This window comes from Dryobates pubescens, chromosome 41, assembly GCF_014839835.1.
Source record: "Dryobates pubescens isolate bDryPub1 chromosome 41, bDryPub1.pri, whole genome shotgun sequence".
NCBI classification, from domain to species: domain Eukaryota; kingdom Metazoa; phylum Chordata; class Aves; order Piciformes; family Picidae; genus Dryobates; species Dryobates pubescens.
In genome coordinates this window covers 567,699-693,810 of record NC_071652.1, presented here as the reverse complement: position 1 = coordinate 693,810, position 126,112 = coordinate 567,699, and the positions used below count along the sequence as shown (strand labels likewise).

General features: G+C 62.8%; 21 protein-coding genes across 25 annotated transcripts in view; 9 read left to right on the top strand and 12 right to left on the bottom strand.

Annotated features, from left to right (window-relative positions):
• CRTC2 (CREB regulated transcription coactivator 2) overlaps positions 1-3,556 on the bottom strand; it is a 12,668-nt gene extending 9,112 nt beyond the window's left edge. Inside the window, exon 1 of the mRNA XM_054177619.1 lies at positions 3,386-3,556. Coding sequence (XP_054033594.1) covers positions 3,386-3,556 — 171 coding nt within the window. The remainder of the gene's footprint in view (positions 1-3,385) is intronic.
• A 1,030-nt stretch (positions 3,557-4,586) lies between these two features.
• Positions 4,587-6,818, bottom strand: SLC39A1 (solute carrier family 39 member 1). Its single transcript, XM_054177566.1, has 3 exons — positions 6,585-6,818; positions 5,887-6,017; positions 4,587-5,324 (listed from the first exon to the last, which is right to left on the bottom strand). Exons 1-3 carry the CDS (start codon positions 6,763-6,765, stop codon positions 4,698-4,700), a joined length of 939 nt encoding a protein of 312 aa, XP_054033541.1. The 5' UTR covers positions 6,766-6,818; the 3' UTR covers positions 4,587-4,697.
• A 643-nt stretch (positions 6,819-7,461) lies between these two features.
• CREB3L4 (cAMP responsive element binding protein 3 like 4) lies at positions 7,462-9,916 on the top strand. Its single transcript, XM_054177546.1, has 10 exons — positions 7,462-7,479; positions 7,543-8,166; positions 8,274-8,567; positions 8,599-8,688; positions 8,790-8,870; positions 8,946-9,052; positions 9,156-9,224; positions 9,313-9,388; positions 9,483-9,579; positions 9,672-9,916. The coding sequence occupies exons 1-10, from the start codon at positions 7,462-7,464 to the stop codon at positions 9,914-9,916; spliced, it is 1,701 nt and encodes a 566-aa protein (XP_054033521.1).
• Positions 9,917-10,213: 297 nt separating this feature from the next.
• Positions 10,214-11,765, bottom strand: JTB (jumping translocation breakpoint). Its single transcript, XM_054177586.1, has 5 exons — positions 11,633-11,765; positions 11,492-11,532; positions 11,290-11,375; positions 11,094-11,173; positions 10,214-10,506 (listed from the first exon to the last, which is right to left on the bottom strand). Exons 1-5 carry the CDS (start codon positions 11,707-11,709, stop codon positions 10,350-10,352), a joined length of 441 nt encoding a protein of 146 aa, XP_054033561.1. The 5' UTR covers positions 11,710-11,765; the 3' UTR covers positions 10,214-10,349.
• Positions 11,303-14,504, bottom strand: RAB13 (RAB13, member RAS oncogene family). 2 transcript variants are annotated; one of them, XM_054177584.1, is made up of 10 exons: positions 14,298-14,504; positions 13,214-13,274; positions 13,062-13,122; positions 12,839-12,916; positions 12,667-12,756; positions 12,504-12,569; positions 12,345-12,395; positions 12,219-12,273; positions 11,492-11,532; positions 11,303-11,375 (listed from the first exon to the last, which is right to left on the bottom strand). In XM_054177584.1, exons 1-9 carry the CDS (start codon positions 14,419-14,421, stop codon positions 11,510-11,512), a joined length of 609 nt encoding a protein of 202 aa, XP_054033559.1. In that variant the 5' UTR covers positions 14,422-14,504; the 3' UTR covers positions 11,303-11,375; positions 11,492-11,509. The 2 variants fall into 2 exon arrangements, with proteins under 2 accessions (XP_054033559.1, XP_054033560.1); XM_054177585.1 differs by lacking the exon at positions 12,219-12,273 and having other exon boundaries at positions 11,308-11,375.
• Positions 14,505-14,667: 163 nt separating this feature from the next.
• RPS27 (ribosomal protein S27) lies at positions 14,668-15,749 on the top strand. The gene is made up of 4 exons (XM_054177571.1): positions 14,668-14,794; positions 15,019-15,127; positions 15,234-15,344; positions 15,642-15,749. The coding sequence occupies exons 1-4, from the start codon at positions 14,789-14,791 to the stop codon at positions 15,668-15,670; spliced, it is 255 nt and encodes an 84-aa protein (XP_054033546.1). The 5' UTR covers positions 14,668-14,788; the 3' UTR covers positions 15,671-15,749.
• A 441-nt stretch (positions 15,750-16,190) lies between these two features.
• Positions 16,191-25,787, bottom strand: LOC128899195 (mothers against decapentaplegic homolog 4-like). The gene is made up of 11 exons (XM_054177545.1): positions 25,692-25,787; positions 23,046-23,294; positions 21,620-21,794; positions 20,663-20,881; positions 20,453-20,569; positions 20,222-20,350; positions 20,069-20,122; positions 19,791-19,974; positions 16,829-16,997; positions 16,521-16,659; positions 16,191-16,399 (listed from the first exon to the last, which is right to left on the bottom strand). The coding sequence occupies exons 2-11, from the start codon at positions 23,280-23,282 to the stop codon at positions 16,191-16,193; spliced, it is 1,632 nt and encodes a 543-aa protein (XP_054033520.1). The 5' UTR covers positions 23,283-23,294; positions 25,692-25,787.
• A 1,345-nt stretch (positions 25,788-27,132) lies between these two features.
• On the bottom strand, positions 27,133-35,192 carry CHTOP (chromatin target of PRMT1). 4 transcript variants are annotated; one of them, XM_054177568.1, is made up of 6 exons: positions 35,027-35,190; positions 33,484-33,565; positions 31,477-31,630; positions 29,004-29,190; positions 28,779-28,916; positions 27,133-27,495 (listed from the first exon to the last, which is right to left on the bottom strand). In XM_054177568.1, exons 2-6 carry the CDS (start codon positions 33,546-33,548, stop codon positions 27,296-27,298), a joined length of 744 nt encoding a protein of 247 aa, XP_054033543.1. In that variant the 5' UTR covers positions 33,549-33,565; positions 35,027-35,190; the 3' UTR covers positions 27,133-27,295. The 4 variants fall into 4 exon arrangements, 3 of the variants coding, with proteins under 3 accessions (XP_054033543.1, XP_054033544.1, XP_054033545.1); XM_054177569.1 differs by having other exon boundaries at positions 29,004-29,187; XM_054177570.1 differs by lacking the exon at positions 35,027-35,190 and having other exon boundaries at positions 31,477-31,726.
• Positions 35,193-36,145: 953 nt separating this feature from the next.
• Positions 36,146-37,082, bottom strand: S100A1 (S100 calcium binding protein A1). The gene is made up of 3 exons (XM_054177573.1): positions 36,978-37,082; positions 36,564-36,712; positions 36,146-36,437 (listed from the first exon to the last, which is right to left on the bottom strand). Exons 2-3 carry the CDS (start codon positions 36,702-36,704, stop codon positions 36,294-36,296), a joined length of 285 nt encoding a protein of 94 aa, XP_054033548.1. The 5' UTR covers positions 36,705-36,712; positions 36,978-37,082; the 3' UTR covers positions 36,146-36,293.
• A 3,884-nt stretch (positions 37,083-40,966) lies between these two features.
• Positions 40,967-42,067, top strand: S100A13 (S100 calcium binding protein A13). The gene is made up of 3 exons (XM_054177598.1): positions 40,967-41,127; positions 41,514-41,670; positions 41,870-42,067. The coding sequence occupies exons 2-3, from the start codon at positions 41,518-41,520 to the stop codon at positions 42,005-42,007; spliced, it is 291 nt and encodes a 96-aa protein (XP_054033573.1). The 5' UTR covers positions 40,967-41,127; positions 41,514-41,517; the 3' UTR covers positions 42,008-42,067.
• Positions 42,068-42,665: 598 nt separating this feature from the next.
• Positions 42,666-45,627, top strand: S100A14 (S100 calcium binding protein A14). The gene is made up of 4 exons (XM_054177579.1): positions 42,666-42,950; positions 43,210-43,315; positions 44,508-44,654; positions 44,764-45,627. The coding sequence occupies exons 2-4, from the start codon at positions 43,283-43,285 to the stop codon at positions 44,881-44,883; spliced, it is 300 nt and encodes a 99-aa protein (XP_054033554.1). The 5' UTR covers positions 42,666-42,950; positions 43,210-43,282; the 3' UTR covers positions 44,884-45,627.
• A 2,672-nt stretch (positions 45,628-48,299) lies between these two features.
• Positions 48,300-51,522, top strand: S100A16 (S100 calcium binding protein A16). Its single transcript, XM_009906700.2, has 3 exons — positions 48,300-48,404; positions 50,526-50,697; positions 50,816-51,522. The coding sequence occupies exons 2-3, from the start codon at positions 50,542-50,544 to the stop codon at positions 50,978-50,980; spliced, it is 321 nt and encodes a 106-aa protein (XP_009905002.1). The 5' UTR covers positions 48,300-48,404; positions 50,526-50,541; the 3' UTR covers positions 50,981-51,522.
• Positions 51,523-53,913: 2,391 nt separating this feature from the next.
• On the top strand, positions 53,914-55,240 carry LOC104305792 (protein S100-A4). Its single transcript, XM_009906698.2, has 2 exons — positions 53,914-54,054; positions 55,059-55,240. The coding sequence occupies exons 1-2, from the start codon at positions 53,914-53,916 to the stop codon at positions 55,221-55,223; spliced, it is 306 nt and encodes a 101-aa protein (XP_009905000.1). The 3' UTR covers positions 55,224-55,240.
• Positions 55,241-57,390: 2,150 nt separating this feature from the next.
• On the top strand, positions 57,391-58,779 carry LOC104305793 (protein S100-A4). Its single transcript, XM_054177562.1, has 3 exons — positions 57,391-57,768; positions 58,260-58,414; positions 58,529-58,779. The coding sequence occupies exons 2-3, from the start codon at positions 58,277-58,279 to the stop codon at positions 58,691-58,693; spliced, it is 303 nt and encodes a 100-aa protein (XP_054033537.1). The 5' UTR covers positions 57,391-57,768; positions 58,260-58,276; the 3' UTR covers positions 58,694-58,779.
• Positions 58,780-62,353: 3,574 nt separating this feature from the next.
• On the top strand, positions 62,354-63,182 carry LOC104305804 (protein S100-A12-like). Its single transcript, XM_009906711.2, has 3 exons — positions 62,354-62,420; positions 62,582-62,738; positions 62,976-63,182. Exons 2-3 carry the CDS (start codon positions 62,586-62,588, stop codon positions 63,180-63,182), a joined length of 360 nt encoding a protein of 119 aa, XP_009905013.2. The 5' UTR covers positions 62,354-62,420; positions 62,582-62,585.
• Positions 63,183-67,568: 4,386 nt separating this feature from the next.
• LOC104305803 (protein S100-A7-like) lies at positions 67,569-68,333 on the top strand. The gene is made up of 2 exons (XM_009906710.2): positions 67,569-67,782; positions 68,169-68,333. The coding sequence occupies exons 1-2, from the start codon at positions 67,582-67,584 to the stop codon at positions 68,331-68,333; spliced, it is 366 nt and encodes a 121-aa protein (XP_009905012.1). The 5' UTR covers positions 67,569-67,581.
• Positions 68,334-75,868: 7,535 nt separating this feature from the next.
• LOC128899169 (keratin-associated protein 5-4-like) lies at positions 75,869-76,213 on the bottom strand. The gene has a single exon (XM_054177508.1). The coding sequence runs from the start codon at positions 76,211-76,213 to the stop codon at positions 75,869-75,871; it is 345 nt and encodes a 114-aa protein (XP_054033483.1).
• A 3,695-nt stretch (positions 76,214-79,908) lies between these two features.
• Positions 79,909-80,253, bottom strand: LOC128899171 (keratin-associated protein 5-4-like). Its single transcript, XM_054177512.1, has one exon. It carries the CDS (start codon positions 80,251-80,253, stop codon positions 79,909-79,911), a length of 345 nt encoding a protein of 114 aa, XP_054033487.1.
• An 8,254-nt stretch (positions 80,254-88,507) lies between these two features.
• On the bottom strand, positions 88,508-89,843 carry LOC128899249 (loricrin-like). The gene is made up of 3 exons (XM_054177629.1): positions 89,181-89,843; positions 88,967-89,060; positions 88,508-88,651 (listed from the first exon to the last, which is right to left on the bottom strand). Exons 1-3 carry the CDS (start codon positions 89,690-89,692, stop codon positions 88,508-88,510), a joined length of 750 nt encoding a protein of 249 aa, XP_054033604.1. The 5' UTR covers positions 89,693-89,843.
• An 18,613-nt stretch (positions 89,844-108,456) lies between these two features.
• Positions 108,457-109,794, bottom strand: LOC104305802 (keratin-associated protein 5-5-like). The gene is made up of 2 exons (XM_054177626.1): positions 108,671-109,794; positions 108,457-108,613 (listed from the first exon to the last, which is right to left on the bottom strand). Exons 1-2 carry the CDS (start codon positions 109,792-109,794, stop codon positions 108,457-108,459), a joined length of 1,281 nt encoding a protein of 426 aa, XP_054033601.1.
• A 5,422-nt stretch (positions 109,795-115,216) lies between these two features.
• LOC128899246 (putative small proline-rich protein 5) lies at positions 115,217-116,526 on the bottom strand. The gene is made up of 2 exons (XM_054177625.1): positions 116,411-116,526; positions 115,217-115,555 (listed from the first exon to the last, which is right to left on the bottom strand). The coding sequence occupies exon 2, from the start codon at positions 115,532-115,534 to the stop codon at positions 115,217-115,219; it is 318 nt and encodes a 105-aa protein (XP_054033600.1). The 5' UTR covers positions 115,535-115,555; positions 116,411-116,526.
• Between the last annotated feature and the right edge of the window lie 9,586 nt (positions 116,527-126,112).

Sequence of the window (126,112 nt, the reverse complement as noted above, 5' to 3'; positions counted from 1 at the left end):
AGGCAGACAGCGGCCGGAGAAACACCCCAGGGGAGGTGAGGAGAGAAAAGGAACACCCCAGGGAAGGAGAAGAGAGAAAAGGAACACCCCAGGGAAGGTGAAGAGAGAAAAGGAACACTCCAGGGAAACGTGAAGAGAGAAAAGGAACACCCCAGGGAAACATGAAGAGAGAAAAGGAACACCCCAGGGAAGGTGAAGAGAGAAAAGGAACACCCCAGGGAACATGAAGAGAGAAAAGGAACACCCCAGGGAAACATGAAGAGAGAAAAGGAACACCCCAGGGAAGGTGAAGAGAGAAAAGGAACACTCCAGGGAACGTGAAGAGAGGAAAGGAACACTCCAGGGAAGACGAAGAGAGAAAAGGAACACCCCAGGGAAGGTGAAGAGAGGAAAGGAACACTCCAGGGAAGGTGAAGAGAGGAAAGGAACACTCCAGGGAAGACGAAGAGAGAAAAGGAACACCCCAGGGAACATGAAGAGAGAAAAGGAACACCCCAGGGAAGGAGAAGAGAGAAAAGGAACACCCCAGGGAACGTGAAGAGAGAAAAGGAACACCCCAGGGAAGGAGAAGAGAGAAAAGGAACACCCCAGGGAAGGAGAAGAGAGAAAAGGAACACCCCAGGGAAGGTGAAGAGAGAAAAGGAACACCCCAGGGAAACATGAAGAGAGAAAAGGAACACCCCAGGGAAGGAGAAGAGAGGAAAGGAACACCCCAGGGAACATGAAGAGAGAAAAGGAACACTCCAGGGAAGACAAAGAGAGAAAAGGAACACCCCAGGGAAGGTGAAGAGAGAAAAGGAACACCCCAGGGAAACGTGAAGAGAGGAAAGGAACACCCCAGGGAAGGAGAAGAGAGAAAAGGAACACCCCAGGGAACGTGAAGAGAGAAAAGGAACACCCCAGGAAGGTGAAGAGAGAAAAGGAACACCCCAGGAAGGTGAAGAGAGAAAAGGAACACCCCAGGAAGGTGAAGAGAGAAAAGGAACACCCCAGGGAAGGAGAAGAGAGGAAAGGAACACCCCAGGGAAGACTAAGTGGAGCTCGAGAGAGGCTGACACAGCCCCGTGGTGGGAGTGAGGGCCCCCAGAGCTGGGCAGCAACCCCCCGGGAGCCACCAAAGGCCAGCACAAGCCGCTGGGGCGACAGCCAGCGCCGGCTCCTTGCCTGTGGACAACGACTGAGGTGACCCACGGGACCGGGACCCACCCCGGGACCAGCTCCCGGGGCTGCCGATGCCGGGCGCAGGGAACAAACTCCCGGAGGAAGCGTCCCGGGGCAGGGAGTAGCGGGGAGGACACCGCCGCTGCCTGCCCTGGCGCTTCGCTGCTCATTAACCAACTGTTTGCTGTGCAAACACCGGCGGCAGGCTCCAGCCCACTCCCCAACTCCCCAAGGATGAGCAGCAGCAGCAGGTCCCTGCCTGCCGTGCCGGGGACGAAGGCTTCGGACAGCCGGCAGCGCTCCGAGCCGCTGCCCAGCCGGCGGGCACCGGGGCCGGCCCCACCTCGCTCCCCGGGGGTCGGCAGGACCTTGTCGCTCCTGTGACAGACCCCTGGGTGTGAGGTCACCCCTGCCTCGCCGGCCCCAGGGTGCCAGCAGGGTTCCTGCGGCCCCTGATGGATCCTGCTGCCCTCCTCTGCACCCCACGGAACGCACAGGGACCCTCCCGGGCAGGGACCCTCCCACCGGACCAGGTTGCTCAAGGGCACATCCGACCTGGCCTTGAACACCTCCACAGCTCCTCTGGACAAGCTCCAGTGCCTCACCCCCCGACTCCAGCCCAGTCTAAAGCCGTGCCCCCTCCTCCTGGCACTCCATGCCTCAGTCCAGAGCCCCTCTCCAAGGGGCTGAGGGTGGCCCAAGAGCCTCTCTGTGCCCTGAGCCCCCTCCCGCCGCTCGTCCCTCCTGCAGCAGGCAGGGTGGGCGCTGGCTGCCGGACCCTGCAGAGCCCCGTTGCCAGGGTTGGCACAACCCACCCTGCCAAGCTGCAATCTGGCCAGGCCCTGGGCTTGGCAGAGCACCGCGGGGGCCCAGACGGAGCCCTGGAGGCCGGCGCCGAGCGGAACACAAACCGCAGCTGAGTGTCCCCTCGGCAGCTTCCTCGGCCCAGGAAACCACACTCGGGGGGCACATGGCAGCACTCCTGACCTCCCTGCCCTGCTGTCGGCCCCCTGGCACCCCTGAGCAGCCCTCCTGCCACCGAGGTCCCTCTGAGAAACCCACAGGAGACAACACCTCCCCTTGCCCAGCAGCTGCCATGCAGGGCAGCTTTGCCCACGCAGGCTCCAGCCAAGCTACGTGTAAGCACCTCCAGGGATGCAGCATCTGCTGATGGGTGAGAAGGTCCAACCCAACCCTCAGCGCTCAGGGACGGACCCTCCAAGCCCCAGGGCTGGTGGGGGATCACCTGGGCAGGGGAGCCACGGGGCTGTGGCACAGCAGGAGCCCATCCCAGAGCTGTGGGCCTGGGGACCTCCTCCTCGCCCCCCACGGGAAGAGGCAGTGAGAGCTCAGAGCAACACTCAGGCAGCTGCTTTTGCCACCTGCTCACCTGGAAGTGGAGGAGGAGAACAGCAGGACCCACGGGCCAGAGTGAGCCATGTGCAAACCCTCACCAAGGAACCCACAGGCAAAATAAAATAAACCCGGAGGAAGGAGAAGTGAGAAGCAGGTGGGCAGCAGGAGGAGCATTTCCCTGGCGGGGGGGAACCTTCTCAGCCCCTCTGCAACTCCAGTAGCCCAAATGCAACCCTTGTGGGGAGGCTCCATCCACATCCATCTCCTCTGCGCCTCCAGAAACCTTCCCAGCCCCTTTGGGTACCTGCCTGAGCCCCCCGACCCCTTGCTGCGCCTGCTGATCCCCCACCCACCCTGCAGCCCACCAGAGCTCCCTCTCCTTCTGCACCCCCTGAATCTTCCCTGAACCCCAAGTCCCTTGCACGCCCCTCGCACCCCTAGAGCCCCTCCCCCCCTTCCACAGAGCCCCCAGACCCCTCGAACTTCCCAGTCCTTAGGTCTCTTCGGCTGCCTCAGCCCACAGCCCTCCCTGGCCGCCCGCGGCCCCCTTGGACTCTCACAGCCCCCGGCCCCCTCTAGATCCTCACGCATCCCCCTGGATCCTCACAGCGCTCAGCCCCTCCAGGACCCCCACGCCCCTCCTGGCCGCTCACAACCTCCCTGCATCCCCACGACCCTCCGGCCCCTCACAGCCCCCGCTCCGCTCCGCAGCCCCAAGCCCCTCACGTAGCCCCCGATCCCCTCACAGCCCCCAGCCCCTCTCACTGCCTTCAAACCCCGCTGAGACGCAGACCCTCCCTCACGTCTCCCGCACCCCCGGGCCCGTGGCGCATCCGGCGGGGGGGGAGGCCGCGGCGTCGCTGCTCACCCGGGTGGAGCAGATCTCCATCATCACCTCCTCGAAGGCCGCCGTCTCCTCCGCCTGCCGCTGCTTCTGCAACGCGATTTTCTCGCTAAACTTCCGCGGGTTGGAAGCCCCGGCCCCGGCCGAAGAACCCGCACCGGGCCCGGGCCCGGCCCCCGCACCCGCCGCCGCCATCTTCCCTGCTCTGGGCCGCTCCGGCCGCCGCCGCTGCCGCCGCCGCGCGGGGCACGCTGGGAAAGGGAGTCCGTAGAGGGAGCACTGCCGCCGGGCACCCAGGGCGAGCAGACCACAGCTCCCAGCATCCTCCGCGCCGCCGCCGCAGGGGCTGTTGGGAAACGGAGTTCTCAGCGCCTCTCTCGACACCACCAGGGGGAGTCCCCCGCCGTGCGCTGGGCGGGACCGACTACAACTCCCCGCATACACCGCGCAGGGCAGTGGCCTGCGGGGGCGGGGCTGTGGGCGGGGCTGTGGGCGGAGCAGCGCTGCCGCCGGGAGGGTGAACAGAACGCAATGGGGCCGGGCGGGAGGAGCACGACGCAACAGGAGGGCCTGGGCACACCCCGCCCAAGACGGCGGACCCCAGGAGGACGACCCGAAATGGAGGAGCCTGCCGGGGAGATACACACCCCTAGAATGAGGGGGCCCGCGGTGGGAGGGCAGCAGGACGGGGCGGGGAGTCAGAGCTCGGTGGTGATAAAGATGGGGGGGGCGTAAAGAAAAGTTACCCCAACCATGGCTGGGAAAAGAGGGAAGCCCCCTAAAATTGTGGGTGTGGAGAGGTGGACACCCCCCCCCCCCCATTCCCCACCAGCTGATACGGGCCTGAGGAGTAGGGGACACTGTGACCCCTCCCCAGGCACTGCCATTCCTCCCCACTATAGTTCCCCCTCCCAGCGCCCAGCACAGGCAGCACCATCAGGTTCAGTCCTTTATTTGCTTCATCCACGACCCCTCTCCACTGGAGGGGGGGGGGTTGTCTGGGGTGGGGGCCAGAGCTGTGCACCCTGGGGCACCCATCTACATATAAAAGCACTTGTGGTTGTGCGGTGGGCGATTGCTCACCCTCCCCACAGATTCTGGGGTCCCATGGTGGGGGACAGCACCATTCCCCTTGTGCAGGTGGGGAAAATGGGGCACGGGGCTGAGCCTCACTGGGGTGGGGGGATCCCAGAGGCAGATTTCCCCCCCCCCCCCAGCCCTGGGGTGCACAGTGTGGGTGGGAACAGCCCCTGGAGCGGCACTTTGGTGACTTTGGCACAGAGATGGGGGGGGTGCAGAGGGAGGATCCCCCACACACACCCTGGGGAGGGGCATCTCAGATCTTGACGAAGAGGATGGCAGTGACGAGGGCGAAGCCAGCAAGGAGCAGGATGACTTTGGGGACGCGGTGCTGGGGGACCCCCAGCTCCTGGGGCAAAATCTCCAAGAAAGTGATGTAGAGGAAGGTCCCAGCTGCCAACCCCTCCAGCACCCCCCGGCACAGCCTCTGCCGCGGCCCCGCGCCCGCGGCCACCACCGTCCCCAGCCCCACGCCCAGGGGGGACATCATGGCGAAGAGCAGCAGGCAGGCGGCCACGGCGGGGGTGCGCAGGCGGCCCCGCAGCAGCTTCAAGGCCAGGCTGAAGGCCACAGCACATTTGTGAAGCAGCAGGGCCAGGCAGACCCTCAGCACAGCTCCATCAGCCTCCTGCAGCCCCAGCGCCAGCCCCTCCAGCACGGAGTGGAGAGCCAAGGCCAGCACCAGCAGCCCGGCCCGGATGGCCCCCCGGGCGCTGCTGACAGCAGGTTGCGCCACGGGGGTCTGGATGGAGCCGGAGGGGAGCAGGGCTCGGGTCTCCTCCGACAGCACTGAGGGCTCTTGCTGCGCCAGCGCCACCTGCTCCAGCACCAGCACCAGGAAGAAGCCCATGGCCAGGATGAACTCTGCCAAGGGGAACTGCAGCTGTGGCGGGGGGAAGAAAAGGGGGAGGGTCAGGGGCTGCCTGCACCCGGGAGGGAAGCTGGACATGGCTGGCAGGCGGCCACAGGCAGAGGGAGGATCTTTCCATGAGTCACGGCAGGACACGAGCAGCCTCCTGGCTGGCCTGGCCCCACGGTCCCCTCCTGCCTGCTCCACCACCACCAGCTCAGCCTTGCCAGTTCCATCCTCTCTGGGCCCATCTTTACTGTCCCATCCCTGCTACCCCATTCCCACTGTCCTCATCCAATCATCCCATCCCCACCATCCCATCCCCACTCTCTCCCTTCACACCATCCCATCCCCTGCCCTCACTGTCCCCTCCCCACACTCCCATTCCCACCATCCCTTCCGTGCTGTCCCCGTCCCTCTCTCCACCACCCAGTCCCTCCCATCCCACCCCCTCTGCCCTGCCATCCCCCAACCCAGGCAGAGCTGCTGCCCCCAGTCCCAGTGGCAGGGACACCCCTGGGGCTGAGCTGGGGTCTCCCTGGGCAGTGTCCCCAGCGGGGGCAGGACCCAGGGCGGGGGGGTCCTGGGTGCTCACCGTGATGCGCAGCTCCTCCAGCGCCGCGCTGATGCTGGCCAGGTAGTCAGGCAGGAGGTCGAGCAGGCAGGTGCCCAGGAACACTCCGCCCGCAAAGCAGCTCACCAGGCTGAGCACCGGCCCACGGGGGTCTGCAGGGCAGGAGGGGGGCGGCTGAGACCCCTGCTGAGATCCCCACCTCAGCCTGGCACCTTGGAGTCAGCCGAGCCCTTGGTGACAGCCTGGTCCCCAGCCTGTCCTCCCCGGATCCCAGAGATCCCCAGACCCCCCCTCTGGACTCCACAGGACAGCCCAGGCAACCCCAGGACACCCCCCCCCATCCCCCCAAGAGGCCCCTGGACCCCCCTCAGACTCTGTGGGACATCCTGGGGCACCCCAGACACTCTCAATCTCCCTGGGACTCAACCTGGATGGCCTAGACCCAGATCCCCCAGGCCCCTCTGAACTCCCTAAACTTCTCAGACACCCAAAACTTCCCAGATCCCCCCCAGAATCCCCAGTATGCCCCCGACACCCTGTGCCTCTCGAGACCCCCAGCCCCCTCCCCCATGCACCCAGATTCTTATTGGATCCCCCCAGGACGAGAGCCCCCCAGACTACCAGGGACAACCCCAGACCCCTGAAACCCACCGAACCCACGGGGTTCTCCCCGGACCCCCCCAGACCTCCTGTTCCCCCAGGTGCCAGCCCGGCCGTACCGGCGGAGCTCGGGGGCTGTCGGAAGCAGCAGAGCGGGGCGAGGCCGCAGGCGAGGGGCAGCAGCAGCAGCAGCACCAGAGAGCCCAATTTGACCTCCAGTCCGGGCGGGGGGCGCGGGGCCATCCCGGGGCTCCAGGCCAGCTCCTCCATCACGGTCCCGGTCCCGGCTGTCGCCACCATCCCGCCCGGATTCTGATGCGGGAGCTTCAACACCGACCACAGGCGAAGCTCCGACTTGTTGGCGCCTCCTCGATCGAGTTTTGCATCCCCGGGACCAGCGGGAGCTGCGGCGGGACGGGGCCGTCAGAGTTGCCGGTGCCGCCTCCCGGCCCCGGTGACTCACGCACGCAACCTCCCCTCAGCCCCGGCACGGATTTCCCCCGGGCCCGGGGACCTCAGTGCCGGCAATACCGCGGCAGGGAGATCCCCGGGGCGGGGGATAACCTGGGGCAGCATTCCGGTAACAGCAGTGGACCGGTTCCAGGACCGGGATCAAGGATCGAGATCAGATATCGTGGGGGCCGGAGGGCCGGGACTGGGGACCAGGATGGAGTCCCTATCCAGGTCCCCGATACCGGCCCCCGATACCGGTTCCCGGTCCCCGTCCCAGTTCCCGGTGCCAGTGCCGGTGTCCCGTCGCCCCTCACTCACCGCTCTCCGCGCCGCGTCCGCGTCCCCGGTGCTCCGGCGGGGGGAGCCCTGACCGCCCGCGGCAGCCAATAGCGACGCAGAACGCTCTGTCCGTCCCGCTGAGTGACGTGACTCGCAGCCAATAGGAAGCGAGGCCCCCGGGCGCGGTGCCGCTGTCCCGTGTCTGGCTCCGCCGGGGCGGGTTGGTTCCCCCTCCACCACCGTCGACGTCATCCCTTCCCTACCATGGGGTCCCGTTGCCGAGTCGGGAGCCCCCGTAGGCTGTAGCGAACCGGTGTCGGTCCCGGGGTCCTGGTTCCCCCGCAGAGCCTCTCGCTGCTGCTCCCCGGTGCCTCCGAGACACGGTACTGGGGCAGCGGCAGCCGCAGCCCCAGCTCGGCTCTCCCCGGTACGCCGGCCGGCCCCGCATGCCCTCCCTTCCAAACACATTTCCGGGTCCCCGGTAGAAGAGGGAAAGCCCCGAGGCACGCCGGGGGCGGGGGAAGCCGGTGCTGCCTGTCGGTGTCAGGCTGCGGGGGTGGGACTTGGCTGGGCTTGCCCAGGATACCGGAGATCCTGGTGCGCGGCCCCGGCAGCGGGCGGCGGCGGCTGCGCAACCCGCAGCAAAGCGGTGGCCGGTACGGCCCGAGGAGTGCCAGGAGCGGGGGGGGTCACATCCCGTCCCCGCTGCACCGGGGCACGGAGCGGGCAGAGCGTCCCGCGGTCCCTTGCCAGGATCTGCCGGGAGCAGCACCGACTGACAACTCCCGGTCCGGAGGGTCCCCGGGCACCCAGCGCGGGGTCCTGCCCCCGCCCAGCTCAGCCCTCGGGCCGGGCGATGGAGCCGGAGGCCCCGGAACTCCCGGAGCCGCAGGAAGAGCCCTTCCCGGGCAGCATCTGCCCCGACTCCCCCTTCGGGGGCTGGCGACTCGCGGAGGATGCCGTGAGTCGGTGACGCGGGGGGAGCAGAGCAGTGGGGACCCCTCTGAGGGACGTTGGGGTCTGGGGGAGGAGGGGGCGACCCCATCCCTCCACCCGGCCCCTCTCTGTGTCCCCAGGACAGCAAAGCCGAGGAGCTGCTGCAGCTGGCGGCGAACCCCGATGAGGTCTGCGGCCTGGGGGGCCGCCACCTGCCCTCCCCGGACCCCCCGCGACCTGAGGACCCGAACCCCACCCCCCTCTTCGAGGTGGTTTGCGACCTCAGCGCTCCCCTGAGCGGCGGCGTCGTCTCCATACAGCTGGGTCAGTGGGGTCGAGACCCAGGGCAAGGCTCAGCCTGCGGCGGGAAGGGCGCAGGGTCGCATCCTGCGGGCGCGGGGCAGGAGCTGAGCGACTGCCCGGGGTCGGGGCGGGCAGGACCGGGCAGAACGAGGCCTCCTTTCCCCCTCCCCAGCAGAGGACTGGCTGTGCCCTGCACTGCTCCCCGGCTCCTGCAGCATCAGCGACCTGCCCCTGCCGGCCCCCAGCCCCGCGGTGAGTCCCTGCTGCCCTTCCCTGTGCCCCCCAGCCCCCCGGGGAGCCCCTTCAGCCTCCTCCAGGCCCCCCAGCCTGTCCCCACACCTGTCCCATCGCAGCAGCTTCGCCTGACAGAGGAGGAGAAGAGGCTGCTGGCACAGGAGGGGGTGATGCTGCCCAGTGCCCTGCCCCTCACCCAGGTGGGTTGGGGGTGGGGGTGGGGCGGTTGGGGGGTGCCATGGGGCAGAGTTCAGCCTCAGACCCTCCCTCCTCAGGCTGAGGAGAGGATCCTGAAGAAGGTGAGGAGGAAGATCCGCAACAAGCAGTCTGCCCAGGACAGCCGGCGCAGGAAGAAGGAGTATCTGGATGGGCTGGAGAGCAGGTGGGTGCTGGTGGCACCACCAGCTGGCACAGCACCACCAGCTGGCACAGCACCCATGCCACCAGCCACAGCCTCTCACTTGTCCCCCTCTCTGCCCGGGCAGGGTGGCTGCGTGCTCAGCCCAGAACCAGGAGCTGCGGAAGAGAGTCCAGGAGCTGGAGAAGCTCAATGGGTGAGGAGGCACAGTGCCAGGATGGGGCACGGTGCCAGGGGGAGGGAGGGGACATTCAGACAAGCAGCTGCCACCCTCTGCCCCACAGGTCCCTGCTGTGGCAGCTGCAGGCACTGATCAAGCAGACGTCCAACAAGGCTGCCCAGACCAGCACCTGTGCCCTGGTAGGGTGGCACATGCATCATGATGTGCCCACCAGTGGCCCCCCCACCCACTGGCAGTACTCAGGGACACTCAACCCCTGTCTCTCCCTGGCAGATCCTGCTCCTGTCCCTGGGACTCATCCTCTTCCCCAGCTGCAGCCCCTTCCGCTGGCGGACAGAGGGCAGCCAGGGTGGGCAGAAGCCCACTGGAGGTGAGAGGGGGGGCTGCAGGGGTCCTGGGGGGGCACTGGCTGGAGCTCCCCCACCCCAGCAGTGCCCAGCTTGGTGTTCCCTGTTCCCACAGTGATTTCCAGGCACATCCTGACCCAGGGGGAGCTGCTGGGACCAGCTGGAGAATCCCAGTCCCCGGTGCCAGGGTGGCTGTTGGCAGAAGCGCCAGGACCAGTGGCTGCCATGGAGGATGGAGCTGAAGGGGGGCACAGGGGTGGGGGGCTCCTCCCTGACAGGGAACTGGGCACCAACTCTTCAGAGCAGGCCACCCCAGGGGATGTGGGGACAGCAAAACAGGGACATGGGGATGAGATGTGAACAGGCAGCAGAGTGCAACCCCCTCCCCCTGGGATGGGGGGGGGGGGGAGCAGCCCAGCTGGGGCAGAGAGTGCCAGGTGTGCCCCTGGTGAATAAACCCAAGCCTGGTCTGCACCCCAGCCATGTGTCAGAGGGTTGGTGCTGCCTGTGGTGGGGTTGTGAGTGACAAGGCTTGAAGGGAGCGCCAGGCTGGTGGCACAGCTGCGTCACTTCCACCTTCCCGGGCACAACCACCAGCACTGCTCCGGTGCCAACGTCCAGGCTTTATTACACCTCACCTTCCCGGGCCCCCCCCCTCAGCAGGGCACCCCTCAGCCAGCCCACAGGACACCCTGGTGGCCTCCAGGGCAGGGCCTGCCTCCAGGCACCCCTCTTGCTGCTGCTGCCTGGCTGGCAGAGGCTTGGGGGTCAGGGCCCTGCGGTCAGGGCCCTGCTAGATGGACTCCAGCTGCTTGCGAACCTTCTCCAGAGCCTTCCTGTCCAGCACCCGCTGGCGGCACACCACCAGCACGGCGAAGAGGGCAGCCACACACATCATGGTGCCCACGAAGCGCCAGAAGATGTGAGCCTCCATCACGGCCGAGCGGCACCTGCGCCCGCGGGAGAGTCAGCGATGCCCCCAGCCCCGCTGACCCAGGGCCTGCCCACACCTCCATAGGGTTGGAAAGGACCTCAAGGCTCAGCCAGCTCCAGCCCCCTTGCCATGGGCTCGCGCCACAGCAGGCTGCTCACAGCCACCTCCAGCCTGGCCTTCAACACCTCTGGGGATGAGGCTTCCACCACCCCGCCCTGGGCAGCCTGTGCCAGGCTCTCGCCACCCTCATGGGGTACAACTTCTTCCTCACATCCAATCTGAATCTGCCCACTTCTAGTTTTGCTCCAATCCCCCCTCCCCCCAGTCCTATCACTCCCTGACAGCCTCAAAAGTCCCTCCCCAGCTTCCTTGTAGCTCCCTACAGATCCTGGAAGGCCACAAGAAGCTCTCCTGGGAGCCTTCTCTTCTCCAGACTGAACAACCCCAACTCCCTCAGTCTGTCCTCATAGCAGAGCAGCTCCAGCCCTCTGCTCCTCCTCGTGGCCCTTCTCTGGACACCTTCCAGCACCTCCAGATCCTTCCTGGAGCAGAGGCTCCAGAACTGGACAGAGAGCTCCAGGTGGGGGCGGGGAGGGGTCTCACCTTTTGAAATCCTCTTTCTTGGAGGTGGCACAGGTGACCTTCTCAACGAACCCCGTGGGCCTGCACTCTGTCATGGCCTTCTGCAACCCAAAAGGAGCTGCTAGAAGGCTATGCGGGGGGCAGGATCTGCTGCCCCGACCCCGCCAGCCGCGGGCTGGGCATGGGGAAGGGGCTGAGCAGCACAGCCCAGCCTCACCGTCTGGAAGCTGGAGCACCGGGAGCACTCCTGCACCACCACGTAGTCCTCCACCTGCCAGCACTGCGTGGCCGTCACCGGGCTCGCTGCGGGAGAACGAACGGCGGCTGAGTGGGGGCCCGGCCGGGAACCCACCGAGGCCGCTCGGGAACTCAGCGGTCCCGGACTGCCCGCGCCCCGCCGAGCCCAGACCTGCACTCACCCGACCGCTTCTCGTCATTCACCGCCATCGCCGCCGCCGGCCTGTGGAGAGAGCAGAATCGCCGTGAGTGCCGCGCTCCGTTACCGGCCGGGCCACGATTCCCCCCTCCGGGCTCGGCTTCGCCCTCGACCGCCCGCTCACCGCAGCCCGCAGAGCAGAGCACCCAGGACAGCGTAGAGGACGCAGAACCGCGGCCCGAGGAGGCCCTGGGGCCCCATGGGCGCAGCGGAACTACCGGGCCGGGTCCTGCGTCTGCGGCGGCGCCGCCATCTTGAGCCGCCGGGAAGCGCCGCGAGGGGCGGAGCTCCGCGCGGAGGGTGGGACCTGGGCGGAGCTTCGGCGCCAGCCCGCGGGAGGGGCGCGGCCTGACGGGGGCGTGGCTTGGCTTTGTCCCGCCCCCGCGCGTTTCCCCGCCCCCGGCCCCGTGTCCCGCGTTCCCCGCTCCCGGTCCCGTCCGTTCTCGTCTCCCCGCCCCTCGCGGCCCCAACACAGACACCGGAGACGGGGCAAGGCACAAGCTGGGCTTTATGGCACAAGGTGTGAAGTGGGAGGGGGAGGTCAGCCCTGGTACCACCCCCCCAGCCAGTCCCGGCACCCCCCGCGATCTGCAGCGTGTCGGTTCCCCGACCCCCAGAGAGGCGCCCGCGCTGCACCGGGGCAGGCAGGGGAAGCGGTGGCGGCGTGGCGGGGGAGGGTGTCCGGTGGCTCTATGCCAGGGAGCATTTACCCCCGGCCTTCCTCGCGGGGCCGGGCTCCAGCAGGGGCCTGCTGCCGCTGGGGGCCTGGAAAAGGGAAGGGAGCGGGTCAGGGGGGGCGGGAGCAGGGGGGTGTCCCCCACCCCGGCCCCACTTACCGCTTTCCGGGAGGATTTCTGCAGGATGTCTCTTGCCAGCATGCTGAAGGCCTGAGGAGCGAGGGGTGACGGTCAGCAGTGACCCTTCCCAGAGATGGGGACCCCCCACCACGGAGAGAGAGAAGTCTCCCTGGCAATGGGGACCCCCCCCCGCCTCACCTCCTCCACGTTCACGCTGGACTTGGCACTGGTCTCGAAGAAGCGGATCCCGTGCTCCTTCGCCAGCTGTGGGGACAAGGGGACCCCCCCCACCTCTGATCTGGGTGCCAAAAGAGGGGGGCAAAGCCCACAGTGCCCCACACCCACCGTGCCCCCCCCCTACCTTCTCCGCCTCCTCGCGCTGCACCTTGCGCTTGCTCTCCATGTCGCACTTGTTGCCGATCAGGAGACGCTCCACCCCGGCTGAGGCGTTCTGCAGGCAGCAGAGGATGGGCAGGACCCCCCCAAGGGCCCCTGTGTGTCCCACCCCCCAGCCCCAGGTCCTGCCTGCTCACCTCCTTGATGCTCTTCATCCAGTTCTGGATGTTTTCAAAGGACTTTGCATCAGTGATGTCGTAGACCAGGATGATGCCCTGCCAGGACAGTGAGGTCAGCAGGGCAGGGACCCTCTGCTCCAGCTTGAGCAGGGTGGGGGGAGGTGTGTTTTGTCCTCAACCCACACCCCCCCCCCGAACTGCCCTAGCCCTTTGGGGTGCTGCTGTCCCCTCCTTGCCATACCACAGCTCCACGGTAATAGGCTGTGGTGATGGTCTTGAAGCGCTCCTGTCCTGCTGTGTCCCTGTAGAGAGGCAGAGCAGGGGGGGATGAGGGTGGCTTGGTATGAAGTGAAAGGGGGTCCCCAATTCCCCCCCCATGTCCCCTCCACTCACCAGACCTGCAGCTTGATTTTCTTCCCATCGATGTCCACTGTCCGGATTTTGAAGTCGATGCCTGGGAAGAAAGGAGAGGGGTGGGGGATGGGGGGGTGGTGATGCTGGGGCTGCACCCTCACTGGGAGGGGGCTGCCATAAACTGCTCCATTCCCAGCCCCAGTCTCCAGCTAACCATCTGGCATCCCGGGAAAGGGGAGGGGGAGCAAAGTCCAGGCCTGGCACTGGCTGTGGTGGGTGGGAGGGGGTCGCTGGGGTCCCTGAGCCTGCTGGAAGTGGCATTCCTGCTGGATGGCATCACCCAGCACGGCTGCTGGGGGCAGAGGAGACGGATGGAGCTGCCAGACGCCCCCTTAATCACACCAAATAGCCCCAAAGGCTGGCAGAGACCCCCCCAAAAAACTTCATCTCTGTCTGCTCGACCCTGTTTCAAGAGGCTGAAGTGGAGGAGGAAGGGCTGGAGGGAGACAGAGGCCCAAACTGGGATGATGGAGGGGAGGGGGAGCAGTCCCCGGGGCTGGAGCCCCAGGACAGGAGGATGATGGTGGGGCTCAGCCTGGACCCCGTCCCGGCGGGCAGCCAGCGTGTCCGTGCTGGAGCTTCTGGCCCGGGCCGTGCTGGGGCGGCTGCGCCGAGCTCAGGAAATGGCTCCAGCAGCGCGGTGGAAACTCAGCAGGAGGAGGAGGAGGGCAGGACGGTGAATGCCGGGGTCCCGGGCGGTGCCGAGCCGTGGCCGGTGGAACCGTGCCACGCCAGCTCCCGTCGTGGTGCAGCCCCTGGAAACGGCTCAGCTCCGCCGGTCACCGGGCGGGACGAGGCACGGAGCTGCCCCGCGATGCAGCCACGTCCCCGGTGTCGCTCCGAGCGTCGTCCCCCTTCCCCAGCCGTCCTGCCGGGGTGGCAGGCAGGGAAGGAGAAGGGTGGCGAGCGACGGGAGCCGTCCCTGCCGCCTTACTTCTGGCCCGGCCACCTCGGTGGGAGCCCGAGGGGAGGAGTGGGGAGGGCAGGCCCCGCTCCCAGGAGTCGGGGCTCCCGGTGGAGGGTCCCGGGAATGGGGGGGTCCCCGGGGGGGCTGCTCACGCACCGATGGTAGAGATGTAGGTGCTGGTGAAGTTGTCCTCGGCGAAGCGGATGATGAGGCAGGTCTTGCCCACGCCGCTGTCCCCGATCAGCAGCAGCTTGAAGAGGTGGTCGTAGGCCTTGGCCATGGCCCCTCCGCCGCCACCGGGACCCGGCCCGGCCCGGCCCCGGTCCCGGCCCCGGACCGCCCCCACTATAGGCGGGGACTCGCCCTGAGCCCGGCCCCTCCGCCGTGGCGTCACCGCTCCGTGACATCACCGCGGGGATCGGTCACGTCACGCCCTCTCTCGCTGCGGGCGCCCAGCCCACGCTGGCGGCGCGACCTTACCAACATGGCCGCCCCCCCGCCCCCCCTTTCCCCCGAGGGCCCTTCCCAAGATGTCGGCGTACGGCGGCAGAGCCTCACTTCCGCCCGTGCGGGAAACCCCGCAGCGGATATAGCAGCTCCTACTTCCGGCGGGGCCCCTTTTCGGTCGCGTCTGCCTCCACGCCAACATGCCTGTGAGTACGGTCCCGGCCCCGGGCCGCGGCCCGGCCCGCCGCTCCCGGAGACAGCGAGGCTCTGCGCCGCGCCGCGGCGGGGAGGAGGGTTGGGAGCGGGGGAGCAGCGGTGGGCGAGCCCGGTTGGCGGCTTGGCGGAGCCGTAATCGCCGCCATCTCCGCGGCGGGGGCCCCCAAGATGGCGGTCGGGGAGCTGAGTGCTCACCAGGCTTTCATCCCCGCAGCTGGCGAAGGATTTGCTGCACCCTTCCCCCGAGGAGGAGAAGAGGAAGCACAAGAAGAAGCGGCTGGTGCAGAGCCCCAACTCTTACTTCATGGACGTCAAATGCCCTGGTAGGGCCCTGGGCCGGTCCCGGGAAGGGGTGTGGGGGGGGGGAGCACAACGCGTCCCGGTGTCCCTCCCGCCCCCTCCTCAGCGCTCTCCTTTTTTCCCCCGCAGGTTGTTACAAGATCACGACGGTGTTCAGCCACGCGCAGACCGTGGTGTTGTGCGTGGGCTGCTCGACCGTGCTGTGCCAGCCCACGGGGGGCAAGGCCAGGCTGACAGAAGGTGGGTGAGGGGGCGCGGGACGGGGAGCTGGGGGGGCGGCGGCTTATGGTCTCCCTTTATTCCTTGGGGAGTCTCCGGGGCTGGTCACGGAACCCGAGGTGGTCCAGACGCGAATTTTGTGGGCTGGAAGGCTGAAAGCCGCTGGGTTGTGGGCGGTCTGAGAACGAGGGGGTGGTTAAGGCAGGGTTCGAGCGGCTGGGTTGGGGCTGGCGAGGCGGAGACGCCGGCGGGGAGGGGGAGCGGGGCGGCCGCCGCCGTTTCTAACCGCCCCGATGCTTTCTCTCTCTCCCTCCCTAGGCTGCTCCTTCAGGCGAAAGCAGCATTAGGGAGTGGGGACGGCTGCGACTGCAGACCCCCAGAGCAGGGGCGGCCCCACGGAGCTGCCCGGCCCGCCCCCGGGGGTGGGGGTGGGGGGCTTGCCGCGGATGTCACTTTGGTGCTGTCCCTGCGGCCTCACCCCCAGCGCTGTCAATAAATTTTGGATAAAATACCTACAGATCAGTGTGGTTTAGTGCTGCAGCTGCTGGCTGGGGGGGGGGGGGGGGGGGAGGGGGCTGATTTTTGTCTTCCCCTGGGTACCTGAGCGATGGAGGTGGGCAGGCATCGACCTCTTGAGAGCTGATCCTTTGAGTCAAGCCAGCAGCAAACCCACCCCAGCCTGTGCTTGGGAGGCTTTCAGGTTCTCCACAGGTAGGGATTTAAATCCCAGCCCTTCCCCCAACCCCCTTCAAGCCCTTCCCCAACCCCCTTCAAGCCCAGCCCCCACTCAGCTTTTTGGTGCTTTTGTCGTCGGTTTTTCTTTCTTTTTGATCCTTTTTTTTTCTCCTTACAAAAACCCATTTTAAGTTAAGGGGGGGTTGGCTCAGCGCTGGGCATGGTGTGCAGGACCTCGTCCAGCAGCTGCAGGGCTCGGTGCAGGTGCACCTCGATCCAGCACGGGGTGTGCTTGATGCTCTGCCGCGGGTAGTCCGGGCCCCAGCCCTTGACGAAGCTGAGCCTCAGGATGCACAACCGCCGCAGGTCGTCCACGCCGATGCCTGCCGCCGCCGACAGCCCTGCGGGGAGGGAGGGAGGGGCTTGAGACGGGGGAGGGGGGCGCTCCCCCGTGGCCACCAGGGCCTTCCCCCTCCTCCCCCAGCCCGCTGCCAGGGTTCCCTCCACCTCCCGCTTACTCACCCACCGCCGGGGCGATGCCTCCCACCGAGCCGGGCCCCGGGATGTTGCCGGCGACGGCGGCGGCTTGAGCGGCGGCGGCGGCCTGGGCCGTGGCCGCCTGCTGCTGCATCTGCCGGTGGCACTGCCGCAGGTCAAACACCTGGGGGGGGGGGGGGAGGGCTCTGAGCAGGGGGTTCCCTCCTCGGGGACCCCAATTCAGCGCCGGTCTGTGCAGTGCCTCCAGCCCCGGAGTCCCTGCGGTGACCTCCTGGCCCCCGGCAGCCCTGCGGCTCCCCCAGCCCCGGCGGCCCCCCCGGGGGCAGCCCCACCTTGATGTAGGCTCCGGGGTAGATCTTGTGGACGGCGTCGCCGGGGGCCCTGCCGGCCTGGCGGTCCAGGTAGAAGCTCTGGACGAAGAGGGCGTGGGCGCTGCGGCAGCGCAGCCAAACGTCGCCCTCGCCCCGGCACTGCAGCTGCACCCCGCGGCCGATGTGCAGCCTGCCAGGGAGGGGGTCAGTGCTGCCCCACGGCCCCCCACAGCCCCCCAGTAACACCCCCCTGCTGACGTGCAGCCTGCCAGGGAGGGGGTCAGTGCTGCCCCATGGCCTCACAGCCCCCCACAGCCCCCCAGTAACACCCCCCAGCTGATGTGCAGCCTGCCAGGGAGGGGGTCAGTGCTGCCCCACGACCCCCCACAGCCCCCCAGTAACACCCCCCTGCTGATGTGCAGCCTGCCAGGGAGGGGGTCAGTGCTGCCCCACGGCCCCCCACAGCCCCCCAGTAACACCCCCCAGCTGACGTGCAGCCTGCCAGGGAGGGGGTCAGTGCTGCCCCACAGCCCCCCAGTAACACCCCCCTGCCCATGTGCAGCCTGCCAGGGAGGGGGTCAGTGCTGCCCCATAGCCCCCCACAGCCCCCCAGTAACACCCCCCAGCCGATGTGCAGCCTGCCAGGGAGGGGGTCAGTGCTGCCCCATGGCCCCCCATAGCCCCCCATAGCTCCTCATAGTCCCCATGGCCCCCCACAGCCCCCCAGTAACACCCCCCTGCCGATGTGCAGCCTGCCAGGGAGGGGGTCAGTACTGCCCCACGGCCCCCCATAGCCCCCCAGTAACACCCCCCAGCTGACGTGCAGCCTGCCAGGGATGGGGTCAGTGCTGCCCCACGGCCCCCCACAGCCCCCCAGTAACACCCCCCTGCTGATGTGCAGCCTGCCAGGGATGGGGTCAGTGCTGCCCCATGCCCCCCACAGCCCCCCAGTAACACCCCCCTGCCGATGTGCAGCCTGCCAGGGAGGGGGTCAGTGCTGCCCCACGGCCCCCCAGTAACACCCCCCTGCCCATGTGCAGCCTGCCAGGGAGGGGGTCAGTGCTGCCCCGTGCCCCCTCACAGCCCCCCATAGCTCCTCATAGTCCCCACAGCTCCCCATGGCCCCCCAGTAATGCCCCCCTGCTGATGTGCAGCCTGCCCGGGAGGGGATCAGTGCTGCCCCATAGCCCCCCAGTAACACCCCCCTGCTGACGTGCAGCCTGCCAGGGAGGGGGTCAGTGCTGCCCCATGGCCCCACAGCCCCCCAGTAACACCCCCCAGCCGATGTGCAGCCTGCCAGGGAGGGGGTCAGTGCTGCCCCACGGCCCCCCACAGCCCCCCAGTAACACCCCCCAGCTGATGTGCAGCCTGCCAGGGAGGGGGTCAGTGCTGCCCCACGGCCCCCCACAGCCCCCCAGTAACACCCCCCTGCTGACGTGCAGCCTGCCAGGGAGGGGGTCAGTGCTGCCCCACGGCCCCCCATAGCCCCCCAGTAACACCCCCCGGCCGATGTGCAGCCTGCCAGGGAGGGGGTCAGTGCTGCCCCACGGCCCCCCAGTAACACCCCCCAGCTGATGTGCAGCCTGCCAGGGAGGGGGTCAGTGCTGCCCCATAGCCCCCCACAGCCCCCCAGTAACGCCCCCCTGCTGATGTGCAGCCTGCCAGGGAGGGGGTCAGTGCTGCCCCACGGCCCCCCACAGCCCCCCAGTAACACCCCCCGGCCGATGTGCAGCCTGCCAGGGAGGGGGTCAGTGCTGCCCCATGGCCCCACAGCCCCCCATAGCCCCCCAGTAACACCCCCCTGCTATTGTGCAGCCTGCCCGGGAGGGGGTCAGTCCTGCCCCACGGCCCCATAGCCCCCCACAGCCCCCCAGTAACACCCCCTGGCTGATGTGCAGCCTGCCCGGGAGGGGGTCAGTGCTGCCCTGTGCCCCCTCACTGCCCCCCATAGCTCCTCATAGTCCCCACAGCTCCCCATGGCCCCCCAGTAACACCCCCCTGCCCATGTGCAGCCTTCCCGGGAGGGGGTCAGTGCTGCCCCGTGCCCCCTCACAGCCCCCCATAGCTCCTCATAGTCCCCACAGCTCCCCATGGCCCCCCAGTAATGCCCCCCTGCTGATGTGCAGCCTGCCAGGAAGGGGGTCAGTGCTGCCCCACGGCCCCCCAGTAACACCCCCCTGCCCATGTGCAGCCTTCCCGGGAGGGGGTCAGTGCTGCCCCGTGCCCCCTCACAGCCCCCCATAGCTCCTCATAGTCCCCACAGCTCCCCATGGCCCCCCAGTAACACCCCCTGCCGATGTGCAGCCTGCCAGGGAGGGGGTCAGTGCTGCCCTGTGCCCCCTCACAGCCCCCCATAGCTCCTCATAGTCCCCACAGCTCCCCATGGCCCCCCAGTAACGCCCCCCTGCTGATGTGCAGCCAGCCCAGGGATGGGGTCAGTGCTGCCCCATGGCACCCCCCCAGCACCCCATCACCCCATCCTGCCCAGGGATGGGGTCAGTACTGCCCCATGCCCCCCACAGCCCCCCAGTAACACCCCCTTGCCGATGTGCAGTCTGCCCACAGCCAGCATCAGTGCTGCCCACCCAGCGCCCCCAAGGTCCCCCCATAGCCCCTCTGCTGCTCCATCCTCCTCCAGGTGCCCCCCACATCACCCCCTTCTGACCTGTACCCCCCCTCATATTCCTCCACCTGCCCCCTCCCCCAGCTGCCCCTGTATCACTCCCTTTGCCCTTTCACCCTGTTTGACCCCTGGGCAGCCCCTTCCCCTCCACCCATCCCCTGTACCCCACCTCTGCCCCCCCCATCCCTCCATCCCCCTCCCCCTGTGCTCTCTCCATTCCCCCCCCCCCATGCCCCTCCTCCCCCCATTTGCCCCTTGCCCCCCATCCCCCCCCCCTCCTGCCTCACACCTCCCCCTGGCCCCTTTTCCCCCCTCCCTTCCCCCCACTTCGCCCCTCCCCCCCCGGGGCCCCTCCCCCACCGGGCCCTCTCGCTGGCGCTGGTTCGGTGCACGTTGGAGAGCTGCCCCAGGCAGAACCTGGCCCCCCCCGAGGGGTCCACGTAGCCATCCACGATGACCACCGGGCAGCTGGAGGGCACCTTGAAGGTCTCCCCCACCTGCACATCCATCTCAAAGTAGGCGATGGAGCACCAGAACTCCGGCCCTGGGGGGGCACAGGGGGAAGGGTTCAGAGCACCCAGGGCTCGAGGAGGAGGTGACAATGGGGGGGAGGGGGCGGGAGGGGGGGGGGCACTCACCGGGGTGGGTGGACACTGGCTGCTGGTAGGGCACAGAGTGACGGGGAGGGGGCCCTGGGAGGGGACAGGAATGAGGTCAGGGCTGTGAAGAGGAAGGAATCCTGCAGGTGACCCCCTCCCAGTGCCCCCCCTCCCCCCCCCCCCCAGACCTACAGTAGCGGTTGGGGTGCTGCAGGGGGGGCTGTGAGTGCCTCTGGCTGCTGGGTGGTGCTGGGGGGCTCGGCTGTGGCCCCCCCAAGCTCGCTGTGTAGACTCCTGCCCTGCTCCAGCTCACCGCAGAACCTGGGGTAGGAGAAAGGGTGGCAGGGGTGGGGGTTCCCCCCCGCCCCCCCCCAAGGGTCCCCCCCTGCGCTACGGGGAGCAATCGGTGTCCCCAGTACTCACTGTGGTAGGGGGGCTTGGGGTAGCCATTCTGCGGGGGGGGCTGCGCCGGGGGGGGGCAGGCGACCTGCAGCAGGCCCTGGGCGTGGGGCAGGGGCAGCAGGGAGCCCCCCGGAGCCGCTGGTGGGGGACACGGGGTGGGAGGGGGCTCAGGGGGGGCACCCCCAGACCCTTCCCCAAGGGAACGGGGGGGGGGGGGACACATGCACTCACCTGGGGGTGCCACGGGCAGCGCGGGGCAGAGGCTGGCAGGGCCCTGGGGGGTCTCGGGGAGCTGCAGGGGGGGCAGCTGCTGCTGGTAGCTCTCGGTGGGGGGCAGGCGAGGAGCCCCTGCGCCCCCCTGCTCCCGGCCGGGGGTCAGCTCCATCTGCACACAGTCATGGACAAACTCCTCCTTCACCGCGGGGGGCACCGGGCGGGGGGGGGCCACGCACACCGGAGACCATGGGGGGCACGGGGACCCGCGGCGGGGGGGGGGCGCTGGCTCTGGGGGTGCTCCCAGCCGGCCCCGGGCCGGGGTCTCACCTGGGCTCGGGATGCTCAAACCTGCCGGGGAGCAGACGGGGAGGGGTTAGGGGTGCTGGGGGTGCCGGGGGGGGCTGTCGGGGGGGCTGTCAGCAGGGGGTGTCTGGGGGGCTGTCAGGGGGGGCTGCACCCACCCCGGGCCGGGGTCTGACCTGGGCTCGGGATGCTCAAACCTGCCGGGGAGCAGACAGGGAGGGGTTAGGGGTGCGGGGGGTGTCAGGCAGGGTGTTGTGGGGGGTTGTCGAGGGGGGGCGTGTCAGCGGGGGGTGTCGGGGAAGGTGTAGTCGGGGGGGGGTGTCAGTGGGGGCATTGGGGGGGGGCTGTCAATGGGGGGCTGCACCCACCCCGGGCCGGGGTCTGACCTGGGCTCGGGATGCTCAAACCTGCCGGGGAGCAGACGGGGAGGGGCTAGGGGTGGTGGGGGTGTCGGGGGGGGCTGTCGGGGGGGGGGTGTGTGTCAGTGGGGGCATTAGGGGGGGGCTGTCAATGGGGGGCTGCACCCACCCCGGGCCGGGGTCTGACCTGTGCTCGGGATGCTCAAACCTGCCGGGGAGCAGACGGGGAGGGGTTAGGGGTGCGGGGGGTGTCGGGGGGGTATCAGCGGGGAGGGTGTCGGGGGGGGGGGGGGTGCCCGGGCCGGGGTCTCACCGGCGGGGGCCAGCACGCGCTCGTAGTGGTAGGGGTTGACGCAGACGCTGTCCTGCTTCAGGTGGAAGGCGAAGCGGCAGAACCCCGCGGGCCGCAGCTCGCTCTTGTGCAGGTCCGGCCAGCGCCACAGCCGCGCGTAGATGACGTGCGGGAAGCCCTTCCTGCCGGCCACCTGGGGGGCACCGTGCCACGGGGTGGGGGGTGGGGGGGGTGGGACGAGAGCTCCCGAGGTCCTGCAGGCCGACCCTAACCCCAGCACTGCGCCGGCACCGCCACCGAGCCCCATGGCCCTCAGCACCGCGGCCGCAGGGCTGGGGGAGCCCTCCAGGGATGGAGACTCCACCACCGCCCTGGGGCAGCCTGGACCCGGCCTGGGCAAGCCTCAAGGGGCAGAAATTTTTCCTCATGGCCAAGCTGAACCTCCCCTGGGGCAACCTGAGGCTATCTCCTCTTTTCCCATCACTTTGCCTCTTGGCAGCAGAGCCCAACCCCACCTGGCTCCAGCCTCCTCTCAGGGAGCTGTAGAGACCCAGAAGGTCTCCCCTCAGCCTCCTCTTCTCCCTCAGCTGCTCCTCCCCAGCCCTCTTCTCCAGACCCTTCCCCAGCTTCGTTGTCCTTCCCTGGCCCTGCTCCAGTCCTCAAAGTCCTTCTGGCAGTGAGGAGCCCAACCCTGCCCCCAGGCTTCCAGCTGTGGCCTCCCCAGTGCCCAGCCCAGGGGCACCATCCCTGCCCTGCTCCTGCTGGCCCCAGGGACAAGCTGGGGGTGCAGGGATGCTTCCCCCCCCCCCCCCCCTCCTCCCAGGCTGACCACATCCAGCTGGGATGCTGAACCCCCCCACCCCCACCGGCGCTGTGGCTGGCAGCAGGCCAGGACCAGCCGTAGCGGAGGGGTCCCCCCTTGCACTTCCCCAGCTCCAGACACAACAACTCACCCCCCCCCCCCGCGCTGTCCCCCCAGCCCCGCTGCAAGCTGCCAGACAGTGACTCATCGGGGAGGGGGAACAGAGCCGCGGGGGATGCCAGGGGCGAGGAGGGGATTGCGGGCAGGGGCAGCGCTGCCTGCAGCTGCTCCTGCCTGAACGCCTCTGCCTGGGCGGGGGGTGCACACCTCTGCTTGTCCCTGTCCCTCTGCCCCTTGCCCTGGGGCAGCCGCGGCTGCGGGGGGGGGTGGGCACAAGCTCAGACACTGAAGTCAGCCTGGCCGCAAGCCCAGAGCCACAGGCTCGCCGGGGAGGGGGTTCCCCTGTGCGCCCCTCCCCGATAGGGTTCTCTCCCCCGGGCCCCTTCGAACAAGGATGTCTGGGTCCTGCCGGCTCGGGGAGGGCCGTGGGGGTCTCGGGGGTCACAGGACACCCCAACACCCAGGCTCCCTCGGCTCGAGGGGGGCCGCGGGGAGCCCCGGGGGCTCGCCGGCGCTGGGTACCTGCAGCCTGCCGTCCAAGGTGCGCTGGATCGTGACGCAGTTGCTGGGGTGAGCTCCGCTGGTGGTGACGGCGGCCAGCAGCGCCTCCAGCTCGTCCCTGCGCTCCTTCAGCTTCTTCACCAGGCTCTCGATGGCTCTCTTGGCGAAGGTTTCGTTCTCCCCGCCCTGCCGGTGGCACATCAGGCTGTGCACGATGTTCAGGCAGGCGTCGGTGCCGGCGGGCGCGCCGAGGGCCATGGCGCCGCTCCCCTGCAAGGCAGGCACGGCACGGCCCTGCCTGTCACCCCCGCCGCAGGGGCCCTGCCGTCGCCCGCACGGCTGCCCTGGCACGGGGGGCACCGAGAGGGGAGCGAAGCACCCTGCAGGGTGGTCGGTGCCGGCGAGAGGGGACGCGGCCCCTGCGTGGCACCGTGGATGTGGCAGCCCCCCGATGGCAGGTGGAGGACGTGGGAACGAAGCCTTTCTGTCACCTCGAAGAGGAGGGCAGGTGAAGAGTCACAGGGACGGCTCCCGGTGCCCGCAGCTCCCCGCGGTCCTTGGCGCCCGGACCGCGGCGTCACGGCCGTGGGGACACCGTCAGTGCCACAGCAGCAGCCTGGCACGGTGCGAGGGGGGCTGCGTGCGTGGGAGCCAGGGCGAGGGACACAGGGACACAGGCACTCGTGCTCCGCGGCGCTGCCTGCCCCAGCATCTCCCACTGCTGGCTCCGGGGCCAGACTAAACACAGCCCCAGCCTGGCGCCGCTCCTTAACCCCTCGCTGGCTGCTGGGCTGCTCCTTTCCTGCCTCCCTGCCAGACCCAGCTCCCACCGAGAGCCGCAGGCAGGGCACAGCGCCCGGGGGGGCACACCCCGTGAGCAGCCATTTCCCCTCCCCAAGCCGTGGCTGTGCCCGGGGGGCTCTGGTGGGCGCTGCTGCAGTGGGCTGGGGGTCCTGCTTCCGTGCCGCGGTGGCTGCCAAGGCTGCGGGAGCTGGGGAAAGCCCTGGGCTGGTGGCAGACACAACAACCCCCCTGCCCCGCTCCTTATCTGGGGGATGGGACTCGCGTGTCCTGCCAGGACCCTGCCTGCCCCCCGGCACCCACCCCCTGCATGGGCACAGGGCCATGAGACACCTCCCCTCCCCCCCGGCTCTTGCCCAGCTCCTCCAGCTTGAGATGAACCAAATGCTGTTGGCCTTGGGATGCTGGAGGGGCCCCGTGGAGCCCCCCCCCCCCGCAGCTGAGCACCCCACCAGGGTATGGGGTGCACCCCCTGGGTGCTAATGAAACCTTGAGCACCCATGCTGGGGCTGCCAACACTGCTGCTGGCTCTCTGCCAGCCTGCTCGTCCCCAGAGCCCTGCCTGCCTGGCACACCCTGCCTCAGGGGTCAGTTTTGAGGCCAAAAGAGGTGGAAAATGGCATCAGGGCGAGGAGGAGCTCTGCGGGATCACCCTGGAAGGAGTGTCCAGGGACCACACCGCCAGCCCTGGTTCCCCCCCAGCCCCAGTGGCTGGACCCCAAGGCTGGTGCCAGCTGCTTCAGGGAAGATTCAAAGTGCCAGAGCCATCTCCGTGCCTCCTCCAAAACAGCCCAGGTCTGGTTGGAGGGAAACTGGGATGAATGGGGGTGGAGTGGGTGGGGGGTGGTTAGAAATGGCTTTGCCCTGGCTCCAGCTGCCCCCCGGTGTGCTCCCTGTTGGCACCATGGGCAGAGCAGCCCCCAAAAGGTCCTTCCTGCCCCAGTGCCAGAAGGGCAGAGGAGTCCCAGGTGGGACTCTGGGGTCTTTTGTCCCACGCGGGGCTGTGGCTGGGGGCTTCTTACCAACCTGTTAGGGCAGCGTGGGGCTGGCACTGAGCTCTCCCCTTCTCACCCCACAGAAACCCCTCACTGGTGAGCCCCAAATCCGGAGACAGCCCTGGCCCCCCCGGCTCAGAAGGGGGATGCGCAGCATGGGCTGGGGACACCCAGTTGCCGGACACAGTCTCCGGTTTAATCTCCTCGGCTCCAGGGGCCACTAACTTTGCTCCCAGATAATCCCAAGGGCGGGGACAAAGGGACCGAGGGGTGCCTGGGTGGGGACTCCGCTGCTGCCCGCTGCCAGCCCAGCTGCTGCCCCCATGGCGGGGACGGGAGGGCGCTCCACAAACTTGACCCTTGGCTCACGGTGGGCAGCCGAGGGGCTCGGGGAGGGACGCGGGAGGGATGTCCTGGAAACGCTAGTGCCAGCGGACAGTCCCCAGCGCATCTCCGGTCCTGGGGCTTCGTGGGGCAGGAGCAAACCTCCGCCCTCGGGCTGCCTACAGGGAAACGCTGCTGCGCTCCTCTTCGGGGCAGCGCTGGAGCGGGGTTTGGGGCTGCCGGTAGGAGGAAAGCGGGGAGAGGGTCTGCCGGGGCGGGTTGGGGTCCCTGTACTCCCTGCCCGGCTCTGGCCCATCCCTGCCCCCGCTTTAACGGGGAACGGTACGCTGAGAGCCAGGGGCCGCGGGCAGTGAAGGCAGAGAGGGGCGAGAGGCTGAGTACAGGGAGGAGGCACACAAGTGGGGACAGCAGAGAGGGGACACGAGTGGGGACAGCAGAGAGGCGAGGGGCTGGGTGCAGGGCTCCGAAAGGGGGACACGAGTGGGGTACGTGGGGAGCATGCACCGGGGCCGGGCTGGCCACTCACCTCCGCCGCCCCGCGGCTCACTCGGGGCCCGGCTGCCGCCGCATCTCCCCGGCTGCCCGCAGCGCTGCCGTCCCCGCCCGCTCCCGCCGCCGCCGCCCGCCCGCTCCCAGCGCCGCCACTTGCTCACTACAATAACAAAAGGCGAACCCGGAGCGCGTGAGACGCTGGCGCGCCGCAGCCAATAGCAGGCAGCGGCACAAGCCGCCGTCGCTCCGCCAACCAATCGGAGCCGCGCTTTCACAGGGGAGGCGGGGCGCCGGTCTGCGCCCAGACGGATCCATCCCTGTGGCGCCCGCCCGAGCCGGGGGCCGAGCCGCGGCCGCTTCCCGCCCCGTGGGACCTCACTTTCCCCGAAAAATACTCCTTCCCCCCACCCCGATCCTCTTTTCCCCCCTCCAATATCCTCTTTTCACCCCTCCGAGGACCTTCCAGCGCCGCTGCTCCGGGAAAGAGTCAGGAGCTGGTGGCGGGGACGGGGCTGCAGGCTCTGCACCCTCAGCCTTGCTAGGGGGCAATGCCCCGAAAATGCAGATTCTGAGGTTAAAACCCAACAAAGCACGCGGAGCCCAGCTCGGGTTTATCGTCGTTTCTCCTTTGTTACAACAAACCAGAAATACAAGATTCCATTGAAACTGGAACAGTCACAGAATGGTTGAACTTAAAAAAAAACCAGGAGGAGGAGGGGGGTGGGGAGGAGGCCGGAGGCGACCTGGCAGCGGGGAGGGGGCTGCAGGCTCTGCCCCATGGGACAGGGGTTTGGTGACAGCGACAGGAAACGATGAGCTCTGGACCCCGTGCTGGGTGAAAAGGACACAGCTGCAGCAGGCTGTCGGCGCCGTGGCTCTAGCTGCAGGCTCCTGCTTGCTTTAAATAAACACCTCCCCTGCAGCACACAAACCACTGGGGCCCTCTGCTCCGAGCAAGGCTAAGGGAAGCCAAACTTTATCTAACAACAACGAAAATAACTCAAAACAAACGAAAAACAATAAACCAAACCAAACCAAACCAAACAAGCCCCCAGCAAGCTGTAAGAGCTTGGCCTGAACGCTGGCCCCCAGCAGAGGAGGATTGCTTGGGTGGGAGACGGAAGGTTCGGCGCACACAAGGTGCTTTGGGCGTCCGGAGCGACACCGGAACCCGGCCGGGTTGGCTGGGAGGCTTTTGGCCTCAGGATAGGTTACAGAGAAGCCCAGGTGGGAGCTCGACCCCGCTGGTGACACTTGGGGACTCACCTGGGGATAAAGCTGACCCCCACCCCAAACACCCCCCCCCTCCCCCCCAAGCAGGAGAGGCACAGAGCTGGGCGATCCCAGCACCAAGGAGCACTTTGCTGGAGGCAGAGGTCAGGGTCACCGCAGTGGCTTTGTCACCTGGGAGCACGTGAAGGGGGGGAACAAAACAATGCTATAAAAAAAAGAACAATCCAAAAAAGGGTTTCTGAGGACAGGAGAGTATCAAAACTCGGGAGGAACAGACTACAGGCCGGGTGTGGTAGGCCAGGGCCGTGCCCGGTCCCTGCGGGTCCCTCTGGGGGCTGCGTTTGTGGCTTCTGGGCAGCGCTGCCACACCCTCGGCTCAGCAGCAAGTCTCTGGCGCCTCCAGCCTCAGTCGTTGCTCTCTGGGTCTGTCTGAGCCATGTAAGCATCCAGCTCGGCGTCCAGGTGCCCTTTGGTCTTGGACATGTAGGCATCCAGCTGGTTGTCCAGCTGCTCCTTGGTCAGGGCAGGCCGTGCCGAGCCCCTGCCTCTGCCCCGGCCTCTGCCGCGCCCTCCGAAGCCTCGGCCCCGGCCGGCCATGCCGCGCCCTTGGGGAGACAAGAGGGGGTTAGGGGCGCCAGGCCGAGGGGGTTAGGGGCACCAGGCCCTGCTGGGGGTGCTGCAGCTGGCACAGCCTGGCTGGCACAGCAGATGTGGGCAGCACCTCCACCAGGCAGCCCTGGAGCAGCTCCTCGGGTTGATGTTTGATCCACAGCCAAGGGCTACTCACTGCTCCAGCTTCCATCTCCCTGCTCCTCTTCCCACTCCTCCCCCTTGTATCCCCCCCCTGCACCCCTCTGGCTCACCCCCACCCGTGACAGGCAGAGCTTCTGACCTGCAACTCTGACCTGCAAGTGCCCAGCCTGGAGAACAGGTGGCCGAGGGGAGACCTTCTGGCTCTCGACAGCTCCCTGAAAGGAGGCTGGAGCCAGGTGGGGTTGGGCTCTTCTCCCAAGGAACAAGGGCCAGGAGAAGGAAGTGGCCTCAAGTTGTTCCAAGGGAGGCTTAGGTTGGCCATGAGGAACAATTTCTGCACCTGGAGGGCTGTCCAGGCCTGGCCCAGGCTGGACAGGGTAGTGGTGGAGTCCCCATGCCTGGAGGGGTTTCCAAGCCCTGGAGCAGTGGTGCTGAGGGCCCTGGGTCGCTGCTGGCCGTGGCTGCAGCAGGTTCAGAGCTGGACTCGACTCTGAAGGTTTTTCCAACCCAAACAGTTCCAGGACCCCGTGGCAACTTTTCCTGCTCCAAGGGCTTCAGACTGCTGTGAGCTCCTGAGCCTGCTTCAGGAGTCAGCTCCCCAGGAGCCCTCTGAGCTCCTGTCCCTCAGGCCATGGCACAGAACTGAAGCCCAAGCAGCTGCAAGACAGCAGAGCCCTCTGGCTGATGTTCTGCCCAAACATCTGGCTGAAACACTGACCCCCACCCAACAGCTGTCTCCTGCATTTCCTCTCACCCACCACTGCTGCTGTGGTGGAAAACAGAGTTCCTGGAGCCAGGACTTGAGTCACTTCCAGGCCTGGAATCTCTGGGCCCTTTCCAGGCTTTGGGCTCTCTCCTCTGGCCACTTTAGCTCCCTGCTCCTTGCTTTAGAGCCCAACCTGCTGGAGCGGGGCCAGAGGAGGCCACAGCAATGCTGGCAAGGCTGGAAGCCCTCTGCTGTGAGGCCAGGCTGGAGAGCTGGGGGGAGTTCAGCCTGGAGGAGAGAGAAGGCAGATGCTCTGAGCAGCCTGCTCTGGCTGGGAACGTCCCTGGGGCCTGCAGGGATTGTCTTGCACAGGAGGAACCAAGGCTCACTCCTTACTCTGTGCCCCTCCTGAAGCCCACTGACACTAACCTCTGCCTCCAAGCCCTCCACGCCCCATGGCTCCTCTGCCCAGGCCACCTCTTCCAGGGCCACCACGTCCTCGGAGGCCACCTCTCCTCAGGCCCATCCTCGGGGACAAGCCTCGGCCGCCGCGCAGCAGGCTCTGACCTTCAGCACAGGGGGGAAGGGAATGCACCAGAATCAGTTCCCAGCCCCAGGACGCTGCCAAAGCAAGCACCGGGCCGGGGCACTGACCTCTGAGCGGGAGTCCTCCTCTCAGCAGAGCTCTGGCCCCCCGGGCTCCACGCATGGCTCCTCGGGGCAGGCCTCTCTGCCCCATGGGCAGGCCCCTGCCCCCCATGGCTCCACGGACCAGGGCCCCCGCGGGCCGGCCCAGCCGGGCCTGGATGTTGCTCTTCCCGAGGCGCTGCTTCAAGCTCTTCTGGAAGGAAGGGGTTGAGAGAGCAGAGAGTCATGCAGCCATCTGGGCTCTGCAAGGCCGCTGCCACCACCCAGCACATCCAAGCTCCTGCCTCGGCGCTCTCCCCAGAGGCCCCTGGGCGCTCTGCAGGACACAGCTGTGAAGGTGGCACAGGGGCCAGAGAGCTCTCCTGGCACTGCCTGCACAGGCAGCTGGCAGCTTTGGGAGCTGCTTCTCCAGCCTCAGCTCAGGCCCAAACCGAAGCAGGCAGCTCCCTCATGCCCTGTGCTGGAAGGTGCCAGGCCAAGCAAAGCCAGCACTGCCCCTGTCATGGCACCAAGCCTCACCCACCCCCTCCTGAGCCACCTTTCCTCTTCACCTACCCTCCCCCCTCCTCACCTATCCCTGCAGAGCAGGCAACAGCTGTGTGGCCCCCAGGCCATCATCATTCCCAGTGGCCTCCTGCCCCATCCCAGCAGATCACAACAGCCAGGGAAAGCAGCAGCCTGCCAGAGCCACTGCAGGGGTGGCTGCACTGCTGCTGCAGCTGATCCCCAGCTGCATGCCAGCATCATGAGCACACAGTAGGCCCAGGCTGGTGCCCACAGAGCAGCTTCTGCAGGCAAAGAGGCAGCAGCAGCCATAAAGGCTGCACTTGTGGTTCCAAGGGCTGAAGGCCTCCCTTGTCTGCAGGCTCCAAGCCTGTGGACAGCTGAGTTGGCTCCTCTAGAATCAGACTCTGCTGCAGACCTACAGCTCAGATCATCACTCACTCAGCAGCCACAAGCACTGCAGCCTCTCCTCTCCCTGGCAGAAAGGAGAAGGCACCTTCCAGATCCAGATGGTTCTCACTTGCCAGGAGGGCTCAGACAGTGACAGCAGCCTGGTCTGCTCCAGCCTCTGAGGAGCTACAGCTGGGCAGGGGAAATGTTTTTGTGTTAGCAACAGGGCAGGGTGAGGCCTGCCCTGAAACCCAGAAACAACTTCCAGAGCAACCTGCAACCTTCCAAGAGCAACTCCACACAGAGCAGACTTCCAAACGCCCTCCAAGGCCCTTCCATGGAGCACTCCATGCCAGCAGCCCCTGGTACCGCACCAGCAGACAGCACAAAGCCAAACCAGTCCAAGAGCCAGGCCAAGGCTGCTTCCTCCCTGCTCCTGTGGCACCTCCAACTCAGCAAGCAAAGCTCCCTGCTCCCAGTGCAGCTTCCCTCACCACCTGTCCAAATCCTAACTACTCTGTTTTCAGGCAGCAGATAATTCAGCCCTGTTTGCAGAGCTTGTGTTTGCCAGCTCTGCAGGGCCCAGCTGGCACCACAGCCCCAAGAGCTCCTCAAGAGCTGCTGCATTCCTGTCTTGGGGCAGGTTTAAACATTCCAGAGATGTGGAGAACAGCTCAGCTAGGAAGCTTCCAGGGCCTTCTCCCCATCTGGTGTGATCCTGGGGAGGGGGGTGCTGCCACCCCCCCCCCCCCAGCTCTTGGTTTTGACCCCATGCCACCAGCCACACAGCCAGAACTTGAGAAGGCCTCCTGCAAGCCCAGAGTCACAGAGGAGCAGCTGAAATGCTGCAGAGAAACCAACCCCAAGCATGGCTGCTGAGGTCTGCTGCCCTCTCACAGGGACACCTCACAGCCCTCAGGGCTGCAGTGTGAGCAGCAAAGACTTCTGTAAGGAGGATGCAGAGAAACCAACCCCAAGCGTGGCTGCTGAGGTCTGCTGCCCTCTCACAGGGACACCTCACAGCCCTCAGGGCTGCAGGGTGAGCAGCAAAGACTTCTGTCAGGAGGATGCAGAGAAACCAACCCCAAGCATGGCTGCTGAGGTCTGCTGCCCTCTCACAGCCCTCAGGGCTGCAGGGTGAGCAGCAAAGACTTCTGTCAGGAGGATGCAGAGAAACCAACCCCAAGCATGGCAGCTGAGGTCTGCTGCCCTCTCACAGGGACACCTCACAGCCCTCAGGGCTGCAGTGTGAGCAGCAAAGACTTCTGTCAGGAGAATGCAGCAGAGGCCCTGAGCCTTGGCCTGAATTCCAGTGAAACAATGCATCTGTTCCTCCTGCTCCTTGCAGCCAGAGGCTGCCAGGGGAGCGCAGCAAGGGAGGGAGGAGCTGGGGATGGGACCAACCAGATCCAGGCACTGGAGACAGGGAGCAGGTCCACAGGAGGCCATGAAGACGATCCAAGGGCTGGATCCTCAGAGGGCTTCTCCAACCCCAGAGCTCTGTGCTTCTCTATCCTGAGGAGCCCCCGGGGGGTGGGGGGTGGGGGGTCCAGCCCCCCTGGCTCGGCGCTCGCCACGCTCTCACCTGCTTGAGCTTGAGAGCAGCCTGCACAGAAGGTCTGTTCTCCATCTGCTGGGCCAGTCTTCTGTTTCTGGCACTGGCCAGCTGCTGCTGCTGCTGCATGGTGGCTCGAATGTTGACTGGCATCGGCTGTTTGTTCTTCAGCATGTTAGTGAAGCTTCAAGGTCGAATAAAATGGGGGTTTCAGTACAGCTTTTATTACACATTACCGGCATTTCACCATCTCAAGACTGGATCTCCAGATCCCAGGAACCTTAATGCAAGCAGTGGCACTTAGGGCAGGCTCCTAATGGGGGGGATCACTCCTCCTTTTCCACCAGTGTGCAAGAACTGGAAACTCAGAAATGGTGCTTGGGGTTAATTCAATTCAGGAATGACCACAAAAAAGGAAACAACAAACCAAAGCTTCAGGGCTCACTGAGGAATGGCAGGAGGGGGATGGAAAACGAGCAGCAAGCAGAGATGGTGGTGAGAGGTGGCAGAGGGCATCACAGAGAGGAAAGAAGCAACCTGAAATCTGCCTGCAAAAGTCCAATGAGCCCCAAACACCTGAGGGAAATAAAGGGTTGAGAGTTCCATGCCCAGGAGGAAGCTGTCTAGGAGGGACTGCCCTGGGAGCAGGCCAGCCTGCCTCTGGTGCACCACAGGCCTGGTGCCTAAGGAATGCCACCACCAAACTCCTGACATGCTTCACCTGCCAACTCCTTTGGTGCAGAGAGAATCTTCTGTCCAACAGCTACAGAGGAGCAGAAGATCCAGCACCATGTCAAACCCACTCAGCAGAGCCCCATCGGCTTCCTGCTGTGCCCTGGGAGCTACACAAACTGCAGTGGTCTCGCCAGAGTGAGAGAGGCCAGTGTGGGGTTCACCCTGAGCACCAACAGCTTCAGGCTGCATCTGGGAGGAGAGGAGGCTGGGGGGAGACCTCCTGACTCTCTGCAACTCCCTGAAAGGAGGCTGAAGCCAGGTGGGTTTGGGATCTTCTCCCAAGGTACAGGAGAAGGAAACAGCCTCAACTAGCCCCAGGGGAGGTTTAGGTTGGCCACGAGGAACAATTTCTGCCCTTTGAGGGTTTCCAAGGCCTGGCCCAGGCTGCCCAGAGAAGTCTCCATCCCTGGAGAGGTTTCCAAGCTGTGGAGATGTGGTGCTGAGGGCCATGGGTTGGTGGTGCCCATGGCCATGGGGTGGTGGTGCCCTGGCAGTGCTGGGGTTAAGGGTTGGACTCCATGATCTTAAAGGTCTTTTCCAACCAAAGCAATTCCATGACTCACTGCAGCCCTGGCTGGAGCAGACTCTGCTCCCCTCATCCCTGTTCCAACGATCCCAACTCAGCTAACCCAGGAGTGGTTAGTAAGGAAGTGGGACACAAGCACAGCATCACCACCGCCAGCAGCACAGGAGGACAGAGAACACTCATCCAGGAGGGACACAGAGAAAAGGGAGGACAGAGAGATGGGTATGAAGCAAAGCATTTGCCTCTTACAAGGCCCACAACATCGTTACAGGGCCTTTGGGCTCGTCTGAGGGCCTGCTGCCTGCCTCTTACAGGCCAGACCACAGTGCCCCTGGGTCTGCCTCGGACGAAGCAGCAGAGCCGCCGCAGCCCGGGAACGCGCGGCCGGCCCCGCGGCCCCGGCACAACGTGTGCAAGAGACAGGGAGGGTGTCAGGTTTCTGGCTCGCTCGCTCGCTCTCTCTCTCTCTCGGCATACCACAGCCCACCACATTTACGTGTCCGGTGGTTCAGCGTTAACTGCCGGGGAGAAAGCTCCCCCCACATCTTTTGTGCCCTTTTAACCTGCGGCACCACGTTGGCCTGCGGTTTAAGGCAGAGGTGCGTGGCCACCTGCTCGCTTTAGCGAGGTTAAAAGAGGGCAGAAAACCACGCTGGGTTTTGTCTTTTAAGACACCAAGAGAGGGCTAATTAAAGTGGAAAAAAAATATATAACAATAAAAAAAAATAAAAATATATATTCTTATGAGCTCTGAAGCTGCTGTTGGGCTTCCTCACCGCTCGTTCAGAGACATCTTGGTGGTGCTCTTTAGCACAACCTTCGGTGCTGACTGTGCAGCCATCTTCAGATCAAGAGAATCTGCAAGAGACACACACACAAAAAAAGCACATTTCACCAAGTGCACCCAGGCCTCCCTCAGCTGAAGGCTAAAATCCTCCATCCTGGCTCCTTTGGTGGAAGGGATCAAGGAAGAGGGCAGCTCACAGCTCGTTTGGGTCCTGCCTATTTCCCAGCCGCCGCCAGGATACAGCAGCACCAAAGCAGCAAGCTGTGGCCAGTTGGATGTGAGGAAGAAGCTCTTCTCCAGGAGGGTGGTGAGACACTGGCACAGGTTGCCCAGGGAGGTGGTGGAAGCCTCGTCCCTGGAGTTGTTAAGGCCAGGCTGGAGGTGGCTCTGAGCAACCTGCTCTGGTGTGAGGTGTCCCTGCCCATGGCAGGGGGGTTGGAACTGGCTGACCCTCGAGGTCCCTTCCAACCCTGACAATTCTCTGATGCTAAATCATCCTTCAGTCTTTCTGGACCCTGATCCAGTGTGAGGTGTCCCTGCCCATGGCAGGGGGGTTGGAACTGGCTGACCCTCGAGGTCCCTTCCAGCCCTAACAATTCTCCGCTTCCAAATCATCCTTCAGTCTTTCTATCGAGTGAAAAAACCCCCACCGTGGCCAGCAAAGCCACACCAGCAGCCAAGAGAAGACCCAAACGTCCTGTTGGGGAGCATCTAAACGCCACTGCCACATCGCCCCCCATCAGCAAGAGGGGAGCCCACGGTCTGTTTTAAGCAGACCCAGCGAGAGAATGCCAAGGCGACTTTACACAAGCCCCCGACCCCGAAAAACATCAAAGGTCCACCCTCCCCTCGGGGCTATCCCCACCGGGGCTCCAGGAGCAGCCTACAGCAAGCTGCTGCTGCTGCTCGCCCCCCGCGGCCTCGCTGCCCAGCTCGGCGCCGGCCGCACCGCCCGCAGGGGGATTTAAACCCAGCAGCCGGCAAGCGACGAACGCGACCCTAAGGCGCTAAGCCCAACCCCGGCGCCCCCCCAGGATCCATCCCTCTCGTGTCCGTGTCCGATTCCGACGCTGAGGTGACCGCCGGGAAGCGCTGACGGCTCCGAACGCCTTCAACTGAATGCTTCCTTCACGGCCATCGAGGCAGAGAAGAGCCTGAGCCAACAGGCAGCCGCACGCCCCCTCTCCTCCCCCTCCTTTTTTATTTTTAGCATTAAAAATGCTTTTAAAACCATCTTCCACCCCCACCCCCAGCAACAGCCACGAAGCGACCCCCAGCTCCGCAGCCCTACCAGGCCGGGGACGAGCAGGGAGATGAGGCCTGGCCGGGGGGCGTCGAGCCAGCCCAAGATCTATGGAGGGGAAGGAAACCCGCCCCACCCCGGCACGGCCAAATACCGCACGCCCCCATCCCCAAAAGGCCTAATACCGACCCCTACGGCCACCCGAGTCGCCCCCCGCGGCCTCCGGGAAGGCTTTGCCCGGCCGCCCTCTCACCGCGCCTCCCAACCGCGGCTAAGCGGCTTAACTCACCGAAGCAGACGGTCGCCAGATCTCCGGTGGGGCGGGCTGGCGGCTGAGCGCGGGGTACGGGGCTGTCTCCGGCGCCCTCCGCCCGCTCCCGCCGCGCTGAAACGGCCGCGACAAAATGGCGGCGGCGGCGGCAGCGCCCACGGACTCCCTCCCTCCTCCCACCGCCCGCGCCGTGCAGGCCAAAATGGCGGCGGCCCCGCTCCGGCGCAGAGCTCCGCGAGGCACCGCGCCCCCTGGCATTGGGCGGCGCAGCCGTCGCTCAGACGCCGCCCCTCGCCCATTGGTGGGCAGGGCCGGGCTGGGCGGGCCTCGGGGCGGTGGGTCCGCAGGCGGGCGGTGACACCGCGCCCGCTGCGGCTTGGCCGGGGGCCAGCGGGAGCCGGTCGCCGGTTTTCGCTTCGCGATTAGGAGCGGGCGGGCGCGCGCCTGAGTCTCGCTGCGGGGCACGATCCCGCAAGGGATGGGCTATTGAAGGCAGAAAGAGGCCATATGGCGCCTCCAGTCCTAGCTGGGCTTGTGGTCTGGCTGTCCCCGCTGCCCCCCGTGCTCTCTGCCGGGGCAGCCCCCGCCTGGTGCCCTACCGGAATGGGGTGGTTGGGGAGCACCGAGACCGGCCCCAGCCCCGGCAGATGATGGCGCTGGTGGCCTTACACGGGGCCAAGCCGGGCCCAGCCTCAGCGCGGGGGCTGCTGGCTGTAGTCCCGCTGCGGGAGATAAGAACCGGTTCCTCCAGCACCGCGGGGCGCGGTGCCCGCGCTTCTGCCAGGACTGCCGACGAGTCCCGGCCCGTGGGTGCCCCCCTCGGATCCCCGTGCCCCACGCCACGCTCCCGTGCCCTGCACGCCAACACCCCGGTGCAGCCCGGGGTCGCCCGCCCTCGCCGCGCCGTGCCCTGGGCTGATTCGGGGCCGATGCCAGCCCCTGGCGCAGGCTGGGGCGCAGGGTGCGATGGAGGAGCCAGGGTAGGGTGGGGGTGGGGACGTCTCCAGGCAATTGGGGTGACCCAGGGAGGCTTTTCCCTCTGACCCCGCGGCTTGGGAGGGGGAGGATTCCCTGCTGTCCCCGAGAACATGGGAGGGGGACAGAGCAGGAAAGGAAAGAACCGACAACACGACTCTGGCTGGGTCAGTGCCTTTATTGTGGAGCTGGATCCCGGTGGGACCCCTGGGCGTGCTGGGGAGCAGAGGGTGAGCTGAGGGGGTGGCAGGGGGGCTCTGCATTTTGGGGGCGCCATGGCTGGCTGCTGGGGGGTGGGGACCAGCCTGGGTCAGGCATTCTCCCAGAAGAAGGTGTTGCAGGCCACGGTGAGGGCAGCCACCAGGACCACGTACTCCTGGAAGTCCACCTCCCCGTCGCCATTCTCATCCAGGTCCTGCATGATCTTCTCCACGGCACCTGCGTCCTTCTGGGTCTGAGGGGAAGGAGGTGCCAGGGTGAGCCCCGGGGCTCTGCAGCTTACCGGGATGCTGCTGCCCCAGGACGCAGAGGGAAAGGGGGAAGCCCCCAGCTGCTGCCCCCCACCGTGGCAGGTCCCTACCTCCAGGAAGCAGCCCAGCTCGCTCTGCAGCAGCTCCTTCAGCTCCTTCTTGCTCAGCTTGTACTTGTCCCCCTCTTTGCCCGAGTAGTGGTGGAACACATTGATGAGGGTCTCCATGGCCCCTTCCAGCTGCGATGCCATGGCTCCGGCTGCGGGAGGCAGCTGCTGCCTTACCGGGCAGGGAAGGCTGCCAGCTCCCCCTTACCACAAGAGGCAGCCCCCAGATCGCAGCCACCCCCTGCCCCGTACACTCCATGACCTCCACCAAACGCTTGGCACTGGCCAGAGCCTGGCAGCGGGGCCGTGGGGGTCTCGAGGCCACCGCTGCACCCCAGGGTGCTGCTGTGAGAGGGGGGCCCCAGCCACTTGCCCCCTCACCGGACACCCGTGCCTTGGCCAGACCCCTGCTCTCACCTGAGCTCCCCACTGTGCCGCCCGCCTGCTGCTCCGAGTGTGCCAGGCTGGGCCAGCCGGGGACGTTAAATAAGCTCCAAGCCCCCTCCCTCCGGGAGGATCCGATACCGGGGCTGGACAGCCGGGCTGGCACCGCCAGGCCACCCTGTGCCACCTCCGCGGGGGCCACGATGTGGGGAGCCTGAAAGCACAGCTCCCCATTGCTCTGCTCACCCCACACCCGTCCCGGGGGATGCTGAGGAGCATCTCCAGCCCCACTGATGCTTATTGGGGGGGGGTGGTGGCCAGCGATGCCCTGAGTCATTTTGGGGGGACCCCTGTTAAACCTGGAGTGTTGCTTCTTGTCCCTCACCATAGCTGGGGCTGGTCCCGCTGTGGGCCTGGGGGTTACTGGGGGAGCATGGGGATGTGTGGGGTGGGCAGCGGGGTCCCACACGGGCTTCACCCTGCAGCCAGCTGTAGGCTGGATCCCGTGCCAGGCGCTGGCTCCGTTCGCAGTCGTGGCACCACCGGCGCCCGGGGTCTGACCCCGCGGCGTCACCCGCCCGGCGCCCGCCGGCATCCCCAATCTGTCAGCGCCACGGTGCCTTGCCGGAGCCGCTCCCGGTCCGGCCGCAGCCCTGCTCCTCCCGGGGCCGATAAGCCGCGGGGTATCCGGTGTCCGCGGCCCCGCAACGGGAGCCAGCCGAGGCCGGGGGGGAGCCGTCGGGGGGCTATCGGGTGACTGAGCGCCGGCCCCCCGGGGCCCGCCGCTGCCCTGCAGACAGAGAAGCCTCTGTCCGATTCTAAAGGCTCTACAGCCGTGGCCCGGGGGTTGCTGCAGCAACGGCTCGCCCGCGAAACCGGACCCGGAGCTGGCACCGCCGCCTCTGATAAAGCCGAGCTTAGCCGCGGCTCCGCTTACGGCCCCGCAGCTACACGGCCGGGACAGCGCCGGGCAGCGCCCACCGCCGCCTGCCCGGTACCGGCACCACGACCCCAGACTCATCCGGGCGGCAGCGTTCCCCCTGCTTTTGGGAACCGCCGGGTGCAGGGGGGCTGCCGGCAGCTGACGGCCCCACACTGTAGCTTTTCTCAGGGGCCTGAAGGTGCCGGAGTCCTTATCCCGGAGTCCTTATCCCGGAGTCCTTATCCCGGCCTCCAGCGGCAGTTGGAGGCCAATCACATCCTCCTCCCTGCGTCCATCCCCTGCTGTCCCCATGGCTGGGAAACGCCGCGGCCTGGGGCCCCCCAAACCAACCTGGTCTCCCCAACCCTGTGCGACCACCCAACAACGCAGCTCAGTGCTTGGGGGGCTGGAGGGTTTGGGGTGATGGGCAGGGTCTTGCGGGGGGAGTCCAACTCCTGTCCTGTGCCTGGGCAGGTGAGGTAGCTGCAGAGGTCCCAGACAGAGGTGGGGACCCTGAATGGAAGTTCAGGAGCTGCTTCCCAGCTCCCATTTGAGGTGTGGGCAGGAAGGGAGGCCTGGGGCTGGTGAGCTTGAGGAGAGGCTGGATCCAGAGCCCGAGGACAGGGGAACACGGGAAGGGACCCCATTGGCACTCACTTGGCCGTATCCACACGGTGACTGGTGGCAGCAGAGCCCCTGTGCCCAGTGTGGCTTGGTGGCAGAGGGCAGGATCTGGTCACCCCTTCCGGGAAAGTGCAGTTGGGCAGCAGCTGCTCATGACAGGAGCAGGCATTGCCCAATGGTCCTGAGCTTAAAAATAACCCAGCTCCAGTTCCTGCAGCAGGCACAGAGCTGGGGCCACCGTGCCCCAGGCCTGGGCACTGGCATGGCTGGCATGTCCAACCACCCAGCTGTGCCATGCTGCCCAGGGGCTCCAGCTCTGTCCTGCTGTTATTGAGCCCCAAATCTCACTCCTCAGAGACCAGGATTTGGCCCTTGGTGGGACTGCCTAGGCTGGGCACCCAAAAAGGGAAACCCTGAAACTGCAGGGGCACCGAGTGGGTGCTGGAGGGGTCAGCTCTGGGCACTGTGGCCCCTGGCACTGCGGTGCTAGCCATGGGGAGAGCACACCTGGCCTGTCCGCACTGGCAGATGCCCAGGACAGCCTCTTACCAAACTGGGAGCAGCAAGGGACATGCCAGGAGGTTTACACACATCTTGGAACAGGTTCCAGCCACTGCGACTCCCCATGCTCCACTTTGACCCAGCCAAACCTGTTGCTCCAGTTGCTGGTGCCGGGGCTGGGCTGATTTTGTCTCCATCCCATCGCTGGAGCATGGAAAAGGCTTTTCCATCCCTGGGGTTTGGAGGGGGGTGGTGGTGGGGAGATGCTGGGAGCCTCCTGTGCCAGGGCTGGGCACCCAGCTTTGCAGCCTCAAATAACCAACAAGCTCTGGCGGGTGTCAGGGGCTGGCTTGGACCACCCGTGGTGGCCACAGTGACTATCGCCGGTAGAGGCAAGACAGGTTGGGGACAACGTCAGGATCAGGACACGCTGGCAGGTGCTAGCCCCCTGGGATGCAGCTGCAGCCCAGCCCCGAGCCCGAGCCCCAGCTCATGGGGCCCTGCCATGCTCTGCCACCTCCCGGTGGCGCCAGGGTCCCCCGGGCTGGGTCACCACTGCCTGCCCATGGGGACAGCCCCGAGTGGGGATCCCGGCCGCGGCGGGGAGGTGCCACCTGTGATTCGGCCGCATCCTGTCGCGGGGCCGCTGCCTCTTCACCCCATGCCAGCACCCCAAGATTCCAGGGGCGGCGAGTCACAGGCCCGCCTGGCTCTCGGGGCCGGTGATTCACCCCGAACCTGTCCCCGTCCCTGCCGGCCTGACTCACCCTAGTGGTTTCCCAAGAGACCATCTCGGTCCCCTGACGTGGGACTCGGCGGAAGTGCTGTCCCTGTCCCCTTGGCATCCCGGGCAGGGGGCCGGGCTGGCTAGGGCTGCAGGAAGCCAATTCCTACCCCGTGAGCTGGTGTGACAGCAGCTGGGGTGGGGACCGGGCTGCCAGCTGCTGGCTGGAGCCTGCCCATGCTCACGGAGAGGTGGAGTGAGTGCGTCAGGGCTCAGCAGGAACCGGGCTGGTGACACTGGCATTGCGCTGGGGACCTCCCTGCTCTGGGTCCCCGAAACACAACCAGCCTGGGGTCTCCAGGCCCTCGCTGCCACACACTGTCCCTGTGGGGGCTCGCCTGGTGTCACCGTCCTGGAGACACCTGGACAAGGCTCCTGTGGCCTTCAAGGATGAGGTGCCTGGAAACGAAGGACGTCCCCATCCAGCTCCAGGCAGGGACAGCCAGCATCACCCCCGTTCCGTGCCACTGCCCCTGGCGTCCCCAGCAGCTCGCCCCGGGGCTGTGCTGTGGGCACCAGGTTGGGGCTGGGGGGCAGGATGTGGGCTGGGGACGCCGTGGGAACGCCGGAGCCGCGGTGCGGAGCTGCCCCATCTCCGGCTGGCATCCTGCCAGGGCTGCCGGGTTATAAATCCCTGGTGATTAAAGGGGAGCTCTCGGGCAGTCCCAACCCCTAATTAATTTGGATTAATTAATTTCTACAAAGACCACTATTAATAGGGATGATGTCAGCGGGCGGCTCAGTCGCAACTCTCACTCTGCGCAGGTCGAGCCCGCTGCTGGGTCCCCAGCGCTGCTGGGTCGTGGGCTGGGGATGAGCCAGCAGGGTTAGGGACACGGCAGGACACGAGAAGGGTACTGAGGACCACATCCCCACTTTCACTTCGACTCCGTCCCTGCAGGGATGCATTTGGGGGTGAGACCTTCCCTGCATCCCAGGAAGCCCCAAGAGCTGCCCGAGCCCTGTGGGAGGCTGCAGCAAACCCTCTCTGTCCTCCCGCGTCCCTGCCCCTGCCCCATGGTCCCATCCTGCTCCTCACCGGAGCATCCCCACGGCGGCAGAGCCCAGATGGTGCCTCAGCGGCTGGGCAAGGTTCACACCAGCGGGGCCGAGCTTTGGCTTTGGTCGGCTGCCCGCATGGGGAGGGAGGGAAGGAGACGAGAGGAGGACGGCTCCGTGCCCGGGCGGTGTCCGTGCGTCCGGCCGCTGTCTTTGCGTCCGTCCGGCTGCGACAGGAAACCCAACACCGCGGTGCTGGGGACAAAGCGCTGAGCTGCCCCTCCTGCTGCCCAGGCTATAAAACCTCCTGGGGGGCCGCCACTGCCCCAGCTCTCTGCCTGCAGGCGAGAGGGGTAAGTAGGGGATGGCTGCCAGCGCCGCCGTGTCCCAGAGCTTGAGGCACCAGGGCGGTGCTGAGGACCCCGCCCTGTCCCCCCATCCCTTTCCTGCTGCCTCCCCTATCCTGGCTGTGTTGGGTGGAAGTGGTGGCACTGAACAGCTCTACACCCCCCTCCCCACGCCAGCTCGGAGGGACCCTGGCCGAAGCTCTTGGTCCATAGGGAGCAGCGGGGTGGGCCCAGGACCCTGCTCGGCCCCACAGAACTGCCCCTAGACCTTAGAGACGCGCTGCACCCTGGGCTGGGGAAGGGTCACCCTCCCCCTCCCCCTGCTCACCTCGAGCGTCACCCCCCTGGGACACTCCTCTGCCTCCGACCCCCCTCAGCCCCTCTGCCTGCAGCACCATGGCCACGGGCGAGCTGACGGAGCTGGAGGCAGCCATCGAGAAGGTCGTCAGCACCTTCAGCAGCTACGCGGGCAAGGAGGGCAGGAGGGGCACCCTGACGGCCAGCGAGTTCCAGGAGCTGGTCCAGCTCCAGCTGCCCAACCTGATGAAGGTGAGGTGATGGGAGACATGGGGGGTGTGGGGGTTTGGATCCCTGTGTGTCCTCCCAGGCTTGGGAGGCTGCTCCTGGTACCCTGAGATTTGCAGGCAGGAGCAAGGAGCAGCCTCTGGTCCCCACCCCCCACCCCCTCATCCTCATCCTGCTGGCTGGGAACCGGGATGTGGCCAAGCCTCCTCTGTCCTGCCCACAGGACGTCCCCTCCCTGGAGGAGAAGATGAGGGAACTGGACGTGAACAACGACCAGGAGCTGAAATTTGGGGAGTACTGGAGGCTGATTGGGGAGCTGGCCAAGGCCATGCGCAGGGAGAAAGCAGGGAAGAAGAAGTGATGTGGCTGGTGGGGAGCAAATAAAGGAGGTCTCCCTCAACCTGGGCTCTGCTGCTCTTCTTGGAGGGTCCCAGTTTGGAGCTCATCTCCTCCCCTGCCTGCACCCACCCATGGCCACACTGTGACTGGGGATCAGCCCTGTACCACGAGTGGTGCTCAGGGCTCCCTCTGCCCTGGGGTGTCTGCTGTGGGGAGCCTGTGACAGATGGAACCATTCCCAAATCACCCCTGAGTGGGGTCTGGCTTGAGGGGTGCCACCCTACGCCCCACAGACACCTTCCTGCCAGGCTGTGGAGTTGCTTGGTCCTACCCTGATGGGTGGCAGAGATGTGGCTTGGACTGGGGTGGGGCTCAGAAGCATCCTGGCAGTGATGGTGTGGTGGCCATGATGGCCACCACCTCCATGGCCACCACATCCATGGCTACCACCTCCATGGCCGCCACTTCCATGGCCACCACCTCCATTGCCAGCACCTCTATGGCCATGACCTCCATGGCCACCACCTCCATGGCATCACTGCTGCTCTCTCTGGGGTCTTGGGTGGCACAGGGACACCCCCCCGGCTCTGGCACAGCCTGTCCTCAGCTCGTCACCCCTAAGCAAGCTCCCATTCCCAGTGTTCAGCTCCTAGACCCCAGTGCTGATAGGGACTGGTTAAGTCCCCACCACGGAGCGCTCTACCCCCGAGCTGGCCGGGGGGCCGGTGCCCAGGTGGCTGTTCCCATGCAGTGCTACCCGGCTGTGCTGTGCCGTGCCGGGCTGGATGGGGATCTATCGCCGTGGCCGGGCAGGAGGCGTTTCCCTGCCCCACGCTGGCTCCGGGCCAGGCTCCGAAATGAGCTCCTTGCACCACACCGCAGCTGGGAGCTCCCACTCAGCCTCCCCGTGGTATAAAACCCCTGAGCGCCGCAGCCCGCGCAGACCCAGGAGAGCCGTGGAGCAGGTAAGTGCCAATCCGCCGCCGTGGGCATCAGGCTGTCCCTGCCTGGGGGTCTCCTCTGCAGGCCCCCACCCCTGCTCCCACGCTTGGCTCCACCGCTTCTCGCTGCTGGGGCCGGGACGCTGCTGCTGCTGCTGGGACGTGTCCCGGCAGCTCACCGCATCCCGGGGCTCCTTCCTCGCCCTGCGCTCGGCCCCGGTGCCGAAGGAAGCGAAGCTCCCCCCGGAGCCGAGATCTGAGCCTGGCTTTCTTGCCCCGCCAGCTCCCCAGGACCTCAGCGGAGAGGACGACCCCAGCACTGCTGCCACCAAGGACCCCGAGCCCCCCGGAGCAGCATGGGCCAGTGCAACTGCCGCAAGAAGCGCAAGGTCCCTGAGCGACGCCGAGGCAGCGGGAGGGCCGGGAGCCCCCTCTGTGGGGTGCGGGGCGCAGGGGTGACCCCACATGGCCCCATCCCCTGGAGCACAGCCCTGGGCATGGGGTGACTCAGAGCAGCATGGCCGGGCCAGCCCCATCCCGGAGCCAGGCTTCAGCGGAGGAGCCAAGGGCTTGTTTTGGGGTTCATGGCACTGAGCAAGGGGGACCTGGCGCTGCAGGCTTGGACCTCTTGAGAGCTCAGGGAACCAGGCAGCTTTCTCCAGCTCTTGTGGACTCACCTTTGGGAGCTTCTGCTCCTTGCGACCTCTCCAAGGATGTCCCACGGCAGGAACTTGGCTTTTCAAATGCCCCTTGGCACCTGTGGAGGATTTGGCCCTGGCTGGCTGAGCCGAGGTGCCAGGCTCTGAGGATTGTTTGGCTCTTCCTAAACGGGCATTGGCTGCTGTGGTCCCGCGGTGCTCGGAGGGGACACCACAGCTGCTGACTCAGTCCCCAGCTCCTCCCTCCAGGCTCAGCTCTGCCTGGTCAGCGCCAGGGGCCGGGGCTCCCCCCAGCCCTCCACCTGGAGAAGGGGTCTGCAGCCCTGATGGGTAGGGAGAGGACCTCCTGCCTCTCCCAAGCCCCATCCTGGCAGGTTCCCGAGTCGTCCTGGGCACTGACTCATGCCTCCATCTGCCACTTGTGCAAAGGAGAGGCAGAACCAGTCCGGACGGCCGCCGCGGCCCCCGCGCTGTGGGTGTAGTGCCTGCAGACGCCGAGGTGGCTGAGCCCTGCTGGCCCCGGGCAGGGAGAAGCCTGGGCAAACAGGGACAAGGAGGGGACCTGCCTGTGGGGAGGGGGGGTCACGGCGAGGGGGAGGGGTACAGCAGCTCCAGGGGGGTACTGCAGCTGGGCATGGAGGGTACCACATCTGTGTGGTGAGGGCTGAGGTGTCTGTGGTGCAGGCTGACATCTGTGGGGAGTGGTCTTGCATCTTTGTGGGGGTCTGAGCTCTGTGCAGTGAGGTCTCCCCTCTGCACGGAGAGCTGTCAGGTTATGAGGAGCCTTAGCACATCTGCAGAGCCCTGCCACATCTGCTTGGGGGTGTGCCCCATCCTGGGGGCCTGTCCTGTCCATCCAGGGGATGTTGTGCCCATCCTGGGGGGCTGTCCCAGGGGTGCTCACCCTCTCTCCCCCACGCAGGACTGCCAGGAGCTGACTGACGTGGAGCGAGCCATCGAGACAGTCATCAACCAGTTCCACTGCTACGCAGTGAAGGGGCAGAAGGAGTACCTGACCCCCAACGAGATGCAGGAGCTGGTGGTGCAGAAGCTGCCCCACCTAGGGAAGGTGAGGGCAGAGCCTGGGCGTGGGCAGGGAGGGCAGGGGTGGGCACGGGCTGCCTGTCGGACCCCACGACCTCACCCCCGCCCCGTGCTTTTCTCTGCCCTCGCTGCAGTGCGTGGGACCCCTGGAAGAGAAGATCGAATGCATGGGAGACCCTGACGAGGCCAAGCTGGAGTTCGGGGAGTACTGGGACATGATGGGGGACGCGGCCAAGGGCTGCCGGAGGAAGTAGAAGGTGGCGGGGGATGGGAAGGCGCCCGAGGCCTCAGGCTCTGCACCGAGAAGCGAGAGGCTGCTGGTCCCGGTGGGATGCGCCTGGGAAACGCAGCGGAGCTCCCGCCGGGGCTCCAGTCCCTCCCCGCGTCCCCAGCCGGGGCGAAGGGACCCCCCCGCCCGGCTCCGCCCCTGCCCTCTCTCTGCTCTCCCTCCCGTCAGGGACCTCCCTTCCCATCCCCAGCTCTGGCCCGTGCCGGGTGGGAAGGAGGTGGCAAGGGGGTTCCTGACCCCGGCTCCGGAGCAGCCTTTCTCCGTCCTTTGCTCCAGAGCCTTTCCCCTGGGACCGTCCCACCTCCAGCCCCCACAGCCCTCCGGTTGCAAGACCCCCAGCCCCGGAGCACCAACGCCAGTGGGACTTGGCTCCTTTCCCCCCAGACGCCTTGGACACATGGGCTCAGCCCTCTGGCCCCTGCCCTGCCACCGCACGGGAGCCCCTCTGCCACAGCTCTGCCTTCGAGCACCTTTGGGGGGCACCCCGGGCTCCGAGCCAGCGCCCACGCCCCCGGGTGCGGCCCGGGTGCACTCCCTGCTCTTCTGCCGGTGCAGGGACCACGCTGCCCTGTGCCTGCCCAGGCTCTGGGGTGCTGCCCACACCTGCCCCTCTCTCCAGGGATGCTGGTCCCTGGCTGGCTGCTGGGCTGGGGGCTGGGCTGGTGCTGGTTGTTCTCAGCTTGCATCACTTGCAACCATTTTTGTATAAATTAATAAAAGGAAAACACTGGAAAAAAGCCCAAAACAAACCAAACCCAGCAAGGATGGAGTGACCTCATTTGTCCTTCGTGGGAGAGGGAGAGAGGAGGGGTCAGGGAGGGACAGGGCTGCAGCCATGGAGGTACCAAGAATTGCTTGCTGCAGGGTGTGCAGCACAGAGGGTGCAGGGGCTGCTGTGGGCGTGCAGGGGCTGCTGTGGGCGTGCAGGGGCTGCTGTGGGTGTGGAGAGAGGCTGCAGGAGTGCAAAGGATGCTTTGGGAGCGCAGGGTGCTGTGGCTGTGAGTGGCACCGTGGGTGTGTGTGGGCACTGCTGGGCGTGCACAGTGCCCAGGGCATGCACAGAGCTGTGCACGGTGCCCAGCTTCCCCAAGTAGCTCAAGGGGTCCCCGTTTTCAGGACCCCACGAGCAGCCCCAGGGCTGTGTCTCCAGACTGGGCACCCCAGAGAGCTTTGGGTATGTGCTGGAGGGAGCTCGAAGGTGACCCCAGAATCTTAGGGTCTTTGAGACCCTTGATGCCAGCAGCAGGATCCCACCTGTGCTGGGCCAGTGTGGGATTTCTGCCTGACTCCAGCAAATGAGCAAGGAGGAGATGCCACAGAGCAGTGGCTCAGCTGGGATGGAGCAATGAGCTCCCCCCAGCACCCCCCTCCTGCATCACCTCTGCAGCACAGGCTCTGTGCTGTGGGGTGAAAAAGCCCAACCCAAGGAGCAACCCAGCCCAAACCCCAGAGAAATGTGATGAAAGCCAAAGCCAAGGCCAAGGCAGCAGCGACACCGCGGCTGGGCCACAGCCACCCTCTGTCTGCTCTCACCTGGAGCTGATTTCACAACGGGGAGGGCTCTGTGCTGTCCCTGCCTTGCACATGGAGAGGTGGAAATTAAGCAGAAAGGTGTGGCTGCACTTAATTAGAGACAGGAAATGTGTCAAGTGGTCAGGGTGATTGGGGGGGAAAGGGGAGCCAGGGCTCCTGGAGCCTCTCCTCCCAGCACCAGGCTGGGAAGGTGCGGTGGGAGTGGGGGCTCCTGGGTCCTGTTTCTGCTTTGGCCCTGGAGGGTGGCAGACCTGTGGCAGGAGCCAGCCCTGAGCCAGCCCAGACCTGGGAAACCCTTGGTGATGGCAGGAACAGCTCAGCCAGGTGCTCCTTGGTGAGCCAGCACCCATCCTGCGGACATGGAAACCCCAGGGGGAGGATTTGTCCACGCAGGAGGGGTGGTGGCTCCAGGGTGCCAAAGAACTCCCAGAGCCAGGCCTCCCCCCGCTCTGCAAAGGATGCTGTGGGGCAGAGCTTGTCCCTGAGCAGCCAACCTGCTCCCAGCCCTTCAGACCTGGAGCTGGTGCAGCCCAGGGGAGAGCTGAACTTCGTCGGGGCGATGGGAGCGCGCTGGGAACCGTCCCGCAGTGGAGCTGGCTGGGACGTGGCTGCTCTGAGCACACCGACACGCCCTGGATGCCTTGTAAAAATAAGGGCCTGGATGTGGTTGTGACATCTGCCAGGCACAGGAGAGTAATGAAGGGCCATGATTCAGAGCTGAGCTGTTTGCCTGCAGGGTCCGGGAGGGTTTCCCACCCTCCCGGGGTGTTGCATCAACGACACCGGAGCCTCTCGCCCAGGAACAGGTTTGCTTCCTGCCGGCCGAGGTTGGGAAGCGGCCAGGGGAGAGCAGGGATGACACAGGGCAGAGGTTTTTTCCGGGATGGGAGATCCAAAGGGTGCTCTGAGCAGGTGGCTCCTGCCTCTGCTGCATCACCTCCTGCTTTGCACCCTCCACGGGCAGCTCCCAGCAGCGCTGGTATCTGATCTGGGCATCGAGTCGCCGCTGCACTGCTGCATGCAGGGCTGCAGCCTGCTGGGGCAACCTGGCAGGGATGTGGCTCTGCAGGCACAGCCAGGAGCTGGGAGAGCCTTGTCTGGCCCCTCTAGAGATGGCTGAGAGCTGGACACAGCCCTGCTTGGACCTGGTTCTTCTGCTTTCAGGACCACAGAGTCCAATGCCCACCCTTCCCCCTTCAGAACAAGTGGGTTTGGTTCAAACACACCACGGCCCCCTGCCTGCTGGGCAGCTCCTGTGCCAACCTGGACCCAGCTGGCTGCTTGCCAGGCACTGGCACAGGCTGCCCAGGGAGGTGGTGGAGTCCCCAGCCCTGGAGGTGTTCAAGGAAGGTGTAGACATGACACAGTTTGGTGGCCATGGTTGTACACGATGATCTTAGAGGTCTCCTTCATGATTCTAGGAGCCTCTGAGCCTGGGAGTCTCTGATCCTGCTGCATCCTGCTGCTGGTGGTGTGCGTGGGGCTGGGTGGGTGGTGGATGCCCAGCTGGAGGGCCCAAGCTTTTGCCTGGTGTATGGCTGGATGCCAGCAGGTTTGCAACCCCTGGGATCAGGCTGGAGTTGCACCCTGCCTGGAAGCCCACCCCTGCTGGGAGCCCACCACCCTCCCCAGACGCTGGGGTCTTCTACCATGGTCCCTGACTACCTACCACCACCCCACAGGCACCACCGTGCACAGAGAAACCCGAGCCTGCCGCGGGTTGTCCCTGCTCGCAGGGACCCGTCCCGGTGTTGCAATCCCAGGGAACCATTCCTCAGGTGAGCCCCAGCCTGGGAACGCCCTGGGAACGTCAAGGAGGGGTGGGAGCCTCTTTAAAAGGCCGCCTGGGCCCGGCGGGATGGGTGCGAGGTGAAGAGACAGAGGCTGCAAATCAGCTCCCACTGCCTGTGCTGCCGCACAGACGGACACAGCAGGACCCCCGGACGGAGCCAGGTGAGGCTCCGAGCTGGGGCTGGGAACCTCGGCGCTGAGCTGGGACCCTTGGGGGGAAAGGATCAGCCAGGAGCAGCCCTGGGACCTGCTGATGCAGGTCGGGTGGTGGAAAACCCCTGAGCCCTTCGGCAGCGCCGTGCGTGGGGCTGGGGCAGAGGGAGGGGGGTGGCTGGATCCATGGGGGGCACTGAGGGCGGCCATGGGGGGCACTGAGGGGTGTGCCACAGGCCTGGCAAAGGGCCGTTGCACTCCTGCTTGGCCCGCGGTGATGCCAGGGCCGTGGGCAGGAAGCTCTGGGGCTGTGCCCAGTTGCAGGTCCTGGCTCTGGGCACTGGGTGGTGAGGAAGGCGATGGAGAGGGAGCAGAGCTGCCAGCGAGCTCCATCCTGCCCATCCCAGCGCCCAGCCCTGCCGGCAGCCCCGCGTCCCACTGCAGGCACAATGTTGCCGTGCCTGGGGCTGGCCCTGGGGACACCTGGCGGGGCCCAGGCGGCAGCAGGTCCCTGCCGCGCTGCCACAGCCTGCGCCGTGAGTCAGCGGCCAAGCAGCAGCCACCGTGCCCCGAGGATGGGCTGGGTGCTGGTGGAGGGCACTGGTGGGTGCATCCCATGTGGGGTGGGTGCAAGGGGAGGATGCCAGGTGGGTGCTTTTGCCTGGGTGCTGCTGGTTACCAGGTTTTTGGTAATTAATGGCCTGGGAGGAGGAAGGGCTGGAGCTGGAGGTCTCTGCTGGGCAGCTCTCATGGTGCTGTGCCCCAGCAGTGCCACCCTGGTGCCCAGCATCCTGCTGACTGGGGACAGTCCCCAGCTCTGGGATGAGGTGGCCCTGGGCTGTGGCAGAGCAAAGGCTCCCACAGGGACAGAGCTGGCCTGGGGCTGGCACCTGGCCACGCTGAGGCACAGGGAGAAGAGCACAAAAGTGTGGAGAGCCCGAGGCTGAGCCTCCTGCCTCTTGTCACCACCCTGACGTGCCAACATCCTCGGCTCCAGAGCCGAGCTGGGGAGGATCAGTGCGAAAGGAGAGGGGACAGCAGCCAGGCCTGGGGCACCAGGCAGGTCCTGCCAGCTCCCGGGGAGCAGCCCTGACGCAGACAACCTCCTGGATGATGCCTCCAGAGTGGGCACTGTGCTGGGCCACCCTTCTGGGTTCCAAACCTGGCACCCCAGTGGCTTGCTCCAAGGGCCGGCACCGAAGCTGGCATGAGCAGGGCCCTGTGACCCGCCAGGGAGGGACTGCCCCAGCTGTCCCTGCTCCCAGCCCCTGGTGGGGCAGGAAGGAGCCAAGGCCGGACAAGGTGACGCCGTTTCCGTCCCTGCCTGCCTGCATCCTGCCCGGGTCGCTAATGCTGGCCCTGGGACAGGGACCTGCGCCCATTCCTAAGGAGAGTCCTGGCTTGGGGCAGCCTCGAGGGCTGTGGAGAGCGGAGAGGGACCCCGGACATCAGGCAGAGAGGCAGGACTGGAGCCTGGGATGGGAGGGATGCCCTCGGCTGGGTTTGAGGGGGGCTCGGGCAGGTCCAGACCTGTCCCACCAGGGTGTTCCCGGAGCTGTGAAGCAAGAGGAGGGCCGGGCCGGTAATTCCTGCCCTCACCTCACCGCCGCTGCCGCGACTCCCAGCCCCATTCCTCCCTAATGAGCTCTGGGAACCGGCGGCTGCGGCCATGGCGCTGCGCAGCCCTGCGGCCTCAGCACCATAATTGTCTCCTCGGCCCACGCGTGGGGGTGGCCGCCCCGGGGGGGGACAGGTGGGGCCACGGTGTGGGGTGTGTGGGGCCACGGTGTGGGGCAGGTGGGGTGATGGTGTGGGGCGGGTGCTGCGCTGGAGCTGGTGGCACAGAGGAGTTGTGGTGGTCCTGAGAAGCAGTGTGGGGAGATGAGCACCCGACCTGTAGGCACCCTCGGACTTTGGCCTCTACAGGGGAGGCTGCTTCTTGCCTGGCCCAGGGGCTCGTAGCGACCCCCGGGCTGGTGGCAGTGGGGACCCCCTCGTCCCTGCCCTGCGTGGTGGCACCAGGAGCGCCGGCGGCAGGACCCCTGCCCTGCCTGCCGCCTCCCTGTCCTCCCCCCGCGGCCGCCTGGAGGGTCCCCACATCCCCCCCCTCCCTGATGCCCGTGCCCACAGGTGAGCGTGGGCAGGCATGGCCGAGTGCACGGAGCTGGAGTGGGCGGTGCAGGTGCTGGTGACCAACTTCGACAAGTACTCGAGCCGCCGCTGCTGCTGCAAGAAGCCTCCCCGCATCAGCAAGAAGGATTTCCGCAAGATGCTGAGCTGTGAGCTCAACCACATGCTGACGGTGAGCCCGGGGAGGGGCGGCAGGGACCTCGCAATTCCATGGGGGGTGGTCTTCCTCCCCAGCCTCCCCCTTCCCTTTCCCCGGCGCCGGTGCCAGCCGCTGCGCTCTGTGCCCGCAGGACACCGGGAACCGCCGCGCCGCCGACAAACTGATCTGCGACCTGGACGAGAACAAGGACGGAAGGATCAGCTTCGAGGAGTACTGGACCCTGATCGGGGGCATCGCCAGCCCCATCGCGCAGATCATTCGCCAGCAGGAGCAGAGCATTAAGCACACCAAGTAGCTGGCTCCAGCCGGACCCTCCCCAGGCTCAGCCCGCCCCGGGCTCGGCCTCTGCTTCTCCGCAGCCTCCTGCTTCTCACCCCTCCCGCTCCCGAGCCGCGGCTCGCCCCGGGGCACGCCGAGCTCCCGCGGCTCCGCTAACTGAGCCGCACCGGGCTGCGATCGATCGGGGCGGGAAGACCCCAGGGGTGGGAGGTTTGAGGCCACCACGGCCTCGGGGTGCTCCTCCTTGCCCCACGCCATGCCACCCCTGCCCTCGTCTGCTTCCCCCAGCCCTGACCTTGCCGGGCTGCCGGGTAAGAAGCAAAGGGCGATGCTGCCCCTCACCCAGGACACGAATCCCCTCTGTTCTCAGACCCTGAGGCCGCAGCCCCGCTGGCAGAAACCCATCACAACCAGGACCTCCTCTACCCTTGGACCCCCTCCTCACAGCCAGGGGTCTTCCCTTGCCCCTGCCCAAGCTGGTGAAGTCTTTGCCCTGCCTCGGGGAGCGGCGGCGCCGGGCAGCACCGTCCGTGGTTATTTATTGCAGCAATAAAGTTTGGAGGAGCAGAGGCTTCGCTGAGGCTTCGCCTTCCTGGGGCTGCCCCACAGCACGCACACGCCCAGGGAATATGGGGGGCCGAGGGAGGAGGTCACCCTGTCCCCCCCTCACCCAAGAAGCCAGGGCAAGCCCAGGGGCTGGTCACAACGCCCAGCCCGGCCCTCTGGCCTCGCAGGGACGTCCCGGAGGCTGCTGGAGCTACCACGAGATGTCAGCAGACACCGCAGCCTCCCCGCAGCCTCCCCGCAGTCCGGGGCGTGGGCGCTGCTGCCACACATCCTGGGCGGTCCTCTCCCTGTCCCCACGGAGGGATAGGAAGATCCTGGCTCTATGTCCTTGCACCACAAGGTCACCCCAGCCCCAACTGGGCCATCTCGGGGGACCCCAGCTCCTGTGCTGCACCTCAGCATGTTCCACGTCCCCCACTCGGGATGGATAGGAGCAGCACCGTGTGCCCTGTGTGCCGGGACCCCTGGCAGCGCCCAGTGCCACCCACGGCGCTGGCCAGAGCCCAGACTGGCAGCCCAGAGCCTGCTGGGGATTTTCCACTGGGAGGGGCCCTGGCCCTGGGCCTCTGAGTGTGGTGATGGCACCCCCGGGACCCCCGACCCTGTGGCAGAGGGGATGCCAGCGCCTTGGAGTCAGGACCCCCAACCCCATCCTGCCAGACCCCCTGGCTGACCCTGCTGAGCATCTCCGGCTCCTGCCTGGCCCCTGCCCAGCTGCGGTGCTGGGGGGATCTGGGCAAAGTGGGGGTGCCCCGTGGGAGCTGGGGGAGCTGGGCAGGGCTGTGGCTGAGTCAGGCTGGTGGAATCCTGCCGTGGGCAGGGCTGGTGACTCACAGGCTGCGAGTGGAGCTCGGCTGGGTGCTCGCACGGGATCCCTGCAGCCCGCTGGCATCCGGAGTCCCAGGATCCCCTGTGGCCAGAAGGGATCCTCAGGGTGAGGGGCAGCCAGCCCCCAGCATCGCGTTTCTGGATGAGGATTGGCTGCAGGGCATGGAAACGACTCAGGATGTCCTCCCTCTGCCTTGCTCAGGCTTCCCCTCCGAGCAGTCGCGGTCCCCACGCCTGTGCTGTGACATTTGTCCTACCCTGGAGCTTCCTGGAGCAAATGTGGCTCCGTGAGGAACCTGGGGGGCACAGGAGGGGCTGCTGCTGGTGGCTCATGTGCTCAGGAGCTTGGCAGCTGCAGCCCTGCGTGCTCCTGGCAGGACCCTGGGGGCGTTTTGCATGGCACCATGTGGCAGGCGGGGAGGGGGATGTGGGACAGGGGTGGGGCTGCCAGGATCTGCAGCTGCCCCTGGTTTAAGGAGCTCAAAGCCATGCTCCAGGCACCCTGTGCCAGCTGCTAACCCAGCCCTGGTGATGCCCCAGCCTCGGGGTCCCATGTGGCATGCCCCAAATCTGTTCCCCAAGGTCCCCTCCAGCCCAGCTCTGGGAGGAGGAGGAGGAGGAGACCCTTCCTCTGCAGTCCCCAGGGGTCAGTTGTCTTCCAGATGCTCCTGGCCAAGCCACCTCGGGCTGCACCTGCTGAGGATTTCCCTTCCCAAGCACAGAGGCTGTGGTGGGTGGATGCCAACACAAACATCTCAGAGGGGCTCGGGGGAAATCCTCCCCAGGAGCAACCTCCTGCCCCGGTGGCCACCACCTGGAGCAAGCCCTGGCCTCCAGCAGTGCCACCTCCCAGGAGAGCTGTGGGACACCTTGCTGGGGAGGTGCCAGCGGGGTCACCTTCAGGCCATGGGCTGAGGCTTGATGCTGCCTGCTGGGGCCATGAGCCTCGGTGCAGAGCACTGGAGTGGGACCACCAGGACCACCCAGCAGGCTGGGTGAGGGGTTAGGGGGGGTGTGTGTGAGCTGGTGACCAGCTCTGGGGAGCCCCAAAGGGTGCTCCAACCCTTCCCAATCCCTGCACCCATCCCTCCACTTCTGTTTTGGTCCCCAGTAAGCCCAGCAGCACCCAGCCCCCGGCCCTGCTAATGAGATCTCACGGCTCGTTAGGCAAAAATGAGGCGAGGGCGAAACCGCTGCCTGGAGCTGCTGGGAGAGCCCCGGGGCGAGGGGCAGCGTGGGGCAGCTCTGGCACTGCCCCCCCCTGCGTGGGCTATAAATGCCCCTCGAGCTCCTGCTGCAGCACCAGCTCCTGGCTCCTGCCCGACCTGTGCCCGGTGAGTCTCTGCTCCTCTTCCTCCCCTTCCTCCCCTTCCTCCTGCAGCTGCAGGCCACCCCACTGCACCCCAAACCCCTCCCCGGGGAGGCACAGGGGTTGCAGTTCCCCCTCTGAAGCCTTTGGGCAGGGTGGTGGAGGTGGTGGGGACACAGCCCCCCCCGTGTTGGCAGCCCTGACCCCCTCCCCGCTGCTCTCCTCCGCGGGCACAGGAGGCTGGCATGGCGTGCCCCCTGGAGCAGGCGATGGCTGTGATGGTCTCCATCTTCCACAAGTACTCTGGGAAGGAAGGGGACAAGTACAAGCTGAGCAAGGCTGAGCTGAAGGAGCTGCTGAACAAGGAGCTGCCTATCTTTGGGAGCGTGAGTGCCCGTGGGGGAGGGCCCCTGCAGGTGCCCAGGCCCTGGCAGGAGGTGTGGCAGGGTCTGGAGCAAAGCAAGTGGCAGTCTGCCAAGGGTGGTCTTTGGCTTTCCCCACAGCGTCCACACTGAGCTCAGGCTCTCTCCCCACACGTGGGGAGATGCCCAGGCTGCCCAGGGAGGTGGTGCAGTGCCCATCCCTGGAGGTGGAAGCATCCCCTGGGCACCACATCTCACCATGGGCAGACCTCAGGCTCCAGGGCAAGCCCTGGGAAGAAGGAGGGAGGAGGCCAGGAGGACCTGAGCTGGAGCAGGGTCAGACCAAAAGGAAACTTAACTTTCCTCCAGCCGCTGAACTGTTTGGACTGGTGATGGAGATCCTCCACCAGCTGCCATTTCTGACTTCCCCTTTTGGCTTGTGGTTTGAGCTGGGAGGGGAAATCTTCTCAGCCCAATCTTTTGGTGACTCAGAGGCTGTTGCTGTAGCTGTGCCAGCATGCCCCAGACCAGGGGCAAGGCAGCTGCCTCCCCACAGGCCACCTCCTTCCGAAGGCAAGGAGCAAACCTCCCCTGCTCAGGAGCAAACCCTGCTCCCAGGCAGGGCAGGGAGCCCAGGCTCCATCCCTCCCTCCTCCTGCATTGAGGAGGGGCTTGGGCTCTTCTGTCAAGCATTAAGGGGAACAAGACAAAAGGAAACAGCCTCAGGATGCTCCAGGGGAGGTTCAGGTTGGCCATGAGGAACAATTTCTGTCCTGACAGAGTGAGCAGGGACTGGCCCAGGCTGCCCAAGGGAGGTGGTGGAGTCCCCATCCCTGGAGGTGTTCAAGAGCCCTGTGGCCATGGCTCCTGGGGACAGGGTCTGGTGGTGCTGGGTTGAGATGTTGGACTGGATGATCCCAGGGGGCTTCTCCAACCTTGCTGACTCTGTAAGAGGGGCTGGAGGGGGAGGCACTTTGCTTCTCTGTGCACCTCAAAGCCTCTCTCATCCCCCTCCCCCCTCCCCCCAGAAACAAATGGATGAGGCAGAGTTCAGGAGGCTCATGAACGACCTGGACCACGACAAGGACAGTGAGGTGGACTTCAAGGAGTATGTTTGCTTCCTGGCCTGCATCACCATGGGCTTCAATGAGTTCTTCAAGGATGCCCACAGCAAGCAGCCACGCAAGAAGTGACCTCCCCCTGGCCTGGCCTGCAGCATCCCCAAGGGGCTTTCAATAAAAGGCTTCCAGAGGCTGGGTGTGCAGAGCAGGCTTGGTGTGCAGAGCAGGGGGGCCAGCGTGGGGGGGTGGGAAGGGACCTCTGCAGATCACCTCCTCCAAGCCAGGCCCTGCTCCAGCAGAGCACTCACATTGCTCAGCTCCCCTCTGGGGCTGCTCTTCTCCAGGCTCTCAGCCCCAGGGCTCTCAGCCTTCGCTCCTCACTGAGCTGCTCCAGGCCCCTCAGCACCTTCCCAGCCTCCACTCCTCACTGAGCTGCTCCAGGCTCTCAGCCCCAGGGCTCTCAGCCTTCGCTCCTCACTGAGCTGCTCCAGTCTCCTCAGCACCTTCCCAGCCTCCACTCCTCACTGAGCTGCTCCAGGCCCCTCAGCACCTTCCCAGCCTCCACTCCTCACTGAGCTGCTCCAGGCCCCTCAGCACCTTCCCAGCCTCCACTCCTCACTGAGCTGCTCCAGGCCCCTCAGCACCTTCCCAGCCTCCACTCCTCACTGAGCTGCTCCAGGCCCCTCAGCACCTTCCCAGCCTCCACTCCCAGTCCTGCTTCAGGAGGTTGTTCTTCCCCCGGGGGCAGGACCCTTCATGAGGTTCCTCTCCCCAGCTCTTCAGCCTGGCCAGGCCTGGCTGGGTGTCCGTGGGCAGCTCCTGAGGTGACTCAGAGCTTCCTGCAGCTCCCTGGGATTTTCCATGCTGCAGCTCAGCCCCTCAGGCATTTGGTTTTTTTGGGAAAAGCCTGAGCAAAACAACTCAGAGCTGCCTCGGAGCAACCTTCTCAGACATCCCCACCCCCACCCCAAAGCATCCTTGCTGGCTCAGGAGAGGTCCTGGGCGTGCTCAGCTCGGAGCAGAGCAGCTTCCAGCCCTGGTGGCTCAGATAATGGTTGGGCTCAGAGGTCTGGAAACTCTTCACCAACCAAAATGATTTCCATGGTTCTGTGATTCCCTGAGCCCAGCTCAGCTCCTGGGTTGCCAGAAGCTGCCCAGGGCAATGGGTTGGGTTTTGGGGAGGGAAGAGCTGGTCTGGAGGAACCAGGGCAGCAAGGTGCCAGGGCCTGTGCAGGGCACAGATGCCACAATCACAGAATCAAGGCTTGGAAGGGACCTCCAGAGATCACCCAGTCCAACCCCCCCTGCCAGAGCAGGACCACCCAGGGCAGGTCACACACAGGAACACATCCAGGTGGGCTTTGAGAGCCTCCAGAGAGGACTCCACAGCCTCTGTGGGCAGCCTGCTCCCCACCCCTAGCCCCCCCCTCCCCCCAAGGAGAGCTGTTCCTGAGCAGCCAAGAGGAGACCCTCAGCCCCCTTGGGATGTGGACAAACCCATCCTGGGAGGGCTGCACTGGGAGTCAGCCTGAGCCCTCCAGGAGCTGTGGGGGCTGCAGTTTCCTGCTCCTGTCAGCCCGTGCCCAGCCCCAGCTACGGCAGCTCCCTGCAGGTCTGGGCTGGTCTGCAGCTGCTCTCCAGCTTTCCCCAGCGGCCTCAAAACCCTGGAGAACCTCCTCCAGGTCCAGAAAGCCTTTAACAGAGCTTCTGAATCGTTGTTTTGGCAGAGCAGACCCCGTCCCCAAGCCCCCAGCTCTTTCCAGCGTCTCCCAGCTTCGCTCTGCCTCTTCCCAGGGCTTTTCTCAAGGGCTTCTGCCCCCTCCCAGAGCTGACAGGCAGAGGAACCTCAGCCCTGGGGCTTCCTCTTGCCAGGATGGTCCTCAAAGAACTCCTCAGCCTGCTCAGATGCTCGGTGGGCTTTGGAGAAGTTTTGCACCCCCAGGAGCAACCTGGACCTGCCAGCAGGGCTTCACCCCTTGGGTTTCTCTCTCTGCTCCCTGCAGCAGCAGCAGCAGCAGCAGCAGCAGCGACCTTCGTCCCGAGGGGTCCCAGCCGGGCTTGGGGACGCTTGGGGTTTGTCACCGTGGCGGAGACCCAGCCCCGGGGCAGCTTCCAGCTCCTGGCTCTGCCCTGCAAGCTCTGCCACGTGCCTGGGGCACAGCAGCTCCGTTACACAACGGAGCCCTGTGGCACGCAGCCCTGGGCCGGGACGCGGAAACGCTCCGAGCTGGGCTAAAAACGGACAAAAAGCCTCACCCAGTCCCAGCCCCAACCCCCACCCCCCCCCGACAAAGCCCTGGACAGGCTCCGCTCGGGTTCGCATGGCTCCAGGGGATGCTGCCAACCCCCTGGCGTGTGGCGCGGGGAGCGTGGGATGCGCTGCCCACCGCTGCCCCTTGCTTCATCGCTCGTCCCTAAGGCTTCTCCTCCACCCCGACCCTCCCGGCCCAGCCCCTGGAGCCACAGTTTGCTCTTTCTGACCCAACCCAGCCGCTCCCGGCAGCGCGGGAGGCTGGTTTGGGGAGGGTTGGGGCTGCGCCCAGGCTTTGCCAGCCAATGTCCCGGCAGCAGCCGGAGCAGCGCCGGTGCCTCCCCACCAGCGCAGGGCTATAAATCCCTGCGCCGGGCGCCGCTCGCCTCCCGCCCTCCACCTCCGGTTGTCTGCTTTGAGCTGTCGGTGAGTTCCTGCTTTTTATTTCCTGCTCTTCCCCCTCGGCCCTCCTGCTCCTCCAGATGCCCTCCAGATGTTGCCCTGTCCCGCGGTGGGGCTCTTCTGGAGCTGACCTCAAAGGCTCCGTTTCATATCCAGGGGGTGGGAAGCGCCAGTGCCCCTGCCCTGCCCATGCCCCTGCCCTGCCCTTGCTCCTGCCCCGCCTGTGCCCCTGCCCGTGCCCCTTCCCTGCCTGTGTCCCTGCCCTGCCTGTACCCCTGCCCTGCTTGGCCCGGGTGGGAGCAGGCTGCTGCCTCCCCCCACCACATTCTCCCCTCCAGCAGTGCCCAAGCTGGCTGCCAGGGGGAGTCAGGCAGGAGATGGTGACTCAGCCCAGTGCATGCCCAGTGGGGCACTGGAGCAGCCTGCGCGGGCCGGGGGAGTCCCTCAGATCCTGGCATGGGGGTGTCTGGGGACACCAAGCTCTGCTCTCACCCCTGTGCCCTCGGTGCCTCCAGGCTTGTTGGCATCCCCCATGGCATCTCCCCTGGAGCAGTGTCTGGCCGTGATGGTCTCCACCTTCCACAAGTACTCCGGGAAGGAGGGGGATAAGTACAAGCTCAGCAAGCAGGAGCTGAAGGAGCTGCTGACGAAGGAGCTGCCCAGCTTCAGTGTAAGTGTGGGGCAGGGGGGGGCAGTGCTGACACGGGGCGGGGGGGGGGGGGGGGGGTGTGCAGCTCTCGGTGAAACCCCAACTGAACCTCCCTCCCCCCTTTGCCCCGGGCAGAGCCAGGCCAGCGAGGGCAGCCTGCAGAAGCTGATGAGCAACCTGGACGCCGACAGCGACAGCGAGGTGGACTTCCAGGAGTACGTCACCTTCCTGGCCTGCATGGCCATGATGTGCAACGACTTCTTCCTGGACTACCCTGACAAGATGCCACGCAAGAAGTAACCCCCGGGGCACGGTCCCCAGGCTGCCCTGCCGCTCCCCTGCCCCTCCCAGTCTCGTCCCGACGCCCTCTTAATAATAAAGGTTGCTTTATACCAAGGCTTCTGCCCTGAGTGCCGGCGGAGGTTTGGTGCCCCGGGGGCAGGGATGCTGCCGCGCTGGGGCAGACCTCAGCTCCTTCCACGCTGCAGCTGTGGGATGAAGGCTGGTCCGGACCGCGTCTGAGGAAGACGTTTTTTGATGCTGAAGGTGGTGAGAGCCCAGAGAGGTGGGAGATGCCCCACGGCTGGCACCAGCCCAGCTCAGGGTGCTCGGGGCTGAGAGCAGCCTGCTCCGGCTGGGGGTGACCCTGCCGGCTGCAGGGCTTGGACTGGATGAGCTCTGGAGGTTCCTTCCCCCCACCCCAGCCTGGCACTCAGTGACTCTGCTCCGGCTGGGGGTGACCCTGCTGGCTGCAGGGCTTGGACTGGATGAGCTCTGGAGGTTCCTTCCCCCCACCCCAGCCTGGCACTCTGTGACTCTGCTCCGGCTGGGGGTGACCCTGCTGGCTGCAGGGCTTGGACTGGATGAGCTCTGGAGGTTCCTTCCCCCCACCCCAGCCTGGCACTCAGTGACTCTGCTCCGGCTGGGGGTGACCCTGCTGGCTGCAGGGCTTGGACTGGATGAGCTCTGGAGGTTCCTTCCCCCCACCCCAGCCTGGCACTCTGTGACTCTGCTCCGGCTGGGGGTGACCCTGCTGGCTGCAGGGCTTGGACTGGATGAGCTCTGGAGGTTCCTTCCCCCCACCCTAGCCTGGCACTCAGTGACTCTCTGATGCCTCCCAGTCTGGAACTTGCCCTGCAGCGATGTGGGCACTGTGCTCCCTCAGCCCTCAAAAAGCCCCCATGGGGCTGGCCTCCACCCTGCACCTTTGGATGACTCAGTGCTGAGCTGTGCCCAGCAGTACCGTGCCCAGCACCGTGCCCAGCAGCATCATGCCCAGCAGCACTGTGCCTGGCAGCACCATGCCGGGTAGAACCATGCCTGGCAGCACCATGCCTGGCAGCACTGTGCCCTGCAGCACCATGCCCTGCAGCACCATGCCTGGCAGCCCCATGCTTGGCAGCACCATGCCTGGCAGCCCCATGCTTGGCAGCACCATGCCCTGCAGCCCCAACCACCTCTGTGTGGCCACAGAAGGCAGCACAGCCCCGTGGCTGCCCTTGGCCATGGGGCTGATGCCAGCAACCCGTGGCAGTGTGGGCTGCCATGGCACAACAGCCAGGCCCCAAGGCAGGGCTTGTGCCAGGAGCTCCTCCTGTGTGGGCACCTGGCTCCTGTGGCAGGCTGGGCAGCAGATGGCAGCACGGGGTGGCAGCAGGGTTGGCAGCAGGGGTGGCACATCCCAGTGCTCCGTGCTGGCACCAGGGCTCTCCAGTGGCTCTCTCAGTGTGCAGAAGGGGATGGAGGCAGCCTCAGGCAGCTGGCCCCGAGCTGGGTGGGATCTTGGTCTGCTGCAGAGGGTCCTGGCCAGGCCAAGACCACTTGGAGGAGGTTCACCAAGTGCTGGGTCCTGCCCTTGGGCTCACACCAACCCCATGGAGGCTGCAGGCTGGGGGAAGTGGCTGCAGAGGGAAAGGACCTGGGGGGTTGGTGCCAGCGGCCAGAGATGAGCCAGGGGGTGCCCAGGGCTCCTCCAGCCTCAGCCATTCCCTGGTTCTGCCAGCACCCACAGGTGCCTGGCTGCCCCATGGCACACAGGTGTCTCCCCCCAGGTGCCCATGTGGCACAGGCTCCCACATGTCCCAGCAGGTCTCTCTGGGGTGCCCCCAATGCCCTGCTCTGCCCCTTCCCAGCTGGGATGCACCCAGCTGAACCCAGCCCAGGAGCTGCCCCCAGCCCAGGAGCTGCCTGCAGGCCAGGAGCTGCCTGCAGCCCAGGAACTGCCTCCAGCCCAGGATCTGCCCCCAGCCCATGCCCTGCCTGCAGCCCAGGAGCTGCCCCCAGCCCATGCCCTGCCTGCAGCCCAGGATCTGCCCCCAGCCCATGCCCTGCCTGCAGCCCAGGAACTGCCTCCAGCCCAGGAGCTGCCCCCAGCCCATGCCCTGCCTGCAGCCCAGGATCTGCCCCCAGCCCATGCCCTGCCTGCAGCCCAGGAGCTGCCTGCAGGCCAGGAGCTGCCCCCAGCCCAGGAGCTGCCTGCAGGCCAGGAGCTGCCCCCAGCCCAGGATCTGCCCCCAGCCCAGAAGCTGCCTGCAGCCCAGGACCTACCTTCAGCCCAGGACCTGCCTCCAGCCCAGGACCTGCCTCTTCCTTGCACTCTTTTGTAATTTAGGTTTTTACTGGCACCATTTCCTCCCCCTCCTGGGTGAGGAGGTTGATGAGCACAAGTTTCACCACCTCTGTCCTCATCTCCTCAAAGTCTTAGCAGCTTAATGAGCTTTGTGCCCTCCCAGTGTCACCAGCTTTGCACCTGGGTGAAAGGGCACAGGCTCCATGCCAGCCCCTCCAGACCCTTTGTCCCCCAAGACATGCAGGGTTTAGCATCCCCCACCGTGGGCATCCTTGGGCACAGGCTCCTCAAGACACAAGGTTTAGTAGCCCCCCAGACATGGGCACCCTTGGCACAGGCTCCTCAAGACAAGGTTTAGTAGCCCCCCCGACATGGGCACCCTTGGCACAGGCTCCTCAAGACACAAGGTTTAGCAGCCCCCCAGACATGGGCACCCTTGGCACAGGCTCCTCAAGACAAGGTTTAGTAGCCCCCCGTGGGCACCCTTGGGCACAGGCTCTCCTCTCCAGTCCCTCCACAAGCAGGGTCCAGCAGCCCATGCCAGGCACTGGGGCACTGTTGGGAGCTTCTGCCTGTGGCACTGGGCCAGGGCAGTGGCTTCTGGTGCCCTCTGTTCTCCTGGGGCAGCAATTAGGGCTGCCAGGAAAGGTCTCCTCCTCAGCCTGGCTCACAGGTTCCCAGCACCCTGCCCTGCCCGGGTTGGTGTCACCTCCCTTGGCACCCTGCTAGGGAAGGGTGCAGCAGGGATGGTGCTGATGGAGAGGTGGCTGGGGGGGGCACTGCCTGGGGGGCAGCAGCAGGGGGGGGAGGTGTGTGGGGGGGCAGGCAGCATCCCTTGGGCAGGCTCGGCCCTGGCAGGGCAGGCACAGGGGTGGGGAACCACAACCTCCCCCCCTGCAGAGCCCCTGGAGACCCTTCCCAGCTCCTTTTGGATGAGCTGCAGGAACTCCACTTCCACCTCACCTCTTCCATCATTGTGCTCCCTCCCTGGAGCGGTTCAGGACCAGGCTGGATGAGGCCTTGGGCAGCCTGGGCTAGGGGGGGATGGGGAGAGAGCTATCCCTGGCTCATGGCAGGGCGTTGGGACTGGATGAGCTTTGAGGTCCCTTCCAACCCACCCCACAAAGAGCTCCCACATTCTGCAGCCGTGCCCTGGCTCCTGGGGCAGGCCCTGAGCTGTCACCCACCCAAGATGCTGCTTCCTGGCGTGGTCTCTCTCGGTGTTTCCTTGTTTTGCCCCAGCGAGTCCCTGTCCCCTCCCTGGCCAGGAGTTCCCGGAGCCTGGGTGTGCAGCTCAGCCTTGCACAACTCCCGGCGGGGGTTGTCCCGGGCAAGGTGCGAGGCTGTCACAAAGCAGAGCCCCGGGAGGCTATAAAAGAGGCCTCCCCTCCAGCACAGCACCACTGCTGCTCGCTGTGCATCACCCTCCGCAGACGCCAGCCCCAGCACCGCTCCCTGGTAAGTGCCTGGCACCAGGCGCTGGCTGCAGGCTGCCTGCCGCTGGCAGTGCCACCGGGACCAGCCTGGCCCCGCGGCGGCGGAGGGGAGCTCCTGGGGGAGGGGGCGATCGTCCTCTGGCTCTGATGGGTCCTAATGCTTTGCTCCCTGTCCCTTCCCAGCACGATGAAGACCGACCTGGAGCTGGCCTTGGAGTGTGCCATCAACATCTACCACCAGTACGCCATCAGGAAGCCGATCGACGACTACCTGAGCAAGGCTGAGTTCTCCCAGCTGCTGAAGGACACAGCCCAGCCCTTCCTGCACGACACCACCCCGGTGAGAGCCCACCAGGGCCCCCCCAAACCCTCCCCCCCTCCCCCTCCCCGCAGCCTGGCCGAGTGCTGAGCTCCCCGGGGCGTGGGGATGGCCAAGAGCCTCCCGAAGAAGGGGAGGAGGGAGAGGGTCGCTGGGTGGGTGTGGGGGGGATCCTCCTGGAGCCCTGCAGTCCCTGCTGGGGGAGCCTGGCCCCGGCTGGTGCTTCAGGCTGACTCTGTCCCCTCTGTCCTGCTGCAGCCCAACATGACCGAGGATGCCTACATCCAGAAGCTCTTCAGCCAGGCTGACAGCAACCACGACGGACGCCTGAAGTTCACTGAGTTCCTGACCACCCTCAACCTTGCCCTTGTCGATGCCCACAACAGGTCCCACCAGGACCCAGGCCACGGCCACGACCATGGCCACAGCCACGGCCACGGCCACAGTCACGGTCCCCGTGCCTGAAGCTGTTCCAGGGGGGCTGCAAATCCAGGGCTGTGCTCCTCCAGCTCCCCCCTCCCTCTCTCCCTGTCCTTGCTGATGCCCACAACAGGTCCCATCAGGATCCTGGCCACGACCATGGCCACAGTCCCCATGCCTGAGGCTGTTCCAGGGGGGCTGCAACCCCAGGGCTCTGCTCCTCCAGCTCCCTCCTCCCTCTCTGCCTGTCCTCAAGCCCAGGAAACCTCTACCCAAAGCTTTGCCACCTGCCCATGGCACTGAAATAAAATGTCCTGCTTCAAGCATCTTCTGTCTCCTCTTCTGCCTGGCACCCACTGCCTGGGGGGGGTGTGGGGGTGGGTGGGTGCAGGGGGGGCTAGGGGGGCGGTGGGGGAGGGCAGGTGGCATGGGAAGGCCTCCCTCTGCTGCAGGACAAAGTGCTGCTGGTGCCAGCTGAGCAGCACAGGCAGGGTGGGCTCCATGTCCCCGAGAGAACTCAGACCCCAGAGTGCTCCAACTGCCTCCCCAAGGCTCTCCCCCAGCAGGGTGGCTGCCCCCAGCCCCCTGCCCCTCAGCAGAGGGGGAGGGGGGATTGGAGCCCCCTTCATGCTGGAAGGTTCCTGGGTTAGGAGCTCAGCTTCCTGCACCTCAGCTCAGGGCCCTCTGCAGGACCTGCCAAGGGTGAAGCACAGCCAGGGGCTGCTTGCCCAGGTGGCTACCAAGACCCAGCTCTGGAGCTAGGGGTGCAGCATCCTGGGGGGGGGTGCAGCATCCTGGGGGGTGTGCAGCCTCCTGGGGGGGGTGTAGCATCCTGGGGGGTGTGCAGCCTCCTGGGGGGGGTGTAGCATCCTGGGGGGTGTGCAGCATCCTGGGGGGGGTGCAGCATCCTGGGGGGTGTGCAGCATCCTGGGGGGGGTGCAGCATCCTGGGGGGGGGTGCAGCATCTTGGGGAGTGTGCAGCATCCTGGGGGGGGGGGTGCAGCATCCTGGGGGGTGTGCAGCATCCTGGGGGGGGGGGGTGCAGCATCTTGGGGGGTATGCAGCATCCTGGGGGGTGTGCAGCATCCTGGGGGGGGTGTAGCATCTTGGGGGGTATGCAGCATCCTGGGGGGGGTGTAGCATTTTGGGGGGGGTGCAGCATCTTGGGGGGGGTGCAGCATCCTGGGGGAGGTGGTGCATGCATTCTGGCTGGGGTGCAATGAGTTTCCAGCCCTCAGAGCTGCCAGTGCCTCCTAACCTGCAAGCCCCAACACAGCCCAGAGCAGGGCTGAGAGGCTGTGGAGAGCATGGGGCAGGAGGCAGTCACCCCACAGCACTTCTACCATGACCACAGGCTCCTGGGGGAGCAAACACGAGTGGAAAGGAGCTGCTGGGTCTGCCAGGGACTCAGCACTGAGTGGGAAACAAAACATCAGCTGAAAGCAGGAGCCTGACCCAGGCAGGGTGAGGCCTGGGGCTGTGAGTGGCTCTTTGTCCTCCCTGGCACAGCTGAGAGCTCTGCAGCTTCACAACTTCGCCACTGCCATTGGGAGGCTCTGCTGCCCCTCTGCTCCCTGCCCTGCTGAGGACACCTCTGGAGGGCTGGGGCCAGGGCTGGGCTCCCCCTCCCCAGCTGCAGAGGGCCTGGGAGCTGCTGGGGAGGGTCCAGGGTGGGGCTGGGAAGGTGCTGAGGAACCTGGAACAGCTCTGTGAGGAGCAAAGGCTGAGGAGCCCTGGGGCTGAAAGCAGCCCCAGAGGGGATCTGAGCAATGCTCAGCAAGAGCTCAAGGCTGGGGGGGAGCAAGAGGCTGGGGCTGGCATCTGCTCAGTGGTGCCCAAGGTCAGCCCAAGGGGCACAGAGTGGAGGTTCCATGAGGAGAAACTTCTTGACTTAGAGAGGTCAGAGCCCTGGAGCAGGCTGCCCAGGGAGGTTGTGGAGAGCTTCCAACCCCACCCCTGGGCATTGTGCCCCTGGGCAAGCTGCTGGGGGAGCCCTGCTGGAGCAGGGGGGGTGCAGGAGATGCCCTCAGGATCGCTGCCCCTCGCTGTGCCCCCCCCAAACACTGCTTGCCCCCCAGGCCTGGCATGGCTCAGGGCAGGCTCAGGATGCTGCCTGTGACTGGAACCCTTCCCAGCTTCCTCTGGCATCCCAGAATCCCAAACTGGTTGGGGCTGGAAAGGGCATTTCAGTGGTGCCCAGGGCCAGGCCAGGGGGCAAGGGGCACAAAGTGGAGCCCAGGAGGCTCCAGCAGAGCAGGAGGAGAAACTTATTTGGTGTGAGGCTGCTGGAGGCCTGGAGCAGGCTGCCAGGGGAGGCTGTGGAGTCTCCTGGTGTGGAGAGCTTCCAACCCCCCTGCCCCGGGCACTGTGCCCCTGGGCAAGCTGCTGGGGGAGCCCTGCTGGAGCAGGAGGGGTGCAGGAGATGACCTCCAGAGGTTCCCTTCCCACCAGGCTGGGGTTCAGTGATTCTCTGGCTCTAAGTCATGGAGGACTTTGTCTCTTGGCTGCTTTCAGGCTGACCTCTCTTCCCTGCACTCAGTGGCAGGGGCCAAGGCAGCTTCCCCCTCTTGGGACCTTCTTTCCCCAGAGCACTTCTCATCCCACCTCCATTTGACACCACCTGCCCCAGCCCTTTCCTCTTCCTCCTCCCTTTGTGGAGGGAAGATTGGCTGTAAATCAGGTTGGCAAACCCAGGTGAGGTCTTCACTGCCCTGGAGCATTAACTGGCAGGAGTTTTGTAACTGTCACCTCTGTGTCACCCCTCTTGCATTAGGGAGCAGCTGTGAGAGGGATGGAGGCAGCACAAACAGTTGAGACAAAGCTTCCAGGAAGAGGGAAGGACCAGAAAAACAAAGAGGGGGTGCCCAGTCCTGCTTGGGGAATGCTTCTTGCATGGCCCAGAGGCAGCACCAAGAGCTGCTCTGCAGGACTCCGGTTCTGGATTGCCTGAGTCACCTCCCTGCTGCTCTTTCTTTCCCTGATCTGCTCCCTGGGGGCTCTCAGCCACCCCCAAACTGTGTCCTCAGCCACCCCCAAACTGTGCCCTCATCCCCCAGGTGCTCTTGAAAGCATCAGCAGAGGCTGGGGGTGGCCCAGCCTCTCATCCCTGGACTCTCTTCCCAGTCTCCCTGGAGCTGGGGCAGGTTCTCCCTGGGCTCAGCCATTTCTCTCCTACACCCTCCTGAGAAGGAGGAAAGCTTTCAGCACAGCCCAGAGCTTTGGGCAGCACCAGGCCAGGCTCCTGCCCTGGGCTCAGGTGCTCTGTGCTGGAGCATCCTTGGCTTTGCCCAGCAGCTGAGCAGCTCAGCCCTCTCAGGGGTGGCAGAGGGGTGGAAGGGCATTTCCAAAGCCTGGAGGGTGCAACCAGGAACTAAGGGCAGAGGAATGAGATTGGGGAGGGTTCAGGAGGTCCCACCTTGCAATTTTCAGGTATGGGAAAGGGAAGGTCAGGCTGCTGCCTGTAGCTGGTGTGTCACCAGCTCTGACGAAAGAGGACCTCAGGCAGCTATAAAAGAGCTGCCCAGAGCCTGTGGAGCACTGCACCAAACCCATCCTCTGCAAACCCTCCTCGAAGACAGAGGGTAAGTGACTCCCCCACGGGCCCTGCAGGAGCCAGGGTGAGGGAGGAAAGGTCCTGGAGCCTCCCTGCCATGATCCTCGGGCTCCAGGGGGATGCCTTCTGCTGGGGGCAGGAGCCTGGTTGGGGCTACAGGGGTAAATGGTTGGCATTTCTGTGCCAGCCTCGAGGAGCTGTGGTTGGACTCGGTGGGTTTGGTTGGATCTGATGATCTCAAACCCTAATGATTGCACTGGCAAGGAGAGAACCCTCTGAGGGGTGGCACTCAGCAGAGGGCAGGGAGGAGAGAGGGGGAGGAGGAGAGAGGAAGAGGAGGAGAAGCTCAGGCAGAGGCTGCAGTGAAGCCATAGCTGAGCCATGCCCCTGGCTTCCAGCTCCATGCCCCTTACTGCCAGCTCTGTGCCCTTTGATGCCATCTCCATGCCCCTTGCTGCCATCTCCATGCCCCTGGCTGCTATCACCATGCTCCTTGTTGCCAATTCCATGCCCCTGGCTTCCAGCTCCATGCCTCTTACTGCCAGCTCTGTGCCCTTTGATGCCAGCTCCATGCCCCCGGCTGCCATCTCCATGCCCCTGGCTGCCAGCTCCGTGCCCCTGACTGCCACCTCCATGCCCCTGGCTGCCAGCTCCATGCCCCTGACTGCCACCTCCATGCCCCTGACTGCCACCTCCATGCCCCTGGCTGCCAATTCCATGCCCCTGGCTGCTATCTCCATGCCCCTTGCTGCCAGCTCCATGCCCTGCTGGCTCTCTCTGAGCTGCCTGGCAGCTGCTGCTGAGCCCGGGGGTGGTGGTTGGGATCTCTGCTGCTCCTGATGGCTTCGAGGTCTCTCCACACAGTCTCTGCAGCACCTCAGGAGCTCAGCCATGTCTGCCAGCACCAGGACCTCCAGCTCCCGTGCTCAGCCCCAGGAGTTCCCTGGGAACTGCACCCTGGAGAAGGCTCTGAAGGCCATCGTGGATGTCTACCACCGCTACAGCATCCGGGAGGGGGAGGTCGACCTCCTCAGCTTCAGTGACTTCCAGAAGCTGCTGACAGAGCAGGCACCAACCTTCCTGCAGGCCTGTGTGAGTGCCAGGGCAGCTGCTCTACCCCTGGGCTGCCTGCTGCAGGGCTGGGGCTGGCCTTGCCTCCAGGGAGGCTCCTGGGGGGATGGGGCTGCAGTGCCCACCGCGGGTGGGATCCACAGAGTGGGATTTCTGGCATGGAACCCAGCTTGTCCAGGGGGCAATCCATGGCACTGCAGGGGTATGGAGCTGCCAGAATCCCAGCAGAGCCCCAGCAGGGTGGGGTGGGAAGGGACTGCAAGGCAGGAGAGGGTCCCAGTGCCTCCTGAAGCCTCCCAGGGCACCGCAGGGGCAGGGCAGGGTTGGTGTCAGCAGGTCTGGAGGGAAGCTGAGGTGGGGGGGGGGGGGGAGGACATGCAAACAGCTCTCCTGTCCCCCACCTGCAGGGCAGGAACAAGTCTGACTACCTGGCCAAGCTCTTCCAGGAGACAGACCTGAACAAGGACAAGGAGCTGTCCTTTGAGGAGTTCCTGACTGTCCTGGGCAAGGTGACCGACGACGCTCACCGCATCATGCACGGCGACGAGCGCTGCACGCCGGACAGGGACTGAGCCCAGCCCTGCCCAGCGGTGCCCAGCCATGCCCAGCCCAGCCCAGCAGTGCCCAGCACAGCCCAGGGCTGCCTTCTTGCTGCCTGCTTGGGCCACTCTGTCCTTGTGACCCAATAAAGCATCTCCTGAAGCTCGCTGAGTCCTTCCTGGCCCAGCTCTGCCTTTGGCATCCGTCCCGGGGTGGGTGGGCAGGGTGGGCATGGCCCTGCTGGAGCTGTGGCAGGGAGGTTTGCACCTCAAAACCCCCCCTAAGGAGGCTGGTGTGGAGCTGTGGTGAGTGGGTGAGGGCTGCAGAGCTCTGCCTGGCCCAAGGATTGTGGAGTGGTTTGGGTTAGAAGGACCTTCAGAGCTCACCCAGTCCAGCCCAGACAACCTGACCCAGGATGGTGCCAGCCAGGGGGCATCTCCCAGCTCTCTGGGCAGCCTGGGCCAGGCTTTTCCCTTTGGTTTTGCCATGTGGATCCTCTGGATGCAGACCCTTGAGGCCTTCTTGGCCCAGAGGGCACCTTGCTGGCCACCTCCCTCACCTTCCATGGCCATCAGGCTGCTTGCTCTGTGCCTCCTTCCCCCCTGCAGCTCCAGCGAGCAGCTGCTTGCTCCACCCTGGTGGCCCTGGGGACAGGACTGCAGCTTGGTGCAGCTCCTTCAGCATGGCTTAGGGATTCTCCTGCTGCAAGGGGAGCTGCAGAGCCAGGCAGGAGAGACCTACCCCACTCCTCTCAGGGAGCTGTGGAGGTCTCCAGAAGGTCTCTCTGGAGCCTTCTGCAGGCTGAGCACCCTCAGCTCCCTCGCAGCAGAGGGCTTCCAGCCCTCCCAGCATCGTTGTGACCTCCTCTGGTCTTGCTCCAGCAGAGCTCAGCTCTCCTGGAGCTCCTGAAGCATACCCATGGCCCTGGCTTGGCCTTCACTTCGTGCCAGACATCAGCACCGTGGCTGGCAGGTGGCAACCCCCGAGGCAGCTCAGCTGAGTCAGCACTCCCTGAGGAGCCACTGGCAGGTCTGGTTCTGCTCCTCAGCTCCAGGGCTCCGAGCCAGGGCTGCTGCCACACCAACAGCAACAGCAGAGCAAACCCCAGGGAGAGGAGGACAGCCCCAAAGCAGACAAAGACACCTTGCAGCCACACCTGGTGCCACAGCCCAGAGCTGGCAGAGCAGACTCCACCCTTGGCACAGGCTGGTGGTAACCCCAGGGGAGGAGAGGGAGAGGGAGAGGGAGAGGGAGAGGGAGAGGGAGAGGGAGAGGGAGAGGGAGAGGGAGAGGGAGAGGGAGAGGGAGAGGGAGAGGGAGAGGGAGAGGGAGAGGGAGAGGGAGAGGGAGAGGGAGAGGGAGAGGGAGAGGGAGAGGGAGAGGGAGAGGGAGAGGGAGAGGAGGCTGCTGCAGCCCCACCTGCTATTGTCTGCTGCTGGTAGGCAGGGGATGGCCCTTGGGGGCACTGCCCTCAGCACCAGCTCTGTCCCTGTGTCACACAGGTGCCCTTGGCCATGCCTGGCCCTCCACCCATCCCTGCCCACCTCCCTCCCTGCCCTGCCTACCTCCCTCCTTTTCTTCCTTGCTCACCTCCCTCCTCCCCTTCCCTGCCTCCCTCCCTCCCTGCCAAAGCTTCTGTGCCCTGGGGGAGTTTCCATGAGGCAGCTCCTGTGCCTTGCTCTCCCTTAGCCTGGCTTCACACCAGGCAAACCTTGGAGACAGGTCCCAGGGAGACTTTTTACCCCTCCAGAGGAGACACCAAAGCAGCTCAGGCAAGGTTGGCTCCACCCCAGCTGTGCCCCGAGGAACCCTTGCCCAGGCTGGGGGGGATGGCACCTGGGTTCCTCCAGCCGTGCTGCCCCAGGAGCTCTTCCCCAGCAGGAGGAAGCAGGAGAGAGGCAGCTCCCAGCCCCAGCTACCCTCAGGGCTCCGGGCAGGGCTCAGCCTCTGCGAGCTGCAGCCAGGCTCTTGCTGCCATCTGGTGGCTTGGCACAGGAGGGTGGCACAGGGCCTGAACAGCCTCCCCCGGGGCACAGCCTGGGGCTGCCTCCTCTCCTGTCCCGGGTTACATCGGACACCTCCTGCTCTGGTTACTTGCTGACCTCCTCCACCTGCTACAGGCCCCCCCAGACCCTCCCCCGTGGGGTGCTCAGCCTGGGGGCTGTCACAGGAAGGGTTGCACAGTGCCCAGCGTGGTGGCACCGGGGGGCTTGGATGCACCATGAGGGGCACCTTGGTGGTGCCCAGACACAGCCACAGTGGGGGGAAACTGCTTGGTGCTGGGCTGCTGAGGAGCTGAGCCTCAGCCAGAGCCCAGCAAAGCCACCCTGGCACTGCTGTGGCTGGGGGTGTGCCACCACAGGATGGCACTGCTGTGGCTGTGCCACCACAGGATGGCACCATGGCTGGGGATGTGCCAGAGGGGATGGCACTGCTGTGGCTGTGCCAGAGGGGATGGCACTGTGGCTGGGTGGGAGTCAGCAGTGGAAGGAGCTGGCTGGGGGAGACTCTGAGCAGCTCTGCTCTCACTCCTGGGTGGATCTCTGCTCACCAGGGCAGCAGCTTGGAGGTGCCATCACCATATGGTGCCCTCCCATCCTCCTGCCCACACCACCATGCCTGGGTGCCCCCCAGGACCCCCAGTCCTGGAGTCCTCCTCGTGCCTGGGCATGGAGCACAGGATCCAGCAGGTTGGAAGAGATCTTTCCCAGCCTGGCTGTCTCTGCACCCCAGAGGGCTTCAGGGTGCTGCTGTCTGTGCCCTGCTGCCTGCCCCCTGCCCAGCACAGCTCTGCAGCCAGGCCCCCACAACCACAGCTCTCCCAGAGCCCCAGGGGACCCTCAGCTGCAAGAGCAACCTCTGAGCTGCTCCAGCTCTGCCCCCAGCAGCATCCTTGTGCTGGGCTCAGGTTCAGAGGGGCTGCCTGCGGCTCACTGCCTCCTGCCTGCCTGCAGCTCACTGCCTCCTGCCTGCCTGAGCCTTGTTGCCTCCTGCCTGCCTGCAGCTCACTGCCTTCTGCCTGCCTGAGCCTCTCTGCCTCCTGCCTGCCTGCACCTCGCTGCCTCCTGCCTGCCTGCACCTCGCTGCCTCTTGCCTGTGCCTCACTTCCTCCTGCCTGTGACTCGCTGTCTCCTGCCTGCACCTCGCTGCCTCCTGCCTGCCTGAGCCTCTCTGCCTCCTGCCTGCACCTCACTGCTCTCTGCCTGCACCTCACTGCCCCCTGCCCGCCTGCGCCGGGCTCAGGTTCAGCTCCAGCCTGAGGTCTGCGTCTGGTTTCCAGCCCCCCGAGCCCTGGGGGCCGCCGAGAGCTGCCCTGGCGGCGGCGGCAGCGCTCCGTGGGCGGCAGAGGTTGGCTCCCGCTGCCCCTCCTCTCCCAAACATCCTGCTCGGAACCCACCCTGGCGGCGCAGGTTGCGGCACAGGCTGAGCTCATCTGCTCCGGCCCCGTATCTGCCCCGGCCCCGTATCTGCCCATCTCGGGCTGGTGCCTGAGCCCTTAATGAGGGCTGGCACACCCTCATAGCACGGAGGGCTGCTCACAGCCCCGTGCCAGGTGACCAAACCTGGGCTCACTGACTGCCTGGAGACCACACAGAAATGTGGCCAGGAGCTGGGAGACCTCAAAGCCAGAGATGAGTTCCACCTCTCCTGCAGGAGGTGTTTTTGCCTCTGATGTTTTCCAAGCCTGAGCCACTGCCAAGCTCACAAATCACTTCGGTTGGGGGGTGGGGGTGGGGGGAGAAAACCAACCCCAAGCCTCTTGGGGGGAAGCTGAATGTGAAGAGAGCCTCTGGTGAGGTTTAGCTTTGATCCAAGGAGATGTCTTCAGAGCAAAGCCCTCTGCCCACCCTTGTGGTCTCTGCTTGGGCTCCTGAGCTACACCCATGGGGAGCAGAGCTCCAAGGCTGACCTACATGGATCCTCTCCCAGGCCTGCTGGTAAACATCCTGCTGGGGAAGGGATAATGAGCAGAGCCCCGTGGGAAGCACAGCAATGCAGAGAGGCAACCAGAGAACAGGACTGGCCAGGAGAAACCTTCACCCTCCACCCACTCCCTGCAAGCAGCCTGCGCCCAGCTGCTCCCACCAGTGCCACCCGTGCCCAGCTGGCTGCTGCAGGTGAGCAGGGTGAGTGCCCCCCCGGTGCTGCTGGCTGCAGGCTTTGCTGAGGGAGGGGTGTGTGTGTGTGTGTTGTTCCTGGAGGGGGGGGAGTGTGATTTGCAGCTCGTCCTTCCCAGCAGGGACTAAAGACACAAGCACAGGAGGAGCTGCTCCAGGTTGCCCTCCTCCCAGCCCTGAGCCTGGCAGGAGTGGAGATGCAGAACTTCCCTTGGCTGATTCACTCAGCAGGAGCCCGAGGTGGCCACGGGCAGCTCCCAGCCTTTTCATCTGGGCAAGGAGAGGGGAAGTGGAGAAAGGAAGTGAATGAAGGGGAGAGTGTTGAGCGTGGCTGGGGGACGCCCAGCTGCTGGCACCCAGCAAAGGGAGGATTTGGGTTTACCTCTGGCAATGCTGAGGGCAGCTGAAGCTTCACTTGAATGTGCTGCTGGGGCTCTCAGCAGCCTGCTCCAGCTGGGGATGGCCCTGCCTGCTGCAGGGGGGCTTGGACTGGGTGAGAGTTTGAGGTCAATTCCACCTCAGTGGTTTGAGTTCTTGAGGGGTGAGGGATGTCCTGCAAGCAGGGCTGCCCCTGCCCCCTGCTGTGCCCTCAGGCTTTGCTCCTCCCCAGGGCTGGAGCGATGTCCAGGCTCATCAAAGCCATCACTGACATGGTGGAGAACTACCAAGGCAAAGCCAAGAAGGGGAAGAAGTCTGAGCCCTTCAGCAGGAGTGAGTTCAAGAAGCTGATCCAGCAGGAGTTTGCTCCTGTCAAGGTAACTGCACGAGGCTGAGGGTGCCAAGATGGATGGGAAAGGTGCTGGGGAGGAGTATCTAGGGGTGCTTAGGGGTGGTGAGGGGTCCTGGAGCACCCATCTGGCATCCAGGCTCAGAGTTGGATCTCTCCACTCTTTGATTTTCCTGAGCAAAGCTCCTGTGCCTCCCTCTGGTGTCAGTGCCCTCAACTCCCTGCAGGGAAGCAGAGGGTGAGGGTGAGGGTGAGGAGGGCTCCTGCTGTGCCTCCCTCTGGTCCCAGTGCCCTCAACTCCCTGCAGGGTAGCAGAGGCTGAGGGTGAGGAGGGCTCCTGCTGTGCCTCCCTCTGGTCCCAGTGCCCTCAGCTCCCTGCAGGGTAGCAGAGGCTGAGGCTGAGGGTGAGGGTGAGGAGGGCTCCTGCTGTGCCTCCCTCTGGTCCCAGTGCCCTCAACTCCCTGCAGGGTAGCAGAGGCTGAGGCTGAGGAGGGCTCCTGCTGTGCCTCCCTCTGGTCCCAGTGCCCTCAACTCCCTGCAGGGTAGCAGAGGCTGAGGGTGAGGGTGAGGGTGAGGAGGGCTCCTGCTGTGCCTCCCTCTCCTCCCTGGACAAACCCAGGTGCAAAGCCAAGCTTGGTGTTGGCCTCCAGGCAGCTGTGCCCACCCCTTGCACTGTGCTGCTCTTGCAGCAAGGGACCCCAGCCCTCCCCTGCCCCTCTGGGGGGAGGTCTGATGAGCTTCTGTCCCCTCAGAGGTCGCCCACCAGCAGGTACAGATACATCAGCAGCCTGCCTGACTCTGACTCTGAGCCCATGAACAAGAAGAAGAAAAGTTCTGCCAAGCCCTGTGTCTACTGAGGGATGCCTGCTGCAGCTCCTGGGCCACAGGGATGAGGAGGTGAGGAAGAGCTCAGGGAGAGCAGCAGGCAGAAGCTCCAGGACAGCTTCTGTTAGGCTGGGCCAGATCCTGCCTCAGGACTGGGGTCACCCTGGGGTGATACCTGGCTCCAACACTGTGCTGCTGCTGGCCCCAGCAAGCACAGCTCATAGGGGGAGCATGGGAGGGAGCCAGGAGCTGAGCTCCACGAGGACCCAGAGAGCTTTTAATCAGCTCTAATGACTCCACCACAATCACCAAGGCAATTAGTCAGAAGTGTGGGCAGAGCAGAGGTGGTGCAGGGCCGGGGTGGGGGGTGGAGGGAGGGACCTGGGGGCTGGCAGGGAGCGATGCCAACCTCAGCAGGGCTCCGAGGAGGTCCTGGGTGACGTCCTCCATGGATTTCCTTCCCTCTCCCCTAGGATCCCTGCAGGGCCCCATGGGCAAAGGACAGAGGCACCAGCGAGCTGTGGGCATGGGGTGAGCAGCTCTGCCCCTGCAGTGCAGGCCAGGACTGCCCCTGTGCTGCTGCTGGAGCTGTGAGGACTGTGCCCTGCTCCTTGTATTACCTCCGTGAGGCAAATCCAACCCTGGGGCCTCTTGTTTTGTCCCAGGGCTCTTCCTGGGGGCGCTTTGCAAAGGCAGCTTGGGGCTGGGCTGGGTGGGGGCAGGTTTGCTGCTTTCTTCTGATGAGCACCAGGGCAGAGCAGGTGGTTGATGGATCAGCTCCTCGATGGATCAGCTCCTCCCTGCAGCGGCTCCTCCTGGCTTTGCTGGGTAGAAAGTGACCAACGAGTGGTCAGCAGGGCTGGAGGGGGCCAGGGAATGATCTGACTCAGGCTGTGGAGCACTAATGAGTGGAGAGTGGCAGCTCCCCAGGGAAAAGGAAAGCTCTGTGGCTGGGAGCTCATTTGAAGCTCACAGATTCTGTGGATGGAGGGTTTTCTGCCCTGGTTTGTTCCTCTCCAGCTGACTCCTTCAGCTCTTACCTGTCTGAGAGCATTGATCCATCAGCTGCTTGCCCTGCCCTGCTCCTGTGTTGTAAAGAACCCAAAGGGATTGGGTTTTGGGGCTCATTTTTCTCTCCTCCTTACAGTTGTGATGCCATAAAAGAAAAGCAATAAAAGTCCATGGAACACAAGGCCTGGCTGTCTGACTTCTGTGCCCCCCTACCCCCAGCAGCCAAATGGGGGGGTGGGATGCTGCTCAAAGCTGTGCTCAAAGCAAAGCAGCACTGGGATGGGGCAGGAATGCAAAGCCAGGGGATCTAGGGGCGTCCCTGGGGGTCTGGAGGCATTGGAAATAGCCCCAAGCAGCAGCACATCCTGGGGGTAGGGCCCAGGCAGGGCACACTGTGGGATGGGGAAGAGGCTTTTGTGTTGTCTCCATCACCTGGGACCCATAGGTCGTGATGGGTGGAGGAGAGAGGAGCTGGGGAGCAGCCAGGGATGTTCCACACCGGCTGTGGCTGATCACTGAGCAGCAGCAGGGCTCGGAAAGAAGCCAGATGTGCACAGCTGGCAGGAGAGGGTTTGTTAAGCCAGCTGCATCCCTGGGGAGCACCTGGGAGGTGGGGGTGAGGAGGCTAAGGAAACAGCAACACAAGAGAGGTGTTGGGAACTTCATGCTTTATTGTCTCATGGGCACCTGGTGGGGCCAGGGGCCAGCCTGGGGGAGCAGGCAGAGGCAGCAGCAGGGAGCCCCCAGCGGTGCCCTACCCCCGGGGGCAGGGGAGAAGGTTTGCAGGCAGGCAGCCCCGGGGCCGGCAAAGCTTCGGGGAGGCTGGAGGGAGCTGGTCCAGGCTTGGCCTCGGCTGCCGCAGCTGGGACGGGGGGGGGACCCCTCGTCACTTCATCTTCTGCTGGGGCAGCTGCTGGATCTGCTGCTGCTGCTGCTGCTGGGGCTGCTGGATCTGGATCTGCGGCTTGCCGTGGCAGCCGGAGCCGCCGGAGCTGTGGCAGCCCCCACCGCCGGAGCTGTGGCAGCCTCCGCCGCTGCCCCCGGAGCTGTGGCAGCCCCCACCCGAGCTGCCGGAGCTGTGGCAGCCCCCGCCGCTGCCCCCGGAGCTGTGGCAGCCGCCGCCGCTGCCCCCGGAGCTGTGGCAGCCGCCGCCGGAGCCGTGGCAGCCGCTGCTCTGCCGGGTGTAGCGCTCCTGGCTGTGGCACTGATCCTTGTCCTGCCGGGAGCACATCCTTGGCTGCTGAGCTGACCTGCGGGGAGAGAGAGGAGCTGTCAGAGGCTTCCCTGCCCTGCTTCTGCTCTTCTGGGCCGGAGGAACCTGCGTGTGCCTCACCCTGCAGTCGCCCTTCAGCCTTGGGCCAGCTTCTTACAGCCCCCCCCGGGCTTGTCCCACTGAAGCTGTAGCCCAAGAGCCTCGGGAGCCAGCAGCACAGCTGGGGAGGCTGAGCAGGGCTGGTCCCAGCACCCCTTCTGCCCCAGCACCCCCAGCCTGGGCTCTCTCTGCCTGTCCCTGGTTGCAGTCCCCCACCTGCCCCAGCGCTGCTCTGTAGGATCCTAGCAGTGTCCCCCCAGGTCTGGAGCAGAGCCCCACGGCCCCCCTCTGCAGGATTTCAGCAGCAGCACAGCATGGCCCAGCCTCCAGACAGGTCCTCCACGACCCCCTCCGTGCAGCCCAGCACCCCACGAGCCCACTCCCCCCCCCCAGCCCAGCAGCAGGCTCTGCAGCAGGTCCAAGCTCCTCATCCCTTGGGTGATAGGAGCCAGAGGAGGGAAAGCCACCAGAGCTGCTTCACTCACCTGAACCTGAGTGGGAGAAGAGAGGAGGGAGTGGAGATGCTCAGGACAGGAGCAGCTTTATAGAGGTCCCAGGTCCCTGTCCCGGAAATGAGCCAGCTCCAGCCACAGCCTCCCGGTGCCTGAGCTCCAACCCCCAGCCAGCCGCCCTCTGTTTACAGCCCTGGCCTGACTCACCCTGCTGGGGATCATTCCTTCCTTATCTGCTTCCTGTGGCACCCAAAGATCTAATTGCCAGCCTCACCTGCCCTGAATAGGCCAACCCAGGGTGCCATGGAACTCTCCAGGGCTCACCTCTCCGGCCTTTGGTTTGGTAACTCAGATCCAGCTCCTGTTAGAGCTCCGGCCCAGGATGCTCTGCTCCCAGAGCCTGAGGCCTGCTGTGGAGCTGGCACCAGGCAAAGGCAGGAATGGCCCCCAGGGAAAAGCAGTGGAAAGTTGCCCTCTCCCTCTCCCCTCTCCCTCTCCCCTCTCCCTCTCCCCTCTCCCCTCTCCCTCTCCCCTCTTTTTCTTCCTCTCCTCTCCTCTCCTCTCCTCTCCTCTCCTCTCCTCTCCTCTCCTCTCCTCTCCTCTCCTCTCCTCTCCTCTCCTCTCCTCTCCTCTCCTCTCCTCTCCTCTCCTCTCCTCTCCTCTCCTCTCCTCTCCTCTCCTCTCCTCTCCTCTCCTCTCCTCTCCTCTCCTCTCCTCTCCTCTCCTCTCCTCTCCTCTCCTCTCCTCTCCTCTCCTCTCCTCTCCTCTCCTCTCCCTCTCCCTCTCCCTCTCCCTCTCCCTCTCCCTCTCCCTCTCCCTCTCCCTCTCCCTCAGGTGGTCAGCCTGAATGTGCCACTCCAGCCATGGGCACAGCTGGTGGGGCAAGGGCAGAGCCCTGGCCCCATGGAATCCCAGGATCAAGGACTCATGGAATTACCACACCATGGGCTCATGGAATCATAGAATCATCAAACCATTTGAGTTGGGCAAGCTCTTCAAGGTCATTGACTCCAACCATTCTCTGGCTCTGCCAGGCCTGGGGCTGAGCCATGGCCCTCAGCACCACAGCTCTGCCTCTTGGGAACACCTCCAGTGATGGGGATTCAGCCCCCTCCTGGCTGCCCTCCTGGGGAAGGGTCTCAGGTCTTCAGCAGAAGGTTTTCCAGCTCCCTTCCTTGACCCAAAGTGTGTGAATTCCACCCCCCAGAAGGCATCTGAGACACCAGAGAAAGGTCTTGGGGACTGCTGGAGGCCTTGCAAGCTCCACATGTGCCCAGATGTTGCAGGGTCACACAGACCTGAGGAAGGTCCTTGAAGGCCTCCTTGGCAGAGGCTATTTCCATCCCTTTCATGGCCAAGAGCAGGAGGTGAAGAGTGAGGAACTAAAAGACCAATCTGAGATTTGGGAGGCTTGGACTGTCCTTCACAAGCCTCCCAGCTGGTGGCAATGCCTGCCTGCCTGTCTGTCTGTCTGTCTGCCTGCTGCCAGGAGCCAGCCATGGGCAGGGGCCCAGCTCTGCTGCAGCCTGGCAGAGCCGTGGCACATCCAGCACCAGCTGCAGCCGGTGCCTGCCCTGCTGACTGCTGCTGAGGTCATCTGATTTCACACAGAAACTGGTGGCTGCAACTGGGATGAGGTGGAGGAACTGGGCAGGCACCCAGGCAGAACCTGTGCAGCTGATGGGGCAAGTTCCTGCACGCAGGGAAGGAGCTGGAGCCTGTGAGCAATGCCCACGGGGCTGCCTGCTGCTGCCAAGGGCATCCCTGCTGTTGCTGCCACCTGAAATCGTGAGCAGGAACCAAGGACAGAGCCAGCTCTGGGCTCCAGGCTGCTCTGAGCTGGGATTGTCCCTTCTGGAGGATATTGCCAGCGGCTGGGTGCATCCTGCCCCTCTGCTCTGCCCTGCTGAGGACACCTCTGGAGTGCTGGGGCCAGGGCTGGGCTCCCCAGGTGCAGAAAGAGAGTTGCTGGGGAGAGTCTGGGGGGAGCTGGAAAGCTGCTGAGGGGCCTGGAACAGCTCTGTGAGGAGCAAAGGCTGAGAGCCCTGGGGATGAGAGGCTGGAGGAGAGCAGCCCCAGAGGGGAGCTGAGCAATGCTCAGCAAGAGCTCAAGGGTGGGAGGCAAGAGGCTGGGGCCAGACTCTGCTCAGTGGTGCCCAGGGACAGGACAAGGCACCAGGCCATGGTCCAGGCTTCACAACAGCTGCTGGCTCTCTTTCAGTCCCCATCCTCTCAGATGTGTTGGTTCAGCTCTCAGATAAAAGCAGGGACCACATCAAAAAGGAGGTGGAGAAGCTTCTGTCCTCTTTTATTGTGGTTACAGGAGGAAAAAAAAAATCCTCACAGAGTCACAGCCCTGAGAGGCAAAGAACCTCAGGAGATCTGCCCAGGAATCACTTCTTGGGCTGAGGGAGGTTGGCAACAGGAGCTGGCTGCACCCAGCCTCCCCTCACCCAGCCTCTGCACAGGGCTGGGACACACCTGGGCCAGCTCCTCCTTGCCAAACCCCTTCCCTGGATATCTCTTTCCTTTCCAGCAACAGCTCTGCCAGCTCCTGGCTCTGCAGGGAGATGGATTTGCCTTCTCTGCCAGCTCCTCCCTTGACTCTCTGCACCCCTTAGTCCTGCTGGTGCAGCCCTGAGCTCAGCTGCCAACAGCAGCTGCAGGAGAAGCTTCAGAGGGCGCAAGAGGACTTGGCTGAGTTTTGCTGCCCTGCTCTGAGCAGCTTCGTCGTACTGAAAGCACAGCAGGGCCTGGGGACCTTGCCTGGAAGGGTTGGGCACCTTCTGAGGGGTGACTTCCCCTGGCTACCCTGTGAGACCTGCTGGTCCCTGTACAGACCACATCCTTCTAAGCCAGCTGCATCCCTGGGGAGCACCTGGGAGGTGGGGATGAGTAGGCTAAGGAAACAGCAACACAAGAGAGGTGTTGGGAACTTCATGCTTTATTGTCTCATGGGCACCTGGTGGGGCCAGGGGCCAGCCTGGGGGAGCAGGCAGAGGCAGCAGCAGGGAGCCCCCAGCGGTGCCCTACCCCCGGGGGCAGGGGAGAAGGTTTGCAGGCAGGCAGCCCCGGGGCCGGCAAAGCTTCGGGGAGGCTGGAGGGAGCTGGTCCAGGCTTGGCCTTGGCTGCCGCAGCTGGGACGGGGGGGGGAACCCCTCGTCACTTCATCTTCTGCTGGGGCAGCTGCTGGATCTGCTGCTGCTGCTGCTGCTGGGGCTGCTGGATCTGGATCTGCGGCTTGCCGTGGCAGCCGGAGCCGCCGGAGCTGTGGCAGCCCCCACCGCCGGAGCTGTGGCAGCCTCCGCCGCTGCCCCCGGAGCTGTGGCAGCCCCCACCCGAGCTGCCGGAGCTGTGGCAGCCCCCGCCGCTGCCCCCGGAGCTGTGGCAGCCGCCGCCGCTGCCCCCGGAGCTGTGGCAGCCGCCGCCGGAGCCGTGGCAGCCGCTGCTCTGCCGGGTGTAGCGCTCCTGGCTGTGGCACTGATCCTTGTCCTGCCGGGAGCACATCCTTGGCTGCTGAGCTGACCTGCGGGGAGAGAGAGGAGCTGTCAGAGGCTTCCCTGCCCTGCTTCTGCTCTTCTGGGCCGGAGGAACCTGCGTGTGCCTCACCCTGCAGTCGCCCTTCAGCCTTGGGCCAGCTTCTTACAGCCCCCCGCCCCCGGGCTTGTCCCACCGAAGCTGTAGCCCAAGAGCCTCGGGAGCCAGCAGCACAGCCGAGCTGCCCTCCTGCTCCCGGAGGGAAGGGAGGATCCTCAGATCCTCCATCCAAGCCCAAACCTTTGCTCTTCTTCACAGATTCTCAGAATGGTTTGGGTTGGAAGGGACCTCGAAGATCATCCAGCTCCAACCCCCCGCCGGCTGTGCTCCCCTCCTCCCTCCACCTCCCTGCCCACAAGCACCACAAAGCCCCCAGGGCTCAGCCCCTTCCCGACCCCTCCACCTCCTGGGGAGCTCCGCAGGCTGCGTCCCTGCCCAGCGCCCTGCAGCTCCTACCTGCGGTGCTGGAGCGGCAAAGGCAGAGGAGCAGATGAGGCTCCCGGGGCCGGGGAGGCTTTTAAAGCCTCCTTGCACACCGCAGCTGCCAGGGAAACCCCTCCCAGGGGCAGGCATCTCCCGGCTCGGCTCGGCTCGGCTCAGCTCACCTCTCTGGGGCTCCTCTCCTTTTTTCTCACCCCCTCTCTGCTGCTCAGGCCCCAAGGGTGACTCAGCCCCCCCCAGGCCGGGTGTCGCCCCCCCGGCAGCGCCCGGCCCGGGCCACAGCAACATTTAATTGGCAGCTGTGCCCCACAGCCCTCTGCAGTGGGGAGCTGCGTGGGTGGCTCTGGTTTCCACAGCTTCACCACCCGGGTTTGGTGCTGATCACAGCTGGGGAGCACGGAGCTGAGAGGGCAGGGAATGATCTCACACACCTGAATCACAACATCCTTTGGGAATGCCCTGAGGTTTCCTGCTCCTGCACTCCCCCCCCCTGGAACGGGCGCTGGGCAGGGCCGCAGCTGCAGTCCTGGGGTCAGGTTTGGGCCCCTCGCTGCCAGAAGGACATGGAGAGGCTGGAGCAGGGCCAGAGAAGGGCAACCAAGCTGGGGAAGGGTCTGGAGAACTTCTGAGGAGTGGCTGTGGGGGCTGGGGGTGTTCAGCCTGGAGAAGAGGAGGCTGAGGGGAGACCTTCTGGGTCTCTACAGCTCCTTGAGAAGAGGCTGGAGCCAGGGGAGCTTGGGCTCTTCTCCCAAGGAACAGGGGACAGGGCAAGAGGAAATGGCCTCAAGTTGCCCCAGAGGAAGCTTAAGTTGAACATGAGGAACAATTTCTGCCCCCTGAGGGTTGTCCAGGCCTGGCCCAGGCTGCCCAGGTCAGTGGTGGAGTCTCCCTCCCTGAAGGGCTTTGAAAGACCTTTACAAGTGCTGCTGAGGGCCCCGGGTTAGTGCTGGGCAAAAGGATGAACCTTGATATCAGATCCTGAAGGTGTCCAAAGTCCCTCTCCAGCCCTCCCCTTCAAACACTGGCAGGCTGCTCTGAGGTCTCCCTGGAGCCTGAACACCCCCAGCTCTCCCAGCAGAGGTGTTCCAGCCCTTGGGACCATCCAGCAGCACTCAGCCAGCAGCCCTGGGCACCTCTAGGTTTTGTGGCTGCCTACTTCAGGATGCCTTGAAACTGGCTGGAAGGGGGCTGGAGGCAAAGCAACCAACCCAGCCTCCCCCCCACCAACCTTCTCAACCCATCCCTCCACCAAGAGCTGGGAGTCAGCTGCCCCTGCACCCTGGGCAGCAGTGCCAGACCCTCCTGAGCGTGGTGACACACTCCAGAGTCATCTCAGCAGGGCAGCCATCCCCTTCTGCAGGGCCAGGCCACACCAATCACTGACAATTCCCCCCTCTAATTGCATGCTGAGGAGAAATGCCTCAGTCCCTTGTGTAACTCTGGCACCTGGGCACCACTCCTGCCCCAGCCTGGGGCTCTGTGCTGGGCTAAAGGTTTCTAGAAAGGCTTCCTGGTGGGGTTTGTGCCAAGCATGTGCAGATCCCTGCCCCAGGAATGGTGCCTTGGGGCACAAAAAGGAGTTTCTGCCCCAGCATGGCTGCTTCTGCCCAGCCCAAGAAGGTCAGTGGCCTCCTGGGGGCATTCAGAAGAGTGTGGCCAGGGGGTTGAGGGAAGCTCTCCTGCTCCTCTGCTCTGCACTGGGGAGGGCACCTCTGGGGTGCTGGGGCCAGGTCTGTGCTGAGAGCCCTGGGGCTGAAAGCCTGGAGAGGAGCAGCCCCAGAGGGGATCTGAGCAACGCTCAGCAGGAACTCAAGGGTGGAGGTCATGAGGATGGGATTGGACTCTCCTGATGGTGCCCAGTGCCAGGGCCAGGGGCACAAACTGGAACCCAGGAGCTTTCAGTTGAACTGAAGGAGAAAGTTGTTTGGTGTGAGGGTGCTGGAGGCCTGGAGCAGGCTTCCCAGAGAGGTTGTGGAGTCTTCTCTGGAGAGATTCCAAACCTGCCTGGACGTGTCCCTGTGCACCCTGATGCAGGCAAACCTGCTCTGGCAGGGGGGGTTGGACTGGATGATCTCCACAGGTTCCTTCCAGCCCTCCCACCCTGTGCTCTGTGCTTCTGTGTGCCCACAGCTGGCCTTGAGCAGTGCAGCCCCTGGGGTCCTGGTGGGGTTTGGGGCTCTAGCTCCGTGGGAAGGCAGCATGGGGGAGAGCTGCTTGCACTGAGAGACCTGAGATGGCCTCATTTGGATCTTTGTTCCCCTTCTTTTCCTTTGGAGGCCACAGGGCAGATCATGGCAGTGCCATCCTCTGGTCCCTGTGTCTGGGCAGCTTCAGGGGTGCTGAAGGAGCATGAGGTGTCCTCTGTCATGGCACGAAGCAAGGGTGAAAGAAAACCCACGGGCACAGAACTGCCAGGAGTGATGAATTTTAATAGCTCAGAGACTGACAGAGAGGAAACCACCCCAGAGAGAGGCTACAGCTTGGCACAGGGCTCAGCAGGGCAGGGAGAGGGAACAATTCCTTTGGGGACTGCTGGGAGACGGCAAAGCCTTCAGCACAGGACCCAGGACGTGGCCCTGGGCATCGTGTCCTGATCACTTCATCCTTGAGGGCACTTGGTAGATCTGCTGCTGGCAGTCCTGGGCACTTCCATGGCAGCATCCCCCACTGCTGCCATGGCACCCAGAGCCACCACTGCTGCCATGGCACCCAGAGCCACCACTATGGCATCCAGCTCCTCTGCTCCCATGGCATCCAGAGCCACCACTGCTGCCATGGCATCCAGCTCCCCAGCTGCTGCTGTGGCATCCAGAGCCACCACTATGGCATCCAGCTCCACCACTGCTCCTCTGGCATCCAGCTCCTCTGCTCCCATGGCATCCAGAGCCACCACTGCTGCTGTGGCACCCAGCTGAGCCATGGCAGCTGTCACTGCTGTGGCAGGAGGACCTCTCCAGCTGGTGGCTGTCTCTGTCCTGGCGGGAGCACATCCTGCAGACCTGCTGGGAAGCCTGGGTGGGTGCAAAGCAAGAGACACTCTGATGGCTGCTGGGTGGCAGTGGCAAGTGACCAAGAAGTCCAGAAGCAGTTCCCATTGCAAGCCAGGAGAAAGGAGAAGAATGAGCAGTGCAGGTCTGCCTGGGGTGGGGCCTGAAGAGAGGACTTTGTGCTACCTTCTCAGCAAGAGAAGATTCTGGTGGGGAGCTCAGAGCTGCCTTCCACTAGCTCAAGGGATCCTGCAGGAAGGCTGCAGAGGGACTTTGCATGAGGGGGTCTGAGACAGGCCTAGGGGAGAATGGTTTGGAGCTGACACAGAGAAGGGTTAGAGTGGAGCTGGGGAAGATGTTCTTCAGTACCAGGGTGGGGAGAGCCTGGCACAGGCTGCCCAGGGGGGCTGCGGATGCCTCCTGCCTCAGGGTGCTCAGGGCCAGGCTGGATGAGGCCTTGAGCAGCTGAGTCTATCTGAGAGGTGTCCCTGGGCATGGCAGGGTTGGAGGACATGAGCTTTGAGCTCCCTTCCACCCTGAGCCATTCCATGGTTCTCTGATTTCTGTCCTTTCTCTCAGCAAGTGCACAGGATGGAAGTTAAAGCACTTTGAGATGAGGAGCGGTGGCCAGGCAGAGTCCAGAGCTAGACCTAAGGAGCCCTGGGCTCAGCTGCCTGAACCAGGCAATTTTAGGTTCTCTTGGCTGCTCTCTCTGGTTTCTGTCTGGACATGGATGGAGAAGGCAACCTGGACAGAGAGCAGAGCAGCTGTGAGCAGAGAGCCCCAGACGAGAGGTGCAGAGAGAGAAGTGGTGAAGACCTCTGGAGCAGGTCAAAGCTGGTGAGAAGCAGAAGTGCAGAAGCTGGATCAGGCTGGACTTACCCTGCTCAGCTGGAGCTCAGGAGGAGATGTGAAGCTGGGATGATGAGGAGAAGCTGAGTGAGGACCTTTTATAGGCCTCCGAGCGCTTTTGCCCCGGAAACGAGAGGAGCTCCCACCCAAGGGACCTGATTGCTCAGCACCCCAGCAGCTGGGCAATTAGGGAGCTGCAGGCTGCTCCTTGACTCACTCTTGTGAGCAGATCAATACCCTGCCTTTGGGAATGAAGATCAATATCCTGCCTTTGGGTCTGCAGATCAATATCCTGCCTTCGGGTCTGCAGATCAATATCCTCCCTTCGGGGCTGCAGGTCAATACCCTCCCTTTGGGACTGCAGATCAATGCCCTGCCTTTGGGAATGAAGATCAATACCCTGCCTTTGGGACTGCAGATCAATATCCTCCCTTTGGGAATGAAGATCAATACCCTCCCTTTGGAACTGCAGATCAATGCCCTGCCTTTGGGACTGCAGATCAATACCCTGCCTTTGGGACTGCAGATCAATGCCCTCCCTTTGGGCCTGCAGATCAATACCCTGCCTTTGGAACTGCAGATCAATGCCCTCCCTTTGGGCCTGCAGATCAATGCCCTCCCTTTGGGACTGCAGATCAATATCCTCCCTTTGGGCCTGCAGATCAATGCCCTCCCTTTGGGACTGCAGATCAATACCCTGCCTTTGGGACTGCAGATCAATACCCTGCCTTTGGGACTGCAGATCAATATCCTATCTTGCCCTCAGGATCGCTGCCCCTCGCTGTGCCCCCCCCAAACACTGCTTGCCCCCCAGGCCTGGCATGGCTCAGGGCAGGCTCAGGATGCTGCCTGTGACTGGAACCCTTCCCAGCTTCCTCTGGCATCCCAGAATCCCAAACTGGTTGGGGCTGGAAAGGGCATTTCAGTGGTGCCCAGGGCCAGGCCAGGGGGCAAGGGGCACAAAGTGGAGCCCAGGAGGCTCCAGCAGAGCAGGAGGAGAAACTTATTTGGTGTGAGGCTGCTGGAGGCCTGGAGCAGGCTGCCCAGGGAGGCTGTGGAGTCTCCTGGTGTGGAGAGCTTCCAACCCCCCTGCCCCGGGCACTGTGCCCCTGGGCAAGCTGCTGGGGGAGCCCTGCTGGAGCAGGGGGGCTTGGAGGAAGATGCTCCCCAGAGGTCCCACCCCAGCAGGGTGGGATGTGGTGATTTATCCCTCACGAGCGGAGCTGACTCAGGTGGAGGAGTGGATGCCTGAGAGGATCAGAACATCTCTGAGGGCATTTCACAAACAGCAGGAGGATGCAGGCTGTTGTGAAACTCCTGCTCACGACTCCCTGCTGACTCCCAGCTCCCGTGGGCAGGGACAGGGCCTCTGCATCGCTGCTCTCGGCGACAGAGACTCCACCTGAGCAGGACCTGCTCTGGAGCATTCCCACGCACGGGGAGGCCTCCACCGTGAGCAGGACAGGGCCGGGCAGGACCATCCTGACCCTGCAGCTGGTCCCTGAGCTCCATCCCTCTCCTCTGCCAGGCTCCTCTTCTTTGGGGGAAGCTTCCCTGAATCCCTGAGTGGAGGAATTCGGGAAGGGAAGGGAAGGGAAGGGAAGGGAAGGGAAGGGAAGGGAAGGGAAGGGAAGGGAAGGGAAGGGAAGGGAAGGGAAGGGAAGGGAAGGGAAGGGAAGGGAAGGGAAGGGAAGGGAAGGGAAGGGAAGGGAAGGGAAGGGAAGGGAAGGGAAGGGAAGAGAAGGGAAGAGAAGGGAAGAGAAGAGAAGAGAAGAGAAGAGAAGAGAAGAGAAGGGGAGAGAAGAGAAGAATAAACCAGGTTGGAAGAGACCTTCAAGATCATCAAGTCCAACCTCTCACTCAACACCATCTGATCAACTCAACCATGGCACCCAGCACCCCATCCAGTCTCCTCCCAAACCCCTCCAGTGATGGGGACTCCACCACCTCCCTGGGCACCACAACCCAAGGGCCAATCTCTCTCTCAATGAAGAACTTCTTCCTAACATCCAGCCTAAACCTCCCCTGGCACAGCTTGAGACTGTGTCCCCTTGTTCTGGTTCTGGTTGCGTGGGAGAAGAGCCTTCTTGGCCACCTGGGCACACTGCTGGCTCATGTTCAGCCTGCTCACAACCACTACCCCCAGGTCCCTTTCTGCCTGGCTGCTCTCAGCCGCTCTGCCTCCAGCCTGTAGCACTGCCTGGGGCTGTTGTGGCCAATGTGTAGAACCTGGCACTTGGATGTGTTCAATCTCATGCCCTTGGCCTCTGCCCCTCTGCCCAGCCTGGCAAGGTGATTTGCTTGCTTTAGGGAAGGAATGGCTTCTGTAGTTGCCCTAAGTCCAGGCTCAGGAGTTGGTTTATTCTGCAGTTGGGAGGAACTTGTTTGGTGTGAGGCTGCTGGAGGCCTGGAGCAGGCTGCCCAGGGAGGCTGTGGAGTCTCCTCTGGAGACTTTCAAGACCAGGCTGTAAACCTTCCTGGGTAGCCTGCTCCAGGTGACCCTGCCAGGGGGGGGCTGGAGGAGATGACCTCCAGAGGTCCCTCCCAACCTCACCACTCTATGATTCTGTGATCTGGGCTGTCCCAGGGCTGGGCCACACCACTCAGCCACGCTTGGGATGGGGACACAGCGCTCTGCAGGGCACCTTGGCATCAGCCTTGGCACAGCTGTGAGGAAGAGGCTGGCAAGGCAGGAGGGAGGCTTGCTGCAGGCTCAGGACAGAGCAGGTTGGCAGCTGCTGTGTCCACCTGCAAAACCTCCACCACAGGAACCTGGAGAGATCTCCACCACTGATGCTACCAAGTGTCTGAACCTGGGATGTGTCACATCCTGGGCCAGGAGCTGCAGGTGGTGGAGGCTCTCTCCTGGGTTGCGTGAGGAGCACTGGGGACCTGCTGCTGTGAGTCACTGGCTCCAGATCCCTCTGCTGCAACATTCACCCCAGGTGCTTCCTCTCCTAGCCCTACCAGGCCACCTCCTGCCAGGAGCCTGGGGCCTTTCACCCCATTAGAGAGAGCAGCTCCAGCCAATTGTCCTCCTTGGTGCCCACAAACCTCTTTCTGATTTCCATCTGGAGTACTCCTGGCCTGGATGATCTCCACTTCCTCCTGGGTCCTCACCTCGGGGAGGTCTCAGCCCTCTCTGCTCTTTCCCAGCACCTCTCAGCTCCAAGCATCACTGAGAAGCAGCTGCTGGGGACACAGAGGTCCTACAGGAGCTGCCTGCCTTGGGGTGAGGCAAAACCTGCCACTGGTGCTCTCTGAAGCTTCAGTAGGCCAGAGGTCATGGCTCAGAACATTTCATTCCCACCACCTCCCACATCCCCTCCTGCTCTGCCCTGCCTGTGCCATTCCCATTCTGGAATCCTCTTCCTGACTTATTTTGGGGGTGTGTGGGGAACATTATTTTCTGGAGGTTTCAGCTGGTGCCTCCTTGGGGGAGGACAAGGACCCTCTCCTTTCTACCTCTCTGATGAAATGAGGCTGGGGGTGGGGGTTGATGTGAATATTCAGCTGCTGGGCTGCATGAGGAGTCCCTGGTGGAAGCTGTCGCTGCCCAGCAAGGAGGCTCTGTGGAGCAGCGACACCGAAGACTCCAGCGTGAGTCAGCCTGGAGCCTCCCTGCATGGGGAAGCTGCAGGCACCAGCTTCGGCCACCAGAAGGACCCAGGAGAGCTCCAAAGGCTGCAGCCGAGGACACGGACACGGACACGAGAGGGCTCTGAGCTAGGAGCTGTGTTTATTGCCTCCACGCCTGCTGTGACACGAGAAGGAGCAGAGCGCGGGGTTGGGCCTTGGAGCAGGTTACAAGCAAGGGGAAAGGAGGAGTGGAGCTGTGTGAGCAGCATGGGGACGCTGCCCGGCGCGGCGGTGCTGCGGCGCAGAGAGGCTGCGGCGCAGAGAGGCTGCGGCACAGAGAGGCTGCCCTCGCTCCTGCCCCTTTTCTACTTTGTCTTCCGGGCTGGCGCTTTGCAGATCTGCTGTGGCTGCTGCCTCGGGATGCACTTTGCCATGGGCATGCAGGACTGCTGCGGAGGGGCACAGATCTGCTGCGGAGGGGCACAGATCTGCTGCGGAGGGGCACAGATCTGCTGCGGAGGGGCACAGATCTGCTGCGGAGGGGCACAGATCTGCTGTGGCTGCTGCCTCGGGATGCACTTTGCCATGGGCATGCAGGACTGCTGCGGAGGGGCACAGACCTTCACTGGAGGGGCACAGATCTGCTGTGGAGGGGCACAGATCTGCTTCGGAGTGGCACAGACCTTCACTGGAGGGGCACAGATCTGCTGTGGAGGGGCGCAGATCTGCTGTGGAGGGGCGCAGATCTGCTGTGGAGGGGCACAGACCTGCTGTGGAGGGGCACAGATCTGCTTCGGAGTGGCACAGACCTTCACTGGAGGGGCACAGATCTGCTGTGGAGGGGCACAGACCTGCTGCGGAGGGGCACAGACCTGCTGCGGAGGGGCACAGGTCTGCACCGGGCAGCACTGTGAGATGCTCTGTCTTGGCTTGCCGTAGGAGGGCTTCCCACCTTGATACCCTGCTCCGCTGCAGGGCTCGGAGCAGACGCCCCCCCCGTAGCCCTGGCATCCTCCTGAGGTCTGCACTGGGCAGCACTGGGAGCTGCTCTGTCCTGGCTTGCCACAGGAGGGCTGCCCCCCCTGGTACGCTGCTCCGTGGCAGGGCTCGGAGCAGACGCCCCCCCCGTAGCCCTGGCATCCTCCTGACGACCCAGAGCTGTACGTGGGCCTCCTGACGCAGCTCGAACCGCCTCCGTGGCACCCTGAGGACCCTTGGCATCTTTCGGAGCAGACCGACCTGCCGTAGCCTTGGCACCCCCCCGAGGTGCCGTAGCTGTAGGAGGGCCTCCGGACGCAGCTGGAGCCCCCTGCTGCGTGGCAGGAGGCGGCGGAGCCCTGGCAGCGCTCGGCGCAGCGCGGCTGCCGGTAGCCGTAGCAGCGATAGTCGTGGCCCCGCATCCCCTCCGCGCCCCGCTCGCAGCACCCCGAGGAGCAGCTGCCGTAGCCGTAGCGGAAGGGGGTCCGCCGAGTGTCCAGCCAGGACCCCGCGGGGTCGTACCAGGTCGAGTTCAGGTTGAAGTAGGATTCTCTTCCGGAGGAGTAGATCATGCTGGAGTTGGAGCTGGAGCTGAAGCTGGAGGGAGGACCTGGGAAGCAGACAGCCAGGGGCCCTGAGTTTCCATCTCATTCATTTCCCCTGAGCCCCTGGCACCTTGCTCACCCTGGCAGCCTGCAGCTGGAGGCCACTCCTGCAGGTGTCCAACCCTGGTCAGATTATGTCCAAACCTTCTTGCTGACCTTGCTCCTGAGATCTTTTCCCTCCAAGACCAGAGACAACCACAAGGCTCTGGGGTATGGAGTCACCAAGGTTGGGAAAGGCCTCCAAGGTCATTCAGCCAACCCAGCGCCACCACAGCCACTAAACCATGTCCCCAGGTGCCATGTCTGTAGGCTTTTGGAACACCTCCAGGGATGGGGACTGGCACTGTCACTTTGGGACATGGTTTAGTGGTCGTGGTAGAGTTGGGTTGATGCAGCCACGATGGCCTTAGAGAGCATTCCCAACCTTCAGGACTCTGTTCTGTTCTATACTGCTGTAAATCCATACCCAGGTCCCTCAAGAGCTTCCTGGCTTAGCTTATCACCTTCTAGGCTTAGCCTATCACCCTCCAGGCTTAGCCTATCACCCTCCAGGCTTAGCCAGGCTTAGCCTGTCATCCTCCAGGTTTAGCCTACCACCCTCCAGGGTTAGCCTACCACCCTCCAAGCTTAGCCTATCACCCTCCAGGTTTAGTCTATGACCCTCCAGGCTTAGCCTGTCACCCTCCAGGTTTAGCCTACCACCCTCCAGGTTTAGCCTATCACCCTCCAAGCTTAGCCTATCACCCTCCAGGTTTAGTCTATGACCCTCCAGGCTTAGCCTGTCACCCTCCAGGCTTAGCCTACCACCCTCCAGGTTTAGCCTACCACCCTCCAAGCTTAGCCTATCACCCTCCAGGTTTAGTCTATCACCCTCCAGGCTTAGCCTGTCACCCTCCAGGTTTAGCCTACCACCCTCCAGGCTTAGCCTATCACCCTCCAGGTTTAGCCTACCACCCTCCAAGCTTAGCCTATCACCCTCCAGGTTTAGCCTACCACCCTCCAGGCTTAGCCTGTCACCCTCCAGGTTTAGCCTACCACCCTCCAGGCTTAGCCTACCACCCTCCAGGCTTAGCCTATCACCCTGCAGGTTTAGCCTACTGCCTTCCAGGCTTAGCCTATTGCCCTCCAGCCCTCAGGGTGGGCCATGGCCAGGTGCCAGGCCTGAGACCTCCTGAATCCAGACACCCACCCAGAAGTGAACCCAGCTGCTCTGGGATGAGTCTTACCCAGTTCACCAGGGCAGGCAGCCGCTGACCAGGGCAGCAGATTGTGAGAGGCAGTGGGATGGAGACCTTTTATATGGCTCCAAACCTTCCCCTTGCCCATGAAACACTCTGGAGGAACGAGGATTAAATTCTTTATTGGCAAAGCATCTCCTCCTCTCTGTTCCAGCACCTGGCATCTTCTGCCTGACTCACTGCTGCTGATAAGCAGCTCCTCTAATTATGATGCAGTGCTGAGTGGTGCCCATAAGGGACCTGCACACATGGGGAATATGAGGCAGGTAATAACCTCCTTATTCACCAGCTCCAGAGGGCCCTGGCAGCCTGGCAGGTGACCTGTGAGTCAGGGGCTGTGATGTGCACCAAGCTCATGTCCCTCCTGCTCCCCTGTCAGGAGCATTTCCAGGTGCCTGCAGCACAGGCAGGTGACTGGGAAGTGCCAGCTCAGAGTCACCAAAGGCAAATCACTCTGGTGGGGGTTGGTGAGGAAGGGGTTGGCTCTGTGGATGGTGGAGTGGGGGGTGGTGGGGGTGGTGGAGTGAGCGGCGTGGATGCTGCTCCCTCGACCTTGGCAAAGCTGTTGGCACAGGGTCCCGTGGCAGCCTGGCAGCTGACCTGGTCGAGATGTGGCCTGGGTGGGTGACTGGGTTGAAATTTGGACTGGGTGGTCTTTGAGGTCTCTTCCAACCAGATGCTTTCTGTGATTCTGTGATTCTGGGGTCATCTGCTGTGGCAGCACTGCAAAATGGGACTGCATGGTGGGAGAGAAACTGGCTGCTGGTGCTGGCTGCCAGCCTGATGAGTGCCCTGCATGATGGGATGGACTTGGCAAATCTTCAGCTGGCACTGAGCTGGGCTGAGGGGCTGGAGTCATGGGGAGTGGGACATAGACCTGCTGGAGACGTGGTCCCAGTGGAAACTGGGACATGAACCTGCTGGAGAAGTGGTCCTGCTGGAAAATGGGACATGGACCTGGTGGAGAAGTGGTCCTGCTGGAAAATGGGACATGGACCTGCTGGAGGAATGGTTCTGCTGGAAAATGGGAGAAGGACCTGCTGGAGAAGTGGTCCTGCTGGAAAACAGGAGATGGTCCTTGTGGAGACGTGGTCCTGCTGGAAAACAGGAGATGGTCCTGGTGGAGATGTGGTCCTGCTGGAAAACAGGAGATGGTCCTGGTGGAGACGTGGTCCTGCTGGAAAACAGGACATGGGCCTGGTGCAGATGTGGTCCTACTGGAAACTGGGACATGGACCTGCTGGAGAAGTGGTCCTGCTGGAAAATGGGACATGGACCTGCTGGAGAAGTGGTGCTGCTGGAAAACAGGAGATACAGGAGATGGTCCTGCTGGAGAAGTGGTCCTGCTGGAAACTGGGACATGGACCTGATGGAGAAGTGGTCCTGCTGGAAACTGGGACATGGACCTGCTGGAGAAGTGATCCTGTGGCTGGGATGGACTAACCAGGACGTGAGGGCTGGGACAGCTGGACCAAAGCTGACCTGGCACTGCTGCTGTGGGCTCTAAGCTGACCTTTGGTCTGTGGGCTCTGAGTCACCACTTGGGCACCACACCAGGAGGGTGCCCTGGAACTGGCTTCAGTGAGAAGAGGCTGGGAAGCCACCAGGCACTAAGGGAGGGGGATCTCTGGAGCTGAAGTTCCCAGGGCTGTGGAGTTTGCTTTTGCTTGGTTAACACAAATCCCTGCAGCTTCTGCTCTAGGAAAAGCAGAATTCATTTCCTCTCCGGGCTCCCTTGGTGGTCAGTGGTGGGGATGAGGACTCCTGGAGTGAGGTTTAGACAACACAAAGCAGCAACCATAAATATTTGAAGGTTCCCAGGGGAAGAAGTTGTTTGTTTTTTTTTCTGGCAAAACAAGAGAAACACAGCAGGGTTCCTTGAGTGCCTGCAGGAGGTGGGCAGCGAGGGGCTGCAGGGGAAGGTCCTGGCCTCCTGGGCCAGGAAGGGAAAGACATTCCTGGCATGCATGGCCACACCTTGTGCTGGGACACACTTTAATTATCAGGATGAACATCGAGATGGAGGGATGGCCTCGTGCTGCTGCGTTGCTACCTGGCTGATGAAGGGGGTGGCACACGCTGTGGGGGGCTGTGTGTGCAAACTGTGCTTCGATCCCCTGCTGGTGGCCAGCAGGGAGGCCCCCGCGCTGCTCCTGCCCTGGGCAGCCACGGTGGAGAGGTTCTGAAAGCACGCAGAGAGAGGAAAACCCCAAAGCCCAGATGGCAAAACTGCTGCAGGCAGAGCTGAAACCTGAGCTCTAATCCCAGCTGGAGATTTCCAGGTTCCCTTGTGAGGATTTCAGAGGCTTTGAGCAGCTCATGGTGATGCTGCTGGTACTTGGCGGGGGGGGGGGGCAGGGGGGAAAAGGGGAAGGAGGTGGAATAAAAAGCAGCCAAGAAGTGTCACCGAGTTTGTACTTTATTCTTGAGTACACAGAGAGAAAAGGAAGTGCAGGAGGCCTTGCTGCTCCTGCAGACCCTGCAGGTACTTCCCCCCCCCCCAGTACAGTCCTGTCTCTGTTCCCAGCAGCCCCCAAGTGGCTGAAGCCATGGGAGAAGGTGGACCCAGGGCAGGCTGTCTGCCTGTCCATCCTCACTCAGGCTCCTTCTCTTTGCTTTCTCCATCCTCAGGCTTCTCAGAAGTGGGGAGAAAGGGCTGCTCTACCCCGAGGAAGAGCAGAGTGGGGTGCACAGAGTCATGGAATGGTTTTGGGGTTGGAAGGGACCTCAAAGATCACCAATTCCAATCCCCCCCCCCCGCCATGGGCAGGACCCCAGGCTGCTCAGGGCACCATCCAGCCTGGCTTGGCACACTTCCAGGCATGGAGCCTCATCAGTGGTTGTGATCCTGAGCCTGTTCCCTGGCAGGGGGAGGGCCATGGGGACCTAAAGTGTCAGTGCTGGCCAGAGTCAAGCAGGGGACTGCAGACCCAGAGTCCAGTGTGCAAAGAGCAGCCACAGCCATGTGGCATCGTGCAGAGGGTGGAGGGGGGGACGGTGGTGGTGTGGCTGAGGAGTGAAGCATCCCCCACAGGATCCCAGCGAGGTGGGGGCTGGAAAGGACCTCTGGAGATCATCTGCTCCACCCCCTTCAGCGATGCAGCTGTGCCTAGATCAGGCTGCACAGCATCACAGTGTCCAGGAGGGGATTTCAAAGTGTCCAGAGAGAAGGAGACTCCACAACCACTCCGGCAGCCTCACACCACAGAAGCTTCTCCTCAAGTGCAAGCAGCAAGCAGGACGTGAGCCGCCCTCAGCCTCATTTCCTCTGCAGGCAGGGGGGCACAAGAGTGACCTGCTTCAGCTGGTGCTGCAGGGGCAGGGCGCAGGGGCCGCAGCGCTGGGCGGGCGGGCGGCAGCAGGGGCTGCAGGGGCAGCGGTGCTGCAGCGGCCGGGGGCGCGGCGCCGGGAGGGGGCAGGGACTGGCATCTTCCAGCGGGCACTGCTCCACTCGCCGCCGCGGCTGGGCACTGCAGGGCTCCGGGCAGGTCGCCGATGGCCGGTACTGCTGCAGGGGCCGCCGGTGGATCTTCGCGGGCGGGGGGCAGGCAGGCTGAACGTGGCTCACCTCCACCCGCCGCCGGGGCTTGCCAGCGCTGCAGCTCTGCTGCGGGGAGCAGCAGCTCCGGGCTGGGCACGGCTCCAGGGGCTGGAAAGCTTGCGGCTCACTCTGGCAGGACCCCTCCAGGTCGTGGCTGAGGCTGCCGTGGTCGTGGCACGGAGGGAGATCGGCGGGGCTTTGGTGGCAGTAGCCCTTGGAAGCGGGCTGCGCCCAGCCCTGCTCACCACACACCATGTCCTGGGCACTGCCGCCTGCGTGGCACCGAGTCCTGTGGCAGAGAGCAGAGAACCATGGAATCGTTCGGGTTGGAAAAGACCTTTGAGCTCCTCCAGTCCAACCCTTCTGACTCTGCCAACCCTGCTGCTAAACCTCAGCTCCACATCTCTGAGGCTTTCGAACCCCCTCCAGGGATGGGCACTCAGCCACCTCCCTGGGCAGCCTGAGCCAGGCTTGGAGAACCCTTGCAAGGAAGAAGTTGCTTCTCATGTCCAACCCAAACCTGCCCTGGTCCAGCTTGAGGCCATTTCCTCTTACCCTAGCACTTGCTCCTCGTGAGAGGAGCCCAACCCCCACCTGGCTCCAGCCTCCTTCTAGGGTGCTGGAGAGATCCAGAAGATCTCTTCTGAGCCTCTTTTCTCCAGACTAAACAACTCCAATTCCCTCAGCCAGAGGTGGCCAAGCCCTCAGGGATAAACAGTCTGGGAGGAAGAAGGAAACCGCAGCAGCTTCTGGCTGAGTTGTTTTGGTTTGGGGTTGGTTTTTCTTCAGCTGTTTCTATCAAAAACAAGGAAAAATCGGAGAGAGCTGAGAGGATCCAACTCACCCTGTGGCTGCTGCTGGCCGGGCCGGGCAGGGAGCCTGAGTTTTGAGGACAGTGGCAGGGCTGAAAGCTTTTATATGTGGCTGAGCTCTCCTGGAGGTGAGGCACAGCCAGGGAATGAATAGCTGAGCTCTGAGTGCCTCTGCTGCACGCAGCTTTGTGTCCCCGGCGCTCGCTGCTGGAGTCATCAGCTGCAATTAGCATCTCCCTTGATGTCAGCTCAGCCCTCCGCACAGGCAGGGGCCATTAGCTAATTAGTTCTCCCATTGGTCATGTTCGAGTGCGCTGTTACCTAATGTTAGTCAGATGGGATCCTGGGATAAGGATACCTGGAATGCCGGGATGCTGAGTGATGTGCCCGAGAGGAGGCTGTTGTGGCAGTGGGAAAACCGCAAAGGAGGCTCAGGAGCCCTGGCGTCCGGTTCCGTGTCTGGGGCTGCTGCCTTGAAACAAGGTCCTTAAAAAGCTCTCGAAGGTCTTCTGCAGCCTTGCTCTTCTGAATGCCCCCCGAGGAGACCACTGGGGCCTTGCTGGCCATGAGGGCACCTTGCTGACTTGTCCCCCAGCACTCCCAGGTCCTTCTCCTTGGAGCTGCTTCCCAGCAGGTTCCCCCTCCCCTGTCCTGGTTGCCCTCTGTGTGGTTCTGGAAGTGCTGAGCTCTGACTGCAGGACCCCAATGGGCACCAGCAGGTCAGGACACAGGGCTGGACTGTGCTGGGCTGTGGGTGGGGTGGATGGTCCCCTTCTTAAATGAATTCCTTCAGGTCCAAGTGAGGAACACCTGGGGCCAATGAGAGGTTTGCACACGGAGAGCCTTTACATACACTGGGAACCTGGAGGCAGGACACCATGGAGCAGCCCTGACCTCATGAGGGAACCACTCCAGGCTCTGTCAGGCAGCATCTCCACCTTGCCAGCACTTCTGCTTTGACTCATTTTCCATGCAGCTGCTCCCCTTGGAATTTCTGTGGATGGAGAAGTCGTTGTTGACCAAAGCATCTCTCAGGGCAGCCCTGGGGCTGAGCTGCTAAAGGCATTTCCACAGCAGGGCCTCTGGAGGAGATGCTCAGTGGGTTGTCCCCTGGTGGCTGGGTTTGAATCACTGGGAAAATCACCTGCAGAATTCCAGGGGTGTGACTCTGGGGCCTGACAGCTTGGCTGCCACCAGGGTAATTTCTTCTCTAGGTAGAGGAGAAATGCAATGACCCTGCAGGAACCCAGGATGGAAGGATGGGAGAGACCTCAGCATCTGCCAACGAGGAGTTCTGAGCTGGAGCTCCTCACCATGGCCCCAAGGTTAAGGTCTTTGGGGATTTTTTTCATGTTAGAAAAGCTCTTTTGGAGACATTTCCTTTGCTGAGGATTTTGTAAGCCACCAAGTGCAAATATTTCCTTCCTGAGTCTCATCTCTTTGATAGGATTCCAGATGGAACTAGGTGAATCCCTCAGGCTGGGCTTGTATCAGAGAGTCATAGAATGGTTTGGGTTGGAAGGGAGCTTTCAAGACCATCTAGTTCCAACCTCCTGTCATTGCCAGGGACACCTCCCACCAGCCCAGTTTGCCCAAGGTCCCATCTCACATCCTGGCTTTGAACACTTCCAGGCTTGGAGCCTCCACAGCTTCTCTGGGCAGCCTGTTCCAGTGCCTCACCACCCCCATAGGGAAGGATTTCTTCCTCATGTCTCATCTCAGTTCAGCTTCTCCCACTTTGAGGCCATCACCTCTTGTGCTGTCCCTCCAGGCCTTTGCACAAAGTCCCTCTCCAGCTCTCCTGGAGCCCCCTTCAAGCACTCCCCACCTGTCAGTGCCTCTCCTCCGTGCAGACCCTGCTTGCTGAGCTCTTTAACCCTAGTAAGAAGATACCAAACCTTTTGAAGCTGCCTGCTTCAAAGCTCCACAAACTCTCTGGAAAGCTTCCCATTGCCCAAAAGTCCTTTAGCTCTGGCTTTAGGACCATGCAGCAGCTTCACTCACAGGCTGGGTGTGGAGAATGACAGAATCAGAGTGGGGCTGGTTGGAAGAGGCCTTTAAGGTCACCGAGCCCAACCGTATCTTCAGCCTCCTAAGACATCAGGAAGCTGTGTGGCCAGGAGGCTGCTCGATCAGCTTGGAGAACTGCTGCTACCAAACTCTGCTTTTGCCCTGGCTGAGAGGCTGTCCCAGGAAGCTGGCCTCATGTCCATGGGGTGATGCCAGCAGCAGCACGACCAAGAGCTGAACAATTTGATCTGTTCAGAACCGAAGCCAAAGTCACCAAATTTGAGCTGTAACTGAAGGGAAAGAGAAATGAATGAACACCAAGCAGGCTGTGCAGGGCTCTAGCTCATCAACTTTATTGTCTGTGGGGACTAGCTGGGGAGGGAGGCAAGAGAAGGGAGAGTGGCACTGACAGCAGGAAGCATCCCACACACCAAGGGGAAAACCGGCAGCAGGACCAGGCGCTCACAGAGGGACCCCCCCACCGGTGGGGAGCAGCTTCAAAGCACCTTCCAGGCACTTGGAGATTAAGGGCAGGTGAAGAAGAGAAGATCTACAGGCTGTGAGGAGGAGGGAGAGCATCCAGGGCTGTATCCATGTCCATGTCCAACGCCAAGCGAGCCAGGAGGCTTCAGTTGCCGCAGCAACCTCCGCTGCTGCCGCCGCAGCAGCCTCCGTTGTTGTTGCTCATGATGTAGCAGCAGCTCGGCATGGGCATGCAGCAGGTGGAGGGGCAGCAGTACTGCATGGGGGTGCAGCACATGGGGGTCTTGCAGCACTTGGGGGTGCTGTAGCAGCAGATGGAGTAGTTGCTGGAACCACCGCAGCAGCCGTTGGGCATGGTGAGGGTCTTGGTGTAGGCAAAGCTGGAAGGGGACAGAGAGAGTTTGGCTGTGACTGGGAGCAGCAGGTTGGAAAGTGCAGAAGGAATCCAACCCCCTGCTTGTGTTCAGCTTGGGGATTTAAGGAGCTGAGACCAAGGTGATAGCAAACCAAACCACATTTGCCTGTAGCAAACCTTGCTCACAGCTCTTCACTCTTTTTCCTGCATCAGCTACTGGTCCCAGGGCTCCTTACTGGTCCCAGGGCTCCCTGGCCTTAGAATCAGAGAGCCAGATACCCACTTGGCTTGGAGCTCATGCAGTCCAACTCTTCCTTCTTTAACTCCACCTAAGCTGATGCTGAACCGTGGCCCTCAGCAGCACAGCTCTGCAGCTCTGAAACCCCTCCAGGGATGGGGACTCCACCACCTCCCCGTGCAGCCTGGGCCAGGCTTGCAGGACCCTTTCAGTCAAGAAGTTTCTTCTGCTGTCCAACCTAAACCTCCCCTGGGATAACTTGAGGCCATTTCCTCTTCTCCTGTCCTTGTCCCTTGGGAGAAAAGCCCAACTCCCACCTGGCTCCTGCCTCCTCTCAGGGAGCTGCAGAGAGCCAGGAGGTCTCCCCTCAGCCTCCTCTTCTCTTTCTGGCAATGGCTTGGCAGGAATCCCCCAGAGCAGTGCACAGAGCCTGGGACCTTCTGGCTCCCTCTGCTCTGCACAACCCTCTTGGTACTCCTGCAGCCTCTTCATCCTTTTGCACTTGTGCCTCCTCCCTGTTGCTCCTGGCTGGTGCTGCCCAGTTTCAGCCACTTCCAGTCCAGATTCCCAGCTCCACCTGGACGCTGTTGGAAGAGCCCCAGAGCATTCTTCTCCTTGGGGAGGGAGGAGGATTGAGAGGTTCTCACTTACCCTGCTGGAGACTTGAGGAGCGCTGGAGGGAGGAGAAGAGCGAATGAAGTGAGCTGGGCCAGGAGACCTTTTATAGTCCAGGACACCTTCCTGCTGGAAGTGAGACAGCCTCTGACCATCCCAGGGCCCTGCTGACTAACCCAGACCCATACTTCTTGGCCGTACGTGGCTCCTGCTCTTTGCTCCTTGCCCTTATTATTTGTGATCACCACCTTGGCTCTGCCTCCTAATTGTGTAGCCTGCAGATAATCAGAGGGCTCCAGCGAATGCTGATGGATTTGTCCTCTCTGGACCTCGCCAAGGAGCCAAAAAATGCCTCCCTGTGTGTGCTGGGCAAAGGCAGGCAGCGATGGCCAGGGATGCTCAGGGCCTTACTCAGCAGCGGCTGGGACTGAATCAACTGAAACTGGGCAGGAGCCGAAAGCGTCCCCGTGGGGCTCTCGGGCACGGGATGGGCTGAGGCAGCAGCTGGGGTGCAGGCAAAGGTTTGGGCAGTCCCAGGAAAAGGGGATTCATTCCATGGAGATGGGAATCATTGCATGGAAATGGGACTCAGTCCATGAAAAAGGGGACTCATTGCATGGAAATGGGACTCAGTCCATGAAGAGGGGACTCATTGCATGGAGATGGGACTCATTGCATGGAAATGGGACTCAGTCCATGAAAAAGGGGACTCATTGCATGGAGATGGGAATCATTGCATGGAAATGGGAATCATTGCATGGAAATGGGAATCATTGCATGGAAATGGGACTCAGTCCATGAAGAGGGGACTCATTGCATGGAAGTGGGACTCAGTCCATGAAGAGGGGACTCATTGCATGGAGATGGGAATCATTCCATGAAAGGAGGACTTATTCCATGGAAATAGGAATCATTCCATGAAAAGGGGACTCCTTTCATGAGAAGGGGAATCATTCCATGGAGATGGGAATCGTTGCATGGAGATGGAAATCATTGCATGAAAAGGGAACTCCTTCCATGGAAATGGGAATCATTCCATGAGAAGGGGAATCATTCCATGGAGTTGGGAATCATTGCATGGAGATGGGACTCAGTCCATGAAAAAGGGGACTCATTGCATGGAGATGGGAATCATTGCATGGAAATGGGGATCATTCCATGGAAAGGGGATTCATTCCATGGAGATGGGAATCATTCCATGAAAAGGGGACTTATTCCATGGAAATGGGAATCATTCCATGAAGAGGGGACTCCTTTCATGGAGTTGGGAATCATTGCATGGAAATGGGGATCATTCCATGGAAAGGGGATTCATTCCATGGAGATGGGAATCATTGCATGGAAATGGAAATCATTGCATGAAAAGGGAACTCCTTCCATGGAAATGGGAATCATTCCATGAAAAGGGGACTCCTTTCATGGAGCTGGGAATCATTGCATGGAGATGGGAATCATTCCATGAGAAGGGGATTCATTCCATGGAGATGGGAATCATTGCATGGAGATGGGACTCAGTCCATGAAAAGGGAACTCCTTCCATGCAAATAGGATGTTCCCAGCACAGGAGGGGTGTGGGGAAAGGCCTCATGCTGGGGCTGTGCTGGCAGCCAGCCTGCCTGCAGGGTCACTGCAGGGGACTCTGTGCAAGGCCACCTCAGCCTCCTGCACGCTGAGAGCTTCTCTGGGGTGCCAAGGCCAAGCTATGCCCTTGGGTTGCCTAAGCCTTTGTGAATCCTCCAACCTGGAGGGTCCAGGCTTGCATCTGGGTGTTGCTGGGACAAGAGAGCCTCAGCTCCCCCTCTGCTTTGCTGGGAGCCACCTAGGAATGCTTCCAAAAACTCTGAGCTGATTCTTTTGCACTTTAATTAGAAGTTAAGAGGCAGCACTGCCTGTGCAAGGGGCATTGCAAGGAGCCATGGCTCTGGGACTGGGCAAGGCAAAGAGTCCCTCTTGCAACCTCCCCTTTCATCCATCTGATGTGTGCTGTGGAACCCTGGCACCAAGCAGGACCATCCCTGGCACCAAGCAGGACCATCCCTGGCCAGTGCCTCGGTTGGGTTTAGCACTGGAGGGGCTGTAGGATACTTTGTGGGTGCTGGAAGTGGAAAATGAATGAGCCCAGGGTGAATCAAGAGGGTGAGAGGGAGATGAAGGTGGAGGAGGTGTGACCAGCGCAGAAAACTGATCCTGACTGGGGTCATGGAGAGAAGTGGAAGGCAGGGACTGGAGTGAGGCAGGAAGAGACCTTGTGGAGGTGGGAAGCATTTTCTGGGAGGGAGAGGAAGGGAAGAAGGCCAAGGCAAAGCAGAGCCTTGGGCAGGGTGGGTGAATGCTTGCTGAGTGCCAGGTGCTGCCTGCCAGGCGCCTTGCTGAGGGCTGGCAGGACCCCAGGGCTTGAGAGGCATCAAATTGCAGCTCTGCTCTGAGGCCCTCACCACATTATCCTGAGAGCTGCCTAATGAGAGGATGCTGGAGCCTGCCTGGCCAGTTCCCTGCCTGCTGCCTGCCTTCCTCTGGTATCCCAGGGAGTGCTCTGAGAAGGGCACCCAAGGGTGCTGGTGGGGGCCTTGGTTTGCCTTCTGCAGGGGGCCAGGGGAGCAGGTTGTGATGTCAGTGTCCCTTTGTCCCTGCAGTGAATGCAGCCAGACCCTCCCCAGGCTGTGCTGCAAGGAGAGGAACTCCTTGAGCAGGAACCTCTGGAGCTGCAGCTTCTGCAGGCAGGGTGCCAGAGCAGGCATGGCATTCCCATGGCATTCCCATGGATTTCCCATGACATTCCCATGGCATTCCTATGGAGTTCCCATGGTGTTCCCATGACATTCCCATGGCATTCCCATGGCATTCCCATGACATTCCCATGGCATTTCCATGGATTTCCCATGACATTCCCATGGCATTCCCATGGATTTCCCATGACATTCCCATGGCATTCCTATGGTGTTCCCATGACATTCCCATGACATTCCCATGGCATTCCTATGGAGTTCCCATGGTGTTCCCATGACATTCCCATGGCATTCCCATGGCATTCCCATGGTATTCCCATGACATTCCAATGGATTTTCCATGGATTTCCCATGGAATTCCCACAGCATTCCCATGGAGTTCCCATGGTATTCCCATGACATTCCCATGACATTCCAGTGGCATTCCCATGGTGTTCCCATGGCATTCCCATGGAGTTCCCATGGTATTCCCATGACATTCCCATGACATTCCAGTGGCATTCCCATGGTGTTCCCATGGCATTCCCATGGCATTTCCTGGCAAGCAGACCCCCTCTGAGGAGCCTCATGAGAGCTGCCCATGAGAAGGGATTAATTAACGAGGAATTAATTGGGGCAGAGGCAGAGAGACTCAACTCACTTCTGCCTCCAGAGGGAAAGTTCTCCCTGGCAGCTCCTGCAGGTCTCCTGGGGGGGCATCTCCCACCCCTGGCATTGTGCATCCCCTGAAGGGGGGCTGCCAGAAAGCTGGGGAGGGACTTTTGCCAAGGGCTGGTGGTGGCAGACCCAGGGGCAGTGGATTGAAGCTTGAGGAGGGGAGATTGGGGCTGGAGGTGAGGAGGAAATTCTTGAAGTGCTTGTGGTGAGAGCCTGGAACAGGCTGCCCTGTGCCAGCCTGGATGAGGCCCGGAGCAGCCTGGGCTGATGGGAGGTGTCCCTGCCCATGGAGGAGGGTTGGGACTGGATGATCCTGAAGGTCTCTTCCAACCCAGCCCATTCCAAGACTCTGGAAATGGTCTCTGGTGAGTGGATTGTGGCTCTCTGCAAGGGAGGGACTGCTGTGGTGTGGGAGCAGAGGCAGGGGAGGGCACAGGCAGAGGCCTGAGGTGCGGACCCTCCATGCTGTGCTTTGGTGCATCTCCCACAGCCCCTCCTCAGTCAGGGGAGGATTCTTCCCTTTCTTTCCAACACCTCGGCAGCAGAGGCAAAGCCTCCACCTCATGCTGGAACATGTCCAGAGAAGGGCAGCAAAGCTGGGGAGGGGTCTGGAGCACAGCTCTGTGAGGAGAGGCTGAGGGAGCTGGGGTTGCTTAGCCTGCAGAAGAGGAGGCTCAGGGGAGACCTTCTTGCTCTCTCCAACTCCCTGAAGGGAGGTTGGAGCCAGGTGGGGGTTGGGCTCTTCTCCCAGGCACCCAGCACCAGAACAAGAGGACACAGTCTCAAGCTGTGCCAGGGGAAGTTCAGACTGGAGGTGATGAAGAAATTCTTCATTGAGAGAGTGATTGCCCATGGGAATGTGCTGCCCAGGGAGGTGGTGGAGTCCCCATCCCTGGAGGTGTTTAGGAAGAGCCTGGCTGAGGCCCTTGGTGCCATGGTTGAGTTGCTCAGATGGTGCTGGGTGAGAGGTTGGACTTGATGATCTCTGAGGTCTTTTCCAGCCTGGTTCATTCTATTCTATTCTATTCTATTCTATTCTATTCTATTCTATTCTATTCTATTCTATTCTATTCTATTCTATTCTATTCTATTCCATTCCATTCCATTCCATTCTACTCTGCTCTATTCTGCTCCGCTCTGCTCTGCTCTGCTCTGCTCTGCTCTGCTCTGCTCTATTCATCGGTGTTTGATGACTCGAGGCACTCGCCTGTGGGGTTCACCAGCCAGCAAAGACAACAACCACCAGGAGCTTTGCAGGGTCATCGACTACAGGTTTTATTGCATTGAAACAGAAACAGCGAGAGAAAGAATTCAGCATCCCACACACCGCGGGAGAGCCAACGGCAGGAGGCTGCCTAGGAGGGAACACCGCAGCCGGCGCTGGGGAGTGGCTTCAAAGCACCTCTCAAGCGCTCGGTGATTAAAGGCAGGCACCGAAGAGAAGATCTACAGCCTCTAAGCAAGGGGGTGGGGAGCATGCAGGGTGAGATCCAGCAGCAGACAGGGCAGGAGGGAAGCAGCAGGCAGCTGCCTGCCCTTAGCCGCAGTGGGTTCAGTTGCCGCCGCAGCAGCCTCCGCTGCCCCCGCAGCAGCTGCTGTTGTTGCTGCTCATGACGTAGCAGCAGGTCGGGGGCATGCAGCAGGTCTGGGGCATGCAGCAGGTGGTGGGGCAGCAGCACTGGGAGGGCATGCAGCACTGGGAGGGCATGCAGCAGGTGGTGGGGCAGCAGCACTGCGCGGGTGCGCAGCACACAGACTGCTTGCAGCAGGACTTCTTGCAGCAGCCGCCGGGCATGGTGAGGGAGTGCTGGGGGCAAAGCTGCAAGGGACACAGGGAGGCTCTTTTTCTCTGCCTGAATCTCCCAGTTGAGGCAACTTAAAGCATGCTTGCCCCTCAATCCACCCCAAAGTCCACCCCTCAATCCACCCCAAAGTCCACCCCTCAATCCACCCCAAAGTCCACCCCTCAATCCATCCCAAAAATCCACCCCTCAATCCACCCCAAAGTCCACCCCTCAATCCACCCCAAAGTCCATCCCTCAATCCACCCCAAAGTCCATCCCTAAATCCATCCCAAAATCCACCCCTCAATCCACCCCAAAGTCCACCCCTCAATCCACCCCAAAGTCCATCCTAAAGTCACAGCTTCACAGATTGCATTGGGTTGGAAGGGACCCTCCAAGGTCATCTTCTCCAACCCCCCTGCAGTCAGCAAGGACACTTCCAGCTAGGGCAGGGCCCACAGCAAGGCTGATCCCAAAGTCCATCCCAGACTGGCTGGGGCAGTCCCTGCTCTCCAGCAGCCCACAGCAAAGCCTCTCCCAGAGCTCTCCACAGCTGCTCTCTGGACACCTCTGGTGCAGTGCCCAACACTGCTTCCATCAGAAAGAAGTTACCCAGCTGGATATCCCAAACCCAGCCTCTCAAAACTGATCCCAGAGCAGACAGCAGAAGGATTCTTGGATGGCAAAGCATCTGGGAGAGAGCAAGGAGAAGGGAGCAGCAAAGCTCTGACTTACCCTGAAGAGCAGTGAGCACAAGAGAGGAGCAGCTGAGAGGAGTGAATGGAGACCACTCTGCTGGGGACCTTTTTATATGCTCCAGAGCCACCCCCCTGGAAATGAGGCATCCTCTGGCAATTCTGCCCTGGTGCTGCATCAGCCCTGCCTGCCCCTCACATGCCTCCTGGCATCCCATCTCCACCTCTCTCTGCTTGCTCACTGCCTCAATTCTGCCCTAATTGGGCCTGCACACGAACAAGAGATGCAAATTCCTTAATGAATTTGCCTTAATGAGGAGCAGAGGCAGCTCCCAGCTGTTCCCATCTGCTTCCCAAGGGATGACCTGGAGACACTCAGCAATGTGCCCGGGGCAAGGTGGGTGCTGAAGCGGTGGGAGAACCATGCCTGGAACTTGGAGATGTCATCCCCCTGTGCCCCCCCCCCGGTGCTTAGCTGGGATCTGGGGGCACCAATGGAAGGGGTGGGTCAGGGTGAGCTTCCCTTCCTGCCTCTGAGAGGTGGTTGTGTGGTCAGAGCAAAAACTGAAGGGTTTCTCCTTCCCCAGCCTTGTTCTTGGGTCTTTCCTCTTGGTGCTTGCTCCATGGGTTCATAGAATGGGTTGGGTTGGAAGGGACCTTCAAGACCACTCAGTTCCAACCCCCTTGCCATGGGCAGGGCCACCTCCCACCAGGCCCAGGCTCTGAGCTTCTCAACAAGGCTCTGAGCAACCTGACCTCGTGGAGGATGTCCCTGCTGACTGCAGGGGGGGTTGGGCTGGATGACCTTTGGAGGTCCCTTCCAAGCCAAATCATTCTGTGATTCAAGATGCTTGGGGTCAAGGCAGGAAGCAGGCTTGGGGGTAGGGGAGGAACTGTGGCCATGTGCTGCAGAGCCAGGAGAGCTCCACCTGAGAAGAGCAAAGTTGTGTCGATGGAGCTTTGGTCTGATGAGAGGAGACACAAATCTGTGAGTCCCAAGGTGCTGAGGCAGCCTCTAGGCATGGCAGAGAGGCTGCCATCACCCTCAGCAGACTCTGAACATGAGGCTGGAGGGGTGGCAGGTGACCCCTGAGGGCTGGGACACCAAATTCCTTCCCATGATGGAAACAGAACCTCCTGTGACATTGGGTGTCCTGGAATTGTCCCGAGGGGAGCATTGTCCTGGGCACTGGTAATAGCCAGATCCCTGCCTGCAGGAAGTGATCTTCCCTTGGTGTAAACCCTCAGACATGTGGCCCCTGAATGCTCCACTCAGCACCTCTCCACCAGGCTTTCTTGTCACCAGATTGGCCAAGGTGATCAGAGAGTCCCAGGCTGGGTTGGAGGAGACCTTCAGAGATCACCCAGCCCAAGCCTTGCAGCCAGCAGGGACAGCCCCAGCCAGAGCAGGCTGCTCACAGCCCCAGCCAAGCTGAGCTGGGCTGGTGCCAGCCAGGGAACATCTCCCACCCCTCTGGGCAGCCTGGGCCAGGCTCTGCCCACCCTCAGCAGCACCAATTGCTCCTTCTCTCCACTCCCCATCTCCCTCTTGCACTCCCAAACCATCCCTTCTTGTCCTGCCACCACAGGCCCTGCTCCAAACTCTGTCTCCAGCTTTTTTGCTCAGCACTGGGAGGTCTCCAGAAGGTCTCCCTGGAGCCTTCTCCTCTTCAGGCTGAACTCTCCCAGCCTGGCCTCATGGCAGAGGGCTTCCAGCCCTGCCCCAGCATTGCTGTGTGAGCTGTTACATGGTGCCAGCTGTGAGGTCTGGAGCACAGAGTTATGAGGAGCAGCTGAGGGAACTGGGATTGCTTAGTCTGGAGAAGAGGAGGCTGAGAGGAGACCTTCTGGCCCTCTACTACACCCTGAAAGGAGGCTGGAGGCAGGTGGGGTTGGGCTCTTCTCCCTAGTAACAAGGGATAGGATGAGAGGAAATGGCCTTGAGTTGCACCACAGAAGGTTTAGGTTGGGAATTCTTCTTCACTGGAAGGATTCCCTGGACCAGGCTGCCCAAGGAGGTGGCTGAGTCCCCATCCCTGGAGGGGTTCAAGACACTTCAGGGCATGGCTTGGTGGCCATGGTGAGGTTGGGTTGACATCTGGACCTGATGCTCTTAGAGAGCTTTTGCCAGCCTTAATGATTCCCTGACTCTATCACAGGGTACAGGACAGCCTCCTGCCAGGGCACTCCACCTGATTTTCCAGTTGGTAGAAACCTCCTGAGGACCTGGGTGATGCCTGCAGAAGTCTCACCTGATGGGGGAAGGTCATTCCACTGCAGACTTTGCCTGGGCTCTGCAGGCCTGGCTGAGAGCAGCAATCAAGGAGAGTGCTCAAGGCATTTTCCTGAGACCTGCAATTCCCAGCTGAGTCCTGATGAATTTTAATAGCCAAGGAAGTCCCAGCTGGGCAGGAGAGGGCTCTGGTGACTCAGGTGTTTGCTATTCCAGGCATGAAGCTTTTGAGCTGTCTGGTGTCACTTGGGTCTCATTCCACTGCTTGCAACCCAGGAACTTGGGGCATGGAACCCTCTGCTTGGGGTTTGTGGTGTTCCCTGGATCTCAGGTTTGGAGATGGAAAGGAAGAAGGAGCTGCCTGCTGGCTGAGTGAGTAGAGCCTCCCCCTGGTCCCTCCTGCATCACCCAGCCCAGGCTGAGGGATGAGTCTCTCTATGCCCCTCCTGCAGTGCTGTGGTTGTGGAGGGTGGAATTCTGCTTCCCTCTTTCACTCTGTGTCCTTTGAGTCTTATTTACCTAAAGCAGCTAAAGCTTTGTGGCAAAAGCTGAGCTGAGGCAGGAGATCACCAGCTGCAGGAAGGGATCTCTGTGCTCTGCTCCTTTCTCTATAGCCATGGGAAGTGTGGGCAGCTCTCTGCTGCTTCCCAGTGAGGCCGGGGAGGCACTGGAACGGGTCAGAGAAGTTGAGGATGCCTCATCCCTGGAAGTGTTCAAGGCCAGGTTGGAAGAGGCTTTGAGCCACCTGGGCTGGTGGGAGGGGTCCCTGCCCATGGCAGGGGGTTGGAACTGGGTGGTCTTGAGGGTTCCTTCCAAGCCAACCCACTCCATGAATCTATGAGGCTGTGAAGCCTCCTCTGGGGACATTCCAGTTCCCCCTGGATGTGTTCCTGTGTGCCCTGCCCTGGCAGGGGCTTGAACTGGGTGATCTCTGGAGGTCCCTTCTGTGTTCTGTGGTCTCTGCTGTGCAATGGGAGCCTGCCCAGGGCCAGCAGGACTCTGGCTGCAGAGTGGTGTAAGAACAACCAACAGACAAAGACTTGGGATTTGCTGGATGCTGTTTTATTGTCTACGAGGCAAGAGAGGAAACACAGAATGGTGACACTACAGGCAAAGTCCCACACCCCCCGGGGAGCACCAAGAGCCTCACTAAGAGCCTTCTACACAGGAAGGGGAAGGTCCAGGGGTGCTACAGAGGTCCAACAGCTGAAGGACAGAAAGAAGAGAAGAGCTGAAATCTAGAAGAAGCTCTCGAGGAGTTCACTCCATCAGAGCAGAAGCGATCGGAGCTGGTTCCCCTCCCCGACGGGAGCCGCAGGGGCGGAGCAGCGGCGCCGGGGCGGCTCAGCAGCGCTTCTTGATGCAGCACTGCTGGATGGGGATGCAGCACTTGGTGGCGGGAGAGCAGCAGGGCGCGGGGCTGCAGCACACCAGCACAGGCTTCTTCACCACGTAGGAGCAGCAGGACAGACAGCCGCTGCCGCCGCAGCAGGGCCGGCAGCTGCCGCAGCAGACGGACTTCTGGCACACCTTGGTGCAGCAGACGGGCGGCGGGCACGGCACACAGCGCTGCTGGCACGGGTCACAGCAGACCTGGCACGGGTCACAGCAGGGCTTCTGGCAAGGGTCACAGCAGACCTGGCACGGGTCACAGCAGGGCTTCTGGCATGGGTCACAGCACTGCTGGCAAGGGTCACAGCAAGGCTTCTGGCACGGGTCACAGCAAGGCTTCTGGCACGGGTCACAGCAGACCTGGCATGGGTCACAGCAGGGCTTCTGGCACGGGTCACAGCAGACCTGGCAAGGGTCACAGCAGGGCTTCTGGCATGGGTCACAGCAGACCTGGCACGGGTCACAGCAGGGCTTCTGGCAAGGGTCACAGCAGGGCTTCTGGCATGGGTCACAGCAGACCTGGCACGGGTCACAGCAAGGCTTCTGGCAAGGGTCACAGCAGGGCTTCTGGCATGGGTCACAGCAGACCTGGCACGGGTCACAGCAGGGCTTCTGGCACGGGTCACAGCAGGGCTTCTGGCATGGGTCACAGCAGACCTGGCACGGGTCACAGCAAGGCTTCTGGCAGGGGTCACAGCAAGGCTTCTGGCACGGGTCACAGCAGACCTGGCATGGGTCACAGCAGGGCTTCTGGCATGGGTCACAGCAAGGCTTCTGGCACGGGTCACAGCAGACCTGGCACGGGTCACAGCAAGGCTTCTGGCAGGGGTCACAGCAAGGCTTCTGGCACGGGTCACAGCAGACCTGGCATGGGTCACAGCAGGGCTTCTGGCACGGGTCACAGCAGACCTGGCATGGGTCACAGCAAGGCTTCTGGCATGGGTCACAGCAGACCTGGCATGGGTCACAGCAGGGCTTCTGGCAGGGGTCACAGCAGACCTGGCATGGGTCACAGCAGGGCTTCTGGCAGGGGTCACAGCAGACCTGGCATGGGTCACAGCAGGGCTTCTGGCAGGGGTCACAGCAGACCTGGCATGGGTCACAGCAGGGCTTCTGGCAGGGGTCACAGCAGACCTGGCATGGGTCACAGCAGGGCTTCTGGCACGGGTCGCAGCAGCAGGACTGCTGGCAGGGGGTGCAGCAGACGGTCTTCTGGCAGGGGCTGCAGCACACAGTCTTGGTCTTCACCACGGAGCAGCATCCTGTGGAGCAGCAGGCAGCAGAGCACATGGTGTGTGTGGGGAGGTTGAGGTGGGACAGAGAGAGGACCTGGAACAGAAGGCAGCTCACATACACCCTGATCCGGGACACAGAGCAGCTCAGACACTGCCTGCTGGTCCAAGCATGCAGAGATGTTTTGGCTTGGAACGCAAACCATGGAACTGTTCTGGTTGGAGAAGACCTTTGAGAGCATCAAGTCCAACCCCCCCAGCTCTGGTTCCTGCTAAACCATGGCCCTCAGCACCACATCTCTGAGTCTTCCAGGGATGGGGATTCAGCCACCTCCCTGGGCAGCCTGGGCCAGTGGTTGCTGAGAGCCCTTTTGCACCAAGAAGTAGACCACCAAGCCAGGAACATTTCAGTTTCAGAGCTGTAGATTATGGAACCATGGGAGCAGAGAGTCAGGGTACCAGAGAGTCAGAGAGCCATGGGAGCAGAGGGTCAGAGCCATGGGAGCAGAGAGTCAGGGAACCATGGAGCTACAGAACCATGGAAGAGAGAATCAGAGAACCATGGAGAGGTAGAAGCAGAACCCTGGAACTGTAGAGTCAGAGAACGGTGGAAAGAGAAGCAGAGGATCCCAGAACCATGGAATCAGAGTCAGAGAATGATGGAATCACAGAGCCATGGAAGAGAGAATCAGAGAACCATGGAAAGGTAGAAGCAGAACCCTGGAACTGTAGAGTCAGAGAATGATGGAAAGAGAAGCAGAGAATCCCAGAACCATGGAGGCACAGAGCTCTGGAAGGCAGAATCAGAGAATGATGGAAAGAGAAGAAGAGAGTCACAGAACCATGGAATCAGGGAGTCAGAGAATGTTGGAATCACAGAGCCATGGAAGAGAGAATGATGGAAAGAGAAGCAGAGAGCTGCAGCAGCGCAGAACCCAAGAGTCTCACAATCAGGGAAGCCTTTGGGCTGGGACCTCTGGGTCCAACCCCCTGCAAAGGTCAGACCCCCAAGCCAGGTCCCCACTCAGTGCTTGGCCAAGCCCCACGGAGCAGCCTTGCAGGCAGCTCCCACTCACCTTGCTGGCTGAGCAGTGCAGCTGAGTGAGGAGCAGAGGGTCAGGGGCAGCTTTTTATGTCCCCCGGAGCTGTGCTGCCGGAAGTGAGGTACCCCAGAGCCATTCCTGCTCCTGCACTAAGCCTATACTTATCTGCTGAATCTGCCTGGCCTCTGCCTCACTGCAGCTGACCAAGGCCTCAATTTTGTGGCTTTCATCAATTTGCTTGGCAGATTTTTGACAATTTTTTAATGTCAACTTAATTCTTGCTGCCAGCTGCCTGCTGCCCCTCGGCCACCTCTCTGCCCAGCTTGGCCTCGGGGCAGGCAGGCAGGTGGAGAGGTTGGGTGGCAGCTTCAGAGAGCTTCACCAACGTGGCCATGGTGGGGGGGAGGAGATTCCAGAGGCCTTCTGGCTGTCAGCTGCTCCTCAGTGGGGGTTTTGGAATAGGAATTCATGGAATCACAGAGGGGCAAGGGCTGGGAGGGACCTCTGGAGATCCTCTCATCCGACCCCCACTGCCAGAGCACATTCACCTGAAGCAGGTGGCAAAGGATGGAGCCTTTGGGGGGGGGGATGTGTGTGTGTGTGAAAGTCTCCAGAGGTGGAGACTCCACCACCTCTCTGGGCCTGCTCCCAGGGCTCTTGTTCTGGAGTTTTGCTTTTGGATGCAGAAATGGTGAAGCCTGAGTTCTTTCTTTGGGGAGGGGTCTCTGGTCACCAGGTGGGCAAATACAGCACAGAACATTCCTGAGACCCCCATCCCTGCTGCCTCATCACATCCCTTAAGGACTGCTGTGATTTAAGCTGCCTCTTGCTCCTGTACTCAGAGTTCTCTCCAGGATTGGTTACCTCCAGAAATGAAGAGCTCTGGAGATGGTTCAGCTCCACTGCCGTGGTCCCTGCTCTCTGTGTCCCCCTCACCACCCTGTGCAGCTTTGCCCCTTGCTGTATGTTCTCTGCTCTTGATTCTTTTGAGCAGCACTTTGCCTTCCTGGCCAGTTTCAGGCAGGTTTGGTGGAGGCAGAGCAGAACTCCTGCTTTCAAAGAGCTCTTTCCATCCTGTGTCTCTTTTCTCTCACTTTCAAGCTGTCTCCTGCCTTCAGCAGGCAGCTGTCCAGCTTCAGCCTTTCTGCCTGCTTCAGGTTCTAGAGACTGCAAAGAGCAAGAAGGTTTTAGCTGAGCCCCCCCCCAGGCTCCTGCTGAAGATGCTGTGAAGGGGGCAGAGGGCTGGGAAGCTGCTGAGGGGCCTGGAGCAAAGGCTGAGACCCCTGGGGCTGAGAGCTTGGAGGAGAGCAGCCCCAGAGGGGATCTGAGCAGTGCCCAGCAAGGAATTTTAGGCACCAAGGCCTCTGCAGATCCATGATGGAAATCTGGGACAGGCTTTGGGTCAAACCCGAGCCCAAGTTTTTTTGCAGTTCCTTTTGGAACACAAAAGCCTTTTGGAATTTCCCCCCCTCCTCGCCTCCCCCTCCCCATCCTGGTGTCATTTGATCTGCAGAATTCCTGCCCCATGCTTTTGATGCCTTCCCATCCCAGAGGTGCCCTCCAGCAACGGCAGAGCCTCCTACGGATGTTGTTCCTGGAAGAGCTTCCACGCGCAGGCTGCAGTCAGCCCTCGGCAGTCATTAGCGCTGCTGCTAATGATCCTGTTGCAATTATTCATTAATGATGTTGATATTTGTTTGATGGGGAGGCCTGGAGGCCCCCACGTGGTGTCCTCAGCATCTTTTCAGACTGAAGGACGTCCTCGGAAAAATAAATGAATGAATGAATCCTGCCCCGGGGCAGCTCATGAGACCCAGCCCCCGGGGGGCTCTCGATGCTTTCCCCCTGAGATCAGCCCAGGAAGGCTGCTGCAGGGCTGGGCAGCTGGGGGAGCAGAGCGCTGGGGACCCCCTGGCCACCCCCCAGCTGCACAGGAGGTGCACTGGATCCTGCCGAGGGGCAGCACAAGAAGGTTCAGGCTGTTCGTGCTCACTGCAGGCTCGCAGCCTTTGCTCCTCACAGAGCGGCACCAGGCCTCCCCCAGCAGCCTCCCAGCCTGCCCTGGACTCCCTCCAGCAGCTCCAAGGCTCTCTTGAGTTCTCCTCTCCCTCTCTCCACTCCGTTTTTTTTGTCGGGGAGCTGCTGGCTTTGCCTGCCCCACTCCAGCTTTTAGGAAGCTGCCAGGTCTGGCCCGCAGCGGTTCCAGCGCCATGGGCTCAGCGCTTCGGCAGCCAAGGTCAGTCCCTGTCCGCTGTCACCTCTGCTGCACCCCCTGCTGATGAACGACCTGCTAATCTTCCTGCTAATTAATGGCCAGGCCACTGCCAGTCCTTGCCACCTAATTAGTGACAGAGGTGTGCAGAGGCTGAGCTGATAAAGGAGGCTCAGGGCTACCTCGGAGGGGATCTCTGAGCCTGCAGAGAAACGACAGGAGACTGAGAGAGGGGAAAAGCCCTGGAGGGCATCCTGAGCAGTGAGTTAAGGTAGAAAAGGGTCACAATGGGACTCCCTCCAGCAGCTCCAAGGCTCTCTTGAGTTCTCTCCCTCTCTCCACTCCGTTTTTTGTCGGGGAGCTGCTGGCTTTGCCTGCCTCACTCCAGCTTTTAGGAAGCTGCCAGGTCTGGCCCGCAGCGGTTCCAGCGCCATGGGCTCAGCGCTTCGGCAGCCAAGGTCAGTCCCTGTCCGCTGTCACCTCTGCTGCACCCCCTGCTGATGAACGACCTGCTAATCTTCCTGCTAATTAATAGCCAGGCCACTGCCAGTCCTTGCCACCTAATTAGTGACAGAGGTGTGCAGAGGCTGAGCTGATAAAGGAGGCTCAGGGCTACCTCGGAGGGGATCTCTGAGCCTGCAGAGAAACGACAGGAGACTGAGAGAGGGGAAAAGCCCTGGAGGGCATCCTGAGCAGTGAGTTAAGGTTAGAAAAGGGTCAGAATGGGACAGGTTTCTCTGTGGCTTGTGCAGGTTTGGTGCTTTGCTGCCCAGGGAGCTTGTGGTGGCTTTCAACACCCAGCTGGATGTGTTCCTGTGCAAGAAGATCTAGGAGGGATGCCTAAAGCCACAGGAAGCTTTTACAGTGAGGGTGCTGAGCCCCTGGAACAGGTTGCCCTGGGAGGTCATGGATACTCCCAACCCAAACCAACCTAGGAATGGAATTGATGGAATGGAAGGGAATAAACTGGGATGGGATGGAAAGGAAAGCAGAGAAGCTTTGTTCTTGTTCTCCCTTCACTGCTGCCATTTCTCTTGCTCATCTTGCTGGGACCCTGCAGCCAAGAGTGTGACCAGCTCAGAGGCTTTGTGCCTTTTGTGGGGCTGGGAAAAAGGGAAGGAAATGTCTGTGGTTAGTCACAGAATAAAGAGTTGGCGGCCTGGGGCAGCAGGGAGAGAGAGAGAGCTTGAAGGCAAACCCACTCCTGTGCCAAAAAACCCGAGTGGCTCAGTGCCCAGCTGCAGGGAGGTGATGAACTCAGGAGGGAAAGGCTTTGAAAAGTGACTGCCAAGGGTCTGCTGGGCATGAGGCAGCTCCCAGGACTGGCAGCAGGCTGAGCATGGCTGAGTGAGTCATTAATTGCTCTCTGCAGCCTGCCTGCAGCTTTCCCTTGCAGCAGCAAGTTCCTGCAGAGTGACACTTTCCCCGTGACCCACAGCTCACTAATTCCAGAGCCCTCTGCCCAGCAGCTCATTCCCCAGGCACCCGCAGTGCCCAGCTCACCCAGCCCCTTTCCCACTCACTTCCCAGCCCTGGCAGGGCTGAATCAGCAGGGGAAAGCTTTTCTGCTTCCACACTGCTGGAAGTGACTTCCCTGAGGGTGTCCCAGGGCAGGCTCCAGGACTGTGACTCTGTTTTGTTTCCCAGCAGCAGCAGCTTTTGAGGATCTCAGCTGCAGCAAAACAGAGGTCAGAGCCCCGGGGGGTGACCCTGAGCCTCCCTCTGCAGCTGCTGAGCTGGCTGCAGAGGTTGGGTTGCAGCAGGAAGCCTCCCAAAGTGCTCCTCCTGCCCTCTGCCTGCACTGCAGAGCCCCTGGCACCACTGCTGAGTGCTGTGGGCATCTCCCTCGGTTTCCACCTTGCTGTCCCTCCTACTCCTGCTGCTTTCAGCAGTGATTGAAGCAAGGCTCTGAGCCAACAGAGGCCCCCAGGCAGAGAACTGTGCTGGAGACCAGAAACCACCCAGAGCTGCAGGTGAAGGAGAATTTTATTGTCTTGCTGGAGAAGGAAGGAGCAAAGCAAGCAAGGAACTGTCCCCAGCAGGCAGCAGGCTTGGTGCTGGCAGAGAGAAGACAACCAGCTCACAGCTGACCCAGCTCAGGCTTCATCCTCAGGCCCAGATGCCCTCTGGCCACCTGGAGAGTGGCACAGCTGGCAGGGAGAGGAGCTCAGGGCTGTGGGTGAGGAGCAAGGTGCTGGGCCCAGCTGTGGGGCTGGATGCTGCTCCTAGTACTTGGGGCACTTGGGGGGCAGCTTGCAGATGTTCTTGGTGTACTGGGGGCAGTAGGGGGCCGGGGGGCAGTAGCGCTGCACCGGGGGGCAGCAGGGCTGCAGAGGGGGGCAGTAGCGCTGCACGGGGGGGCAGTAGGACTGCACAGGGGGGTAGCAGGGGGTCACGTAGCTGTACTTCTGCACAGGCTGCCTCTGGATGCTGTAGTGGCAGGAGGGCCCTGAGTTGTGGCAGGAGGAGTAGGACTCGTGGCAGGAGGAGCGAGATCCGTGGCAGGAGGACTCATAGTCGTGGCAGGACCCCCGGGAGCACATCTTGCTGGAGTGGTGGCAAAGCTGTCAGGGGTAAGAGATGCACCTGGTGAGAGCAGCCCCAGACCCACCTCTCAGATCCCCTTTCCCTGGGGGATCCCCCAGGCAGCTGCTTCTCCTTCCCTTCCTGCCCAACCCAGACCGAGCTCAGCCCTGGACCTGCCTCGTCTGCAGGGTTTGCTGCGCCAGCTGTGCTGTGGAGCTGCAAGGTGGCACCAGGAGCCCCATGAGTCACTCCCCAAACCTTCCTCCTTGGCAAACAACTTGGAGCTGCTGTCACCTGAGGACCCCTTCCTCTGCCTTCACTGTACCTTCCCCACTGATCCTCAACCCTCCACCCACCAGACCTGCTGCCCAAGGCCCTGAACACCCCCAGGCAGGAGGCAGCCACAGCCTCCCTGGACAGCCTGTCCTGGAGTCTCCTCTCCCTGGTACTGAAGAACTTCTTTCTCAGCTCCAATCTGAGCCTGCTCTCCCTCAGCTCCAAACCACTCCCCCTGAGACCCCCTCATGCAAAGTCCCTCTGCAGCCTTCCTGCAGGATCCCTTCAGGTACTGGCAGGCAGATCTGAGGTCCCCCTGGAGCCTTCTCCTTTCCAGGCTTCCCACCCCCAGCTTCCTCAGCCTGTCCTCAGCAGAGCTGCTCCAGCCCTTGGCTCATCCTTGTGGCTTCCTCTGGCCTCTCTCCAGCAGCTCTGTGTCCTCCTCCTCCTCCTGCTGGGGCCACCAGAGCTGGAGGGCAGTGCTCCAGGTGGAGCCTCAGCAGAGCAGAGCCAAGGCTCTGAGCTACCTCTCAGCTCCCAGCAGGTCCACACAAACCCCTCGTGGATGCTGCTTCCCCTCCCTCAGCATCAACAGAAACAGCAAAGTGTTGTCTTACCCTCTGGAGCTGCAGGCAGCAGGTCTGGAGGTGAAGGAGAGCGAGTGAGGAGCCCTGGGCTCAGTGAGCTTTTATAAGGGCTGCAGGAGGGCTCTGGGCTGTCAGGCACCTCCCTGCGACGCCAACCTCATCATTTCCACTGTCACTCCCCAGCTGTTTGCTCCCTGCTGGCTTCCTCTGTGCCACGCCGAGTTCCATCCCAGCTAATTCCCGGGGATTTGGGGAGGTGTTTCTTGCCCATTTCCTGCGGTCTGACACTAATCTCCCTGCTCCTAATTAGCTGCCGATGGGCACCTGGGGTTGCATCAGTGGCAGCAGGGCCCTGATGGCTCAGAAGCTGCTGACTCCCGGGGCAGACCTTCCACCCTCTGCAGGTGACAGCTCAGGGCTTTGGTGAGTGCCAAGAGGAAATGGAATCCTCTGGGGCAACTCCTGGGCATGGCTCAGAGGCTGCTGCGGTCTTTGGTCCCCTGGTAGGGGCACTGTGGTCCTTTTAGGCTGTGGATGAGGGGCAATGGATGTGAGCAGCAAGAGCAGAGGTTGGGACTGGAGGTGAGGAAGAAATTCTTTAGAGTGAGGATGGTGAGACCCTGGCACAGGCTGCCCAGAAGGGGCTGTGGTTGTTCCCTCCCTGGAGGTGTTCAAGAAACCCGTGGCTGTGGCACCTGAGGCCATGGTGGGGTTGGGTTGGTGTTGGACTGGGTGATCCTGGAGGCCTTCTCCAACCCCAACAGCTCTGTGATCCTCTCAGAGCTTGCCCAGCGCTGGAGGGCAGAGCAAACCTCCTGCTGCTGAGCTCTGGGCAGGCTGCCCAGGCTGTGCCAGCCCAAGGCAGGACAGGAGGAGCAGTGGGGGGAGGCTTTGCTGTTCCTCCACAGCCCAATCTGCTTTCTAAGGGCATTTTGCAGGCACCCAAGACATTCACAGGTGAAAAATGAACCTAGCCCTGGAGTTAGGAAGTGATTTGCTGTTGGGCAACCGAGGATTGCATCAAGCTGCAATCCAAGCTGACTCTGCTGCCCCTCGCACGGCAGCCTCACGTTGGCCCTCGGATGCTTTGGCTCCTGCTGAGCTGTAATTAGCAGCCACCACTCACAGGGACTCCACTCACAGGTAGCCAAGGCCTTGACACCGGAGATGACGCTGAGAGGATGTCCCTGGTCCCAGCTGGGTCCATTCCAGGTGGGAATCCAGGAGCCATCAGCTGGGCTCCTGCCTTACGTCACCAACTGATCCTGTTTGCGCCCCTCCCGGAAGCAGGGGATTTGGGATCCTGAGCAGGGAGGATTTGTGCTGGGAAGGAGTCACCTTTGGCATCCTGCTTGCACCTCCCCACTTGCTTCAGCCTCCCCTCTCTCATTTTTACTCACAGAGTCATCTTGGTTGGAGAAGCTCTCTGAGATCACCCGGTCCAAGCAGCAGCCCAGCACCACCACGGCCACCAAACCATGGGCCCAAAGTGCCATGGCCAAGAGTTTTCTCTGAGCACCTCCAGGGATGGGGACTCCATCAACTCCCTGTTCAGACTCAAGGTTGGGGCCCTCACTCCAAGGACACTGAGGTGCTGGAGCCTACAGGTGACCAGAAAAGGGGCAACGAAGCTGGGGAAGGGTCTGGAGAACAGGGCTGGGGAGGAGCAGCTGTGGGAGGTGAGGCTGGAGAAGAGGAGGCTGAGGGGAGACCTCCTGGGTCTCTACAGCTCCCTGAAAGGAAGCTGGAATGAGCTCAGTGTTGTCCTCTTCACCCAAGAGAGAGGATGAGAGGAAATGGTCTGAAATTGTGCCAGGGGAGGTTCAGGTTGGCCATGAGGAACAATTTCTGCCCTGCAAGAGTGGTCAGGGGCTGGCCCAGGCTGCCCAGGGAGGTGGTGGAGTCCCCAGCCCTGAGGGTGCTTGAGAACTTGTGTAGATGTGGCACTTGGGGCCAGGGTTTGGTGCCCATGGTGGTGTTGGGCTGGAGGTTGGACTGGGTGAGCTCAGAGAGCTTCTCCAGCTTAGTGATTCTCATTCTCAGTGATGTCCAAATGGTCCTTCTGGGCTGATAAGGTTGGGAGAGGCTCCTGTGTCAAGCCTCTGCCGTGCAGGGTGTGCTCCTCTCATCCTTCAGGAGATCCCCTGAGATAAGGACTGAAGCTGGAGCCAGCTGAGGAGCCCTGGGTGATGCCGACGCCGCGAAGCGCCGCCGGGAGCTGAGCAATCCTGTTCTGGAACTGGAGCCTCAGCTGGGTGGGTGCTGAGTGGGGAGAAAAGGAGAGACCTGGGCTGTGGAAAAAGGGGAGAGAGGCTCAGCTTCTGCTTTTCAGTCTCTGCAAACAGGAGCTGATGGTGGGGGGGACAGGCTGAGGGAGCTGGGGGTAGGCAGCCTGGAGAGGAGAAGGCTCCAGGGCGACCTTAGAGCTGCCTGCCAGGACCTGAAGGGATCCTGCAGGAAGGTTGCTGAGGGACTTTGCATGAGGGGGCCTCAGGGGGAGTGGTTTGGAGCTGAGGGAAAGCAGGGTCAGACTGGAGCTGAGGAAGAAGTTCTTCAGTACCAGGGAGGGGAGACTCTGGCACAGGCTGCCCAGGGAGGCTGTGGCTGCCTCCTGCCTGGGGGTGTTCAGGGCCTTGGGCAGCTGCTGAGCATAGCTGAGAGGTGTCCCTGGGCCCAGCAGGGTTGGGGGAGATGATCTCTGAGGTCACTTCCAGCCTGAGCCATGCTGTGATTTGAAGCTCAGTGAAAGAAAGAGGCTTAGGGGAGACCTTCCAGGCACCAATTTGCATTTAGGAGACACCTCCAAAAAGTTTGGGAATTCTGAGTCAGGGTGAGGAGCAAAAAGTGAGCTGCTGCTGGGGGCTGAGGAAGAGAGTCTCAGCCTAAGGAGGGTGCAGAGGAGCTCCCTGGGTTTAGTCCTTGGATTCATTTATCTGCCACAGGAGCAGCAAGCATCTGTCTCTGTCAGTGCACATCTTTCCACCAGGACTATGTATTTGTGTGAAGGTATTGGCTGCCCCTTTAGGCACTGGGTCCTCTCAGGGGTCTTTGTAACTCTCTGAGCATGGAATAAAATGTAGTCCTGGAACCTGGAATGGTTAACCCATCCCTTCCCCAAAACCTTTGAGGGTGTTCTTAAAACTGTGCTAGATTCTATGGCCCTGCTCTGGCAGGGGGAGTCAAACTTGGTGATCTTTGGAGGCCCCTTCCAACCCCTGTGATCCTGTGAAGAAGATGCTGTAAGCTGGTGGCAAAGTGCAGGAACACCTCTAAAAGCTGCCATGCTGTTTGCTGCCACACCATCAGAGCATCACAGGGGCTGGAAGGGACCTTGGAAGCTCATCCAGTCCAACCCCCCTGCCAGAGCAGGAGCACCTAGAGCAGGTCACACAGGAGCACATCCAGGCAGAGGGACTCTCCAGAGAGGAATAGAGTAGAGTAGAGTAGAGTAGAGTAGAGTAGAGTAGAGTAGAATAGAATAGAATAGAGTAGAGTAGAATAGAGTAGAAGAGAAGAGAAGAGAAGAGAAGAGAAGAGAAGAGAAGAGAAGAGAAGAGAAGAGAAGAGAAGAGAAGAGGAAGAGAAGAGGAAGAGAAGAGACCAGGTTGGAAGAGACCTTCAAGATCATCAAGTCCAACCCATCAACCAATCCAACACCACCTAAACAACTAACCCATGGCACCAAGCACCCCATCAAGTCTCCTCCTGAACACCCCCAGTGATGGTGACTCCACCACCTCCCCAGGCAGCCCATTCCCATGGGCAATCTCTCTCTCTGTGTAGAACTTCTTCCTAACCTCCAGCCTAAGCCTCCCCTGGCGCAGCCTGAGACTGTGTCCTCTTGTTCTGGTGCTGGCTGCCTGGGAGAAGAGACCAACCTCTGCCTGTTTACAACCTCCCTTCAGGGAGTTGTAGAGAGCAAGAAGGTCTCCCCTGAGTCTCCTCTTCTCCAGGCTAAGCAGCCCCAGCTGCCTCAGCCTCTCCTCCCAGGGCTGTGCCCCAGACCCCTCCCCAGCCTTGTTGCCCTTCCCTGGACACCTTCAAGTCTCTCAATGTCTTTCCTAACCTGAGGGGCCCAGAACTGGACACAGGACTCAAGGTGTGGCCTAACCAATGCAGAGTCCAGGGGCACATTGACCTCCCTGCTCCTGCTGGCCACACTCTTCCTAATGCAGGCCAGGATGCCCTTGGCCCTCTTGGCCACCTGGGCACACTGCTGGCTCATGTTCAGGCAGCTGTCAATCAGCACCCCCAGGTCCCTCTCTGTTTGGCAGCTCTCAGCCACTCTGCCCCCAGCCTGTAGCTCTGCCTGGGGTTGCCGTGGCCAAAGTGCAGCCCCTGGCACTTGGACTTGTTGAATGCCATCCTGTTGGGCTCTGCCCAGCCTGGCAAGGTCCCTCTGCAGAGCCCTTCTGCCCTCTAACTGCCCAACCTCTGCTCCCAGCTTGGTGTCAGCTGCAAATGTGCTGCTGACTGACTCCATCCCCTCCTCCAGATCCTCAGTGAAGATGTTAAAGAGGCTGGGGCCCAGCACTGATCCCTGGGGGACGCCACTGGTGCCTGGCTGCCAGCTGTCTGTGGCACCATTCCCCTCCCCTCTCTGGGCTCAGCCTCCAGCCAGTTCCTAACCCAGCTCAGAGAGCTGCTGCCCCAGCCAGGGGCTGACAGCTTGGCCAGCAGTTTGCTGTGGGGGATGGTGTCCAAGGCCTTGCTGAAGCCCAGGTAGACCACATCCCTTGCAGCATCCCAGGGGACTGCGAGGCCCCAGGCACAGCCAGCTCCTGAGCAGAGAGGCCACACAATAAACAGAGCAGCAACAACTTCTGGTCCGGGGAGTGAAGTTTTATTGTCTCCTCTGCGTGCTGCGGGGGGTGGGGAGGGGGTGTGACACATGGCAGGGAAGCCACAGCCCAGCACAAACCTCCTCCAGCCCTTTGGAGGAGAGCAGGGGCTGGGTCCTGCTGGCTACAGGCACCAAACCAGGTCAGGTTGGGGTTTGGAGGGAAGCTCATCCCGCAGGAGAGCGACTCAGAAGGCTTCGGGCAGACCAACACCAGGGGAAGGGAAGCTTTAGGCAGGGTCAGGCTTTAGGCAGGGTCAGGCTTTAGGCAGGGAGAGAGCAGCCGAGGGAGGGAGGAGCTGGGGGGGGGTCCCAGTCCTGCTCCTAGTACTTGGGGCAGGTTGTGGACAGCTTTGGGGCACACTGGGGGCTGAGGCGCTGCACGGGGGGGCAGAGACGCTGCTTGGGGGGGTAGCAGGGCTGCAGGGGGGGGCAGTAGGACTGCACAGGGGAGCAGGGCTGCAGGGGGGGGGCAGTAGGGCTGCACGGGGGGGCAGGGCTGCACGGGGGAGCAGGGCTGCACGGGGGAGCAGGGCTGCACAGGGGAGCAGGGCTGCCCGGGGGGCAAGTAGGACTGCTTGGGGGAGCAGTAGGACTGCATGGGGGAGCAGTAGGACTGCATGGGGGAGAAGTAGGACTGCATGGGGGAGCAGTAGGATTGCATGGAGGAGAAGTAGGACTGCTTGGGGGAGCAGTAGGACTGCTTGGGGGACAAGAAGGACTGCACAGGGGGGCAGTAGCGCTGCAGAGGGGAGCAGTAGGGCTGCATCAGGGGAGAGCAGGGGGTCATGTAGCTGTACTTCTGCACAGGCTGCCTCTGGGAGCTGTAGTGGAAGGAGGGTCCTGAGTCGTGGCAGGAAGGTCCTGAGTCGTGGCAGGAGGGTCCTGACTCGTGGCAGGAGGGTCCTGACTCGTGGCAGGAGGGTCCTGACTCGTTGCAGGTGGACTCATATTCGTGGCAGGACCCCCGGGAGCACATCTTGTGGGGTGGTGGCAGAGCTGTAGGGAAGAGAGAGAGAGACCTTGAGGCTGGTACCTGAGCAACCCTGCACTGGGATCTGCTCTGGGTTCCCTCTGCTCTTCCCCATCCCCAGCTCCTCAGGGATAAGAAAGTAGCTTCAGTGATGGTTAGGTGCTGGGAGATGGGTGAGTTCCCATCCCTGGTTAGGTGCTGGGAGATGAGGTCCCATCCCTGGTTAGGTGCTGGGAGATGAGCTCCCATCCCTGGTTAGGTGCTGGGAGATGAGCTCCCATCCCTGATTAGGTGCTGGGAGATGAGTTCCCATCCCTGGTTAGGTGCTAGGAGATGAGCTCCCATCCCTGGTTAGGTGCTGGGAGATGAGCTCCCATCCCTGGTTAGGTGCTGGGAGATGAGTTCCCATCCCTGGTTAGGTGCTGGGAGATGAGTTCCCATCCCTGGTTAGGTGCTGGGAGATGAGGAGATGAGTTCCCATCCCTGGTTAGGTGCTGGGAGATGAGCTCCCATCCCTGGTTAGGTGCTGGGAGATGAGCTCCCATCCCTGGTTAGGTGCTGGGAGATGAGGTCCCATCCCTGGTTAGGTGCTGGGAGATGAGCTCCCATCCCTGGTTAGGTGCTGGGAGATGAGTTCCCATCCCTGGTTAGGTGCTGGGAGATGAGCTCCCATCCCCCACTCAAAGCATTTTCTGGACACAATTTGCCCTTTCAAAGCCTCCATCTGACCATGTGCAGACCAAGACCCTCCCAAGCCTTCCACTCAACAACTTTGAAGTCTCTTTCCCATGGAGTCCCCTGACTGTCCTCAGTCCTCATTCTCCACTCTCCCTGGTCTGGCTCTGCCTGAGCCTCTGCCAAGCTGGTTTCTCTCCTGCCCTTCATCAAACAGCTGCTGTGGGCAGCAAGGACTTGATCTCTGTCCTGGCCAAAGCCTGGAGCTGAGAAGCAGCATCCTCCAAGTCTACCAAAGCTTCATGGGGAGAGCCTGGAACAGGTTGCCCAGAGGAGCAACCTGTGGCTGCCCCCTCCCTGGAGCTGTTCAAGGCCAGGCTGGATGAGGCCTTGAGCAGCCTGGGCTGGTGGGAGGTGTCCCTGCCCATGGCAGGGGGTTGGAGCTTGGATGATCTTCAAGGTCTCTTCCAACCCAACCCAACCCAACCCAACCCAACCCAACCCATTCCAGGGCTCCACGAAGAAACCCAAGAGAAACAGAAAAATTTGCCTTACCCTGGAGCAGCAGGAAGGGAACAGCAAGAGGAACAGAGGAGCAGCTGAAGGAGCCTGGGCTGAGGGAGCTTTTATACCTTTGAGAGGCTCATCTGGGCCATGAGGCATCTCTTGTAACCCAATTACAGATCCCAGCCCTCTGCTGCCCCTTTGTTCAGCCTCTGACCTTCTCCCTTTGATGCCTCTCCACAAACCAATTGTCCAGGGGTTACTAATAGCACTGCTAATGCCTCCACCTCCTTCTGAAGGGGGTTGGAAGCTGTTTCACACCAAGTGACACCCAAGGAGCTCAGGGATCTGGGCAGGGGCATTGGTCATGCAGCAGCAGTGGTGAAGCTGCCTCATGGAGCATGAGCCAAAGGTGAACACAGCTCCCCGTGGGCTGCCACAGCTCCTGGGGGTTATGGTCAGGGCAGGAACAGTGCAGCTGAGTGGCCCAGGGGGGCAGGATATTGTAATGAGGGATTTGGCCCTACCCAAAGGTGTCGCCCCCTCCCCAAGATTCCAACCCTGTCGTCCCCTCAAGGGCTGCTTTCGGTCCTGGGCTGAGCGCTGGGGGCTCGGGGAAGCTGCTCTGAGGAAGCCCTCAGCTGGCAAAGGCTCAGGGGTGGAGATGAGGTCGAGGAACATTTTTGTCAGCTGAGGTTCACAGAGTCCTGGAATGGGTTGGGTTGGAAGGGACCTTAGAGCTCAGCCAGCTCCAACCCCCTGCCAGGGGCAGGGACAGCTCCCACCAGCCCAGGCTGCTCAGAGCCTCATCCAGCCTGGCCTTGAGCAACTCCAGGGAGGGAGCATGGACTGGAGGATCTTCAGAGGTCCCTTCCAGCCCCTCACCATTCTGTGATGCAAAGAGGCAACATCAGAGCTTTGAGCTGCCTGCAGGACAGGAGGAAGTGGCCTGAAGCTGCAGCAGGGCAGGTTTGGGTTGGGTGTTGGGAGGATTTGCTTTGCTGTTGTGAGCAGTTGGGTCCTGGCCCTGCCTCCAGAGTGAGGGTTAAGATCCTGGGTGGGTTTTGGACTCTGAGCTGGGGCCCAGCAGCAGCACTGATGTCCTGCTCTCAGCACCCAGCCAGCAGCTCTCCTGCCAGCACATCCTGGCCGTGGCTGCAGCTCAGGAGCAGCACAAAGGCAGCAGAGTCATGCGGCAGGGGCTGCTGCTTCTGAGCCTGCATCTTCCCATGACTCATGGCTGAACTTCCATCAGCTTTCCAGCTCTCTGCACAGCTCTTGCCCAGCAATTACCTTTTTTTTCTGGTCCTATAAAAGGCAGGAATGTGCCAACACCTGGTTGGCATCGTGGCTCAGGCACAAGGGACTGTGGGGTGGTGCTCTGCTGACTCACTGGGAGCCCTCAGACAGCTCCCTCCAGCTCTGGGCTTCAGCATCGCAGAGTGGAAAACTCAAACTGGGAATGGAGGGAGGCAGAAACTCTTTGCTGCAAGGCTTGGGGCAGGCTGCAGTCAAGCAGCTGCTTCAGAAAGCTTTGGTGGTGCCTGGGGGAGGGTCCCTGGTGCCCTGGAACCCAGGGGAGGGGGCAGAGGGAAGCTCCAGGTGTGTCAGGTGTTGAGTGTTGGGAGCCAAGAGCAGGAAGCAAAGCCAGCTGTGGTCAGGGGCCAGCAGAGTCTCCATTCTCCAGGAGCTGCCTCACTGCTGAAGCCTCCAGCTCTATAAAGTTGACTCTTTTCAGGCCATTGCCCTCAGTTTGAGTCTCCTGTGGCTGAGGTAGGTGCCTTGGGTGTGATCTGGAACCTTTATGGAGCTGCATTTGTAGGCTGCAGCTCTGAGCTGAGGGAGGTTCTCCTGCAGCCTCTGCTCTGCCGTCCTGGGGCCACTTCTGGGCTCCTCAGGTCGAGTAGAGAGGGAACTGCTTGAGAGTAAAGGGCACTGAAGACCATGAGGGGGTCTGGGACACCCTTCCTGAAGAAAGACTGAGGGTCTTGGGGCCTTTTAGCCTGGAGAAGAGAAGGCTGAGGGGAGATCTTCTCAGTGCTGATCAATACTTGGAGGGTGGGGGCCAGGAGGATGGGGCCAGGCTGCTCCCAGTGCTGCCCAGAGAGAGGACAAGAGGTAACTGGCACAGCCTGGAGCATGAGGAGGAACTTCTTCACCAAGAGGGTGGTGGAGCCCTGGAGCAGGCTGCCCTGGGAGGTGGTGGAGCCTCTGTTTCTGGAGGCATTCAAAGCCCTCCTGGACAATTTCCTGCTGGCTTTATGCAATCTGCAGCACATCCCAGCCCTGTGCTGAGGCAACACAACCCCAGCCCAGGAGACTTTTGCTGCCTCTGCTCCTCAGGCTCTTCCTAAGCCTCTGCTCACAACCTGCAGTGCTCCAGCTCGGCCAAGGGCGTGGGTGAGAGCCTGGACTGCTTAGAAAGAGTTAGATAAGAGATTTTTATCTCCTCTTCCCTCAAATGATTTCAGTCAGACTCAAACTCAGCCTCCAGCCTGGCTTGGTTTCAGCCTCCTGTTTGGCACTGGCAGAAGGGTCCTGGTGCCTCTGGCTCCACAGCAGCTCCTCTGGCTCCACAGGGGCTCCATGCAGGCTCAGAGCTGCACCTTCCTGACCTGCCTGCTCATTCCTTGCACCTGCAGTCATGGACCTGGCACATGGGAACGATGCTCCTTGGTGTTTTAATTAACTCTCCTAATGACACAAGTGCTAATAATCAGCTTCTTGTTGCTGTCAGAGA

Coding starts and splice junctions, on each gene's coding strand:
- SLC39A1 (XM_054177566.1), bottom strand. CDS start 6,765: ATGGTGGCGACAGCCGGGACCGGGACCGTGATGGAGGAGCTGGCCTGG. Junction 6,018..6,584: donor ACAGCCCCCGAGCTCCGCCG/GTACGGCCGGGC, acceptor CCTGCCCTGCAG/ACCCCCGTGGGCCGGTGCTC. Junction 5,325..5,886: donor TGGAGGAGCTGCGCATCACG/GTGAGCACCCAG, acceptor CCCCCGCCACAG/CTGCAGTTCCCCTTGGCAGA.
- CREB3L4 (XM_054177546.1), top strand. Junction 8,568..8,598: donor ACTGCCCGGGGTCGGGGCGG/GCAGGACCGGGC, acceptor GGCCTCCTTTCC/CCCTCCCCAGCAGAGGACTG. Junction 9,225..9,312: donor GAGCTGGAGAAGCTCAATGG/GTGAGGAGGCAC, acceptor TCTGCCCCACAG/GTCCCTGCTGTGGCAGCTGC.
- JTB (XM_054177586.1), bottom strand. CDS start 11,709: ATGGGGCCCCAGGGCCTCCTCGGGCCGCGGTTCTGCGTCCTCTACGCT. Junction 11,376..11,491: donor GAATGACGAGAAGCGGTCGG/GTGAGTGCAGGT, acceptor GTTCTCCCGCAG/CGAGCCCGGTGACGGCCACG. Junction 11,174..11,289: donor GGTGCTCCAGCTTCCAGACG/GTGAGGCTGGGC, acceptor TTTGGGTTGCAG/AAGGCCATGACAGAGTGCAG.
- RAB13 (XM_054177584.1), bottom strand. CDS start 14,421: ATGGCCAAGGCCTACGACCACCTCTTCAAGCTGCTGCTGATCGGGGAC. Junction 13,275..14,297: donor CACCTACATCTCTACCATCG/GTGCGTGAGCAG, acceptor CTTTCTTCCCAG/GCATCGACTTCAAAATCCGG. Junction 12,274..12,344: donor AGAAATCCTCCCGGAAAGCG/GTAAGTGGGGCC, acceptor TCCCTTTTCCAG/GCCCCCAGCGGCAGCAGGCC.
- RPS27 (XM_054177571.1), top strand. Junction 15,128..15,233: donor CATGGACGTCAAATGCCCTG/GTAGGGCCCTGG, acceptor TTTCCCCCGCAG/GTTGTTACAAGATCACGACG. Junction 15,345..15,641: donor CAAGGCCAGGCTGACAGAAG/GTGGGTGAGGGG, acceptor CTCCCTCCCTAG/GCTGCTCCTTCAGGCGAAAG.
- LOC128899195 (XM_054177545.1), bottom strand. CDS start 23,282: ATGGCCCTCGGCGCGCCCGCCGGCACCGACGCCTGCCTGAACATCGTG. Junction 21,795..23,045: donor CCTTGGACGGCAGGCTGCAG/GTACCCAGCGCC, acceptor GGTGCCCCCCAG/GTGGCCGGCAGGAAGGGCTT. Junction 19,975..20,068: donor GCCAGTGTCCACCCACCCCG/GTGAGTGCCCCC, acceptor GTGCCCCCCCAG/GGCCGGAGTTCTGGTGCTCC.
- CHTOP (XM_054177568.1), bottom strand. CDS start 33,548: ATGGCTGCACAGTCAGCACCGAAGGTTGTGCTAAAGAGCACCACCAAG. Junction 31,631..33,483: donor AAGATGTCTCTGAACGAGCG/GTGAGGAAGCCC, acceptor TCGACCTTGAAG/CTTCACTAACATGCTGAAGA. Junction 28,917..29,003: donor AGGAGGACTCCCGCTCAGAG/GTCAGTGCCCCG, acceptor CCTGTGCTGAAG/GTCAGAGCCTGCTGCGCGGC.
- S100A1 (XM_054177573.1), bottom strand. CDS start 36,704: ATGGCATCGCAGCTGGAAGGGGCCATGGAGACCCTCATCAATGTGTTC. Junction 36,438..36,563: donor AGCTGGGCTGCTTCCTGGAG/GTAGGGACCTGC, acceptor CCTTCCCCTCAG/ACCCAGAAGGACGCAGGTGC.
- S100A13 (XM_054177598.1), top strand. CDS start 41,518: ATGGCCACGGGCGAGCTGACGGAGCTGGAGGCAGCCATCGAGAAGGTC. Junction 41,671..41,869: donor AGCTGCCCAACCTGATGAAG/GTGAGGTGATGG, acceptor TCCTGCCCACAG/GACGTCCCCTCCCTGGAGGA.
- S100A14 (XM_054177579.1), top strand. CDS start 43,283: ATGGGCCAGTGCAACTGCCGCAAGAAGCGCAAG. Junction 43,316..44,507: donor ACTGCCGCAAGAAGCGCAAG/GTCCCTGAGCGA, acceptor TCCCCCACGCAG/GACTGCCAGGAGCTGACTGA. Junction 44,655..44,763: donor AGCTGCCCCACCTAGGGAAG/GTGAGGGCAGAG, acceptor CCCTCGCTGCAG/TGCGTGGGACCCCTGGAAGA.
- S100A16 (XM_009906700.2), top strand. CDS start 50,542: ATGGCCGAGTGCACGGAGCTGGAGTGGGCGGTGCAGGTGCTGGTGACC. Junction 50,698..50,815: donor AGCTCAACCACATGCTGACG/GTGAGCCCGGGG, acceptor CTGTGCCCGCAG/GACACCGGGAACCGCCGCGC.
- LOC104305792 (XM_009906698.2), top strand. CDS start 53,914: ATGGCGTGCCCCCTGGAGCAGGCGATGGCTGTGATGGTCTCCATCTTC. Junction 54,055..55,058: donor AGCTGCCTATCTTTGGGAGC/GTGAGTGCCCGT, acceptor CCCTCCCCCCAG/AAACAAATGGATGAGGCAGA.
- LOC104305793 (XM_054177562.1), top strand. CDS start 58,277: ATGGCATCTCCCCTGGAGCAGTGTCTGGCCGTGATGGTCTCCACCTTC. Junction 58,415..58,528: donor AGGAGCTGCCCAGCTTCAGT/GTAAGTGTGGGG, acceptor TGCCCCGGGCAG/AGCCAGGCCAGCGAGGGCAG.
- LOC104305804 (XM_009906711.2), top strand. CDS start 62,586: ATGAAGACCGACCTGGAGCTGGCCTTGGAGTGTGCCATCAACATCTAC. Junction 62,739..62,975: donor TCCTGCACGACACCACCCCG/GTGAGAGCCCAC, acceptor GTCCTGCTGCAG/CCCAACATGACCGAGGATGC.
- LOC104305803 (XM_009906710.2), top strand. CDS start 67,582: ATGTCTGCCAGCACCAGGACCTCCAGCTCCCGTGCTCAGCCCCAGGAG. Junction 67,783..68,168: donor CAACCTTCCTGCAGGCCTGT/GTGAGTGCCAGG, acceptor CCCCACCTGCAG/GGCAGGAACAAGTCTGACTA.
- LOC128899169 (XM_054177508.1), bottom strand. CDS start 76,213: ATGTGCTCCCGGCAGGACAAGGATCAGTGCCACAGCCAGGAGCGCTAC.
- LOC128899171 (XM_054177512.1), bottom strand. CDS start 80,253: ATGTGCTCCCGGCAGGACAAGGATCAGTGCCACAGCCAGGAGCGCTAC.
- LOC128899249 (XM_054177629.1), bottom strand. CDS start 89,692: ATGATCTACTCCTCCGGAAGAGAATCCTACTTCAACCTGAACTCGACC. Junction 89,061..89,180: donor CCAGGACAGAGCAGCTCCCA/GTGCTGCCCAGT, acceptor GCCAAGACAGAG/CATCTCACAGTGCTGCCCGG. Junction 88,652..88,966: donor CCCCTCCACAGCAGATCTGT/GCCCCTCCAGTG, acceptor CCTCCGCAGCAG/ATCTGTGCCCCTCCGCAGCA.
- LOC104305802 (XM_054177626.1), bottom strand. CDS start 109,794: ATGTGCTCTGCTGCCTGCTGCTCCACAGGATGCTGCTCCGTGGTGAAG. Junction 108,614..108,670: donor TGCCAGCAGCGCTGTGTGCC/GTGCCCGCCGCC, acceptor CTGCTGCGGCAG/CTGCCGGCCCTGCTGCGGCG.
- LOC128899246 (XM_054177625.1), bottom strand. CDS start 115,534: ATGTGCTCCCGGGGGTCCTGCCACGACTATGAGTCCTCCTGCCACGGA.